This window comes from Puma concolor, chromosome B2, assembly GCF_028749965.1.
Source record: "Puma concolor isolate L17-30 chromosome B2, mPumCon1.1.hap2, whole genome shotgun sequence".
Lineage (NCBI taxonomy): Eukaryota > Metazoa > Chordata > Mammalia > Carnivora > Felidae > Puma > Puma concolor.
In genome coordinates, this window is record NC_141671.1 from 1,875,223 (window position 1) to 1,997,118 (window position 121,896).

A 121,896-nucleotide genomic window follows, 5' to 3' on the forward strand; every position below is an offset into this window, starting at 1 on the left:
GAACTGTAGGATCCACCATATGTCTCTGAAGTGAAAACCCAGCGCCTCCCTCGGGGCTTTAATTCCCCCTGGTATTTGTGCACACTGGGAAGCTTCCGATGTTGGGTTGTTGTTTGGGTGTTTTTACTGAGTGTTTAACTTCAAATTCAGTTTTCCAAGACCAGCTTCATCCTATTGGCTCTAGGGTCCAGGCTAAAGGATAGAACAAGATATGGCAGAGAAAGTACTTCAGAATCCGAGGCTTCACATGCAGCCTGTTAAGACCCAATTTTAGTTTGACTTTCATCATTATTGCCTTTTGAAACAGAAATCCAGTGAGAAAGGGTGTCTGCAGAGAGAAGAGATCCTTGAAAAGAAGCTTCTTGGGTCTCTCATTAGTTCATGTCCTTTCCCTTGAAAACTTGCCCCTGTGTCCTTGTTGTCTGCCCAGTTCTTTAGGTGGAAACTCAGCTATATTTGTGAGCAGTTTTGTTGTTTGGTGTGACCTATTCAGCTACTTTACTTCAAAGTGCTGCTTTCTTATGTTTTAGTCCTGAACATTACTGGAAAAATTATTTTTCCCGACTTTAGTTTTTCCATATCAAAATAGTATGTAATTTTGAAACATTTTCCCATATCAAAACAGTGTGCGTTTTATAACTGAAACCTAGCTATTGCTTCAAGTTAACTTTTGTCATATCCCACTATTCATTGATTCACTCAACCAATATTTGTAGAGCATTTATTTGTCTGTAGTAGTGGCCTAGGTACATTTCAGTTGGTATAAATGATCCTTTTAAGTACTCCTAACAAATTAAAATTTCTCTTGATTTCATTATATTCTATTTTTTATCTCTGGATTCAAACTGATCTCTTCTTAAGTTTTTTGATTATACCTTCCTGGTTCTTTGTCACATTTTGTGGGAAAATCCTCCTTGCTCTTCCAAACTTTCTTCCCAGCTGTCTCTTCTCACTCCAAGTGGAACCTCACATGCCTTTTTGGGCAATTTGCCAACCTGAGATGACAGTTTAGACACATAAAGGCGTGTACTTTAAGTCAAACTGGGTTTTACCTTTGTTACTGTTCTTCATTTTTAGTCTCATTATCTCAGCAGAAGAGACAACTGACATTTGAATTATCTGTGCGTTTTTTTAGATGGTTATCCTAAGAATAAAAATAAGGACTTGTTTCCAATTCTGCAGATGTGAAATGCTGTGGTGGGATCTCTCTAGAACTGCAACATCTATGCAGTAAGTGTAGTAGCAGCTTTAGTAACTGGTGAGTCCTTACTCAGCATCAGGGAATACAGATGCCGCAGAGAACCTCATTGAGGGCAACAGGTTTGGAAAGGCTTTTCTTTGTAGCGGGTCCCTCCTTTCCTGCCAGGGGATCCACCACAAGGAAAATGCTCCGTGTTAGGAGTGTGGGCATGCTTTCATGTATCGTGGCCTTATTTTACATCAGAGAATCCACACAAACGAGAGACTGCATAGATGTGGTGACTGTGAGGAGGCCTTCATTCAGCACAGAACCTCAACGAACTGTACGTGAAGGAAATGGGAACACCTTGGCCCAGAAGTCAGGACCGACTGCACCAGAGAGTCTACGCAGGAGGGAGATCTTGTCAGCGGGATGAATGTGGGCATGCTTTGCGTGGAATCACCAGCTTTATCATTCAGCAGTGGAGAATTCGCACTAAAGAGAAACCCAGACAGTGTGAGGAGTATGGAAGTCTTCAGGGTGGTTCCACCTTGGTAAACATCAGTGAATCCGTATGAGAGAGGTTCTTATAAATGGCAGGATCACAGGAAATTGTATGGGCAGAGACCAAATCTCAACAACAGAATCTCCACAGTATTGAAAAATTAATTTAATAGAAGTGCACAGGTTCCATTCCCCATGGAATGGGTATTCTTAATTGCCCAATTTGGCCAATAAAAACATTCAGTGGATGCCTCAGGTCAAGAAAAGGAAAGGTCAGCAGTTCTTTCTTGCTATCTAGAGGAGTCTGTAGATGTGAGCAACCAGGAATTTTGAAATGAGCTGCTCACCTGCATGTCAGGACTTGGTACACTGTCTCCTGGGTGACAGTGCACACTGGGGACATGTTTCTCCCAGGTCTGCTCTTCTCAGAGCTTCATTCAACAAGAGCAGATTACTGTCTACTGTGGTCATTTTATTTTACTTGTTTATGGGCTGAATAGGTTTGTGTCTGTACCCCAGGACACACGAATCACATTTATAAAGTTTCAGTACATGTAATGAAGAACCACGTCATTAATTTGTTGGATGCTCCCCTAAATTTGGGACTGCTTCTGTGTTCTCCAGCATAAGGCCATGCAAGTATCCTTCAGAGTATATATTTTCCGTCTTTGGTTTAATTGTTGTTGTTGTTTTTAAGATAGTAAAATTGAGAAATAATGATGAAGATATTTCCCCTTATAGATAATACATTATATAATGTGAAGGCTAATACTTGCTTCTTGTAACTTGCTTATTATCCTTTTTCAATTCTGAAACAAACTAAAAGGGGAAAAGATGTTTAGAAGCTTTTCAGCAAGTTGTTAATATAGCCCAATCTCTATGAGAGAGAATGAGGCTTATGTATTTTATACTAGGTTACTAAATACAGGAATACTTAGGAATATAGGAATTTAGGAATTCCTAAATATAGGAATAAATATAGATTTTAAAACTTTGCAATGATTATTTCAGAATTCTGAGTGTATTTGCTGTACATCCCTATTTTTTTTTTTTTTTTTGCATAGGTATTACAGTCCATTTAGAAGATGGACTGCATTCTATAAAAGGTCTTTTTAGCATCTATAGAAATCACATTTTTTTAAATTATTTTTTAACTTCATTATTATATTATGTGCAAGGATTTTCTTTTTTTTTTTTTTTTTAAATTTTTTTTTTCAACGTTTATTTATTTTTGGGACAGAGAGAGACAGAGCATGAACGGGGGAGGGGCAGAGAGAGAGGGAGACACAGAATCAGAAACAGGCTCCAGGCTCTGAGCCATCAGCCCAGAGCTGGACGCGGGGCTCGAACTCACGGACCGCGAGATCGTGACCTGGCTGAAGTCGGACGCTTAACCGACTGCGCCACCCAGGCGCCCCGGATTTTCTAATATTGAACCAACATTGCATTCCTGCAATAAGTCCTGCTTAGTCATGGTGTATTCTTTTCTTAATGTGTTAATGAGTTTGCTGATATTTTATTCACTCCATTTTCTTCAATGTTTATATGAAATTGGTCTGTAATTTTTTTTGTACTGTATTTTTCAGGTTTAGGTTTCAACATTTTATAATTTTTTAAAAACTGTTTCATTTATTTTTGAGAGAGAGAGAGACGGAGTGCAAGCAGGGGAGGGGCAGAGAGAAAGGGGAAGAATTCAAAGCAGGCTGTAGCCTCCCAACTGTCAGCACAGAGCCGGACGCGGGGCTTGAACCCACAAGCCATGAGATCATGACCTGAGCTGAAGCCAGATGCTTAACCAAGGGAGCCACCCAGGCACCCCTAGGTTTCAACACTTTAACTGCATTTTAAAAGTAATTACATTTTTGTTCATTGTTAATACTCTAGAACAATTTATAGAGCATTGGAATTAGCTAGTCTCTGGAGTTTGAATTCTGATGTAAAACCATCTGGGCTGAGTGCTTTTCTGTGGGACAGTTCCTTGGTAACCTTCTCTGTTTCTTCTATTAAAAAATAGTCTGTTTGGAGGGCACCTGGGCGGCTCAGTCAGCTGGGCATCTGACTTCAGCTCAGGTCATGATCTTGTGGTTCGTGGGTTTGAGCCCCACATCAGGCTCTGTGGCACAGAGCCTGGAGCCTGCTTTAGATCCTGTGTCTCCCTCTCTCTCTGCCCTCCCCCACTCGTTCTCTGTGTCTCTCTCTCAAAAATGAATAAATGTTAAAAATAAATAAATAAAAAGCCCTTTTGGGCTTTCTATTTATAATGGGGGTCAATTTTGGTGATCTAATATTTGCCTAGAAAATTAACCATTTCATCTATATTTTAAAATTTATTTGCCTCGAATCTGCAATATAATCAGTTATGACTTTTTAAATAGCTTTATTGAGGGAAACTGATGTACAGTAAACTGCAAAGGTATACAGTTGCACATATGTTTGAACATGTACACACCCGTGTTTTATTGATCACCACAATCAATATAACGAACAGATCACCCAAAAAAGTTGCCTTGTGTGTTTTGGTAATTCCTCCCTTCCACACTTCCCTGCACCCTGCCGTCATCTCCAGACAATCTCTGCTAGAAATTCCTATAAATTATTATAAATTTGCATTTTTTAGAATTATGTATGGATGGAATACAGTATGTTCCTTCCTTTTTTAGGCTTCTTTCATTCAGCATAATTATTTTGATATTCATCCATGTTGTTGCATATATCAATAATCCATTCTTTTTATTGTTGAGTATTTCATTGTATGGATACACCAGTTTGTTTATACAGTTACCCTTTGATGGACATTTGGGTTATTTCCATTTGGGGGCTCCTAAAATGAAGTTGGTATAAACATTTGTGTACAAGTCTTTGTATAGACATATGCTTTCATTTGTTTTCAGTAAATACCTAGGAGTGGGATGGTTGGATCTACGTGATGAGAATATTTTTAACTTTTAAAGAAACTCAAATTGTTTTCTAGTGTCTGTCCTCTTTCACACCCGTACCAGCAGCGCACGAGCTTTCCTTCACTACACATTCTTCTAATACTTGGTAAGGTCGGTCTTTCATTTCACACGTTCTAATAGGTGTGCAGTAGTACCTTCTTGTAATTGTGATTTGCATTTCCTAATGACTAAAGATATTGAGCATCTTTTCATGGGAGCATTTGTCGTTCCTATAAAGCCTTTTCCTGAAGTATCTGTTCAAGTTTTTGCCCATTTTTCCCCTTCTCTAAGAAGTACCATTTTGTCAGTCAGCTTTGATAGGTGTATTGTGCTGGGTCAGCCGTTTGTTAAATGCAAAAGCGAGGTAGAAAAATATGACCTTCTAACCTCTAGGGAACTTACTAATTGAGAACACAGAACTTTATACCCCAAGAATACCTATGGAGCTACCGCCATCACATGGAAATGACCAACTACCCCTCACTCCATACATCCCTTCATGATACAGTTTTCTTCGCTGGTCTGTAGGTATGAAAGAAATCCATGATCTGGAGCCCTGATAGTTTATTCATAGTTTCATTCTACTGGGGCACCTGGGTGGCTCAATCAGTTGAGCATCTGACTCTTGATTTCAGCTCAGGTCATGATCTCACGGTTTGTGGGATCGAGCCCCACGTTGGGCTCTGCACTGAGCACATAGCCTTCTTGGGAATCTCTCTTTCCTCTCTCTCTGCCCCCCCCCCCCCCGCTTATGCACTCTCTGTCTCTGTCTCTCTCTCAAAATAAATAAACTTTAAAAAATAGTTTCATTACACTGCTTTTACCCTACAAAGGCAATGCTGTCAGCCATAACAGAAGAGGTAGAGTGGTGACACATCATTAGACTTCATGCTAAAAATGAAGTAACTTAGGGGCGCCTAGGTGGCTCAGTCGAAGTGCCTTACTATTGGTTTCAGCTCAAGTCATGATCTTATGGTTCATGAGTTTGAGCCCTGCATTGGGCTCTGTGCTGACAGCAAGGAGCCTGCTTGGGATTCTCTCTCTCCCTCTCTCTCTCTCTCTCTCTCTCTCTGCCCCTCCCCCACTCTCTCAAATAAACTTAAAACAATTTTTTTTTTTTTAATGAGGTAACTTAGATTTAATATGGACTACTAGAATCTGAAAGGTCAGGAAAAAGGGGCTGCTTGGACTGCTTCAGTGGAGTTGCCACGAGATGTGGGTGGGAAAAGACCATATGAAGAAGGTCTTTTATGAGTGTTTTCAAATGTCTTCTCAACCAGAGTGATTTTGTCCCCTGGGAGTCATTTGACCATATCAAGAGACTTGTTTCACAGCTGGCAGGAAGGTGGGGGGTCAGTGTTGGGGGAGGTGAGTTAGTGGCTGGGAGGGGAGAGGAAGGAGATACTGGAATCTAGTGGGTGGAGGTCGGGGATACTGCTGATCGTACAATGCACAGAACAGCCCCTCACAACAAAATTATTCAGCCCAACATGTAAATAGTGCTGAAGTTGAGAAATTTGTTGAAAAGAAGAAAACTGGCAAGAAATGGAAGTAGGAAACACATGTTTTCTTGGTTTAAATTCTGGAACGTTTCTGCGCTTGCTTGCTTTTTTTTTTTTTTTTTAATGTTTATTTTATTTTTGCGAGAGAGAGCAGGGGAGAGGGGCAGAGAGACAGGAACACAGAGGATTCAAAGCTGACTCTGCGAAGATAGCAGAGAGCCCAATGTGGGGCTGGAACTCACTAACCTGAGATCATGACCTCAGCCAAAGTCAGATGCTTAACTGATTGAGCCACCCAGACACCCCAAGACCAGCTTTTTAAATGTACTACCTGATTCCTTAGGCTGTATTCTCTCAACCAGGAAATGAAACGCTGAAATCGTCATCCTTTGACTCATGTCCCCACCAGTATTGAATTTAATACCCTACAAAGTTTATCTGTGGGAAGTTTGTTTTCTCAGCAGGGTATATTAACAGAAAGAAGGGGGGAGAAAGGAGAAAGAACCAGGAGGAGGAAGAAGAATCAACAGGGCTGCCCACTCATATTTCCTACGAGCAAGGCACTTCTTTTGGATCTTGCATGTTCATTGGCTGGTCCCTGATCAAAGGACAGATAAGTAGCAGGCCGGTAGGGGTAAGGCGCTATTTTCATCTAGCAAGTACTCACAAAGCACTTACTTGCTAAAGGACCATATAGAACAAGCCTGGTCAAGTGGGCAAACAACCCTATAAGGAAAGCGTCTGAACCTTACAGACGGACTTGGGCCCCCACAGTCCGCGGGAGGAAGGGGTGCAGAGCGCCAGCTTCGGCAGGGAAAGGGAAGGCGAGCCGGGAGAACCGCACCCCGTGGCCCGCTAGGCCCAGCCAGCCGCTCCCTACAACGTTCTCAGGACAACCATCGAGTTAGGGACCTTCATGCCATCCTAGAGCGGCCCGGAAGCGCATCCGGCAGACGCAAAGCGCGGCGGCTCCCGCGGTGGCCGGTTGTGCGCCGCGGGAGCTCTTCTCGGTTGACGTCTTCTGCAGGTAGGGCTGGGAGCCCCGGGAGGACGCGGAGTTGGGGGTCGGGCCGGGGAGGCCTCCATCGTCCTTCCCTCCTGGCCCCTCCCCGACGGCCCCGCGCTGAAGTCGGCCCGGGGCGGGACCGCGCGTGGTGGCTGGGGAGCCGCGGCAGGGCCTTTGGGAGGCTTCGGCCACGGGTGGAGGGTCCGGGCCCCGCTCCGTGGCCTGCGGGACTCAGGGGTCACCTCAGGGAGGCCTGTCCTACGTGCATCCCGACTGCTCTTCATACAGCTCCTACTGCTTCATGTCCTCTATAACCCGCTCTTCGTTTTCGTCTGTTGCTTATTGCCTCACAGCCAACTCACTCCCACCCCGACATGGGTCTGAGCCCCCGACGGCAGAGATTCGTGTCTGTTTTTAACTCGTGAGTAAGAAATGTAAATTGCCCAGAACCGTGCCTGGCGGGAGTTAACAACTGTACGTGTCGACTGTTATTATTTTGTTCAGGCAGCATCTGGGGCGCCTAAAACAGGCCTGGGAGAATGAATGAATGAATGAATGAATGAATGAATGAATGAGGTTCTTGCCAGAACCTTATGACAAAGAAAGGAAACAGATTTTCTGTGATTAGTTAAGCTGTGTCAGTAAATGCTTCTGAGTAGGGCACTGAGCTGGACGCTGGAGGTAGAGATTCTTAGCAGAGAGAGGCTTTTAGGGCAACAGGGAAAAAAGGAGAGCTAATTGTATGTATGTATGTGTAACAAATAGCAAAGAACCACATGGCTAGCAGTGACAGAAAGTGCTAATGTAATCATTTTTGCCTCTCACCAGTAGGCACTCTGGGTTGTTTTATTATACTAATTTTTACCCAGCATCCAATTTCAGCATCACAAACATCAGTGGCCAAATGACTTGAGGTTACATTGGATTTTTCAGGGAATACAGAGCTAAAAAACACAGCACTCTGTTCCCTGGAAATAATGCAGGTAGAAATTAAAATGTGAAATGAAAAGGAAAATGGAGTGTTTGTGATCTCATTGAGAATGCTTTAGCTCTTAGGTTGTTTTTGTTTGCTGGGAATTTTTGCTGGTTGGTTGTTTCAGGTTTTGTAGGAGTCGTTGGGACTTACTTGGATATCAGATCTGGGATATTTGCTATTGGACTTGGAATGAGACAAATGGGATTAACAATTTTCTGTTTTCTGACATTTTAGCTACTCCATTTTCATGTTCTTCACATTTTTAGTGTTACTAGCAAAAGATGGAATTCAACATACTTAGAGTCCTTAATCACTTAACACATCTTTTGGGGAAGGTACAAAACATTAATTATACAGGATTATTGCTAGGATAAACCTTTTCTATTAACAGAAATCCAGTCACTCTGAGGCATCCACTGAATAACTTGAGGGTTTAAAAGATATATGTACCAACTAAATTGTACATATTCAAATAAGGAAGTATAATTTAGCCGAATAATCAGTCATTAATATCATTTAAAATTTACATCTCCAAAAATGTATATATTTGGGGGCCTGGATAGCAACGTGTTTTACTTTCTAACTCTGTATGGGTAAAACCTCCCCTAGAAGATGGCTTTTGGGGCAGAAGACATAATCCTTGTTGGTGCCCCTTGTAGTCTTGTTTATTTGGTGTGTCTAAGTCTGACTGTACATGCATATCTACCTCATATGGAGCACCCTTTGTGGATTTTCTTTTTAGATTCATTTGTTGCCTTTCAGTTTTATGGTGACAAAACTTTGCATGTGTAACTATTTTTTAAAAATTCTATTTCCGGGGCGCCTGGGTGGCTCAGTCGGTTAAGCAGCTGACTTCGGCTCAGGTCATGATCTTGAGGTCCGTGAGTTCAAACCCTGCATTGGGCTCTGTGCTGACAGCTCAGAGCCTGGAGCCTGCTTCTGTTTCTGTGTTTCCCTCTCTCTCTCTGCCCCTCCCCCATTCACGCTCTGTCTCTCTCTGCCTTTCACAAATGAATACATGTTAAAAAAAAATTTTTTTAATTCTATTTCCCTCAAAATGCATGCCTATGTAGGTATAGGAGGCCAGCACTCACAATGACACCTTTTAACTCTTGCCCTGCTTTTACTCCTTGAAGGGCAGCCATCTTGCTCATTTAGTAACTATCTGCCTTTTTCACCCCCCTTCCCCCCCTTTTTCCCCTTTATTCCCTCCTCCATCTAGTTTTCCTGAATGATAGTCCTCCCTGCAATCTACAGCTACTTTCTTCCTTTCAGTTAATTGGCCAAAGTAGTGAAAGGCATATGAATTTTGGAGTTAGAGACCTATGTTTAAGTAAAAAACTTTAGTTTCTTCCTTTTTTCTTGCATATATCACTGAACTATTCTGAACTTCAGTTTCCTCATTTGTAAACAGATTATAATACCTAAATTGGCCACTTGTAGGAATTAAAGCATCAATATAAGCATCATAAATGTAAGCCCAGCACAGTACCTGGCATACAGAGGATAGTCACTAAATACTAGTACTTGTCTCTTCACCTACTTTCCTCCCCATTAGATGTCTAGTAGCACCCAACCTTTACCAATGACCATTTCTTTACATGCTTATCTAAAGGCCATTTAAGTCAAATCCATCTTTGGCTCCCTACTGTCTAAAATAACCCAAGCTTTCCAGATTCCCCTTTTAAGTAGGTTGGATTACGCCCTCCCCCCTCTTTTTAAAGTTTATTTATTCATTTTTGAGAGAGAGAGAGAGAGCACACATGAGCCGGGGAGGGGCAGAGAGAGAGGGAGACAGAGAATCCCAAGCAGGCTCTGAGCTGTCAGTGCAGAATCCAACATGGGACTCAAACTCCCCAAAACGCAAGATCATGCCCTGAGCCGAATTCGGCCACTTAACCGACTGAGCCACTCAGGTGCCCCAGATTACAGCCCCTTTAAGTGCTCTTTTAGGAACTAGAAATTCCTCCCACATAATAGAGCGTATCCAGTGTTAGATAGAGATGTTTCTTAAAAACACTGGCATACCCCAGTGTAATCTCTGTCAAAACACTAACAGCATTTTCCACAGAGCTAGAATAAATAGTTCTAAAATTTGTATGGAATCACAAAGGATGCTGAAAAGCCATAACAAACTTGAAAAAAAAAAAAAAGCTGGAGGCGTCACAATTCTGGACTTCAAGTTATATAAACAAAGCTATAGTATTCAAAACAGTATGGCACTGGCACAAAAATAGACACATAGACCAATAGAACAGAATAGAAAATCTAGAAATGAAGCCACAACTATATGGTCAATTAATCTTTAACAAAGCAGGAAAGACTATCCAATGGGAAAAAGTCTATTCAACAAATAGTGCTGGGAACACTGGATGCAACATGCAAAAGAATGAAACCAGACCACTTTCTTACATCATACACAAAAATAAATTCAAAATGGATTAAAGACCTGGGGCTCCTGGATGGCTCGGTTGAGTGTCCAGCTTCGTCTCAGGTCATGATCTCATGGTTCGTGAGTTTGAGCCACATGTCAGGCTCTGTGCTGACAGTTCAGAGCCTGGAGCCTGCTTTGGGTTTGGTGTCTCCCTCTTTCTTCTGCTCCCTCACTTGTTCTCTCTCTCTCTCTCTCAAAGATAAATTAAAAAAAAATTTTTTTTAATTAAAAAAATGGATTAAAGACCTAAAATGTGAGACAGGAAACCATCAGAATCCTAGAAGAGAACACAGGCAGTAACCTCTTTAACATAAGCTGTAGCAACTTCTTTCTAGATATGTTTCGTGAGGCAAGGGAAACAAAAGCAAAAATAAACTATGGACACTTAAAAGAAAAAGCTTCTGCATGGCAAAGCAAACAGTCAATGAAACTAAAAGGGAACCTATGGAATGGGATAATATATTTGCAAATGACATATCTGATAAAGGGTTAGTATCCAAAATACATAGAGAACTTTTAAAACCCAACACCCAAAAAATAAATAAGCCAGTTTAAAAAATGGGCAGAAGACATGAGTAGGGAAAAAAAAAAAAAGGTGCCTGGGTGGCTCAGTTGGTTAAGCGTCTAACTCTTGATCTCAGCTCAGGTCTTGATTTCAGAGTCATGAGTTCAAGACCTGCCTTGGGCTTTACACTGGGCATGGAGCCTACTTTAAAGAAAAAATGGGGTGGGGAGACATGAATAGACATTTATCCAAAGAAGACATACAGATGACCAACAGACACATGAAAAGATGTTCATCGTCCCTTACCATCAGGGAAATGAAAATCAAAACTACAGTGAGCTATCACCTCACATCTGTCAGAATGGCTAAAATCAACAACACAAGGAACAACAGATGTTGGCAACAATGTGGAGAAAAGGGAACCCTCTTGCACTGCTGGTGGGAATGCAGACTGGTGCAGCCACTCTGAAAAACAGTATGGAGGTTCCTCAAAAAGTTAAAAATAGAACTACCTGTACCATGCAGCAATTTGCTGGAAGGTATTTATCCAAAGAATATAAAAATGCTAATTCAAAGGGGTACATGCACCCTGATGTTTATAGCAGCATTATATATAGTAGCCAAATTTTGGAAATAGCCCAAGTGTCCATCGACTGAAGAATGGATAAAGATGTAGTATGTATATGTATGTGTGTGTATGTATGTATGTGTGTGTGTGTATATGTGTATATATATATATATGTGTATATATATATATACATATATATGCATATATATATGTATATATATGCATATATATGTTACTCAACCATAAAAAAGAATGAAGTCTTGCCATTTGCAATGATGGATGGAGCTAGAGAGGATTATACTAAGTGAAATAAGTCAGAGAAAGACAAATACATGATTTCACTCATGTGGAATTTAAGAAACAAAACAAACGAGCAGAGAGAAAAGAGAGGCAAACCAAGAAATAGACTCAACTGTAGAAAACAAACTGATGGTCACCAGAGGGGAGCTGGGTGGGGGGGATGGGCTAAATGGGTGATGGGGATTAAGGAGGGCACTTTGTTGTGGTGAGCACTGGGTGTTGTATGGAAATGTTGAATCATAATATTGTACACCTAAAACTAATATTACACTGTTAACCGACTGGAATTTAAATAAAAACTTTCAAAAAAAAAAAAGGACATTGGCAGATCCCTATAGGTTAATCACAGAACAGACTCTTAGGGTTTTGGAGCAAAGCCATGCCATTCTTTTCAAATAGTTACTCTCTTTCTGAGAAACAGCTATTGGCTTGCTACTGGACCTTACTAGAGAATAAATGTTTGGCCACAGACCACTAAGTTGTCATGTAACCTGATCTGTTCACCATGAATTGGATGTTATTCGATATACCAAGCCTTAAAATTGGGCACGCACAGCAGCTTCATTATTAAATGGAAGTTGTATACATATGGTCAGGCCTGAGCAGTCTTGCGGACAAATGTAAGTTACATGAGGAAGTGACCCAAGTACTCAAGACCTTTACTCTTGTTGCATTACTTCTCTATTTGCCTGAACCTATAGCCTCATGAGGAGTTCTCTATGACCAGTTGAAGGAGTAAGAAAACAACTTGGGCCTGGTTTACGGATGAATCTGCATGACATCTACAAAAGTAGACCATTGCAGCACTATAGGCCTGCTCTGGGATGGACAGTCTAGAACAGTGATAAAAGGAAGTCCCCCAGGAGACCTAACTTCAAGCAGTGCCCCTGGTTGTTTATTTTGTTTAGGCGAGAGATGGCCAGAAGTAGGAGTCTAACAATTTTGGGTTGTAGTTCTTGGTTTGGCTGAAATGTTCAAGGAACCATTAGAAGGAGGTCTGGGGAAAACTGAATAGACCTCTCCAAATGAGCAAGAACATGAAGTTACACATGTACCATTAAGTGTTTCACCAAAGGGTGACCTCAGCAGAGGATTTTAATAATTGGGTGGGTAGGGTGACCTGTGTCATAGTTGTCAGCCTCTTTCCGTAGATACTCCTGTCGTTGCTTAATGGGATCCTGAACAAAGTGGCCATGGATGCAGGGATTGAGTTTACGCATGGGCTCACTTCCACTCACCAAGGCCAACCTTGTTAGAGCCGCTGCTAAGTAATCTATGTGTCAACAACAGAAACCAACACTAAACTCTCAGGATGCATCATTTCTCAGTGTGATCAGCCAGCTACTTAAGTACACTCAACTGCTTCCACCATGAACGGGAAGTGTTTTGTTCACACTGGAAAAGACACTTACTCTGGATATGGATTTGCCTTCCTGGCCTGCAGTGCTTCTGCCGAAGCTGCCTTCTGTGCACTTACAGAATGTCTTATCCACCATCATGGTATTCCACACAGTGTCACTTTTTTTTTTTCTTTTTTAATTTTTTTTAATGTTTGTTTATTTTTGAGAGAGAGACAGAGTGTGAGTGGGGGAGGAGCAGAGAGAGAGGGAGACACAGAATCTGAAGCAGAATCCAGGCTCTGAGCTATCAGCACAGAGCCCGATTCAGGGCTTGAACTCATGAACTGCGAGATCGTGACCTGAGCTGAAGCCAGATGCTTACCGACTGAGCCACCCAGGTGCCCCACACAGCGTCACTTCTGACCTGGGAACCCATTTCGTAGCAAGTGAAGTGGACACTGGGACTGTGTTCATGGATCTCCCTGGTCTTACCATAGTCCTCATCATCCTGAAGCACGTGGCTTGATAAAACAGTAAAATGGCATCTTAAAGCCTCAATTATGGCTCAGCTAAGTGGGCATGCTTTGCAGAATTGGTATTGTTTTCCAGGATGCGATATATGCTCTAAATCAACGTCTAATATATGATTCTATTTCTCCCATAGGGAGGGTCAAAAAGTCCAGAAATCAAGGGGTGGAAATAGAAGATACTTCACTCACTCTACCCCTACCAGAAATGCACTAGCAAAATTTTTATTTCTGAATCTGACCTTAGCTTCTGCTGGTCTAGGGAGGAATGCTCGCCTAGACGACACCACCTGGCACCACAAGGATTCCGTTGACTGGAAGTTGAGACTGATAGCTGGCCACTTTGGGCTCCACAATGCCCCTGAATCAACAAAGTTTCACTAGACTGGCTGGGGTGACTGATCACCCCAAGGGGAAAGTGGGTTGGTACTAGACAATGAGGAATAAGGAGGAATCCAGGAGTTTCTGGGCATATTTTAGTGCTATACGACCTGTGGTTAACGTCGGTGGATGACTATGACAACCCAGCACGGGCCTCAGTCTCTTTGGGAATGAAGGCTTGGGTCACTCCACGAGGCAGAGAACCACAAGCAGCTGAGGTGATTGCTGGGTCAATGGGAACATGGAATGGATAGTGAAAGAACGTTGTTACAAATAACAGTTAAGACCATGTGACTAGTTGCAAAAAAAAGCACAGTGGTAGTTATGACTTTCTTGTTTTGCTATGAATGTTTATGTGTATCAACCAGATTTTTTGTTGTCTCTCCTTATCATTTAACATAACATCTGTTGCTGGTAACATGTCGATATAAAGTTAACTTTATACCTCAGTATTTGGGTTATGGGTTTCAAAAGGAGTGAATCAGGTAGGAGATGAATGAACATCAGCAAAGACAAAAAAAAAAAAAAAAAGTAGGGGAGGGGTAAGGAGAGGGAGAGGGACTTTGTATTGTTTCTTGAGGACAGAGTGTGGTGATGGTTCTATGAGGATTCCGGTATCGTTTAGACGAAGTGCAGTTTTGTAACTGTCTTTATTAGGCGACTAAGTATGGTTAAGGAAATGGGTATTGGTACCACGTTGACAGGGGTGGATTTTGATGGCTTATGTTGTGTCAGCTTGGCCAAGCTAAACTACACTCCCCAGAATCCTCTTTTGAGTATGTTGCAATTAGGATGGGCTGCAAAGATGGTCCCTTGAGAGTTACCGGGCAGGCAGGAGGCCACAGCCACTAGGTGGCACACAGGTGCTGTTGCTAAGCCGCTGGCTCACCAGCGTCTCAGGTACCTGGATCTTCCTTCTGGTTGACTCCTGACCCAGCCCTGTGTGTTCAACTCCACACAGGCTCACTTTCCACAGGATACCTTTGTCACAAATGTCAAACGAACAGACACAGGTATTTGCTGGCTTGTGATCTTCCCTTCCTGACTACCTGCTTGTGGGCTTTGGAGCCTCATGAAGGCTATTTAGCCAGCCCCCCAAAAGCATAAGCCTGTTGATAGATACACAGATGGTAGTTAGGTAGACAGATATCCTCTGTTCTCTGGTTGAACCCTGACTGGTACGGGGAAAGTAAGACTCTCTGAACCCAGAGTCTTTGGCCCACGTTCCTTATAAGGTGTTCTTTTTCTTTTCTGGTCATTAAAATTTCTTTCTGTGAACATTCAAACCTGGGTTCTTTTTCAGTTTCTTTGTTTCACTTCTACAGCAGGCAAAGTTTTACCAGTGATTTTCAAAAATGAGTGTAAGCAAATCACCTGGGATCCTGTTACATGTAGATTCAGTATCTGTAGGTCTGGATCCGAATTTTTAGTAAGTTCCCAGGTGACACTTATATTATCTTTATTCATTTTCTACTGCCATCTTAACAGATTACCACAAACTCAGTGGTTTAAAACAACCTAAATTTATTATCTCAGAAGTCCCAGTTAACCCAGCTGGTTTCTCTACTCCAGGTTTCACAAGGGCCAGAATCAAGGTGTCAGCCAGTTGGGTTCTTCCTGGTAGGCACCTGGAAAGAATCTGATTCCAAGTTCATTGGTGGACTTCAATTCGGAACTGGGTTCCCCAAATCCTGATAGAAGAAAGCAAAGAAGATCTGAATGAATGGAGACACACTGTGTTCATGGATTAAAAGACACAACACAGTAGGGATCTGTTCTCCCTACACTGATAATAAATCAGGTTTGATACAGATCCTATCAAATCTTAGCAAGGAGTTTTCGTAGATACAGATAAGCTTCTTCTAAAATTTATATGGAAAGCCAAGGGATCTGGGAAAAACTAAAATATGAAAAAGAATAAAGTAGGAGGAGTCAATGAGCCTGATGTAAGCTTACCATCCACAGTGGTGCAAACAGAGTTCAGTGCTGTGGACCACAGGTCCACACGGAAATGCCCAACTGATTCTTTGCAAAGGTGCAGAAGCAATTCAGGGGAGAAAGGATAGCCTTTTCAGAAAATGGTGCTGGCACAAATGGATGTCCATAGGTCAAACAGAACAAAAACAGTCTAAATCTCACACCCTATACAAAAATCAGCTCAAAATGAATCATGGATGAAAATATAAGACCAAAACCTATAAACCTTTTAGAAGAAAGCATAGGAAATAATCAGGACCTAGATTTAGGCAAAGATTCTTAGAATTGGTATCAAAAGCATGGTGATTAAAGGAACAGTTAATAATTTTTTCTTCACCAAAATTTAAAAGTGTTGTTCTGTGACTCTTTCCACCATCTTGGAGCCTATGGATTCAGGACTCCTGAAACGACAAATATGTCTGGAAGGCTGTGGTCCAAAGCCATTTTTGCTGGCTATAAGTGGGGTCTCCGGAACCAGAGGGAGCACACAGCTCTTCTTAAAATTGAAGGTGTTTATGCTTCAGTACTGAATTCTGTCTAGGCAAGAGATGTGCTTATGTGTACAAAGCAAAGAACACCACAGTGATTCCTGGTGGCAAACAGAATAAAACCAGGGTAATCTGGGTAAAAGTAACTTGTGCTTAGAGAAACAGTGGCATGGGTTGTGACAAATTCCAAAGCAGCCTTCCTCCTAAGGCCACGGGCCACAAAACCTGTGTGATGCTGTACCTCTCACGGATTTAAAGTAACTAAAAGTAAGAGCACCTGGGTGGCTCAGTCGGTTGGGCATCCAACTGTGGCTTAGGTCATGATCTCACAGTTTGTGAGTTCGAGCTCCTTGTTGGGCTCTGTGCTGACAGCTCAGAGCCTGGAGCCTGCTTCGGAGTCTGTGTCTCCTCCTCTTTCTGCCCCTCCCCTGCTCAAACTCTCTCTCTCTCTCTCTCTCTCTCTCTCTCTCTCTCTCAAAACTAAATAAATAAAAATACTACAGTTGACTCTTGAACAATGTGGGGCTTGGGAAAGCAACCCCTGTCCAGTTGAAAATCTGCACATAACTTTTGACTCCCCCAAAACTTAATTACTAATAGCTTGTTGCCCAGAAGACAAAAATAAAGTCAATTAACATGTATTTTTTGCTATATATAATTATATACTATTTTCTCACATTAAATAGAGAAAAGAAAATGTTACTAATAGTAAGGAAAAGAAAATATACTGACAGTACTGTATTTATCGAAAAAAATCTGCAAATAAGTGGACCTGTGCAGTTCAAACCACTGTTGTTCAAGGGTCACTGTTCTTCTGTAATGCTGACTTGCAAAAATTTTTCTCACAAAATTTGACTATCATGAGGGGAAAAAAAGACAGTCTACAAAGTGTGCTTCAGAAAAGTGATAGGGTTGACTGGGTGGCTTAGTTGAGTGTCTGACTCTTGATTTCGGCTCAGGTCATGATCCCAGGGTCGTGGGATCAAGCCCCGTGTTGGACTACGTGCTGAGCATGGTGCCTGCTATGTCCCTCTCCTCTGCTCACACTCTCTCTTTCTAAAATTAAAAAAAAAAATTTTTTTTTTAAATATTAAGGAAAGTAGATAGCCTCATGAATTAACTTCATGGCTAAAATTCTCATCGTGAATAAGGAGATGGTACCACGTTGATGACATGGAAATTAATATTTAAGACCAAGATGGTCCCACATTAATAATGGAATTTTGAAGCCTAACTAATACTTGCTTTAAATATTTGGTATGAATCTACCGACCTAAAGGAAGTTTGAACTTAGGAGGCGTAGGTCGTGACTCGGTCTATCCTTTTCGGTGGAGTGGGCTATGGGCAGGATAGTGTCTGTAGCTTTAGAGAGCACTGGGCCCAAGAGAACGAAAAGGTGAGAATCAAGATGCTGAGCATTAGAGAATTTATCATTTTATTTTGATTTGATTAATTTTCATACAGTCCGCATAGAACTATTTTCTCTGCAAAGACTAGTGATATTAAAGAATGGAATCCCAAGAGTGGCACACATTCACAGTGATTTAATGATGAAGAGCCTGTTTGAGGTATTCACATGAAAATTCCTAGTCTGGGCAAGAAATCGGATTCCTTCTATCACAGTAATCCCACACGCACCCCACTGCCAATCCTCTGATTGGCAAAAAATGCACTAGATTAACTCAGAGTCTAGAGCCTCCGAATTAGACACAAGCACCACCAGGTTTCATGAGAAGTTCCTCACAAATCTAGTTGGTATTGTGATGCAGATCTACAAAGGTCATTTCAGTGTTAAATTTAATGTTTATTAGCACCTGTGTTTAAGGCACACTGGGAGGCGTAAGATGTCACAAATCTGACTGTGGAGGACCCATTATGTGGAAAATGAACAGTCACAGCAGCAGCCCCCACATCAGAGCCATCTCGCCAGGAGACGTCATCAAGTGCTGGCTGGAGGTGGTTAGCCAGTCTGGAGGCCCATTTCAGTCCAGTAGGTGAGAACAATCATTTCATGTCCTATCTCTTCCAGACAACTCTCCCAGAGCCTCCTATCAAACAAGCTGTTTCCCAGCCACCTTCTAGAATGTAGAAGACAATGCATCCCTCCAGACTCGGCCTTCTAACACAAGATGGCATGTAGCGGTCAGTAAAGCCTCAGCCCAGTTCTGTGAGGAATGAACAAATCTGGCATGTATGACGTGGCTCACTGTGATAGAACTTTCTTTCCAACATGGCTCCTCCGGTGTTGAACGAGGTATGAAGTTCGGGTGAAGCCTTTCCCACATGTGTCACACTGATAGGGTTTCTCACCAGTGTGGATTTTCTGATGTTCGATAAGGCTTCTACTCCGAGTGAAACTCCTGTCACACTCGTTACATGTGTAAGACGCGGGAGCCTCAACGTTTTCCCACTGGCTTTCCACCCTCCCCTGACTCTCCCAGGTCCCTGCACATTCACGATCCTGCACATTTTTATCGCCGTGGATCCTCTTGTGTCTGAGGAGATGTGAATTCCGCCTAAAAGCTTTGCCACACATGTTGCACTGGTACGGCTTCTCCCCTGTGTGGATTTTGTGATGTTCAAGGAGGCTGCAACTCTGGCTGAAGGTTTTCCCACACTCCTCACACTCGTAGGGCTTCTCCCCAGTGTGGGTTCTCTGGTGTTTGATGAGGTCTGAGCTGTGACTGAAGGCTTTCCCACATTCCTCACACTCATAGGGTTTCTCCCCAGTGTGGACTCTCTGATGGATGACCAGGGCAGAGCTCCCGATGAAGGTCTTGCCACAGTCTTCACATTCATAGGGTTTCTCCCCGGTGTGGATTCTCCTGTGTTTAGTCAGGCCTGAACTCTGAGCAAAACTCTTTCCACATTCATGACAGTAGTGCCGCCTACTTCCTGTGGCAGTTTTCTGCTTTCTCGGGAACCTGCCCTCCTGTTCGCCAGCTTCGGTGCCTTCAGGAATCTGGGCAGTGTCTTCACGCAGGGGGCGTGGTATTCCCCCAGCCTCTTGTACTGGCCGGACCTCGTCCACAGGCAGGGCCCGGATCTCGGCCTCTGTTTCACCACCTGAAATAACAAGTGGCCACACGTGGTCAGTGATGCCCTGCCACGCAGGAAAGCTGTGACTACAGTTCCACATACGCGGGGATGAGGGTTTCCGTACAAGAACGAGGATGGGGACGAAGGGGAGAACGGGTGCTGGGGAGGAAGGAGACTGAGAACGGGCCTGGGGTCATTGGAAGCAGGGTGATGGGGGGTGGAGGAGGGTGGGAAGGACCGTGCTGGGGACACTCGCAGAGGCTCGAAGTCCTGAGGACGAAGGCAGGGCCCTGCACTGGGGCTGGACTCCAGGAGGGCGGGGCAGATGGCAGCGGTAAGCAGGCACGCGTGAGGACTTGGAAGTGTTCCGTGCGACACAAGGAGAGCAGTCACGTAGAAAGCGATCGTCAGTCAGGGACGGTCCTCTTGGCTCTTATCCCAGACGAAGACAGGGGCCCCGACACGACGGGCTTCGGTGCTGACAGATCTGAGCCAGAGCTCCTGCTGCACCATGGTCGAGCTGCACGAGCTCAGACGGGTCAGGCTGTCCCGTGTGTCCTGCACCCCAATCTCTAGCTCACTTCTCGCTCTCGCCCTACAGTCCCACGGCCCATTTCCTGAGGACACCCCAGCTCTCGTCCTGTGTCGGAACTAGCAACAGAGAGGGGACCAACGGTGACAGCCCTACTATGAGCCAGGACTGTGCTTGGGGCTCTACCTGCCGTGTCCCACTTAACCCGGCCAGGACGCAGCAGGAAAGGGAAGGGAGCCGGGCCGGGAGGGTTAAAGATCGGGTCACGCACGTGGTTAGTAGCTGGGTTCAGAAACGGTGGCTCTGAACGCAGACAGAATTCAGACAGCGTCTTACAGCCCAGTAGGTTCTAACCGACAAAGGAAGCCACGAAAGCCTACGACGAACCAGCCCCCGTCAGTCTTACCCGGGGAGGTCAGGCCGCCGGGGTTCTCCCGCCCTTCATCTCCGTGGAAGCTCCCCCGAGAGGAATCGAGCCGCGCCCAGCCAGAGGAGAAAGCCAGGGCCACGTCTTCCGTTTTCAGCAAGCCCTGAAACGGCACACGGGCCTCCTAGTTCCTCTTACCCAGAGTCCCTCCCGGAGCCGGGGGCTGCGCAGAGGGGCTCAGGTGGTGAGGGGACAGTCCCTGAAGGCTCCGCAGACCAAGCCAGCACGGCACCTAACGCTGCTTCTCCCGGTCTTAAGTGACGGCTTCATCAACAAAACCACTGCGGAAGTAGAGTGACAGCACGTGAGGACAGGCGTCTCCACACAAGTGCTCCAGACACCGCTGTCTCCACACAAATACTCCGGATGCCCACGTCTCCACACAAATAAGCCGGACACCCTGGTCGCCACGCAAATAATCCGGACACCAGGGTAGAAAGTAAAGAGATTTGGAAAACGAAGGCCACGCCACTGCAAGGACCGGAACTGACCCCTGCTAGTGATGTGGCTGATTTGTATTAACAGTTATTCAGATACACTGAAACGTGGGTCTGAAGTGAGGAAAGTCAGGGAAGCCAGTGGACACCACAGAGCCTCCAGGGCGTGAAGGACCGGGTAAGAAGTTCAATCCAGTTTAAGTACAGACTGTTGCGGTCGTGTGACTAGTTGAGACACGTGGGCATGCCGTATCCGTCCCGGCAAGCTTAGGGACCACGTGGTTACCCCCCGGTAACAGGGCAGGAAAGCAAAAGAAAACCTTCGGAACAAAAGCACCGTGGCAACAAAAGCTTCAGTTTGCTTTTGCAGAATCACCCTTACTGATGAAGAAGATCCCACTGAAGAAGGGGCTGGCCAAGGACACGGAGTAGGGGTCTGGGAAACAGCACCCAAGCTAGTCATGAAATAGGACGAGGCTCCCAACTAGGCACCAGGAAGTCAGCGACAGACGACACTAGCATACACGAGAAAGTTGACATCCCATCTGGCGTTTGGCTGGAGGATGTAGAGGGGGAGGGAGCGACCCTCCCAGGATGCACCCCGGTAGCGAAGGGCAGGGAGGGGCTCCAGCTCACCTGGGGCTCTGGCGGCAGCCTGGCCGCCACCACTGCGTCTCCTCTGCAGCGCCCTCCCGGGGCAAGCCCAGGACCCTGGAGAACTAGGAAGGAAAGAAGCTCTGGATGAGACGTCCCTGGCACTCAGCCTCCCTGGCCTTCGGAATCCAAGCTCAAACACTGGGCCTGAAACTTCGTACAGCGTGTGTCTTCCCAAAGGCCCGATCCCTACCCGCTCCAGTCCCGGGGCCTAGAGACCTGTGCTGTGCTCTGCCGACACACAAAATCTATGCAAAAACGGCAGGATCCTTGGAAGGGATGGTGAGTTTAAACCACATAAAACAAGCTTTTCATCTGAAGATACTCTGGGTTTTGCTTGCGAAGGGGAGAAAAGTAAGATTTCGGTTAAAATGCCTTTAGGGGTCAGTAAGGGCTTTCTGCTTTGGTTTGGAAGAACTAGAGTCAAAGTAAAGCTGGAACCAGAAGGCAGAAATGGGCATCTGCTTGTACAGAACTTGCTCAGCGTCCAGAAGAACCCGAGGTCTCCCTGGAGGAGGCAAACTTTACATGGAACACAAAACAGCTGGTTTAGCTAGAGCCCGTGTTGGAAGTCAGGACTGCGTGTTGGCCGGCGTCTCAGTGCTGTGTGTCTTGGGACACGTTCAGGGCACGTGAGAAGACACCGCAGGACATACAGCCAGTCCTGTGGAGTAAATCCTGCTATTTTCATAAGAGACCCAGGGTTGAGACATTTATACTCTAATCCGCGGTAGTCCTGTAGTCTGTGGGATATTCCGACGGGCTTTACAGAGTCTGTTCGTTTTCTTCTTGGCACTTACCACTACTGGAATCTGTACTGTCGTGTGTATGTGCTCTCTTCCCCACTCGAATGTAAACCCCAGTGCCACCAGGAAGGACTCTGTCTCACCAGTGGCTGGTCCTCAGCACCAACCACACTGGCTACCACGTAGGAGGCATAATTACGTGTTAAATGAATGGGGAACCGATTCTTTCCAAACCACCGTTTGAAATTTACCTTTCAGTCTCAAAGTAGAGTCCGTCAGTGATGGCCAAATAACGTCGCGGTCAGCGCCCCTATCAGATGATCGTCAGTGAAGCTGGACGAAGTCTGCAGGTTCATGCGCCCAGAAGAGAACACTCACCTGTGCCTGGTAAGGCCCGTGATCCCAGAGATTCATGCTTGAGCAGAGCCCTCACCGGCTGGAACTGGGCACTCCGTGATCCGCGGGAAGGTGTCAGTGCTGCCATCTCGCAACAGACAAGCTCTTGGCCCTGGTCACCACCTGGGACCTAGAGGTTATTCATTCGTTTTCATTATTTGTCAGACATTTCTGGAGCACTTCCCATGTGCCTCAGAGTTTCCAGGGGCACGAAAAAGATTAACTCAGGTAACACAGACAACAACCTTGAGGTGGGTACCGTTACCGTGATCATTTCACCGATGAGGAAGCGAAGGCACACAGAGCATAAGCAGTTTTCCCAAGGTCACCCAGGTAATAAGTGGCGGTGCTAGGACGGGCGCTCAGGCAAGGGAGGGGACCCCAGAGCCCGTGCTCTTTGCCATTACCAGGTGCTCCCACACTGTATACGTTGTGCTTTTACAAAGACTTTTGGGAACTGGTGCTGGCTTTCAGAATACTCCTATCTTATCTGACAAGTGAGGGTAATAATTTCTCGTTTATAGGGTTTTGTTATTGGTTTTGAGAACCAAGAAAGATCACAGAATGTGAAATCACCTAACGCAGGACACACGGTCTATCCCCGCTAAAAGGTGGCTTCCATGTATTTATGGGCAAATTGCAGTTGTCAAGTTACTTTCTCACGTGCAGCTCAGAACTCCCCACATCTTCTGTAATGACTGAGGAGGCTGAAGCTAAGAGACTTGAAACGCCTTCACTGTGAAGGGCTCGCGGGCAGCGGGCCCCAGTGCAGACCCGGATCTCCTGGTCAGTGGTTAGGAGGCTCTGGCTGCAGTCCCCTGAAGGAACATTAACTGGTGCCCAGAGGACACCACCTTAGAGCAGACTGGCAAAGCAAGAAGAGGTGGGGAGATCAACCTGTTTTCCACCAGGGGTGTTCTCTAGCCTGGGGTCCTTGGACTCCTCCCATGTGGTCCATGAACTTGGAATAGGAAACGAGTACTTTTATTGTTACCAGCCTCTAAGGGAACGTGGCCTTTCCTTCTATCAGAAATCGAAGCAGCGATCGTGTGGCATAAGCCACCGCACTTCGCCACCAGTAGAAATTGCAGATGTTTTGGGGCGCCTGGGTGGCCCAGTTCGAGCCCCGCATCGGGCTCTGTTCTGACACCTTAGAGCCTGGATGGAGGCTGCTTTGGATTCTGTGTCTCCCTCTCTCTCTCTGCCCCTTCCCCGCTCATGCTCTGTCTCTCTCAAAAATAAACACTTAAAATTTTTTTTTTTTTAATTTTTTTTTTCAACGTTTTTTTATTTATTTTTGGGACAGAGAGAGACAGAGCATGAACGGGGGAGGGGCAGAGAGAGAGGGAGACACAGAATCGGAAACAGGCTCCAGGCTCTGAGCCATCAGCCCAGAGCCCGACGCGGGGCTCGAACTCACGGACCGCGAGATCGTGACCTGGCTGAAGTCCGACGCTTAACCGACTGCGCCACCCAGGCGCCCCTTAAAATTTTTTAAAAAGAAAAATTGCAGATGTTTTCACACCACATTACGGCACAACGAACAGTGTCAAAGTCACTCATGCTTCTAACGACTTTGAAACTGCACCCGGGCTATTGGGCCTGTGCCCAGGTCTTACTGATTAGTGCAACAATTTTAAAAAGCTCACGCATAACGTTGTCACTAATTTGTTTAATGCATTGCTGGCTGTATTTCAACATAATTGAGTTCTTCTGTGATCCTTCATGTATCTAAAACTTCTGTTACAAGGAGGGGCCCAGGGACTCCACCCGAGTGGCAGAGAGAGAGAGAGAGAGAGAGAGAGAGAGAGAAGTTCGGATGTTGACGGCACGCCCTGCCCTCGGCCCCAAGACTTGGGTTAGAAACCGGGCTCGGGGCCTCTACCTGCGGTGTCCGCGCCTCCAGCTGTCTCTGCAGGTGCTCCAGGAGCACCACCACCTCGTCCCCGCTCTCCGGGTGCTGTCCCCGCACCCAGGCCTGGAGCTCCGCGGGCAGGATGGTCAGGAACTGCTCCAGCACCAGCAGCTCCAGGATCTGCTCCTTGGTGTGTATATCCGGGCTCAGCCACTGGCGGCACAGCTCGCGGAGCCGGCGCAGCGCCTCGCGGGGCCCCTTGGCCTCAGGGTAGCGGAAGCCCCGGAAGCGCCGGCGCGAGTCTTCGGGACCCCGATGGGGGCTGGCGTCCCGCACGGGGGCAGAGGCCTCTCTGGCTTCCGTCGTCGCCACCAGAGGCCCCATGTGGTTCTCTGTGGGCTGGGCGTCCCAGGCTGTGCTCTCCGCCGATTCTGCAGCCATCCTGGATCTGGCCCTAGTGGGCCGCCGTGCTCCTGCAGGAGGATCCTGCTGGTGGAAAATCACGAGTAACCAGCGACAGTGCTGGCAGCCCCCTCGCTCAGGCCCGGGGGCCCAGACATTGCCAGGGGGCAGCTGCGGTTTCTTCTAGCTCCATCTCTGCAGCACCTGAAACCATAATCCCACAACAGGCTCCTAGGGATCCTAGGGGGTGGGCCTGAAACCCCCCACCCCCCATCTCAAGACTAGTCAGGAAAGAAACAGTGACTGCTCAGATCATCCCATTTGCAGCCTGCTCTGTGGGTGGCCTAGTTCTAAGACCCCAAGGAGTCCTGCCCAGGTCCCAGGATTTGAATATGATGATGTAGCTCGTAGCTCTCATGCCTGGACTGAGCACAAGGAACTGAATTCCACCAACTTCCACGAGCTTGTAAGCAGATCCCGCCCCAGAAACGCCCTACCAGCACCCTGAATTGGCCTTGGAAGACTGTAAGATGAGGAGTCTGCTGAGCCTGCCTGGCTTCTGACCTACGTACGGGATGGGGAATATCTGGTCATTTTAAGCAGATAGATTGTGTAGATTGTCACGCAGCAGCGGAAAGTGAATACCAGCTCCTTTTCTGCCATTAAGGCCGCACATTTGGGGGAAGAGTTTAGGAAAAGGCAGGCCCTGAATCAAAAGCAACAGGACTGGATTTAAGCCCTGGACACCTGCCAGTGGGGCTCCCAGTTCTCTCTGATGTTAGTCTTGCCCAAACAACAGGCATAAAACTGACCCAAATTCAGCTGAAAGTAGGGCTTCCCTAGGCCCCTCCCAGCTTTGGGCTGGAGATCTTTAGTGTCTGTGAGAAACATCAAAGCAGTGGAAACCACCACCGTGTGCTGCAGAGTGGCTGCACCTCGTCCTTAGCAATCCTCACCCTGCCATTCTTCCTCCCCTTCAAGCTGAACTTCTTGAAAGGAAACGTCCAGACTCCGACTGCAGTACCGGCCTCCCGCTGGCCTTCGGCACACTGTCAGCAGCAAGCCACCAGCGGTGACCACTGAGAGCTCCTGCGCCAGAGGTGCGCCCCCAGCTGGCCTTTTCCATGGCTGCTTCTCAAGAAGCTGATGCTGCTGTCCACTTCCGGAAACAGTCTCGTCCCCGATCCCGGGCCCCACTCCTGCTTTTCTCCTTCCCATTTCTTTCCAGCCCCCATTTACAGCCTGGTCAGGTGAACTCTCCCGCCAGACAGCCGGGCTCATGATCTTGGCTCCAATGCTTCCTTACTGAGTGGCCGTGGCAAAGTAGTCCACATCTCTGCCTCACCTCCCCCACCGTACCAGGGATATTGTGAGCATTAGGTATGTGCATACAGTTCTTATGACACTGCCTGGCTGGTGGTAAATAGCACGTAAATGTCAGCTAATAGCATATAGTTCCCTGGCCTTTCTCCATTCTGTTCTTCACCCTTTCCTTTCTCCACATTCTTCCCCAGGACTGTCTTTAACCACCTGCAAGATTTTAACTCTCACTTCTAGGCTAAAGACTCCTAATCCCTATTCTGAACTTCCTCCCAGGCAGTTCTGGCTGGAAATCCTACAAATAAACCCAATTCAGACCATGCTGGTTTTCTTCCCCCTACTCTGCTCCTGCCCCAGTCTGGCATTCTCTAGAAACAGCAGCACCACCTGCCAGGTTTTCCCTCATCTATTCTACCCTTGGGATGTCTCCAGAGCTGTCCCTTCCTGTCTGCTCTTGCCCTTGTCCTGGCCCAGGCCCTCAGCACTGTCTCTAGCCTTTTCTGCTTTCAATGCCTCTCTTCCTCCCCACCTTCCCCCCCAAGGGACCTCTTCTAAAATACATACTTAGGGGCGCCTGGGTGGCGCAGTCGGTTAAGCGTCCGACTTCAGCCAGGTCACGATCTCGCGGTCCGGGAGTTCGAGCCCCGCGTCAGGCTCTGGGCTGATGGCTCAGAGCCTGGAGACTGTTTCCGATTCTGTGTCTCCCTCTGTCTCTGCCCCTCCCCTGTTCATGCTCTGTCTCTGTCTGTCCCAAAAATAAATAAACGTTGAAAAAAAAAAAAATTTTTTAAAATACATACTTAATCAAGTCCCTCCTCTGCCATTCCTTTTTTTTTTTTTTTTTTTTATGTTTGTTTATTCTTGAGAGAGAGGGAGAGAGAGAATCCCAAGCAGGCTCCAGGCTCTGAGCTGTCAGCATAGAGCCTGATATGGGGCTCAAACTCACGAACAGTGAGATCATGACCTAAGCCAAAGTCGGACACTTAACCGACTGAGCCACCCAGGTGCCCCTTTCCGCTGCCATTCTTACCCAAGTAAAGCACTTGTTTCTTCTCACACCCACTACTCATCCTCTGTCCCCATGAATTGGTAAATAAACTCTGGTCCTGCAGGCTGAGAACTGCTAAATGCACCCAGCCAAGGAGCCAGTGGGGCTCAGGTAGGGCTCACCATCCAAGGCCCTCAGATGGTGTCCAGTCAACGGAGGTATCGGCTTTTCAGTGGGCACAAAGTTTGCCCAAATCTGTAGGAGGCCAGCTGCTGCCCTGACAGCTTAACGTAGTATTTGTTTCCAGGATGTCACATCTCTGCAGGCCAGCCACGCCAGCTCTGAAGCTGGAATGCCCCCTGCCTAGCACCTTTTCCAGCCTCTTAGGCAGAATGAGGTCTCCTCCCCTGACACTTCCTACCTTCCTCAGGAAAACCAAACGAGAGCTTATGGAAAGCACACCGGAGTACTCAAATTCGTATGAAAAACAACAGTTCTTGTGCATCTTTGTTCTCTATTTAAAATTCTGCCAAACCTGATGGACTGTGAGCCTCCTGCCAACAGCTCTGTCTTTAGCTTACCCATGTTTGTATTCCTAGGTCCTGACACGTAGTAAGTGAACCGATGAATGAATGCAAAAGCATTAGAGACGAAGGGTGCCTGCTTGGCTCAGTCAGTACACCATTTGACTTGTGACCTTTGGGTTGTGAGTTCAAGCCCCCCCAAGTTGGGTGAGGAGCCTACTTTTAAAAAAAAAAAAGCACTAGGTAATTAGTTATTTCTGTAAACCATGGATTCTCCACTGGGACACCACTGACATTTTGGTGGGATTAACTGTGTGTCTGGGAGGCTGGGGGTGCTTCCCAGTAGAGTAGGATGTTCGGCAACCCCCCCCCCCCCCCCACTAAATGCCTGTAGCTCCGTCCACCCCCAGTTATGACAATCGAAAAAATGTCTCCAGACATTGCTGAATTTTACCTTGGGAGCTAAAGGGCCATAGTTTAGAAACCCTGCATTCACAGAATGTGCTTAGTCTCAGTTTGGGAGTAACTTGGGACCAGAGGAGGACTCCCCTGGCAGGTGAGTCAGGGCAAAGCTGCCCCCAGGGAACAGAGGCAGGCACTGTAGGGAGCCAGGTGTCCCCTGGTTGGACACCAGCAGCAGAAGGGTGTGCAAACAGGCTGGGGGTCTGTGTCCCCTGCAGACAGTCCCAAGGAGGAGCCAAGGGAGGGGTGACCACTGCTCTGACACTGGGGAGTGTCCGATGTCAGGAGGGTCACAGGAGAGCCACCTCACAGGACAGCAGGCATTAACCGTAACTAGTGCCAGCACCAGGCTGCGTAAACTTCCACTCCTCATGGTTAGAACACGGGCATGAGGGTCACATCCCACCTCTGCCACTTGTTTGCTGAGTGACGCTGGACATGTTGCCTATTAACTTCTCGGTACCTCGGTCTCCCTGTCTCTAAAAGGGAGATAACAAAAGGGTCTACTTCGTGCAGTTACACACGTGATCTCTGTAAAGCACTGAAGAACGCTGTCTGATACACAGAAGCATTTATTGGAATAAATGGAAGAGGATGGGATTATAGATCCGTCCCCTCCAATTTGAGCACAGACAGGTAAGAAAACTCTTCCCCCACCTTTCCTGCCACTCCCCCCGCCCCATGAGTCCACTGATCCAGGAAAGGGAGAAGGGAAGAGTGGAAGGGAGAGCCCTATCAGGCTCTGCACTGACAGTGCGGGGCCTGCTTGGAATTCTCTCTCTTCTCTCTGCCCCTCCCCTGCTCGCTCTCTTAAAACAAATAAACATCAAAAAAAAAAAAGAGAGGAGGAGGGAAAGAAAAATGTCATAGATTAAAAAGGACTGAATAGACAAATCAGCCAAATGCAAACGGTAAATTGTATTTGGACCCTATAGGGGAAAAAAATAAAACCAGCTGTAAAAAGGTCGTTTCAGGAGTGCCTGGCCGGCTCAGTCAGTAGAGCATGCAACTCTTGACCCTGGGGTTGTGAGTTTGAGCCCCACGTTAGGTGTAGAGATTACTTAAAAATAAAATCTTAGGGACGCCTGGGTGGCTCAGTCGGTTGAGCATCCAACTTCGGCTCAGGTCATGATCTCACAGTTCATGAGTGCCAGCCCCGAGTTGGGCTCTGTGCTGACAGCTCAGAGCCTGGAGCCTACTTCAGATTCTGTGTCTCCCTCTCTCTCTGCCCCTCCCCTGCTCATGCTCTGTCTCAAAAATAAACAATAAAAAAATAAAAACAAGAAAATAAAATCTTAAAAGACATATTTCAAACAATCAGGAAAATTTGAATACAATATTAAGGAATTACCGGCAATTTTGTTGAGTGTGATAATGCTATGATTACATTAAAAATCCTATTTGTGGGGCGCCTGGGTGGCGCAGTCGGTTAAGCGTCCGGCTTCAGCCAGGTCACGATCTCGCGGTCCGTGAGTTCGAGCCCCGCGTTGGGCTCTGGGCTGATGGCTCGGAGCCTGGAGCCTGTTTCCGATTCTGTGTCTCCCTCTCTCTCTGCCCCTCCCCCGTTCATGCTCTGTCTCTCTCTGTCCCAAAAATAAATAAAAACGTTGGGGAAAAAAATTTAAAAAAAAATCCTATTTGTTAGAAATTAACATTGAAGTACTGTAGTTGTATTTATGGGTGAACAGAGATGATCGCTGGAATTTTCCTTAAAGTACTGAAAGAGGGAAACAAGGGAAGGAAGGATTGGGGGGGGAGGCAAGGGAAAGAAAGAGAGAGGAAGGAGGGGATAGAGGTATGAAAGAAAATGGCCAAAACAGGGGCTCCTGGGTGGTTCAATTGGTTAAGCTTCCGACTCTTGTTCTTGGCTCACGTCAAGATCTCACGGTTTGTTTAAGTTTGAGCTCCCTGTCGGGCTGTGCACTGATGGTGCAGAGCCTGGTTGGGATTCTCTCTCTCCCTTTCTGCCCCTCCCCTGCTCACACTCTGTCAAAATAAACTTAAAAAAGAAAAAAGAAAATGGAGATAGATAGTAGTTGTTAAAGCTCAGTGATGGGCATACTGGGGTTCATGGTAGTGTTCTCTCTACATTGATCTAGGTTAGATATTCCCCCACCCCCCATTTAAAAATTAACATCCTACCTTCCTTTTTCCCTTCCTGAGCAATACAGTCTAGAAGCATTTCGGTGGGGTCACACGAGGTGAGAGGGCCTTGGCCAGCCACCTGGGAGCCCAAGTGGTGTGAGGAGGGCGTCCCCAGAGCTAGGGGGAGGCACGTGTGGCAGGAAGATTAGCACTGATTCATCACTACCATCAATCTCACATTCCCCATCCAGGTTTCACCACCGGTGGTATTCGGGGTCTAAGCCCAAATGAACAGAGTGAGAAGGCAGTGGATTGGGGGACCTGCTATAAACAGGAAGTGTGATCAAATAAGTAAATATCTTGAAGATAAGGAGAGCAGAATTTCTCATTATCATAGAAGAGAGTTACAAATATGGAAAAAAAATCTAGTGTAAGTCCTGTTATTAGGACTGGAGTTAAAGGTGTTGGGGTATGAACTCAGTTTCCCAAACTAATTTTAAATAGTAACAAGGAAACCTACAAGTAGAAACAATAAGTTACAGACAAATACATCAGGCTAGCACGTAGGGCTCTCCTGGAGGCTTGCAAACTGGAAGATCTGCAGCTCGGGGACAGGACCCGTGACCTCTAACACTGGGGTCCGAAACCTTCACTGTTAAACCATTCCTGCTCCTAGTGAATCCAGGCGCCCCGAGGAAGGGGCACTCCCAAATTTTAAAGCCTTGGGGGAGTCTCAGCATCACAACACACAACACCAGCTTGGGTCTTTGCTTAGGGACAGGCTCTTCTTGAGAGTATTTTATTTTCCTTTCTAAAATCGAGAAATCGTTCATCACGAAGAAAACTGACAGATGGCCCTAAAACTTAAACGTAAGAAAAGCCAAGATCACTCATGAAAGAGAACAGGCCGTCATAATGAGAAGTAACAATAGCAATGATAACAGCAAATCTTTGAATCGTTCTTACTCTGTGCCTGGTGCGTGTTACGCATCTTAACTCGCTGAAGCCTCACAACAACCCCACGACTTAGGTGATATCATTTTCCCCGGTTTACAAAGCAGTCAGGTGAGGAGGCACAGAGAGATCAAGGGACCGGCCAAAAGCCACAAAGCCAATACGTGGGGGATGAATCGAACCAGACGGCCCGACCGCACAGAGACTTAGGACCCGGGCACTGACCTTGTCTTCGAATGGAGCGCGACCTGGCCCCCATCGTCGCGGCGGGTGTGTGTGCGTGCGTGCGTGCGTGTGTGTGTGTGTGTGTGTGACCCGGAGTCCCGATTGCACACACTGCGAGGCTGCGGCACCTACCCGGAGGCGGGCGCTGCCTCCCCGGGGTCCCCTCGCGGGAGGAGGCGGCTCCTCGGCAACCCCAACCAGACCGGGGAAGCCGGCTCGCCGCACCCCAACAGTTCCGAAAGTAGCGCCCCCGGGGCGGGGCGTGGCTGCGGCTGCGGCTGCGCGAAGGACTTTTGGGCCTCTCTAGCCGCCGCCGGCCGCCACTCGGTGGTCCCAGCCACCAGAGCTCCCCGCGCCTGACGTCCGCGTGCGCTGCGTGGTCCCCGCCACCTGCGAGCCTGGCGCGTGGCTGTCAGCGTGCACTCGGTGCACAGCCGCCTGTGCTCCTGGAAGTAGTCTCCTCACTGGTCCCCCTTCGTCTCAGATGCTTCCCATCCTGCGACCACAGCCACAGTAACACGTGCTCCCATCACCTAACTTCTGCTGAGGGACCAGTACAAGTCCCATCCTGCGCCATCCAGCAGTGGTCACACACAGTCCTGTCGTGCTTCTCCTGCTTCTCACCGTGCTCCTCCCCTGGTCCTCGTCCGATGCTCCCCGCGCTCCTCCGTGATCCTCCGATGCTCTCCACGCTCCTCTCTGATCCTCCTCCGATGCTCCTCCCCGGATCCTCCTCCGATGCTCCTCCCCGGATCCTCCTCCGATGCTCTCCGCGCTCCTCCCTGATTCTCCCCGGATGCTCCCCGCGCTACGCCAGCTCTCCTGTGCCTTCTGGGCCGCCTATTCGGCTTAGTACGGGTGTCTGTGTTCTAAGTACACAGAGCGGTCACTACAGCCTGGTCGATTTACAAACATTTATTTCATTTCGGCTACACATCAGCTTTATGTAGTCACTTGTTCACGTGTCCGCGTCTCCTCCTCGACTCCGAGAATCCAGACGACGGTCAAGAGTCAATCAATCACCCCCACAACCACCATCTCCTGTGGTGCGGCCAACACCGAGAGAGCCACGGGTGGCGAGCGCTGGAACTGGCGGAACTGCTGCGTACCCGAGGCCGCCCAAGCGGGAGGGCTGGCGGGGCTCGCGGGAGCCGGAGCTGGGCGGCGGGGTGGCCACCGAGACGCAGAGACCTGCGGGGTCCTAGAGAGGACAGGAAAGCTCCTGGAAGACAGCGGGGCTCAGGCGGCTGACGAACTTCCGGCCTTCACGGCCGCTTGGTTGCCAGGGCGCCGCTACCCGCCGCGGCCCTGGAGCTTCCCTGGACCCGAGGTGAGTTTCGGATCCCTCGCCCCACGCCCCTCGCCCCGGGCTCCCGGAAGACGGTCCCGCCCCGTCGGGCGGTGGGAGAGACTCCCGCAGGGGGCGGGGAAGAGGCGCTCGGCGGCGGGTCCTGCTCCCCGGGAAAGGCCGGACTCCCCGGTACCCGCCCCCTGTGCGTCTCCAGTGTTAGCATTATTGCATCTGTTTTTTTCTAAATATTTCGAAAGACCTCACAAGCGTCATGACTTGTCATTCCTAGTTTAAAAATTGAGGTTTTATGGAAGCAAATCACTAACGCACCTGACTAGATGTAGGAGCATTCCCTAAAATCACCTAACACCTAGTCCCTAGTCGTCCTACGGATGTCTTTTCCAACTGATGTGCACCAACTAGGATCCAGCTAAAGACTATTCATTGCAAGCAGTTGTCTTTTAACATTTAAAAACGAGTCCTGCCTTTCCCCTCGCTTCTCCCCGTCCGTTGAAGGGAGGAGTTGACAGACCTCCAGGAGGAGAGCACCGTCGTTTCTGGATTTACCCGCGGTTCCTCTACTCGTCGTTGCAGTTGGTCGTGCTTTGGGTTGTATTTTACAACACAAGTGGTTTACGGTTTTTTTGATCTCTCTGTTGCTAATGCGCTGAAGCTAATAAGAAAAATGCTCTTTTATGCTTTTTCCTCCCGTGTTTTTAGTTCAGCTAAGGAACAGGAGGACGCATGTGTTTGCTGCCTGGCACATCATTGACACTTAGTATCTGTGAGTTCTTTAGTGGGTTAGAGGTAATTCTAGGAGCTGACTATTAGGGGTGGCTGAGTAGGTTGAGCGTCCGACTCTTGATTGTTGCTCAGGTCATGATCTCATGGTTTGTGGAATCGAGCCCCAAGTCGGGCTCTGTGCTGACAGTGTGGAGTCTGCTTGGGATTCTACCCCCACTCACTCTCTCTCTCTCTCTCTCTCTCTCTCTCTCTCAAAATAAGTAAATAAACTTAAAAAAAGAAAGAAAGAAACTGAATACTGGATTTAGGATGAGCTCACTTACTTCCTCCAGGAGTCTGCCTGAACACACCTCCAAAATCATGCCTTGTATTTCACCAAATTGTAATTCTCTCCCCTTGAGCTCTAAACTCTGTAAACCCAGCTCTTAGCACAGCTCCGTAAACATCTGTCCAAAGACAAGCATTTTTGTACAGTAAAAATTAAGCTGTTTTGCCCTTCAGTTGTATTTTTCAGAGTTAAACAAACTTGAAGAATACATTATTCAGGCGGAAGTCTTTCTGGATCCCCTGCGACGGCCTCCCTCCCCACTCTTCTTTCACCTCTGGGCTTTTCGGCTTGCACTTTGGCTCCACCGTCATTCCTTAAGCTCATTCGCCATCCAGTAGCAGAGCTTCTTAAAACATGAATCCGGTCTCTTCACTTCCCTTCGTAAAAGCCTACTGTGACTTTTGCGCTTCAAATGAAACCCATGCTCCTGGCCCTGCACGATCTGGCTTGTCTTGCCGGCCTAATTCTTTGCCACTCTTCACTCTTCTGTCTGTATCCGCTCCAGCCTTTCATGTGTGTGACCACATGGGCCTTGAACGGTGTCACGCGCTCTTCCTGACCCCCATCTCTGCTTTTTGCGTGGCTCACTTCCTTTTTGCTGTTAAGGGCTCAGCTTACACGTTACCTCCCACCCACCTGTCTTAACAGGTGCTCCATTTATTTGGTAACTCAGTGGTTGGTTTTCCTCACAGTACTCCCCACAACTGTCACTGTATCATTTGCCTCCTCACTTTTACCATTGTTGCTCTTACTTTTGTCTTTCATAAGCCCCAGCAAAACAGGGGCGGGCTCTGTCTTCTTGACGATTATATCTCTGGTGCCTCGCTGAGTGGCCTGATGCATTGTAGGTGCTCAGGGAACGTTTACGGAGTAAAATGACTGAGGAAATGGCAACATCGATCTAGAACACAGGAATCGACATCAGAAGAAATCAAATAGGAAAACTTTGAAACTTTGAGTGTGTAACAAAAACGGCACCAGATCTGTCCACTATATTTTAGAAATGCAAGTTGTCAAAACTCAATTTCTTGCAGTTGTAGGACAGAAGTTCCTGGTAAAACTGAGGTCCCCCTTTCCTTGCTGGCTGCCAGCAGGACACTGGTCTCAGCTTCCTTTACACGTGGCCCCTTCCTCCAGCGACCAGCCAGCAAATGTGCATCAAATCTTCCTCATGCTTCAAATCTCTGACTTCCTCGTCTGCTACCAGCCAGAGAATAGTCTGCATTTAAAGAGATCATGTAAGGGAGCACCAGGGCAGCCCAGAGGGTTGAGTGTCTAACTCTTGATTTCGGCTCAGGTCATGATCCCCACCCCACCCTCCGTTGGGCTACACATGGAGCCTGCTTGAGATTCTCTCTCCCTATGTCCTCTCCCCGACTCATGCTCTCTCTCTCTCTCTCTCTCTCTTTCTGTCTCTAAAATAAAATTTAAAAATTTTTAAAAAGTCATAGAAGTAGTGTAGCCCCACCCAGAGATCTATCTTCCTATCATAAGGTCCACTAATTAGTAACCTTAATTATGTTGCTGCGTGAACTGGAGAGACTCCCTGGCCCTGAGGCTTTCACCTAGTAATCCCAAAGATGTCACCAAAGGGTCTTGGTCACATAAAGAATTCAATGACGGGGGCACCTGGGTGGCTCAGTTAAGCATCCGACTTCAGCTAATGTCATGATCTTGTGTTTTGTGGGTTAAGCCCCACGTTGAGCTCTGTGCTGACAGCTCAGAGCCTGGAGACTGCTTCAGATTCTGTGTCACCCTCTCTCTCTGCCCTTCCCCACTTGTGCTCGCTCTCTCTCTCTCTCTCTCTCTCTCTCTCAAAAATAAGTAAACTCAAAAAAATTTTTTTTTCTCAAAAAAAAATTTTTTTAACTCATTACATTTGGTTCATCAGATGTGTATCAGCTACCTGCTTCCTCCTAGGAAATCAGATGACACCAAATTGTACTTAATTGAATCAGGGCACTTAATTGAATAAATCAGGTAAGTAAAACATTGAAGAAAGTTCCATCCATAATTTTATGGCAAATGCAGACTTGTACATCTTCTAGGCATTTTGTCATAAGAGGTGTTTGGGATCTGTAGCAAGTTGGGATGTGATCGGGAGTGGAGAGAGACCTGGGAGCACCAGATAATGCTGACAGATCCTGGGGGGGTGGGGGGGGAGCTTGGGGAGAAGGGAAAGAGGGTGTTTCCCGTCCTTCTTCCCTTCCGTTCCTTGCCACGTCTTGATGAAATGAAAAGGGAAAATTCATTTCTTGGTCCACAGACGTCCATGAGTAAAGACAGGTTCAGGGCAGCACGAGAGCAGGAGGTAAGATCTCCCCCGGCCGCTGTGGGGAGAACAGACAGAGGCTGCCCGCCTGTGGCTTTGGGTGTGTGGAGGATCTGCCTGCGCTGCTCCGCGGTTCTTGCAGCATTAAGCATAATCCCAGAACGGTTGTTGCCGTAAATGTAACCCCGTGGTAAGCCACACCTTTAACAATCATGAAGCTAAATGCAAACCCGTAGTTAGGACTTCTCAGACTTACAGTCTTCTTGGACTGAAGACTCCAAAAACCTGATACTCGGTACTGCAGTGAAGAGTAAAACCAATGCAGTTGGCCGTGGACATTGGCAAAGCATAAGCTCCAGTCTCTGTGACTCTCCCGTTTTCCCAACACCATAACGTTGTTCATGTAGATACCACACGAGCGTCTGTCTCCCCCACCGTAAGCGCCATAAAGGCAAGGACCAAGTCTGTTTCCTCTCACCGCTCTGACCTGAGCACTATGCCAGGCATCTGGTCAGCACATGTATTTGACTGAATGGGATAAATGCATTTTCCCGCAATAAAGTACAACTGGAAAACTTGTAAATTCTCTCAGACATTGATAATTCTATTTTTTAATGTTTATTTTGGAGAGAGAGAGAGGCAGCAAGTAGGGGATGGGCAAAGAGAGAGGGAGACACAGAATCCGAAGCAGGCTCCAGGCTCCGAGCCGTCAGCACAGAGCCCGCCGCGGGGCTCGAACTCACAAACTGCAAGATCATGACCTGAGCCGAAGTCGGACGTTTAACTGAGCCCCCCAGGCACCCCAGTAATTCTGTTAACACTGGGCTGAGGCCGTGTATAAAACTCAAATGCTACCATTAAAGCAAACTGTCAGTGTAACCACCATTCGGCCTCCCAGCTTACAGTCCACAACCCTGCAACATATTCTCACGATTTCCTTCCTGAATCTTCCTCAGTATTTCTAAACACAGATCTAATGCTGTGACAGTGACATGAAAGCCTCGCTGCCCCTCAGTTTTCCTTAGGATAGAGTCTAAACATCTCAGCCTGGAGTTCAAGGCTGTTTTCTGTTCCCACCTTACCTCTTCCCACACGTTTTCTGCCCACACCCTGTAATCTGTAGTCCAGCCACCAGCACCCACACCGGTCCCGAGATCTTCTGTGCCCTGTAACCTTAGAGAGCTTTGGTCCTGTTGGGTCTCCTCCCATCGCCCTCTCTTTGCCTGACAAATTCCTGTTTGTTATTTGAGGCCTAATTCAAATGCATCTGCCCGTAAGCCACATGTTTTCACTGCTCCATACCCAGTCAGAATGATCTTTTCCTACTCTTTGCTTTCTGGATATTTGGTTAAATCCTCTGTTATAGCACTCATCACTTGATTTTTTTTCACATTTATTTATTTTTGAGAGACAGAGACAGAGCGTGAGCAGCGGAGGGGCAGAGAGGGAGGGAATCACAGAATCAGAAGCAGGTTCCAGGCTCTGAGCTGTCAGCACAGAGCCTGATGCGGGGCTCGAACCCACGAGTCGTGAGATTGTGACCTGAGCCGAAGTTGGACGCTTACCCGACTGAGCCACCCCGGCGCCCCCATCATTTGATTTTACAGCTAGTCTTGTGTGTCCTGTTCTTTACCTGATGCTACTGTGTATTGAGTGTCTAGCAGGTTTTTAAATCACTATTTATTTTTGTTTGTTTTCTCGCAATAAGAATTTCAAATGATACAAAAATCAGGAAAAGTAGAGAGTATTCTGTGTAGATTTCCCTTATTCTTGTTCTGCACCTGCCTGGTTCCCTCCCCAGTGGCCAAGGCCGTGTCTCAGTTTTTCGTGGCCATAATAACATGGTGTAACAACCGTAAAACTTGGCGGCCTGCAGCAATACACATTTATTTAGCACAAGAATCTGTGGGGTGCAGCTGATTGGGCAGGGCTTACCCGCGTATCTGCAGCGAGCTGGGGGGCCGCCGAGCAGCTCGGCTCGGCAGACGCGTCCAGGCTCACACGTCTGGGGGCCAGCTGCCTGTCAGCTGAGCCGGGAGTGTCCATGTGCCTCTGTCATGGGGGGGGGGGGGGGCAGTGGGTCCTCCTCCTCACGGTCGTGGAGAGCAAGCCCGGGGGCTGTGTCACACAAGTTCTTCCCAAACCTTTGTTTGTGTCGCATTTGCTGATGGCAGAGTGGCCAGGTCCAGTCACGTGGTTGAGCACAGACTCCCAGTGGGAAGGCGCTGGAGAGAGTGAGGAGGCCGGGCGGTTATGTGCCACATGCTTTTCTCCAGATTCTGGACACAGGTAAGTAAAAGCCTAGATGTACTTTCATGAACGTAAACGGTAGCACGATGCTCGTTGTTCCCGTGCTTTACTTCTCCGGCACTTTTTCACTTCCATGAATACATAATGTTTTATCGTCAGGTGTGTGCTCTTCAAGAAGAGCAGGCCAGGGAGCCTTGAATCCGCTTCCCTTGCCCGGGCTGCGGCGAGCCTTCTGAGCGGGATGGCTTCGGCGGAGGAGCAGCCCGGACTTCGAGCCGTGAAGGTGGAGGAGGACCGTGTCTGGGACCAGGAGACCTTCCTTCGAGAGAGCGGCATTTCTACTCAGGAGGCCTCCCGCCAACTTTTCAGGCACTTTTGTTACCAAGAGTCCCCCGGGCCCCGCGAGGCGCTCCGCCGGCTCCGCGAGCTGTGCCGCCAGTGGCTGCGGCCCGAGACCCACAGCAAGGAGCAGATCCTGGAGCTGCTGGTGCTGGAGCAGTTCCTGACCGTCCTGCCCGCGGAGCTCCAGGCCTGGGTGCGGGAGCACCATCCGGAGAGCGGGGACGAGGTGGTGACGGCGCTGGAGGGTCTGGAGAGGGAGTTCAGTGAGCCTGAGAATCAGGTGAGAGTAGGAAGATGGGCTCCCAGACGCCGCGTACCGAGTGACCCGGGCCAGCTGGCTGCAGCCAGTTCTCAGTTTCTGTGTAACAAACTACCCCCAAGCGTGATGGCTTAAACAACCCCAGCACTACCTCACGGACCCTGTGCGTCAGGACCTAGGGAGCTGCTTAGGAGGGTCTCTCACGGGGTTGCAGTGAAGATTTGTTTTCTTAACTTGGATTGTCTTTTTACCAGTCCTCTGAGGCTGGGGTGATCTAACCCACTCTCCTGAGGTGGAGAGGGAAACTGAGGCATAGAGCAACAGGGCCTTACAGTGAGTCAGGGCCACAGGCCCCCCGTTAATCCCGCCACCCAGAACCCAGACACGGTGAGGCGAGGCGTAGCGCCGGGGTCGCTGGAGTGGGTGGCCGCAGGGCTGGGGCCTATTCCAGCCCCGTGCACAGGGGAGCCCCCTTCCGGCTCGCCTGGGGCTGGTGGATCCACTTCTGAGACTGCTCCCCCCGTGGGTGCTGGTGGGCGCCCCAGTTCCTCACTGGTGTTGGCCGGAGGGCTTAGTTCTTTGCCGCGTGGGTTTCTGCCTCGGCTGAGTGTCCTCACGCATCAGCTGTCTTCCCTGAGAGAGACAGACAGACAGACAGACAGAAAAGGAGCATGAGGATAGAGCCACAGTGCTTTGTATGACTTGGTCTCAGCAGAAGTTGTAGACCATTGCTTCTGAGTCACTAAGTACAGCTCACACTCAAGGGGAGGGAATCAGGCAGGAGTAGGGATTGAACTCTGGGCCTGTCCCCATGCCATCCCTCTACACAATGTTTCGGACGGTTCCTTCCATAGTATATTAGCCTGGGCTCCCGTGTCCCTCTCTTATGAACCCAAATATACCTACCTGCCTCCAGGCCCCAGACGATGCCCCTGGCCATTCGGAAGTGCTGTCAGAGGATGGGGTGCATGTGAAGGCCAAGCAGGAATCAAGAGCCATCCAGCTTCAGGCCACGGTGACACAGCTCCAATGTGAATCTCTTGGTCCCCACAAATTTGGGGAACAAGGTAAGGACTTTGATGGGTCCACCTGGGATCTCTGGTGGCCCTGTGTAGGGTAGCAGTTAAGACCGTGGACTCTGGGGTCAGAGTGCCTGTGTTGTAACTTAAGCACGGCCACTTAGCAGCTCTGTGACATTGGGCAGGCCAGGTGGCCATCCGGCACCTTTGGTTGACGCATCCATGGGATGGAAATAAATCATCACAGTCCTAGAGTCGTTTGGGGATTTGCTGAGTTAATGTGTGTGAAAGAGGTGGAACCGCGCCTGCTTACACACCTCCTTTCGGGAGCCTCGCCCTCTCCGGGGCCCCTGCAGCCATCACAGCAGTGCTCCTGACCCCGCTCTGGTCTCAGGTTCCTCCGGAGCCCTTGTCTTCCTCACTCCGCCAGTTCTGTGCTCTTAGAACGCGTGTGCTTGGACAGGATCTTCCGATGCCCCGTCCCGTGGCTGTGCTGCCCCTAAAGGACAAAGACGTGACGTTGTCCGTGCACTTACCGTTCCAGGTGCCGACGTTGTACCAGAAAGCCAGGAGTCGGCCGTGCGGCAAGAAGTTTTGAAGGAAATGGAACGTTTTGGAAATAGCCGACTCCAAAGAGACGCTCCCCTGGACTCTCAGTGTCCGGAAGCTTGGAAGCGGGAGAGCAGGGCGGGAAAGCCGAGGGGACGCGCCGCCGGAGAGCGACCGCACAGGTGCAGCGAGTGCGGGAAAGGCTTCGCCCAGAGCTCGGTCCTCACCCAGCACCAGAGAACCCACACCGGGGAGAAGCCCTACGAGTGCGAGGAGTGCGGGAGAGCCTTCAGCCAGCGCTCCGGCCTGGTCGAGCATCAGCGGAGCCACACCGGGGAGAAGCCCTACGTGTGCGAGGAGTGCGGGAGAGCCTTCGGTGCCAGCAACGGCCTCATCAGACACAGGAGGATCCACACGGGGGAGAAGCCCTACGGCTGTGAGGAGTGCGGGAGAGCCTTCCGCCTGAGCTCCTACCTCGTTCAGCACCAGAGGATCCACACGGGGGAGAAGCGCTACCGCTGTGGCGAGTGCGGGAAGGCCTTCAGCCAGAACGCGGGGCTCTTCCAGCATCTCCGCGTCCACACGGGGGAGAAGCCCTTCCAGTGCGGCCAGTGCGGCAAGCGCTTTAGCCGGCGGACCCTGCTCGGCAAGCACCAGAGGAGCCACACGGGGGAGAGACCGTACACGTGTGACGAGTGCGGGAAGGCCTTCGGCCACCACTGCAACCTCATCAGGCATTTTAGAATCCATACCATTGCCAAACCGGACTAATTCCCCGGGCCCCCAGACTCCTGGACGGGGCCGTCTTGGAGAGTCGGCTTTTCGCGTGGCTCATTTGGTTTTGGCCAAGTTTACGGTGCTCCGGAACGAGTGGCTCGTCTGCAGACCCGGTGCCGGGGTCTCCTGGTGAACGGCCGTGGTTGTGGGCGGTTCCGGGCACCCCCCTTCTTCCCTATCCTTTGGTTCGTTTCTAATGATTTCCCTCAAAGGAGACCGAAACCACCTGGAAATAAATTGCTGCGGAGGGGCTGTTCATGGGTGATACTGAATACTGAACAACTCTGAAAAACTGGTTTCTGTGTATGTGTATACGTTTTAAAGATTGGGTAAATCCAGGAGCGCCGGGGGCCTCAGTATACTCTTTAAAGATTAGGTGAATCCAGGGGTGCCTGGGTGGTTCAGTCGGTTAAGCATCCGACTTCGGCTCAGGTCATGATCTCACGGTCTGTGAGATCAAGCCCCGCGTCGGGTTCTGCGCTGACAGCTCGGAGCCCGGAGCCTGCTTCGGATCCTGTGTCTCCCTCTCTCTCGGTTCCTCCCCCACTCATGTTCTGTCTCTCTCTGTCTCTCAAAAAATGAATAAGCATTAAAAAAAATTTAAAGATTGGGTAAATTCAAAGAATATTAAGACGAGGTGCCTCCCACCGCCCCCCCCTCCCCCGTAAAAGTTACATTTTATACACACCTAAGGGTTGGGAATGAGAATCAGTGCCGTGGTCTCCCCGAGGAATGTGGTGGACGACCATCAGAGGGGGTGGTGTACTCTCTAAGCAGCGTTGTCCGTGGCGTGAAACGTGTGGTCCTGACAGCTTAGAGCGCTGTGTGCCGGGAGATATCTAAGTGCAGGTCGTTACCATATTTCAGGTTTCCAGTTTTGTTGTAAATAATGAGGGGACACTTGAACGCTTGCTCGGTGGACTCTTTCACTTGCAGCCTCTCGGTCAGCGTTCTTCCCCCGCCTCTGCCTTTTGGAGGTCGGTCGGCGACGTTGAGTGCCCTTGCAAGAATCATGGAGGGGGCTCTGTGGAGGAGGGGGGCCGCTGACCTGGGGCGGCTGCTGACCTGGGGCGGCCTGCTGCTTAACTGGAGAGACCAGCACGCACAGACCGTCCGCTGTCAGAGTTCAGCACGGGCTCTGGCACCAGACAGCGTGGGTTCCAGTCCTGCCCTCTGTTTGTGAGCCGTGCGACCTTGGGTAACTCACTCTAGACCCTGCGCTACAGTCTCCCCACCTATAACGGGGTGCCAACGGCGCCCTTCGCACGGGGCACATGAGACTAAGTTAACACGGGCGCCTGAGTGGCTCTGTCGGTTAAGCGTCCGACTTTGGCTCAGGTCATGATCTCACGGTTCGTGAGTTCAAGCCCCGTGTCGGGCTCTGGGCTGACAGCTCAGAACCTGGAGCCTGCTTCGGATTCTGTGTCTCCCTCTGTCTGCCCCTCTGCTGCTTGCATTCTGTCTCTCTCATTGTCTCAAAAGTAAATAAACATTAAAAAAAAAAAAAAGACTAAGTTAACACAAACTTTGAAACACTTAAGCCAGCTCTCAAAAACTGTGCCCTGTGATTTAGAAAAGAAACGATGCCATCTAATGAATATAGGTGGCATTGTGAGCATGCTGGGACTCCCTAGGATATTAAATGCCCCTGCGGACATTCTCATTATACTTGTCTCCACAGTCAAAATCTGAGGCAGAATTTCTAAAATGAGAAAGTAAAAGTTCAGCTTTAAAGTATGCTGTGCTAGGGGCGCCTAGGTGGCGCAGTCGGTTAAGCATCCGACTTCAACCAGGTCACGATCTCGCGGTCTGTGGGTTCGAGCCCCGCGTCGGGCTCTGGGCTGGTGGCTCAGAGCCTGGAGCCTGTTTCCGATTCTGTGTCTCCCTCTCTCTCTGCCCCTCCCCCGTTCATGCTCTGTCTCTCTCTGTCCCACAAATAAATAAAACGTTGAAAAAAAAAATTAAAAAAAAAAAAATAATAAAGTATGCTGTGCTAAACCTTTGTTTTTGAAGTTTATTATTAAAAAATTAGAATGTGTGTGTGTGTGTGTGGTTTCCCTTATAGCTCTTACAGTTTAGGGAGGGGGGGTGGCTCTTTAAATTTCCTTGACTTTCATTTGTGAGTAGAACAATTGGCTAAATTCAGATTATCCTAGAATAATCTTATCAAATTTTAGAGTATCTACAAATCGCCTGGGATCTTAAAATACAGACTCTAATTCCAAAGGTCGGAGCGGAGCCCAGCAATCTGCATTTTCAGCACGCTCCTGGCGCTGCTGCTGGTTCCCGGAGCACCAAGGCCACGAGGCTCTTCGGAAATGCGAAGGGGCGCCAGGCCGGTGCGGTTTCCCTCCCGCCCCCTCCGTCCTGCAGCCTCCGTGGTCCGCAGCGTGTAGTCCCCAGAGCTGTGCTCCCGCGCAAGAGGGCGGAGGGGGAGGCGGTGTCTGGCACAGGCAAATCCAGCCCGACCTTCACGCGGGGAGTCTGAAAGACGCCCTCCATGTTCGCCTAGACAACGCTCCGGTCCTCGTCCTTCGTGCCTGAGCTGTGCCTGAGCTCCGGGGGTGAAGGCCCAGGGGCTGCCCCGCGCCCACGAGCACACCGCAGGCCTGCCGGCCCTCACCCCCGGCCCTCCCGGGGACCCTGGGCATCCAGGACCCAGGGGCCAGGTCCCCGCTGAGGTGTCTGTACCTGCCGCTCCCACATACCGCCCTGAACTGGAGCCTGCCCCTCTGGGTTCCCCACCCCAGGGCTCCGCACGTTCCCGTCTCCTTCCCTCCTTCCCTTCTCTATTCGGGAAGGCAAAGAAAAGCCCACAGAGGAGAAAGCAGCCACAGGAAGCGAGAGGGGCAAAGGAGAAAAGCAGGGGGTGGGGGAGAGGAGGCCTTCTGAGGGGTGCAGGGGGAGAGTCTGGAAGAAAGGCCTCATTAAGGGCGAGCCTGCAGCAGGGAGAAAATGGAAGGGAGAATCTGGGAATGTTTTCATTTTATTTTTCAGGTTCTGTTTCAATAATCTGGTCCAAGTGTTGCCCAGTAAACTGGGGAGACTCTGGGCCCTGGAGTCTCGACCCAGCCTGTCCCAAAGATGTTTATTTTAAACAGGAGGTTTTCCGTCTGATCAGAAGAATTCAAGGACACAGCAAATGAGCGACACAAGGGGGAAAGTTTATTTAAAAAGTACGCTCTTGAGGGGCGCCTGGGGGGCTCAGTTGGTTTAGCATACAACTTGAGCTCGGGTCATGACCTCGCAGTTCATGAGTTGGAAACCCACATCGGGCTCTGTGCTGACAGCTCGGAGCCTGCTTAAGATTCTCTCTCTCTCTCTCTCTCTCTCTCTCTCTCTCTCTCTCCCTCCACTCCCCCCCCCCCCCCCCCCCCCCCCGCATGCTCTGTGTCCCTAGGGCTTGTGTTTTTTATTGACAGTTGTTAAGGGGGTGGAATATCCATTATTTGGAGCAGGAATTTCTTGGAAGCAGGATTTTTTGGTTGTTTGTTTGTTTTGGGCCTTTTCTTCATTATTTGGTCAGGGGTTTCTGGCCTACCTTGTCAGTAATCTTGGGCCTGTGCTTTGTTCTGGAATGCTGCCAGGACAGGTCTCTGACCCTCTCCATAGCTGGCCCTGACTTCCCCTTTGCTAACCTCCAGGCATTCCTAAACAACTGCTACTCTAAGTTTCATTAATATTTGTGGAAAAAGCATGGGGTGCCTGGGTGGCTCAGTGAGTTGAGTGTCCGACTTCAGCTCAGGTCATGAGCTCACGGTTCATGAGTTTGAGCCCCGTGTCGGGCTCTGTGCTAACAGCTCAGAGCCTGGAACCTGCTTCAGATTCTGTGTCTCCTTCTCTCTCTGCTCCTCCTCTGTTTGCACTCTCTCAAAAATAAATAAACATTAAAAATTTTTTTTTAAATATATTTGTGGAAAAAACATTTAAAGACCCAATTTCCAAATATCTCCCTTTTATTAAAACAAATCTAATCATAAGATAGCATTATAATTTATGGATCTATTAATTACTTATTTTCCATTTTCCAGTTAGAACATGGCCCGTTTTATCCAAAGATACCAAATGCTACGGCAACAAACAAACCAAGCGAAGCCCAGAGTGTCTCTATGAGTGTTGGTTCCTCACAAAAGTTGAGGCTTTACTGACTGACCCAAATGGCTTCCTAGTTTCTGACCGCTTAGCCTTCTAGCTGGTTTTCTGTAATGCTGCGCACAAGACACTAATCCAGACATGTCGAAAAGAACTCCACTTGGGACATCTGAGACTCTGGTTTTCCTTACATTTTCCCGTTAGTAAGGACTTGCAGGTATAGGCTCATATGTATTGTCCGTAAAGCCTGCCAGAGTTCCCTGGGGGTGGGAGGTGGTTTTCCAGGAGTTTTGGAACACAGTTCTCTGTTCCTTTTAGTTTTATTTTTTTATTTTATTTTATTTTTTTTTTTTAAAGTTTTTTTTTTTAAATTTTTTTTTTTCAACGTTTATTTATTTTTGGGACAGAGAGAGACAGAGCATGAACGGGGGAGGGGCAGAGAGAGGGAGACACAGAATCGGAAACAGGCTCCAGGCTCTGAGCCATCAGCCCAGAGCCCCACGTGGGGCTCGAACTCACGGACCGCGAGATCGTGACCTGGCTGAAGTCGGACGCTTAACCGACTGTGCCACCCAGGCGCCCCTATTTTTTTATTTTATTAAAAATTTTTTTAACGTTTATTTTTGAGAGAGAGACAGAGTGCACGCAGAGGAGGAGCAGAGAGAGAGGGAGACACAGAATCGGAAGCAGGCTCCAGGCTCTGAGCTGTCAGCACAGAGCCCGAGGCGGGGCTCGAACCCACGAACTGTGACATCGTTACCTGAGCTGAAGTCCGATGCTCAACGCACTGAGCCACCCAGGTGCCCCTAATTTGTTTTATTTTTAGACTAAGGCTTGAATAAGATCTAAGGATATTAAACGGGGTAGATAGGGTGCTGCCTGTGAATGTTACTTCTAAACAGCCGTAATACACTCTCATGTGTCTCAGTTTCTCCCAGCAAGGCCTAAGGCCGTCTAGGGGGCTCAGAGCACTGGACAATCAGTCCTTATGGATGCGTCCCCGGATAAACCAATCATGAATTACCTTAGGAGACAGGAAATTCCTACGGGAGAGCTAAATCTCAAGGAATTCCTCAGATACTCCCGCTAGGCTTTCAGTCACCTGAAGGCACCATTTGGCCAGAAGAAGCAAGTGTCCCTTCATCTGAGCTGTGATTCAGTCTCTCACTTTTCTAACCAGAAAATTTTATTCGAGCCTTATATTAATAACATCAATTAGTATAATGCTAAATTAAGACAACCAACCATAAACTTCCCCCTCTAGGTCATCCCCACTTAGAGAACATTACCTGTAACCTTTGACCGCTCAAATAACAAGCCCATCAACTCAAATTGAGGAGCTCTGGAGAGCGGGAGAACACAGCAGATACACCTTGGAGGGGCCGCGAAGTCAGGGGTATAAAGGGCCCGTGCTGGTACCCGCTGTGCTTTCTCGAGCACTCCCGCGGTTTTCAGGTAAGTTGCTCTGAGCTCCTACGGCTACACCAAGAAATGTTGGGCGCAGAATGAACAAACCTTTTAGAATTTCTTTACAAAAGGAAGAGTTTTTAATTGGAGCCCAAGTTAGGACAGCTGCCAGGGATACACAATCTTCAAAAAGGGCTCTGGTAAGGGAGTGTTTGGTGTTGCGGTGTATACGTTTTTACATAAAAAGTTGCAAGTCATCGGGGAGCTTATGGAACTGTTTTAGTATCTGCAGGGCAGCATGGCTTTAAACTTACTGCAACCAGGGATGGTGATTCCTGTTTCTTTTGTGTTCAGAATGCTTTTTGGTAACTTTAACCAGGCAGAGGTACAATGTGTGTTCAGGGCAGAAAGAGAGCCCCTGCTTTGAGGTTTTGCCCAGGTGTTCTGCCTTTGGCAAATGTTAAAGTATAGCTTCCCTGGGAGTCCAGGAGCAGGGCCCACAAACATGAGAAGCTGAAAATTTCCTTTATCATGGGAGGTGAGGGAGTCCCTCGGTACAATGTGGGAAGAGGGTACGCCTCCCAGCAAAGGGATGAGGTGGAGCAAAGGCCCTGAGGGATGGAATGAAGATAGCTTTCCATTGGGTTTGTGTAATGATCCTCACCTTCCCGCAGAAGGGGCGGCCGTGGGCATTCACCACGGGCCTTTATAACTGCGTAAACGGAGCCCCGCATCGGCGTCATGTTGTACTTGATTGAGGTTCATATTTGATTGAGGCTGACTGACGCCCCCATCTAGTGTCTCCTATTAAGTGCCTGGAAACTTTGTGCACCTGGAAAGTCGGTTTTTCCCTCCTCATCTAGAAGGAGTAGGTGGTGCCTCACACACAGGTATCAGCGTCATTGCCGGGAGACTCGCAGCGTCCGGAGCCCACAGCCTTCGCGCGCACGGGAGAACACGGCGCTGAGCGTGGGGACAGGTCCGACGGCCGGCGAGCGGCAGGTAGGGGACGGGGAGAAGATGGGTGGGGGCGGGGAGGGGACGGGCGGGGCAGGTGGGGGACTGGGGGGCGCTGGGGTCCGGCGGCAGGCGCAGAGAAGTACGCTAGTTTGTCAGCACAGCGCAGGTGTTCGTTACTCTGCAGCTGTGTGCCCGCGGACGAGCTCCTCCCGTCTCTGCGCCGCTGTGGAAAGGCTGAAGGCTGGGGGGTGGGAGGGCGCATCTCAGGAGGCAAGGCAACAGGTGAGAAACCCATTCCTGCGGCAGGTGAGAAGTGGGACGGGGCCGGGAACTGGAAGGCTAGGGCCAGCCTGGCTTCCTACGGGAGGTCCGCTTTGGGGGAGTGGGGAGTGGGGCACTTCTTACTCCTCCGCTGGCCGCCCGCGAGGAGGCCAAAGAGCGGACACAGCCTCCGAGCAGCCTAGAGAGGCAGCGGAAGTGGCCGGGCGTGCGCCGGAAGGGGGTCCGCGCGGCCTCGCCGGCCCGGCTCCGGAGCCTCGGTGGTAGCCCCGCCGCGGCCGGGTGAGCGCGGGCCTCGGCCCCGGGGTGACGGCACGGAGCGCTACGGTGCGCGCCCGCGGGCCGCGTGGGCATGACGCGGTGCCTCCCTGGGCTCCGAGCCGTGTCTGGGAGGAGCGCTAATCCCCTCAGGCGGCCGGGCCGGACTTTCGTCCCTACGGCCCTCCTAGAGCGGAGGGCGCGCGTTGCGGGCTGCTCCCCGTGGGCTGGCGTGGAGGTCGTGTCCCGTGGTCGCTGCTGGGGACGACATCGCCGGCCGGACTCGCGCATGGCCGAGAGTGAGGAGCGGCTCCCCGCGCATGTGCCGGCGCGCTTGCCGTTCGCGTCTACCGCTTGAGGTTTTCCTCGAGGGTGTCCCAGCCCATGTCTGTGAGTGCTGCTACTTACATGTGGCGGCGTATGTTTACACGGTGTAATATTGTGTGTGTGTGTGTGTGTGTGTGTGTGTGTGTGTGTGTGTGTGTGCGCGCGCGGTGTACCTACCAGACGTACATGTGCGTGGTCACTGCGCTCGGGCGTCCTCACTGCTTTATAGAACACACCTCCTTTATCACGCACTTCGGTATGTGATCTCCTTCAATTAAACGATGATGGTAAAAGTGTACTTTATTATGCCTACGCACCCATGCTTCCAGCTTTGTGTTTTGGATACTGACCCTTTACGGGATATGTCGTTTGTAAATCTCTTCCATTCATTGTTTTGTCTCTTAGGTGATTTCCTTTGCTGCACAGGAGCCTTTTATCTCCACGTGCTCCCAGTAGTTTATTTTTGCTTTAGTTTCCCTTGTCTCGGTAGACACATCGAGAAATATTTTGCTGCCACCAAGGTTGAGAAATTACTGCCTATGCTCTTAACCTAGGATTCTTATGGTTTCAGATCATATATTTACGTCCTTAACTTATCTTGGGGGCATATTTTCATCTGTGGTGAACAAAGGTCGTCTGGTTTTATTCTTTTGCATGGAGCTGTCCAGTCCCAACACCATTTGTGAGGAGACTTTTTTCCATTGTATATTTTTGCCTCCTTTGTCGAAGCTTAATTGACCATATAATTTTGGATTTCTTTCCTGGATCTCTATTCTGTTCCAGTGCTTTATATGTCTGTTTTTGTACCGGCACCATACTGTTTCAATTAGTACAGTTAGGGAGAATAGCTTGAAATCTGGGATCGTGACACCTCCAGGTTTGTTTTTTCAACGTTTTGGCTATATGGGGTCTTCTGTGGTTCCTATACAAATTTTAGGATTATTTGTTCTGGTTCTGTGAAAAATGCTGTTGTTGTTTTCATAGTGGTTGCATTAAGTCGGTATATTGCACTGGGTAATATAGATCTTTTAAGAGTAATTGTTCTCCCGCTCCAGGAACGCTCATGTTTTATTTATTTTTGAGAGAACACGTGTGTGCAAGCAGGGGAGGGGCAGAGAGGGAGGGAGACACAGAATCAGAAGCAGGATCCAGGATCCCAGCTGTCAGTCCAGTGCCAGATGTGGGGCTCCAACCCACAAACCATGAGATCATGACCTGAGCTGGTGCTTAACTGAGCTGCCCAGGCTTCTGGGGAGCATGGACTGTTTGACTGTTTGTGTCATTGTCAGTTTATTTCACCAGTGTTCTTATAGTTTTCAAAGTACAGCTCTTTTACCTCCTTGGTTAAGTTTGTTCCCAGGTATTTGATTGGTTTTGGTGTAATTGTAAATAGGGTTGTTCTAATTTCCTTCTACTGCTACTTCATTATAAGTGTATTGATTCTTGTTTTCTGCAACCTTACTGAATTCATTTATCAGTTCTAGTTTTCTGGTGGTGTCTTTAGGATTTACTCCATGTAGTGTCATGTCATCTGCAAATAGTGAAAGTTTTCCTTTTTCCTTACCAATTTGGATGCCTTTTATTTCTTTTTCTGGTCTGATTGCTGCCGCTAGGACTTGGAATGCTATGGTGAAAAAAGTGGTTAGAGTGGGCATCTTTGTCTTGTTTCTGATCTGAGGAGAAAAGCTTCCCCCCCCCCCCCCCCCACCGTTGAGTTTGATGTTAGCTGTGGCTTTTTCATATATAGCCTCTATTATGTTGAGGTATGTTCCCTCTAAACCTTCTTTGTTGAGGGTTTACACTATGGATGTCGTACTTTGCCAAATGCTTCTTCATCTATTGAAATGGGTCATATGGTTTTTACCCTTTGTCTTGTTGATGTGAGGTAGCATGTTGATTTGCAAATGTCAAACCACATTTGCATCTGAGGGATAAATCCCACTTCATTGTGATGCATACATTCTAAAATATATTCTTGGAATCAAATTTGCTAATATTTTGAAGATTTTTGTGTCTGTGCTCATCTGAGATATTGGCCTGTAGTTTTTCTTTTTTGGTTAGTGGTGTCTTTGTCTGGTTTTGGTATCTGGGTAATGCTGGCCTCATAGAATGAATTTGGAAGCTTTCCTTCCTCTTTTTTTTTTTTTTTTTTTTTTTTTTTTTTTTTTTTTTTTTTGCAATTGTTTGGAAGAGTAGATGTTAATGCTTCTTTAAATGTTTGGTAGAATTCACCTGTGAAACCATGAGGCCCTTGACTTTTTTTTCTTGGGAGCTGATTACCAGCAATGAAATTTGAGTTTGTAATCATTCTGTTCAAATTTTCTATTTCTTCTTTAGGAGTTCATGCATTTCTTCTAGGTTGTCCAACTTGGCATGTAATTTTTCATCATATTCTCTTAATCCTTTGTATTACTGTGGTATTGGGTGTCAGCTATCTTTTTTCCGATTGTGTTTGAGTCATTTTAGGAGTCTGGTTTAAGGTTTATCGATTTTTGTTGATCATTTCAAAGAAACCATCTCCTGGTTTCATTGATCTGTTTTGTTTTTTTTTATAGTTTTTTTTTTTTTTTTTTTTTTTTAATTAAGTAGTCTTCATGTTCAGTGCAGAGCCCAACACAGGGCCTGAACTCACAACCCTGAGATCAGTCCCTGAGCTGAGATCGAGTCAGATGCCTAGCCCACTGACCCACCTAGGTGACCCTGCTGTAATCTTTCTTACCTTTCTTCTACTGATGTTGGAATTGGCTTTTTTTTTTTCCTCTTCTTCTTCTGGCTCCCTTAGGTGTAAGGTTAAATGGTTTTTGAGATTTTACTTTTTGTTGTAGGCTTGTATTGCTATAAACAAACCGCTTGTGCATTTCAAAGATTTTTGTCCTAAATGTTATTTTCATTTGTTTCCATGCTTTTAAAAAAAATTTCCTCCATGATTGCTTGTGTGACCCATTCATTGTTTAGTAGCATGTTATTTAACCTTCTTTTATAGGTGTTCTTTCCAGATTTTTTTCATGGTTGATTTCTAGTTCCTCAGCATTGTGATGGGGGTGCAGGAAATGCATAGTATGACTTTGGTCTATTTGAATTTGTTGAAATTTGTGATCTATTTCGAATAGTGTTCTGTGTGCACTTGAGAATAAGTGCATTCTGCTGTTTTAGGATGGAATGTTGTAAATGTATTTGTTAGATCCATCTGATCCAATGTGTCGTTCAAAGCCACTTTTTCCTTGATGTTCTGTTTGGATGATCCATTCGTGTATAGGGAGTAATAAAGTCCCCTATTAGTATATTACTATGGCTATTTCCTTTATGTTTGTTACTAGCTTCTCTGTTTTGGTGATTATGATTATATAGTGTCCTTTCTTCTTGCAACAATCTGTATTTTAACACCTATCCCTTTCAGTTAGTGTTCTTGTATTTGGGGGGTAAATACCCCATAGTGCAATCCTTGAATCATAGGGCAATTCTGTTTTTAATATTTTGAGGAACCACTGTGCTTGTTTTTCATAATGGCTGCACCAACTTGCATTCCCAGCAACAGCGCAAGAGGGTTCCTTTTTCTCCACTTCCGCAAGGACACTTATTTTTTGTGTTAATTTCTTATTAATTTTAACCATTTTGAAAGGTGTTAGGTGATACCCCATTGTACTTTTGATTTGCATTTCCCTGATGGTGAGTGATGTTGAGCCTCTTTTCATGTTACTGTTGACCATCTGGATGTCTTTTTTGGAGAAATGCCTGTTCATGCCTTCGGTTTCTGTTTCATGGTGTTTGTTTTGGTCTTCTGCTTATTAGAGTATTTGTTTTGTTGGTCTTGAGTTGTAGAAGTTCTTTATATATTTTGGATAGGTCATTTGCAAATATCTTCTCCAATTTAGTAGGTTGCCTTTAAGTTTTGTTTTCTTTGCTGTGCCGAAGCTTTTAATTTTGATGTAGTCCCAATAGTTTGTTTTTGCTTTTATTTCCCTTGCTCTGGAGAACAATGCTGCTATGGTCAGTGTCCGAGAAATTACTGCCTGTGTGCTCCTTTAAGATTTTTAGGGTTTTGGGTCTCACGTTTAGGTCTTTAATCCATTTTTGAGTTTATTTTTGTGTATGGTCCTCCAGGGGCACCTGGCTGGCTCAGTTGGTAGAGTATATGGCTCTTGATTGTGAGTTTGAGCTCCACATTGGGTGTAGAGGTTACTTTAAAATAAAATCATGGGGCACCTGGGTGGCTCAGCTGGTTGAGTACCCTAATCTTTTAAAAAAAATTTTTTTTAATTTTATTTTTTGAGAGGCAGAGACAGAGCACATGTGGGGGAGGGGCAGAGAGAGAGGGAGACACAGAATCCAAAGCAGGCTCCAGGCTCTGAGCTGTCAGCAGAGCCAGATGCGGGGCCTGAACTCACAAACCATAAGATCATGACCTGAGCTGAAGTCGGATGCTCAACTGACTGAGCCACCCAGGCACCCCAAGTACCCTACTCTTGATTTAGGCTCAGGTTAGGACTCCACAGTTGTGGGATCAAGCCCCACATTGGGTTCTGCACTAAGAAAACCTTTAAAAGTATTTTAAGTAACATCTACACCCCAAGATCAAGAGCAATACGCTCTATCAACCTAAGCCAGCCAGGCATCCCCAAAATAAAATTTAATTTTTTTAATTTTTAAAAAATTTATATCCAACTTAGCATATATCACAACAGTGATTTCAGGAGTAGATTCCTTAGATTGCTTTAGCTATTTGAGATCTTTTATTTAGAAAATCTTAGGTTTTTTTTCTAGTTCTGGAAAATGCTATTCACATTTTGGTAAGGATTGCATGAAATCTATAGATTGCTTTGGATATTTATAGATGTTTTAACAGTATTTGTTCTTCCAACCCATGAGCATGGAATATCTTCCATTTGTGTAGTCTTCAATTTCTTTCATCAATGTTCTATAATTTGCAGAGTACAGGTCGTTCACTTCCTTGGTTAAATTTGTTACCTACGTACGTATTATTTTTGGTGCAACTGTAAATAGGACTATTTCTTTCTGCTAGCTCATTGTAAGTGTATAGAAATGCAGATTTCTGTGAATTGATTTTTGTATATTGCTTCCTTACATATTATCAGTTCTAGTAGGTTTTGGTGGAGTCTTTAGGGTTTTTGATACATAGTGTCATGTCCTGTGCAAACAGTGAGTGTTTTACTAATTCCTTACCAATATGGATACCATGGATACCTCTTATTTATGTCATCTAGTTGTTCTGGCTAGGACTTCTCAGTGCTATTTTGAATAAAAGGGGTGATAGCAGACCTCCTTGTCTTGCTCCTGATCTGAGGAGAAAAGCTCTGTTTTTCACATTATGTTGGCTATGGATTTTTCATATAAGGCTTTAATTATGCTGATACATTCCCTCTAGACCTGCTTTGCAGAGGGTTATCATGAATCAGCCAATGTACTTTGTCAAATGCTTTTTCTACATCTGTTGAAACAGTCACCTGGTCTTTATCCTTTCTTTTATTGTGATGTATCACATTGTTTTGTGAATACTTAACCACACTTGCATCCTGGGAATTAATCCTGCTTGATAGTAGTGTATGGTTTTTTAAAATCTGTTGGATTCAGTTTGCTAATATTTTCTTGAGGATTTTTGTGTCTGTGTTCATCAGATATTGGCTCTTAGTTTTTTTTTTTTTTTTTTTTTTTTTTTTTTTTTTTGGTGGTGTCTTTATCTGGTTTTGGCATCAGGGTAATGCTGGCCTCATAAAATTAATTTGGAAGTTTTCTTCCTATTCTATTTTTGGAATATTTTGGGAAGAGTGGGTATTAATTCTTCTTTAAATGTATGGTAGAATTTTCCTGTGAAGAACTTTCCTGTGAAGTTGTGTGGCCCTGGACTTTTGTTTTCTGGGAGTTTTTTGATTACTTATTCAATTTCATTTCTGGTGACTGGTCTGTTCAAATTTTCTATTCTTTTGCTTCGGGAGGCTAGGTTTCTAGGAATTCGTCCATTTCTTCTAAGTTGTCCAGTTTATTGGCACATATGTTTTCCCCAACTGATTTTAACAGGGGCTTTATGTCAGCTTTACTCCTAACTTCTTTTCCTGATGGTGCTGTCATTACCTGATTTGCTTCATATTTCATCATTTTTCTCAGTTTTCAAAGGCACTGCTTCACTTCCAGTTTTTCCTCTGTAGCACTCTTCTTCAGCATGCTTGCCTGGCCCTTCTCTCCTATGCACCATCTGATCCAGTTTTATACTAAAGCTGAGGTCTTCAGCCTCTTATCACCTAAGGTTTTAAGATCATCTGTACATCATGAGTCCCGCCTTAATTTTTCAATTGTAGATTCAGCATCAGTCTTTGGATATTATGGCATTGCCTGAATTAAAAAAAAACAAAAAAAACAAAAATAAAACCTCCACAAAGAATTAAAGAGACACAATTTCCTTCTTTCAATGCACAAATTAATCCAAGTTATTTCCCACATGTTTCACACCAAAATTAGTCATAGAAAAAGGTGTAGCACTCAGTCAATACAATTTTTTAAATTACTTCTTTGAAACTTTACATAGGTCATAGATACGACTTTTTAAAATGTTAATTTCATTACATCAGGTTTGCTTTGGAAGGGTACAATCTGATATATACCTGTGATTTTATCTTGTTAATACTAGCATTATGCGCATTTTATCTGCCTTAATCTGATAGATTAGCATTGTTCTCCAAGTAGAAATGTGCAACATATCTCCGAAAATCCAAGAGGTCTAGAGAGGTATCTGGGTTACAGGCTCTGTGTAGCTGCCATGCATTGTTCATGGCTACATCAATTATGTAGCTCACTAAAATTGAGTACCATTTTTTGCTTCTTATTCTCACCCTGTATTTGGAAATGATTTCATCCATTTTAGCTACACCTTCCTTGCATTCATCATACAATTTCACTATAGACGGTTGAGCTATCTGATGGATCTCCTCATCATCGGCACAACAACTTAGCTCACTGGCCGGTTCTATGCCTACGGCATTGGAGCACAGACTGATGATGCCATCTCCATGCCAACGACACAAAATTATCTCCTCATTTTCTTCGACTTGGAAATCGAAATACCCCTTCTTCATTTTTTTCATATGTTCTACATTCATAAGGGGACATTTTTCAGTCCTGTTCTCACGAATTGTTCCTGTTGCCCTCACTCCTTTCTTCTTCAAGGCTGAAACCAATTTGACACTTGTAAAGAAGCTATCAAAACACAGGTGATAGGGATATTGGCCTCTCTCTAAAAGGACATCAGCAAAATGCATCACTAGATTTCCACCTAAACCAAGGTTAAGATCCTTATCCACCATCACAGATGATTCTTCTTGATGGGGCTCAAACCAAACCAGATAACCCTGTGTGGTTGTGCCACACCAAATTTTATAGCCAATTCTAATAGGTTTCCCATTCAGGAATTGGTCACTATCAAAGCATTCACACATTGTCTTATCAAAATAATAGTGTTCTTCAAGGGGAGCATAGAGGAGGAAATTTCTATTCATTTGCTTTATGAGAGGCCTCAACTTTGTAAACTTATCTTTTTGATCTAGGTGGTTGTTATCTGCAAAATGTAGGTATGAGAAAATCAATTCAAATCTGTCCCTTCTAATTGCATCCTTGACCAGGTTCTGATCGGTATCAGAGATTTCCCAATACATTCCCCTTCTGGGACGCCTCACAAATCCACTCAAAAGCAAGATCCCAAACAGACACCTTATTTCCTGAACTGTGACTTCCAAGTTGACATTTTTCTGAGATGCATAATTATTGGTTTCATTGACAATCAAGCTGAATGTTTCGTCATCAAAAAATAATTCAAAGAGTTCTACTGGGTTCAACTTTTCACTTTTGAGATTCAAAAGTCCAGAATCCAGTGCTGACCAGCTTGGAAAGTTGGGTTTAAGATCTCTTTTGGTCCAATTCTTCTCTGGGACGTTTGATATCTTTAGCCTTTTTGGAGCAGGGTGGGCCTCAGGCTTGTTCTCTTCTTCTACATCTGAGTCACCAGAAAATGCAAGGCCTTGGAGCAGTTCACTCACTCGAGCTTTGTCCTTTTTTCTCCCTTTTCGGGTAATGTCTCCTGCAGCATATTCCAAGGAGGAGATGTGCATTCGGGCCCACAAGTCACCTGGGTGACGGTCCTTCAGGGTGTTCATATGTACAACTGTCCTGTCAGTACAGATTGAGGCACCAGGTGGCTGGAGCATACAATCTCTGGAAATGAAAAAATTACCATATTATAAAAATCCTTAGTCTTCCTCACCATGACATCATGAATCTGGTGACACCTAAGTATTCTTCTGCAAAGACTACCCCCTTCTCACTCCTAGGACTTTGGCCAGACCTAACACTGGGGGCCTCCCTCCCAGTAGCTGTTGAGTCTGAAACAAGGAACTGGGCAGCTGAGGGCAGTGCCTCCCCCATCTTCAGGAGCGAGTGGCAAACATCCCATGTTCCTTTGGGCCCAAGTTGAACCACCCCAGCCTCTCCAGTGGGAGATGGGCCGAGTCCTCTGCTTCAGGGCTTCCCTGTCCAGTTGAGCTTCCGTCAGTAACGAAGCTGAGGTTTTCCAGAATCCTTTTACTCCTGTAGCTCTATCAATTGACTCTAAACCTGGACCAGGAAGGAGGTTATTTACTGGGCTTCTTCACACCTCTCACAGGATTTCTGAACACGGAAGGATCTACATTCATCTGGTGGACACTCTGCTCTGGGGAGAAACTCAAACTTCCTGCCTTTGAACTGATTTTTATGGGGTTACAAGGAAGCAAGCTAAAGTTACCAAGATGAAACCAACAGGACATTAAACAGTCTAGTTCTAAAAGACTGAAGGGCAAAAAGCAGTGAAGGGAATAGAATTCACACTACATGTATTGACTCATTTCCTTAAAGCCTTTATCATCCGAGGTGTCTCCAGTGTGCTTGTCTGGCCCATTCAATACACCACCCATCCTAGGGTTCCCAAATACTCTCAACTGCAGGGACCCTCCTCGGCCCTGTCGTCATGCTCAATCGCTACCCTCGCATCTCACCAACTCCTCCCTTCCCTCCCTACTTGTGGACCTCATGATCCATCACAGCAGCCCCTCTCAGGCCAGGCTCATCAACCCCCTGCTGCGGTGTCCCTCCTCTAGCCCCAGACCAGCAAAACTTCACCCAGTGGAGACCCTGGCTGGTTCTTCTCAATCCACACCCCAGAGCGAGCAGGGCCGCAGATATCCCACGAGGGACACTGACGCTCCTTCCCTCTTGCCCCTTTATCCCCGTTCCCCACACTCCACATCTTGGTATCCGCAAACAGAGCCTTATTTCCTACTCCAAAGAGGACCATTCCTCAGGCAGAAACCTGCTCATTGAGACGGTCTGCCTTCCATGGATCCTGTAACTCCTCCCAGTCTTCTCCAACCCTGTCTGGGCACAGGCACATTCACTTCTCTGTCTGCTTTCTCTCCATCTCCTCTGCATCTAGCAAATTCCTGCCTGGTGCCCGAGTCTTGTTTCAGAGGTCAGTGCTCTGGGACGCCTCCTCCAGCATCCCAGGTCTCGGCCGGGTGCCTCTCCATACCCACCGCACAGGCACGTGTCCCGCTGCACTGTGGTTCTGTCTGCTCCACTGTGCCCTCACATGACCCACTGCAGGTGGGGGTCTCTGTGACACAGGCCTCTGAATACAAGTGATAAAATGCTTCCTGAATGAGTGGAAGAAAAAAATATCTAAGTTGGAAACTTCTAAAGATGTGCCTGGAAAATGGTCTTGTCAACCAAACTCTCTTGACCTCTCCTATCAGTTCATCCTGGATTCTCCAAACCAAGTTCTTGATGCATACCTCTGTCTAGTTCACCTTGACCTGTGACACCCAGAGAAAGCTTCCCTAATTACCTGCTTCATGACAGTGGCAGAGTCGGGGACTTTCCTGCCAATGCCCCTTGCCCTCTTCCCTTTAGCCAGTCAGAGACCCCGTTCTGGGGGCAGCAGTGCGTCCAGGTAAAGGCATGAATTGGTCTAAGCCAGGCATAGTAAGTGATGCCATTCCCCTTTCCTTGGTACCCCCCGTCCCCAGCCTCTCTTATAGCCAGAGGTGGTCAGAGAAGTCCATTTCTGCCCGTGAGGAACGGGGGAGGGCGGGGGGAGGCCTCTCCTTTCGTGGTGCCAGGAACAAACAAGGGGAAAGATGCCCTCCTACCTCCTTTCTGTACTCGAGCTGCAGGGACCGTCATGGTCCTCGGTCAGAAACCAGCACACTAAGGATGGTAGAACAAGAGACCAAGAGCCTGGATCCTTCGGTTTGAGAACTGAGTAATGACAAATGCTGGAAGGGTGTGAACCCTCTACTGAGCCGAGTACAGGTGGGGTGTTCTTCTCAGAAGTCAAGTCGGCAATACTGAGCTAACTTTAGTAAAACACACGCTACGACTCGGAGTTCTCTTCCTAGGTGTTTGTCCCAAAGAAGTTCTCGCACAGGGGGCACGTAGAGGCTGTTCCGTGCAGCAGTGTCCCTGCTGACGGGGACCTGGAAGCAGCTGGGTGACCATCTCTGGGGAAGCTGACAGGCCATAGATGTACGTTACAGATAGTATGTGGCAGCTGTAGGTAAAGGAGTAGATGTGTGCAGATAGCTCCTAAAACGTTATGCTGAGTGACAGAATATTCACAATACTATTTAAGTAGTTTAAAACATTCACATCAAAGTGCATATTTTTGACAAATATTGACAATGGGTACACATTATGGCCCTAAATGGTACAAGGAAAGGAGAGTTAGTAGTGGGGGGGGGGGAGTGGGAAAGAAAGTGTGTAAGTGTGTGTGTGTGTGTGTGTGGCTGGGCAGGGGTAGTGGTGGGGAGATGCTGAGTCAGTTTCTGTTCACTGAAGTTAAACGTCTGACAGGCACAATATATTCCTGTTTTGCAGTTAGAATGGTCACAAAACGTGTCTGGTAGAGCTTGGTTCGGACCTCAAAAGCTTTATGAAAAATTTCACTTCTCTTAAGCTTTAACACCTTTCCATTTTCACTAAGATTTAGCCCCATTTCCCTGAGATGAGCAAGTGTCCCCCCACCCCAGGCTTCAAGCTAATTGTCCCATCATGTTTTCTTCCTCCTCTGTGCTCATCTCGGAGGAGCCAGTGGCCTCACCCAAATCCAACCCCCTGCCTTTGGTCAGGTCCTTCCCTCTCTGCTTTAGGAGTATCTGCATTACATCTCCCTCCCTTCCCTTTCCCCTTTCCTCCACATCCAAGGCTTATTAAGTACCTACTACTATCTTTAATTTCCGCTTCATCAGCCACTTTCCTGGTAGTTCTTGTTCAGGACTCTCCCAGTGCTCTTCGTTTCTCCACTGCCATGATAGCCCTCACTCTTGTCTGAATTCTCTTCCTTTTCTGGCTTTTCTTCTCTGTAGCTCCACCAAGACAGAAGGGAACCCAGGGAAAGGTGGCCAGGCAGGGTAAACAGAGTCAGGATAGGATTCCTGGGGGCAACTGTGTACCAACCGAAGGTTTTGTATAACGAGGATACTGACCGGTCCTGTTCCTGGCCCGGGGCCTCCTACCATTCCTGAAGGGAGAGTAGTTCTCTTCCTGTATTCTTCCAGGGAAGCAGCTTTGACCAACTAGGTTCTCTGGTCACTCCAATTTGTTCTTACAGCTGCAGGATCAGTTCCACTTAACATGGACACTCACCTGTTGGGTGCTCCTGAGGCCTCAGCACCTTGCTGTATTTCTTCAAAAGTTTCTTGCTTTGCATTAAACAATCCATCTTTACTTACAGCTTCTTCAGCTAAAATAAGAATATAAATGTCATCATCTGCATTTTCCCCCCTCAATTCAATATCCAGAGGGAATAGGATTTTCAAATTAAAATAATCATCAGGTGCCCCAGAAGTGCCGTCACAGCCAGTCCTACAAAGTGTGGCACAGCATGGGAAGATAATAAGAAACGTCAGTTAGCTGGAGAGCATGTCTAACAAGGCAAAGCAAATTTAGAGAAAATTCTACTTGGACAATAGTATTCGCAGAGAGTGAAGAGAACTTCCTCCAATATGAAGAAGGGATCAGGAAGAGGAGTTTGTGAGACTTCCAGACATGAAGAGCTGTCTGAAGACGACAATTACATGGCCCTTTATAGGGAAGAAAATGGGAAGCAAGGCAGGACTCGTGAGAAATGATCAGAGAAGATAACAAGAATCATTAAGCTGCCTGAGGGGGAGGGATGCAAAATGGTAAAGACGGAGAAGTGTGCAGGCAGAGGGCAGAAGCGGAAGGGAAAGCAAGGGTCTGGAGGGAATGTGGGCTCCCCGGGGCCAGGTCAGAGTTAATGATGGGACAGGGGAGCAACCCAAGGCTGTCACTACTTATCAGATGGAAGTCTGTAACCTTCTGAGCTGAGTTCCCATAGAGGAGCGCTCTCTCCTCTGAGCCAGACTCAGAAGTGGCCATTCTGGGAAATCGGCAACGGACAGCCTCTTGGGGGTCTTCGCTGTGGTGAGGACAGGGGTCCAGTTGTGAAGGGTGGTGGCTTCCACACTGTAGACCGGTGGTGCCAAGACAGGGACCATCCTTGCCTCTCTCCTGGGCTGTGGGGGTCGGCAGCAGTCCAGAGGGTTCTCTGGCTGGGAGGTCCCTTGTTCTGATCTCTGCCTTCACATTATAAGGACACCAGTCACCAGCCCTGGGGCCCTCCCAGATCCTGTACAACCTCATCTTCACTTGCTTATACCCACAGAGTGTCTTTCAAAATCAGACCACACTCATAGGTACCTACAGTTAGGGACGCAGATCTTTCAGGGGGACACAGTTCAACCCACACCGTCAGTTACATTGATTGAAAATCCTGTAAGTTTTACTTCCTATACAATTCTTTTCATAAGAGTAAATTAAGAACAGAAGACTCAACAGGATCAGGAACCAGTTAGAATCCGCAGTAAGGGACCAAGTGAGGAGAGGACTCCACAGGCACATGTTTTGAGAAAACTGAGGTAGCAACACAGGACTTAAATTTTAACTAAATGACTAGGAAAATGATTGAACCACCGTGAGATCAAGGAAAAAAAGGGTCATCTGTGGTATTGTGAAGTTTTGCTAAGGACAGAATTCCTATTACCATCGTAACTGTGAGGTCTGTGCAGGAACACCAAGAATCTAAAGGAGTGTGAGGAGGAACCTCCCAAAATAAAGCATCCGGCCCTGAGCCTCAAAGGAGTGGAGGCACGGTCTGCGACCAGGCATCTCCCTGCCCTTCCTCCCTCCCTCCAGACGTGGATGTGCCTCCTCCACACGGTACAGAATGAGGCAACAGCCAGTCATTGAAACGAGCCCCTGCGCGAGGCATGCGTGGTCTGCTCTCATCACAAGGGGAACGCAGGGGGCTGGTGCCACCCAGAAGCTCCCACAGGTGAGGACTGCTACCCACGTGCCCGTGAGCTGGGAGGAGACAGAAGTCCCGCGTGAGACCTGACAGCCTTGACGAGCGCCTTTTGTGGGGGCCCGGCCTGCACACCTTCTGTATAGTGAACATCCCCCATGGCCGTGTCCACTTTGCCAGGGAGCCTACCATTCTAAAACTTCAGGGCCTGCCATCCACACAACTGAGTGCTTATGAACTGGTCAAGTGCTTTACGGTGATGCACTGGTACATATCAGAGGAGGGAGAAGCTAGTGCTAAAGGAGAAATTAAGCTGAGAACAGATACGAGGCCAGGGGGAAACGGGAAAGTAGAAAAGAGGAAGAGTTGTGGTGGCAGGGAAATAAAGAACCCCCCCCCCCCCACCAGACACAAATACAAGTGACATTAGACATGAGGTAAAAATGTTAGGAATGTGCCACATAGGAGCTGATTCCAGAACCACCGAGAATAAGTGGGGCACCTGGGGGGGGGGGCTCAGCCAGTTAAGCGTCCGACTCTTGATCTTGGTGTGGGTCATAGGATCCAGCTTGAAATCGTCCCTCTCCCCGACACTTACACGCTCTCTCACAAAAAAGTAAGCTACACTACCCATGAAACTAATGTAACATTGCATGTTAACTACGCTGGAGGTAAAATTAAAATAAATAAAAAATTTCAAAGGCATGTAAAGTCAGGGGCACCTGGCTGGCTCAGTTGATAGAGTATGTGACTCTTAATCTCAAGGTCATGAGTTCAGAGGCTACTTAAAATAAAAATTCTAAAATAAAGGCACATACAGCCAAACAGACCTTTGTTGATTGACTGCTTAATCAATGACCCATTAATTAACTTGCCCAGGTCCCACCGTTGGCAGATAGCAGAGCTGGAATTCAGACCTCCACCTATCCTTCTTCTTGTCTTTCTGGAATGTTTTCCTCCTGTCCTGGAGCCTGGGGCCAGAATGCTTCTCTCATCTGAAGGATGCCAGGAATGAAAGTAGGTTGTGGGCTGCACGTGGCTCTCCCAGACCCTCCGTTCACATCACCTTTAGGCCATCGTGCGGTCTGGTCTTGACCCTGATGGACAATCCTAAGGCCTTGGCTTCCGGGGCAACCACACCACCGAGGCAGGCACAACTCTAGCCTGCTCAGTTGAGAGAGTGAAGGATTCCAGTTTGGAGGCTAAGGCCTAAACCACTGCCCTTTAATGAAGGCAGGGATCACACCATTCAAATGCCGATATATTGTACCACAATGTGAAACCCTTGACCACTATCTCCTCCTAACTGCTCTGCTGCCTCAGCATCTAAGTTCAAGATAACAGAAAATTGGATTCCTTGGATAATGCAAGAGGCAATTTTGCAAATCACCCTGAGCTAAGAAGAGGCACCAGAATACTACAAAATCAGTTACTGCCTAATGAGATTCTGTGGTCAAGTTCTGTTTTTAAGGCTCACACCTGAATACTGACAGTAAGAAGAGGTGTGTCTAAAAATTCTCAGAGGAGGCACAGTTCCCTCTTTCAACCATCTGACCATCGTTTGGGTACACGGGAGGGAGGGAAGGAAGGGTAGAATTTTCTGGTAAAGACAGCTAAGAACTATGCGAGTATGGGGGCTATGTCATCTGACAATGAGGCCATAGAATTGGCAGGCAGAGAACAGGACACAGGCAAGAAAGAACTGAAGGCCACGAACCAGTCCTATGTGGCCCCCAAAGGAATGAAAAGACAAACCCAGCAGAAGCCAGAACACTCATCAGCTATTAACTGAGCTTCGACTATATGCACAGCAGTGGGCCTGGAGCAAAGGAGGTACAAGCTAAGAAGTTTGCTCTCGGTGGGTTGGGTTTACAGACTGACCAGAGAAAGAGAATGTAGACAAACTGGGTTTGCTGGCAAAAGAACGGAGTTAGACTGCTGGGAAGATGGCACTCACCTTGTTTCTCGGACACAACTACCTAACACTCATCATAGTGTAAATGCCCCAGAAAGCAACCCGAAGGCTGGCAGAACAGAGCCACAACTCAATGTAAAGAAGAGGACACATCGAAGAAGGTAGAAAGGGCGAAGATACAGTGAGGAGCTAATACCCACAGGACTCTCCCCGGGGTGGGGGCATCTGCAGGCACAGGGAGGGTAGACAGACAATCACAGGGTTGCCCATGTGGGAAGATGAAGCCTCATAACATTTGGCTTTGAAAACCAGAGGGGCCGAATTTCAAGATTCTTACAACCAGCAGAACTTAAAATCTGGAATTTTAAAAATCACCGGGCTTGGGGCACTTAAGTGGCTCAGTCAGTTGGTTCATCATCCAACTTCAGCTTGGGTCATGATCTCATGGTTTGTGGGTTCAAGTCCTGCGTCAAGCTCTCTGCTGTCAGTGCTGAGCCGGTTTCTGATCCTCTGTCTCCATCTCTCTCTCTGCCCCTGCCCCACTTGTATCCCTGCCTTCTCTCTTTCAGAAATAAACATTTAAGAAAAAAATCACCGGACTCCGCTCTGGGAAAGAATGGAGGCCAAGAGAAAACTAAGTCCCTGCCCTTAAAGAGACGACACAACAGCCCATGGAGATTCAGCATAGAAGCAGCGGTTGGAAAAACACCTGGGGCCTATGGGAGGCAGAGTTCTTTGCTAAGCTCAGAGCATGTCTGCAGGGACAGAACCCTGGAAGACCACTCCCCAGGGACAAAGGAGCCAGCAGGTGCCATTTCTCTCCCCCAGCCCCCAGGATAGACACATGGAGACCTGCGGGAGCTAGTGCAGCAGTAACAGTCACTACCTAACTTACTTACACCTCACCCTGCACTTTGGGGGATCTGACCCCTCCAACCAGGCCTGCCCCAGCACTGTGGGTACCCTCCCCAGAGGACCGTCGAAAACCTTGCTAACACCACCTCTCCCCAACTCGCAAATGTGATGGATCCGCCTCTTCCAACCCAGCTGGCCTCAGTCCCCATTCACAGAGAGCTGTGCAGAAAACCTTAGTAAAGCTGCACCTTGGGGATCCACCCCTCCACTACACTTGTGGCCAGAGCCCATCCAAACCGGGGCCACAGGCATGGCAGCATGCAAGCAGCCCAAATGAGCCAACCGCCACTCCAGAGTGACTCCTGCTCCAGGGAGAGGAGAAGAGAGTCCTACGTACCACTCCAGGTATAGCCCCAGCAGTGGGCCGGGGGCAGAGAGCTGGTCTGGTCTGGTTGCAGGTCCCACCACCAACGAAAAGTTTCTCAGGTGACAACACAGGGAAAGTGCCCAACAGTTTCCTGCTACTGCATCTCTGGCAAACACCTGCTCTGACTCCATTCGTGCTCGATGCAGTCACAAGCTGCTTCACTAACACCACAGGGATCCCAGAAGGAGTAGGGAGGGAAAAGAGGGAAGAAAATTTACTTGAAGAAATAATAGCTGCAGACTTCCTAAATGCAGGGAAGGAAAAAGAAATCCAGATCCAGGAGGCAAGAGATCCGTCCCAAAAACTCAACCAAGGAGGTCCACATCAAGACACATGATAAATAAAACGGCAAAAGGTCACGTAAGGAGAGTTTTAAAAGCAAGAGGGTCAGCTGGGAAGATGGCACAGGAGACGGACCTTACGCTCGCCACGCCCCACATGAACAACTAGAGAATATCCATATCAGTGTATATAACCTGGAAGTTACCTGAAGACTGACAGAACAAACTCACAACTAAAGACCAAGAAGAGAGCACGCTGAAGAAGGCAGGAAGGGCAAGGATGCGGTCTGAGAGAGAAACAGACCAGACCATGGCCGTCCGTGGTGGGGAGGGAGCTGGTGGCAAGATGATGGGCAAAAACAGGCCTTCACACAGGGAGTCCACAAAAGAGAGGGCAAATTCCCATACCATCTGCCTCTGAGGGTGAGAGGGGCCAAATTTCTTGAGTTCTTATAACCAGTGGGACTCACATCCTGGAATTTTAAAAATTGGCGGGCTCAGTTCTGGGAGAGTCTGAAGGTATTAAGACGAGTCCCCACCCTTAGGGTGACAAACAGCCCGTGCAGGTACAGCGTGGAACGAACAGTCTGAAAAATGGCAGGGGCAGACAGGAGAGTGGTTTGCTCAACTCGGAACATGGCATGGAGAGACAGGGGTCGTAGGGAGACCCTCCAGGAACAAAGGAGCTGGCAGGTGTCACTTATCTCCCTCACCCCAGCATAAAAAGCAGCCACCTGAGGAACCAGTTCAGCTCCAACACTCTAAACATGACTTCCTTCCACCAAGCCCCCACCCCTACACGTGGTCAGAGCTGCCCTTTCTAGTCCTCCTCAGATTAGTCTCTGCACCCAGGGCCTCGCCTGCAGAAGAGCTGCACAAACCCTGCCAACACATCTCCTGACAGCGCACTTTGTAGGACCTCAGTTCCGGCAGCGACCATGGCAGGTCACCTTTCACAAGTGACCTTTCACAACCCCTTATGAAAACACACCCCACTCCCACTAGGGACTAAACACTGCACAGAAGAGGCAAAGAGAAGCTCTGCAGACAACTGGCTCACGGAAAAACAGGCCAAGATTCAAAAGCAGAACACACACAAGAGACCTAGAAAACACTCCCTGGAGCACCAGGCCTAGGAACAGGGGACACTGCAGGGCAGGGCACTACAGGACCTCTTCTTCACAAGGCTCTTATCCTTAGGAGCAAGAGAAGTAGCTAACTTTCCTATCACACAGAAACACAGAGAACTGGAAAAAATGAGAAAGAGAAATACGTCCCGAACAAAAGAACAAGACCAATCCACAGCAAGAGACCTAAGTGAAATGGATATAAGTAATATGCCTGATAGAGATTTTAATAATCCTAAAGATACTCACTGAACTTGAAAAAAAAAGTGGAGGACATCAGTGAGACCCTTAACAGAATGGCAAAAAAGAACCAATCAGAGATCAAGAACACAATTCATGAAATTAAAAATACGCTTGAAGGACAAATAATCCAGTGAAGAAATGGGCAAAAGACACGAATAGACACTTCTCCAAAGAAGATATCCAGATAGCTAATAGACACATGGAAAAAATGCTCAACGTCACTTATCATCAGGGAAATACAATCAAAACCACAATGAGATACCACCTCACACCTGTCGGAATGGCTAACATTAACAACTCAGGCAACGACAGATGTTGGCGAGGATGCGGAGAAAGAGGATCTCTTTTGCACTGCTGGTGGGAATGCAAGCTGGTGCAGCCACTCTGGAAAACAGTATAGAGGTTCCTCAAAAAATTAAAAATAGAACTACCCTACAACTCAGCAATTGCACTACTAGGTATTTATACAAGGGATACAAGTGTGCTGTTTCGAAGGGACACAGGCACCCCAATGTTTATAGCAGCGATGTCGACAATAGCCAAAGTATGGAAAGAGCCCAAATGTTCGACAGATGAACAGATAAAGATGATGTGGTGTATATATAATGCAGTATTACCCAGCAATCAAAAAGAATGAAATCTTGCCATTTGCAATAACATGGATAGAACTAGAGGGTATTATGCTAAGCGAAATTAGTCAGAGAAAGACAAATACCATATTGACTTCACTTGTGGAATTTAAGATACAAACAGATGAACATAAGGGAAGGGAAGCAACGTAATATAAAAACAGGGAGGGGGACAAAACATAAGAGACTCAAATATAGAGAACAAACAGGGTTGTTGGAGGGGTTGTGGGAGGGGAGATGGGCTAAATGGGTAAGGGGCACTAAGGAATCTACTCCTGAAATCATTGTTGCACTTTAAGCTAACTAACTTGGATGTAAATTTAAAATTAATTTTTAAAAAATAAGCACATTGTGAAGAAGAAAATACACTTGAAGGAATAAATAGCAGGCTAGTCGAAAAAGAGGAATGAATTAACAAACTGTAAGACAGAATAATGGGAAGTAACCAAACTGAGAAAAGGAGAAGCAAATTAAGAATCCTTAAGGAATTCAGTGGTTCTACCAAGCCTAACATTCATATTATAGGGATCTCAGAAGAAGAGATAGAAAGGAGGGAAGGCTGCCTGGGTGGTTCAGTCAGTTGAGAATCCAACTCTTCATTGCAGCTCAGGTCATGATCTCATGGTATGCAGGCCTGAGCCCCTTGTGGGGCTCCGTGCTGACAGTGGGGAACCTACTTGGGATTCTCTGTCTCTGCCCCTCCCTCTCCCCTGCTCATGCTCTCTTAAATAAGTAAACGTTTAAAAAAAAGGAGGGGGGGGGGAGAAAATTGACTTGAAAAATAACTGAGGGGTGTCTCAATGTCTCAGTCAGCTAACCACCCAACTCTTGATTTCGGCTTGGATCATGATCTCATGGTCGTGGGATCAAGCCCTGCATTGGGCTCCATGCTGGGCATGGAGCCTGCTTGGGATTCTTTCTCTCCCTATCCCTCTGCTCCTCCCCAACTCGTTCTCTCTCTCAAAAAAAAAAAAAAAAAAAAAAAAAATGCTGAAAACATCTCTAATTTGGAGAAGGAAACATATCCAGATAGATTCAGGAGGCACAGAGATCCTCCCAAGAATTTAACTCAAGGAGGTTGACACCAAGACACATAGTAATTAAAACAGCAAAAAGTAAAAAAAAATAAAAAAGGCAAAAAGTAGTGACAAAGAAAAAAATCTTAAAAGCATCAAGAGAAGAGAGTTGCATACAAGGGAAACCTGATAAGGCTATCAGATTTTTCAGCAGAAATTAGCAGGCCAGAAGGGAGTGGCCTGATATTCAAAGTGCTGAACGGGAAAAATCTGCAGCCAAGAAAACTCTATCCAGTGAGGCTATCATTCAGAATAGAAGGATAGATATAGAGTTTCTCACAAACAAAAACTAAAGGAGTCCATGACCACTAAAAAAGTCCTGTAAGAAGTATTAAAAGGGATTCTTCGAGTGGAAAGGAAAGACCGTAAGAGTATGAAAAGTAAAAAAAAAGAAAATAAGTAAAAACGAGTATATCTGTAAAAATCAGTCAAGAAAGAGATTAGTAAAATATGACACCATATACCTAAAACTTGAATGGTGGGAGGGGGAGAAGAATAAAGAATGAGTTCAAAACTAAGTGACCATCATCTTTAAGTGCAGACTGCTATATGCAGAAGAGGTTATACACAAACCTAATGGTAACCACAAATCAAAGCCAGTCACAGATATGCAAAGAATAAAAGAAAGAAATCCAAATATACAAGAAAGAAAGCCAACAAGCCATGAAAGAGGGCAAGAGGAGAAAGGACAAAGAAAATCTATAGAAACAATCACAAAAAAGTAAAAAATGGCAATAAATACTTGTCTATCAATAATTATGTTGAATGTAAACGGACTAAACAAATCCAATCAAAAGACATAAGGTGACATAGTAGTTAAAAAAACAAGACCCATCTGTATGCTGCCTATAAGCGCCTACTAAAGGCGGCTGCAGATTAAAATTGAGGGGATGGAGGAACACTTATGAATAAAGCCAGAGTAGCAATACTTATATCGGACAAACTAGACTTTAAAACAAAGACTGTAGGGGCGCCTGGGTGGCGCAGTCGGTTAAGCGTCCGACTTCAGCCAGGTCACGATCTCGCGGTCCGTGAGTTCGAGCCCCGCGTCGGGCTCTGGGCTGATGGCTCAGAGCCTGGAGCCTGGTTCCGATTCTGTGTCTCCCTCTCTCTCTGCCCCTCCCCCGTTCATGCTCTGTCTCTCTCTGTCCCAAAAAAAATAAATAAACGTTGAAAAAAAAAAAAACTTAAAAAAAAAAACAAAGACTGTAAAAAGAGACAAAGAAGAGCACTATATAGTCAGGGCAAAATCCAACAAGAAGATATAACAATTGTAAGTATTTATGCACGCAACATGGCAGCATCCAAATACATAAAACAGTTAATAACAAACAAAGGAAATAAATGACAGTAATAATAGTGGGAGGGGGTTAACACCCTTTGTGCATTAATGCACTGATCATCCAAACACAAAATCATCAAGGAAAAAATGGCTTTGATGGACCAGATGGATTTAACAGACATATTCAGAACATTCCATCCTAAAATGCCAGAATACACATTCTCTTCTTTTTCTTTTTTTTTAATGTTTATTTATTTTTGAGAGAGAGAGAAAGAGAGTTAGAGAGCAAGCAGGGGAGGGGCAGGGAGAGGGGGAGATAGAATCCCAAGCAGGCTTCAGGCTGCCAGCACAGAACCCGATGCAGGGCTTGAACTCACAAACCGTGAGATCATGACCTGAGCCGAAACCAAGAGCTGAATGCTTAACCGACTGAGCCACCCAGGCACAACACACATTCTTTTCAATTACACACAGAACATTATTCCAGAATAGATCACATATTAGGCCACAAAACAAATCTCAAAAGATTCAAAAAGATCAAAGTCATACCATGCATCTTTTCTAACAACAATACTATATTACTAGAAATCAGGGCAGCACCTGGGTGGCTCATTTGGCTAAGCACCTGATTCTTGATCTCCGTTCAGGTCTTAATCTGAGGGTTGTGAGTTTGAGCCCTGCACTGGGCTCCATGCTGGAAGTGAAGCCTAAAGAAAGAAAATAAAAGGGGCGCCTGGGTGGCTCAGTCGGTTGAGCATCCAACTCTGGCTCAGGTCATGATCTCGCAGTCTGTGAGTTCAAGCCCCGCGTCGGGCTCTGTGCTGACAGCTCAGAGCCTGGAGTCTGCTTCAGATTCTGTGCCTCCCTCTCTCTCTGCCCCTCCCCTGCTCATGCTCTATCTCTCTCTCTTTCTCTGTCAAAAATAAATATTAAAAAAACATTTTTTTTAAAAAGAAAGAAAATAAAATTAAATGAAGGAAGGAAGGAAAACGAAATCAACCACAAGAAAGAATCTGGAAAGACCACAAATAACATGGAGGTTAAATAACATGCTACTAAACAATGAATGGGTCAACCAGGAAACAAAAGAAATCAACAAGTACATGGAAACAAATGAAAATGACAATACAACAGTCCAAAACCTTGGGGATGCAATAAAAGTGATTCTAAGGGGAAGTTTATAGCAATACAGGTCTACCTGAAGAAGCGAGAAAAATCTCAAACTACCTAACCTTACACCTGAATGAGAGAAAAAGAACAAACAAAACCCAAAACCACCAGAAGAAAGTAAATAATAAAGATTAGAGCAGAAATAAATGATATACAAACTAAAAACACAATAGAACAGATCTGAGGGGCACCTGGGTGGCTCAGTCAGTTAAGCATCTGACTTCAGCTCAGGTCATGATCTCACAGTTCATGGGTTTGAGCCTTGTGTTAGGCAGGCTCTGTGCTGACAGCTCAGAGTCTGGAGCCGGCTTCAGATTCTGTGTCTCCCTCTCTCTGCCTCCCCCATCCATACTCTGGCTCTCACTCTCAAAAATAAACATTAAAAAACAAAACAAGGGGCGCCTGGGTGGCGCAGTCGGTTAAGCGGCCGACTTCAGCCAGGTCACGATCTCGCGGTCCGTGGGTTCGAGCCCCGCGTCAAGCTCTGGGCTGATGGCTCAGAGCCTGGAGCCTGTTTCCGATTCTGTGTCTCCCTCTCTCTCTGCCCCTCCCCTGTTCATGCTCTGTCTCTCTCTGTCCCAAAAAAAATAAAAAACGTTGAAAAAAAATAAATAAAAAAAAAAAATAAAGCTTTCTGTTTAAAAAAAAAAAAAAAAAAAAAAAAAAAAAAAAAAAAAAAAAAAAAAACAAAACAAAAACAGATCAATGAAACCAGGAGCTGGTTCTTTGAAAAGATCAACCAGATTCATAAACCTCTAGTCAGATTCATTAAAAACAAAAACAGACTCAAAATCACAAATGAAAAGAGTATAAATAACAATCAACACCACTGAAACACAAACCTAATAGAATATTATGAAAAACTGTATGCCAACAAATTAGACAACCTAGAAGAAATGGATAAATTCATAGAAACAAAGAAACTACCAAAGCAGAATCAGGAAGAAACAGAAAGTTTGAACAGACTAATTACCAACAAGAAGATCAAATTAGCAATCAAGAAACTCCCAACAAACAAAGTCCAGGACTAGATGGCTTCACAGGCAAATTCTACCAAATATTTAAAGAAGAGTTAGCACCTATTCTTCTCAAATGATTCCAAAAAGTAGAAGAGGAAGAAAGGCTCCCAAATTAGTTCTATGAGGCCAGCATTACCCTGATTAAAAAAAAAAAAAAAAAAAAAAGATAAAGACACTACCAAAAAAGAACTACAGGCCAATATCTCTGATGAACAGATGCAAAAATCCTCAACAAAATATTAGCAAACCTAAGCCAACAATACATTAAAAATATCATTCACCACAATAAAGTGGGATTTATTCCAAGGATGCAATAGTGATTTAATATTTGCAAATCCATCAATGTGATATATCAATAAAAGGATAAAAACCATATGATCATTTCTTTCTGTTTTTAAGTTTATGTATTTATTTGAGAGAGACAGAGCATGAGTGGGGAAGGGGCAGAGAGAGAGGGAGAGAGAATCTCAAGCAAGCTCCACACTGACTGCACACAGAGCTCTGTGCGGGGCTCAAACTCACAAAACCGTGAGATCGTGATCTGAGCCGAAACCCAGAGTTGGACACTTAACTGTGTCACCCAGGTGACCCCATACAATCATTTCAATAGAAACTAAAAAAAGAAAAAATATTTGGCAAAGTACAATATCTATTCATGATACACTCAACGAAGAAGGTTTAGAGGAAACAAACCTCAACATAATAAGGGCAATATATGAAAAACCCACAGCTAATATCAGTCTCAAAGGGGAAAAACTGAGAGCTTTTCTCCTAAGGTGAGGAACAAGACAAGGATGTCCACTCTCACAACTTTTATTCAACATAGTACTGGAAGTCCTAGCCACAGCAATCAGAGAAGGAGGAGGAATAAAGGACATCCAAACTGGTAAGGAAGCAGGAAAACTTTCACTATTTGCAGATGATATGATACTATGTAGAGAAAACCCAAAAGACTCAACCAAGAAACTACTAGAATTAATAATTCAGTAAGGTCACAGGTTACAAAATCAATGTACAAATCCACTGTATTTCTATATAATGACGAAACAGCAGAAAGAGAAATTAAGAAAATAATCCCATTTACAATTCCACCAAAGTAATGAAATATCTCGGAATAAACTTAACCAAGGAGGTTGTAAAACACTGAGGAAAGAAACTGAAGATGACACAAATGAAAGACTCACGGATTGGAAGTACAGATATAATTAAAATGTGCATATTATCCAAAGCAATTTACAGCAGCAGTTTTTACAGAACTAGAACAAACAATCCTAAAAAATTGTATGGAACCACAAAAGATCCCTAAATAGCCAAAGCAATCTTGAAAAAGGAAAAAACAAAGCTGAAGGTATTACAATTCCAGATTTCAAGTTATATTACAAAGCAGTAATAATCAGGGAGCCTGGGTGGTTCAGTCGGTCGAGTGTTTGACTCTTGATTTAGGCTTAGGCCATAATTTTCCAGTTGGTGGGACTGAGCCCTGCGTCAGGCTCCATGCTGACAGCATGCAGCCTGCTTGGGATTCTCTCTCCCTCTCTCTCTGTACCTTCCCCACTTGCACTCCCTCACTCTCAAAATAAATAAATAAACTTAAAAAAAAAAAAAAAAAAAAAACACCAAACCAGCAGTAATCAAAACAGTATGATATTGGCACAAAAACAGACATAGATCAATGGAATAGAGTAGAAAGCCCAGAAATAAACCCATGATTATATGGTCAATTCATCTTTGACAAAGGAAGCAGGAATATGCAATGGGAGAAACAGTCTTCTCAACAAATGGTGGTGGGAAAACCAGACAGCTCCATGTGAAAGAATTAAACTGCACCACTTTCTTACACCATACACAAAAATAAACCCCAAATAAATTAAGGACCTAAATTTGAGACACGAAACCGTAAAATTCTAGACAAGAGCATAGGCAGTAATTTCTCTGACAGGGCTGTAGCAAAATCTTTCTACATAGGTCTCTTGAGGCAAGGAAAATAAAAGCAAGATAAACTATTGGGACTATATGGAGATAAAGCTGCACAGCAAAGGAAATAACAAAACTAAAAGACAACCTACTGAATGGGAGAGGACATTTGTAAATAGCATGTCCAATAACGGATTAAAATCCAAAAAATACAAAGAACTTACACAACTCAACACCAACAAATAATCCAATAAATGGATAGAAAACACGAACAGACATTTCTCCAAAGAAGATATGCACATGGCCAACAGACACATGAAACGATGCTTAACATCACTTATCATCAGGAAATGCAAATCAAAACTACAGTGAGGTATCACCTTACACCTGTGAAAATAGCTAAACTCAAAAACATAAGAAACAACTAGTGTTGGTGAAAATATGGACAAAAAGGAATCCTCCCACATTGTTGGTGGCAAATGCACTGGTACAGGCACTGTGGAAAACAGTATGGCGGTTCCTTAAAAAATAAAAAATAGAACTACCCTATGATCCAGTAATTGCACTACTGAGTATTTACCCAAAGAATATGAAAACACTCATTCAAAAGGATATATGCACCCCTCTGTTTATAGCAGCATTGTCTACAATAGCCAAACTATGGAAACAGCCCAAGTGTCCACTGATAGATGAATGGATAAAGATGTGGCACGCATATAGAAGTATACACACACACACACACGAATGGAGTCACACCAACACACACAGACACACACAGGAATATTACTCAGTCATAAAAAGGATGAAATCTTGCCATTTGCAGTGACATGGATGGAGCTAGATAGTGTTATGCTAAGCAAAATAAGACAGAGAAAGACAAATACCATATGACTTCATTCATGTGGAATAGAAGAAACAAAACAAAGGGAAAAAAAGAGAAAAACCAAAAAAGACTCTTAATTACATAGACTCTTAACTACATAGAAAAACAAAAAAAAGACTTTTAACTACATAGAACAGGGTGGCTCAGTCAGTTAAGTGTCCGACTCTTGATTTCAGCTCAGGTTATGATCTCAGGGTTTGTGGGATTGAGCCCTGCATAGGGCTCCATGCTGACAGGATGGAACCTGTTTGGGATTCTCTGTCCTCTGCCCCTTTCCCCGCTTGAGCTCTCGCTTGCTTGCTCTCTCTCTGAAAATAAAACATTTAAAAAAAAAAAAAAATACATAGAACAACAGACGTTTATCAGAGGGCAGGTGGGTGGGGGAATGGGTGAAATCAGTGACCAGGATTAAGAGTAACATTTACCGTGGTGAGCACTAATACACAAAATTGTTGAATCACTGTATTATATACCTCAAACTGATATAAGACTGTATGTTAACTACACTGGAATTAAAAGAAAAGAAAAAAAAGAACTAGGTTACAGCTGCAGCTGTGTGACCTTGGGCCTGTCAGTCTTGCTAAGCCTCCCATTCCTTATCTGTGCCATGGGGAAAACATAGTCCACTTTTCAGGGCTGGTGAAGATCAAATGAATGAACACAAAAGCTCTTTGTAAAACTGCAAGACCCCCCTGAGGTCATGTATTATTAATTTTCAGATCAGCTTAATACCAGCTACACAAAACTAAATGAAGAAGACATGATCATTCTAACCCAGAATTTATCCAAGACTGTAGCATCACTTTTTTTTTGCTCCAGACACAATGGATCACCATAGCATCTTTTCGCTGGTGTTGTTTCGTATCTAGAGGAACTAATAAAGCTTGCTGGAAAAACAGGCTTGTCCCTGATGCACTGTTGCGACCTTACCCCCAACTTCCCCCAACAGCACATACATGCCAAACCCTTCAACTAAAAAAGCACAATGTGAAACAGGTCTGCTGACAGAGAAGGGGCTATATTGAGAAGGGGAGGATGGGAAAGAAAATGGAAAGGGGCAAACATAAAATGCAGTGAGGAAAGAAAACAAAGACAATGGAAAATCTGAGATAGCCAAGGTCAAATCAGACTTTGTGTTTGCTCCTTATCATCCTCCTCAGGTGGAAGAGCATTAGGGTTAAGCCCGAGAAAGAGGCAGAGAGATGTTTTCACATATGAGAAAGTTCAATACAGACACCACACTGATCTGCTGCTGTGCATCCCTGCTCAAGACAGAACAGGAGGATGCAGGCTTCAGGTGCAGTCTATTGGGTCATACCTCAAGGTCCCTTCTACTTCTCCACCAACATGCAAACACTCAACAATGTGTCTGACACTAAGACTATCACAACTGAGCATTGAGAGACTGGGAAAAATACAGTACTCGTGAGTTTTCATTTAATTCTAGTGTCCCATGACAGATGAGAATACCACACACACACACACACACACACACACTACAATTGCTGTAAATCATATTTTTGATTTAAAAAAAAAAAAAAGGCTGGGGCGCCTCGGTGCCTCAGTTGGTTGAATGTCCAACTTCAGCTCAGGTCATGAGATGTTTGTGGGTTCGTGCCCCGCATAGGGCTCTGTGCTGACAGCTCAGAGCCTGGAGCCTGCTTGGGATTCTGTCTCCCTCTCTCTGCCCCTCCCCCCCCCCCTCTGTCAAAACATAAAAAAAATTTTTTAAAAAGGCTTCTATGGCACGCAACTTTTTAATGACAGTCCAAACTTTAATGACACAAAACGTTCCCACGTGACTTCCCCATTTCTCCCACACACTCTTTTGCAAACAAACCCTACCCTCCAGCCACACTGGTTAACTTACTATCCCTTGAAAATCCCAGCACAGGAGGAAGAAACACCACTTGTCTGGGAAATTGGTCTAAGTCATGTACTGTCAGGTAACCTGGAGAAATGTGCTGGGTTTATAACTGATAGGTAGGCCTTTAGCTAGAGTCTTTAAATATTCGGAAGGAGCTAAAAGGATATATATTTAAAAAAAAAAAAAAAAAAAGTCTTTGAAAATGACAAAGCATGCTTCCGGAAGGCCCAGAGAGCATTCTCATCTGGATAACACCTACCACAGCAGTGGTGCCTCCCTCTGGGGACACAGAAAACCACAAGAGGCCACTGTCCTGCCCACAATGCGGCTGGGGTCCGGTTTGTGAGCCATGTCATGCTGTTTTTAAGCATTCACTTACAGGAAAGAATCTTACATCCTATGATCAGTTACCTATTTGTCAATTACCATCCTCACCATTCTGACAACTGCCCACCTCTGTTCATTACCCCTCTCTCCTCTCCAGTCAAAACAAAATTGCTTTCAGTAGGTGTATATTCATCATCTCATAGGTAAGTAGGAATGTCTGCTCACTGTGGGGCTCCCCACTACCTCTCAACTTCTTCAGATAAACAAACTATTCTGGGGCTTCACGCAATGCTGGTTTTTCACAGCTGCAGAAATATGACAGAACCATCAGCCAAATAAGCAGGGAAGTATCAAGTCCTATTCATGCTACATGATATGAGTAAACACCATAAGTAATATGAGCCGTATACATTTCATCTCCCTCTAGTGATTTATTATATGAACCGTTTATTCATTCTACACTTACTGTCAAAATATCAGTATTCACAGATCACCAACGTAGCGAATCTGGTAAACCATGGTAAACTGTGACTGGGGTAAACCACGAACCCTCTGAAATCATATGCATAATTTTGCATGTACCTACATTTTCCAGGGAAGAGAGTCAAGTTTTCAATAACTTCCGGGGAAAAACTAGTAGCACCCCTCATGAGAAGGTTAAAAAACACTGCACTGTGGAATTCTAAGGTCTCTTCTTTGAACTTTCTGTGTACTTCTGTCTGTTATCAATCCATCTGCAGACTTCAAACACTGTGCCAGATGCCTGCACAGAGCTCAACAATAAGCAACAGTTGGGATGGTTTCCTGGAGGTGAAGCCTGGGTATGGAAAGTGGGGGGACCCTGCACACAGAAGAATGCACTTCAATGGAGAACAGAGAGAACCTGTTTAAGCCCACAGCTGCATTTAAAATGACTCCAGGTTAGACGCAGGGAGGATACTGAAGACAATGTTATTGTGGGGAAAAAGGTAAATTTGTGGAAAGCTGCCAAGTAAATATTGAAAACACCCACAAGTGTAGAATTAGACATGTAGAGCAAAGGTAAGTAGCAGAGAGACCTCCCGTCAGAAGGTCAGGTGACTTGAATTCTAGATGTTGCTCTGCCTCTGATGACCTTGGGCAAGTCATTAAACAGCCTGACTTTTGGTTTTCCCAACTATTGGGAGGGGAATTGGACAAGATCTCAGGATCCTAACATTTTACAATTCCAAATGTTTTTAGAAGCTTGCTTAGATACAGGGTAGGGAAAAAATATAGACAGATAGATACACACACACACATATATAGACATAAATACAGACATAGATATATACCCACCTATATATAAAAACTGAAAGACACAGATAAACAAGCGCCTGTCAGTGTCTGCTCCCAATTTCCGTACTACACACGCACTGGCACTCACCACTCACTTCTCCGGGGTTCTCTTGGCAGAGCTCTGGAGGTTCACACTTCAAGGCAGTTACCCTGGGCAGGAGCTGGAGGCTCTGACATTCTGAAGAGGCTCCCTGATACTCTGTCACCAGTGAGTGCATGTCCTGTCCCCGAGTATAGACAGAAGCCTGGGGATAAAAGATTTACCTTGAAAATGCATCCTGGTGGGAACAGGACTGAACAGCAGTTAGGGACATCTTCAAGGAAATACCAGACAAGCCCCATTTAATCTTTCAAAGCAGCAGTAAATAAGAGAGTAGCAGACCGAGATGTCCACCCATTTGGTAAAGAGGGACTGCACACCTACGGAGACTCGGACTGTGTTCTACGTGCTGGGGATACGCGGCAAACGAGGACAGTGCGGACCAAGCATGCCCGCCCAGAAAGAAAACCAAACAAACCCAGGTGGATGCTCACACTGGCGGATGGAGACTATCACAGGACAGCTCCCACAGGCTACTTAGGGGACTACCAAGGGGAAAGTGGTAACTTTAGGAAACAGAAATCTGACAGACACCACCTTAAGCTCATCAGTAATGCAACAACCCATCCCCATGTGCCTCCCTGATGTGATGCACTAAGGCAAACATATCTTCTGTGGCATTCTAGGCAAAAGGAACAACACGGACCTTATCAAGAGAAAATGTAAGACAAATATCAATGTCGTGGCAGACAAGGAAAGACCAAGTGGGGGACCTGGGTGGCTCAGTTGGTTAAGCGACCCACTCTTCATTTCAGCTCAGGTCATGACCTCACAGTTCGTGAGTTCCAGCCCTGCATTGGGCTCTGGGCTGACAATGCAGAGCCTGCTTGGGATTCTCTCTCTCCTTCCCTCTCAGCCCCTCTCCTGCTTACACACACACTCTCTCTCTCAAAATAAATAAACTTTAAAAAAACAAAAAAAAGAGACGAAGTCACTGTTCCAGATTCAAGGAGACTAAAGAGGCAATTAAATGCAACATAGGTTGCTGGACTGTATCCTGGATCGGAGTAAAACTGCCACAGAGAACACTACGGAGGTGACCTGGCAGAACGCGAACAAGGACTACCGTGTGGATGATAGTCCATAATAATTTTAATTTCCCAAAACTTGATCTTTGTATTCCAGTTATACAAAAGAACGCCCTCATTCATCAGAAATACACACTGCTGGGGCGCCTGGGTGGCGCAGTCGGTTGAGCGTCCGACTTCAGCCAGGTCACGATCTCGCGGTCCGGGAGTTCGAGCCCCGCGTCGGGCTCTGGGCTGATGGCTCAGAGCCTGGAGCCTGTTTCCGATTCTGTGTCTCCCTCTCTCTCTCTGCCCCTCCCCCGTTCATGCTCTGTCTCTCTCTGTCCCAAAAATAAAATAAATAAACGTTGAAAAAAAAAAATTAAAAAAAAAAAAAAAAAAAAAAGAAATACACACTGAACTCTGAAGTGTTCAGAGATAAAGAAGTGTAGTATCTGCAAATAACTCTCAAATGGTCGAAAAAATACTGCATGAGTGTGTAAGTGTGTGTGACACGCAGAGAGAGAGGAAAGGGGGTGGCTTGCACAAGAGCAGGCACATCATGACACAGTGTCAACAACTAGGGAGTCTGGGTGAGCAGCAGACAGTTCTCTGTACTACTTTCCCAGATACTTCTGTAAGTTATAAATTATTTTTAAAAATTAAAAAAAAAGGTAAAAATTAATAGACAAACGTTCCCCACTTCTCCTCCCATGCCACCGTACACATCCTCTTCCAACCTGCTGTCCTGTGTCTTTCTCCAGATCCTCCAGCGCCGTCACCACCTCGTCCCCGCTCTCCGGGTGGTGCTCCCGCACCCAGGCCTGGAGCTCCACGGGCAGGACGGTCAGGAACTGCTCCAGCACCAGCAGCTCCAGGATCTGCTCCTTGCTGTGGGTCTCGGGCCGCAGCCACTGGCGGCAGAGTTCGTGGAGTTGGGCCAGAGCCTGGCGGGGCCCAGTCACATCCCGGTAGGAGAACTGCCGGAAGCGCAGACGGCACAGCTCCTGGGCGTGGCAGCTGCTTTCCCAAGAGCCGCACACCTGCTCCCAGGGGGAGTCCTCCTCTTTCACTGTCACACGGCTGTCTGCACCTTCAGGTGCGGGGCCTGGCACAGCTTCATCCATGGTGAGCCTAAAGACTTAAAGGAAAAGGTTCACTTAGCCCAGGTTCACACTTCAGAATGTTTTCCAAACGAACGTCTGAGGCATACGAATGGATCAGGAACAGCACAAAAACAGACATTCAGATCTGTGGAACAGAAGAGACAACCCAGAAACAGACCCACAAACCTCTGGCCAACTTATCTTTGACAAAGAATATCCAATGGAATAAAGACAGCCTCTTCAGCAAGTGGTACTGGGAAAACTGAAGGGTGACATGCAGAAGAATGAACCTGGACCACTTTCTTACACCATACACAAAAATAAATTCAAGATGGAGGAAAGACCTAAACGTAGGACAGGAAGCCATCAAAATCCTAGAGAAGAAAGCAGGCAAAAACCTCTTTGACCTTGGCCACAGCAACATCTTACTCAACACATCTCTGGAAGCAAGGGAAACAAAAGCAAAAATGAACTACTGGGACCTCATCAAAATAAAAAGCTTCTGCACAGAGAAGGAAACAATCAGCAAAACTAAAAGGCCACCGACAGAATGGGAGAAGATATTTGCAAATGACGTATCAGATAAAGGGTTAGTATCCAAAATCTATAAAGAACTTATCAAAGTTAACACCCTGAAAAACAAATAATCCAGTGAAGAAATGGGCAAAAGACATGAACACACACTTTTCCAAAGAAGACATCCAGATGGCCGACACATGAAAAAATGCTCCACATCACTCATCATCAAGGAAATACAGATCAAAACCACAATGAGATATCACCTCACACCTGTCAGAATGGCTAAAATTAACAACTCAGGCAACAGGTGTTGGCAAGGATGCAGAGAAAGGGCAACCCTTTTGCACTGCTGATGGGAATGCAAACTTGTGCAGCCACTCTGGAAAACAGTATGGAGGTTCCTCAAAAAATTAAAAATAGTACCACCCTACGACCCAGCAATTGCACCACTAGGTATTTATCCAAAGGATATTAAAATGCTGATTTGAAGGAGCACACCCACCCCGATGTTTATAGCAGTGTTAATGACAATAGCCAAATTATGGAAAGAGCCCAGATGTCCATCAACTGATGAATGGATAAAGAATACAATGGAGTATTATTACTTGGCGATCAAAAAGAATGAAATCTTGCCATTTGCAAGATTGGACTGAAGGGTATTATGCTAAGTGAAATTAGAGAAAGACAGATATCATATGATTTCACTCATGTCGAATTTAAGATACAAAACAGATGAACACAGGGGAAGGGAAGCAAAAGTTAATATAAAAACAGGGAGCGGGACAAAACATAAGAAACTCTGTTTTTTAAATTTTTTTTTTCCAACGTTTATTTATTTTTGGGACAGAGAGAGACAGAGCATGAACGGGGGAGGGGCAGAGAGAGAGAGGGAGACACAGAATCGGAAACAGGCGCCAGGCTCTGAGCCATCAGCCCAGAGTCTGACGCGGGGCTCGAACTGACGGACCGTGAGATCGTGACCTGGCTGAAGTTGGACGCTTAACCGACTGCGCCACCCAGGCGCCCCAAGAAACTCTGTTTTTTAAATGTTATTTTATTTTTTAAAATTTACATCCAAGTTAGTCAGCATAAACATAAGAAACTCTTAAATACAGAGAACAAACAGGGTTGCTGGAGGGGTTTGGGGTGGGGGGATGGGCTAAATGCACAAGGGGCATTAAGGAGGACACTTGTTGGGATGAGCACTGAGTGTTATATGTAGGAGATGAATTACTGGATTCTATCTCTGAAATTATTACTGCACTATATGCTAACTACCTTGGATGTAAACTTAAAAAAAATAAAAATAATTTTAAAAATGGATCAGTAAATTCGAAGAGCTTCAAAATTCTATAAACATACTTGTATTTTTGTCCCCACTGTAAGTCATGCTCAGAAACTGAGCCTGCTTGCCTATACTACCAGTGAAGTTAATGAGAAGTATATCTTGAACCCTGAGGGGGGGTTGATCCAGGAGGTAAGGGATGTGAGGGAAGCAGAGTAAACAAAAAGATGCTTGAGCAGCCTACACTCCAGCTGGAGAGAAGAGAATTTCATCCGTGGAGGAATCCTAACATACTCTCTCATCTGTGTACTTCCCACAGAATATTCCACCTTAAATGCAGGGGAGGTAGACTGTTTACAAAGTCTCCTGTCCTCTAAAACTTCGTATGATGAGATTCTGTCACTTCTGTCATCAAAAGGTGGAGTCTACTTGTCCTTCCCTTGAATCTATGCTGGCCTGTGACTTGCTTTGGCCAAGAGAATACGGGAATAATCGTTCTGCAAGAGGAAGTGCTTACAGCTCTTGGCACACTGCCACGAGACTGCCATGCATAGGTCATGTGGATTGGAACCCAGGTGCCCCCAACTAAAGCCCAGCGGGGGCCTTGTTCCCAGCTGATTCACCACCTGAGTGCAACCACAGGTAAGTCCAGCCCTAGAAGTGCCCAGTCAACCCACAAAATCAATGAAAAGTAATAAGCTGAGGTGGTTTTGAGCCACTAACTTTGGTGTTTTAATTTTTAATTTTTTTAATGTTAAGAATAGACCACTGAAACACATGCTTCAGGTTCTTCTCTCTCTCTCTCTCCTTACTTTCTCCTTGTATGATCTCATTAATCACAATTTCAGTTCTATTCCAGGAACACTCAAATCTCTGGCTGACTCCACCTGCCTTTTACATTCCAGACTCACGTCTTGAAATGACAGTAGGATGCCTCCAGCTTCCAGCCTCTCCTGGGTCGTAATTTCAGCACATCCCAAACTGAAATCAAAGTGCCCTCAAAGCTCAACTCACTGTTTCCCCCATATTTCCATTGGCATCACCACCATCCTCCATGCATTCAGGCTTAAAACCAGCCCCTGTACAATATTATTCTGAGTCCAGCCAATTCTTCCTCCAAAACGCCTCTAACAGCGATTACTTCCCTTTTATTCCCCTATTACCATTTGCATGGCAATAAAATTTGCAATACAGTAATTTTCTGTGTGGTATCCCTGCCCCACAGTCCACTCTATTATGGGTTAATATTTCCTAAAGTACAGTTGGGACCTTGTTCAACGCATCTCCCCCACCAAAGAGTTTCAACTGCTCCTTTTGAACTAAATTCACACTCCCCAGGACCTGCCCTTCCCTGGGCTTTTACTGGTTTGTCTGTCACTGGATAGACATCTGAGCACGTCTTTATCCTGCAGGAATGTTAACCCCGGAATGAAAGACAACCCGGGCCCCCTAGACAGCCCTCGCCTTCGCAAACTCCGCATCCCTGCCACGCTGACTGCTCAATTTCTATCCGCCCGCTTTCTCCTTCGCGGCCAGGACTGCCCTTCCAGGAGGGCCGATTTCCCAAGTCCCAGCGCAAACACCTCCCTGAACCTCAAGTCCACACAGGGAAAACCGCAGAGCGAGCCCGACCAGCCACGCCCACCCGGTCCCCCTTCGCCGGACGCCCGAGGACAGGGGCTCCCCTCCACACGGTCCAGCGCCCACCTGGTGCCCGGTCCGCGCGGCGGGTGCAGAATGCACCGAGGGCTCCCGCAGCCCAGCACACGCCCCCACCCACCCCCCGAGGTGGCCTCAGGCACCCCGGAGGCACTCGGCTGCCGCTCAATACGTACTCGTCCGACTACCGGTCAGTCCACCAAAAGCCCAAGCACCGCACTCAACGAAGACGTCACGGTCTCGCGAGCGCCAGCCTCCCAGCAACCCCGAGGCCGAGTCTCCACAGCTCTTTCTTCCGCCCCACGGGCAGTCGAGTCTCGGCTTTTCTAGGATCGCGGTCCCGGCCTCTCTAGGATGGCGGCCGCGCTTCTCTCTGGTGCGCCGGGAGGACCCCGTCGCTCCTTCCGCCCCGCGCAGGCGCGTCCCGATGCCCCGCGCCCACCCTCCTCTCTGTAAATCTTTTCAATTAAAAACAAGACGGCAAAGGCAAAACTGAGACTGTTTAGGATCTTCTCAGGCTGCTGGTTAGACAGATAAATGAACAATTACAAAATAAGAAGCACAAGTTCTTAAAATTTAAGTATGCAGATTATAGAAACTCAAGTTGCATAGAGACTGGAAAATGAAAAGTGCACCATCCCTAAGGTCAACCATTGTTAATATTTTGTGTGTGTGTTTTCCCAGGACGCCACCAGCCACATAGTAGCACTCAATAAATATTTATTGAGTGAATATGGACCTATAGGATCACCATAGGATTTTGCACCTCAGCTTTTTCTGTTAAGATAGCTGGGAGATCATGGGACGCCTGGGTGGCTCAGTCGGTTAAGCGGCCGACTTCGGCTCAGTTCATGATCTCGCGGTCCCTGAGTTCAAGCCTCACGTCGGGCTCTGTGCTGACAGCTCAGAGCCTGGAGCCTGTTTCGGATTCTGTGTCTCCCTCTCTCTGATCTTCCCCCATTCATGCTCTGTCTCTCTCTCAAAAATAAATAAACGTTAAAAAAATTAAAAAAAAAAAAAGATAGCTGGGAGATCTTTCCATACCAGCTTATTAACAGCTAAATAATATTCCATTGTATGGATGCACCATAATTTACCTAACTATCCCTGTTTTATGTGTACATGTATACACATATGTGTGTGTGTATATGTAGGTGTGTGTGTATACAGTAAGTAATGGTGCAGAGAACATTCAGTATCTTTACATGCTTATAATCCCAGGTTAAATGCTACACATTGGAATTGATCTGTTAAAGAGCATGTGCTTTTAAAATTTTATATACAGATCCCCTGGTTAATTTTTAAGGGCACTGCTGTTTAAAGTAAAAGAAAAATCTAACAGAAAAATCCAGAAAAATGTGAACACGGCTGTTTACAAAATCAGAATTATAACTGACCAATTAACATATAAAAAGATGTTCAACTTTGACAGCAAAAAGATTTGGTAAAACCACTTAAAAGGTACCAGCTTGGCAAATCAAAAGAGTAGTTCCCAGGGTTGATGTGGGTATGAAAAATGTGGGCATTTTCACAGACTGCTAACATGAGGTGTAGATTAGTATAACCTTTCTGGAGGACCACCTGGCAAATGAATCAAAAGCCTTAGAAAATGTGCCTATCAGGTGCTTGGATAGCTCAGTGGGTTAAGCATCTCTTGATCTCAGCTCAGGTCTTGATCTGAGGGTGTCATTTCAAGCCCTGCATTGGGCTCTGTGCTGGGCATGAAGTCTACTTAAGAAAGAGGGGTTGGGGGGCGCCTGGGGGGCGCAGTCGGTTAAGCGTCCGACTTCAGCCAGGTCACGATCTCGCGGTCCATGAGTTCGAGCCCCGCGTCAGGCTCTGGGCTGATGGCTCGGAGCCTGGAGCCTGTTTCCGATTCTGTGTCTCCCTCTCTCTCTGCTCCTCCCCCGTTCATGCTCTGTCTCTCTCTGTCCCAAAAATAAATAAATGTTGAAAAAAAAATTAAAAAAAAAAAAAAAAAGAAAGAGGGGTGGGGGCGGGTTGGGGGTGGGGTGGGAAGGGAAGAGAAAGACAGAAAAGAAAAAAAGAAAAGACGCTTACCCCTTTGCCTCATTAAGTCCAGTTACAGGAACTGAACGAAGAAAAATAATTGTACAAGTGAGCAAAGCTGTATGTACAAGGATGTTCACTGAAATACTGTTTACGGTGACAGAATTATTAACTAAATGACTCACAATGGGAACATATATCATAGAATATTGTGCCACCTATATTAAAAGTTATCTTCCATGAAGACTTTTGGTTATCTGTTTGTCTTAATCAGGGATGTTTTTGTTCATTTGTGGGCAAGGTTCAGAAACCCAGTCAAACTAACTTCAAAGAAACCTTTAACAGAAGGAAACAAGGGTATTCCCTGGACTCCAGGACCAGCTGGGAGCACAGTGGACCTCAGAAGCTGAGAGCCAGACCTGCTTCTCCTGGCTCCTGTCTCTATTTGTTTCTATTTAGTTTTTATGTGATCATAAAAATGGTTCGAGCTCTAGATTAGTTTCTTATCCAAATGCCTAACAGAGACCAACCAGAATCTGATCCAGTATCAAACTTCTGGGGGTATCCAAATGACCACACCTGGCTTACAGGTCCCCTCTTGGTCCAATCCTCAGTGGTCAGAGAAGGATCACGTGGCAAGCTGCCAACTCAGGATTACGGCAGATCTGGACTAGAATGGACTGGGAAGATAAGCAAATTGATTGTACTTTTCTTTTACAAATAAAAATTGTTCATGATATTAAGTCCAGTGAGAAAAGTTAAGTGTTTCTATGCTTCAGTATCTCAAAATACATTATTAAGAGATTATATCTGGACCATAAACAGGATGATTTTCTTTCTTTATATTTTTCACAGTTTTTACAATTTATGTGAATTTCTATCATAAGTAAACATGAGTTAATTTATTAAGAATTTATGAAGATACAACATGGACAATTATGATATATTAAAAATCGAGCAGAGGGGCGCCTGGGTGGCTCAGTGGGTTGAGCGTCCAACTCTTGATTTCGGCTCAGGTCGTAATCTCATGGTTGATGAGTTCAAGCTCCACATCAGTCACCATGCTGACAGCACAGAGCCTGCTTGGGATTCTTTCACTCTGTCTCAAAATAAATAAACTTTAAAAAATACAAAAATTAAATTGAGCAGAAACTATCAATACTAATCACAATTAGTTTGTACATATATATACACACACACACACACTGAATAGTGATTATTTTGATAGGTGAAAGGGTGATTTATTTTTCCCTTTCCTATTATTTCATGCTAGTTTTATAACAGCACATTTATTAATAACATTATGTTTTTTAAACCAGAAAGTGAGCAGGAAATGAAGACACACAAGGACTTTCATTCCACTACTGTTTGAATATTACAGGATACTATTCCAACAGAAATGCTGATCAGTAGAATTTGTTTTTCAGATTTGTTTTAGAGAGCTGTAATACAGCTCATACTTTCTGGGTTCCTGCAGTCTAAACAGACTTCCAACTTTGCTTTAAGAGTGTCTAAGATGTGTTACATTGTGGGGTGCCTGGGTGGTTCAGTGGGTAAGCGTCCAACTTCAGCTCATGCCATGATCTCATGGTTTGTGAGTTTGAGCCCCGCATGAGGCTCTGTGCTGACAGCTCAGAGCCTGGAGCCTGCTTCGGATTCTGTGTCTCCCTCTCTGTTTCTCCCCCACTTGCTCTCTCTCTCTCTCTCTCTCTCTCTCTCTCTCAAAAATAAATAAACATTAAAAAAAATTTTTAAAGATGTGTTGCATTGTAACCAAAACTTTCATCAATACCTGTTATAACATCTGCCCTTTGTTCAATGTTTCTGTATTTAATTTTTAAAAATTTTTAAATGTTTATTTCATTTTTGAGAGCATGCGTGTGAATCAGGGAAGGGCAGAGAGAGAGAGGGAGACAGAGGATACCAAACAGGCTCCATGTTGACAGCAGAGAGCCCAATATGGGGCTCGAACCCACGAATTGTTTGATCATCACCTGAGCTGAAGTCAGACACTTAACCGACTGAGCCACCCAGGCGCCCAGTGTTTCTGTAATTTTCAAGAATAGATGAGGAAAGCAGATTATTAAAAGATACCTGTATTGGGCACCTGGGTGGCTCAGTCAGTTGAGCGTCCAACTCTTGGTCTCAGCTCGGGTCATGATCCCAAGGACATGGGATGAAGCCCCGGTTCGGCTCCATGCTCAGTGTGGGATTCTCTCTCTCTTCCTCTGCCCCTCTTCCCAGCTTGCTCTCTAAAACAAATCTAAAAAACAAATAAAAAATAAAATCTACCTGTATTCTACATTCGTGTCTAGGCGGTTATGGGTGTGCCCCGGGGGTACCTATGAGAACACCATTTTTCCCCTGGGACCGTGAGAGGAATGAGCTCATTTCAGATGCCAGTGAATTTAGAACCTTTATAAATTTATACTGCGTGTACTATAGTATCACCAGAAAAAAACGCAGAAATAAAATTTCCAGATATTTAAGGGTAGATCATTCTTCATACTTCATACATTCTTGTCATTGTCACTGCTTTTTCATGGGAATAATGACGACATTCTCTGTTCTTTCCTTCTTAAACTGAAAAGAATCAAACAGACTTAAACCAGGACATGGAGCTGAGTGCTTACGTACTAACCTCAGCACAGCCCTCAAAACACACAGGGTAACATCCCTGATATCAACTCAATTTTACCCATAAAGGCAGAGAAAAAGACTTCCTGACGGATGGCATAGGATTGTGTTTCCATGAAATACCAAAGTGCCTGAAAAGTTGCATTGTTTTTGGGGCGCCTGGGTAGCTTGGTCAGTTGGGCATCCAACTTGGGCTCAGGTCATGATCTCACAGCTCATGGGTTTGAGCCCCGCATCAGGCTCTGTGCTACCAGCTCAGAGCCTGGAGCCTGCTTCAGATTCTGTGTCTCCCGGTCTCTCTGCTCCTCCCCTGCTCACACTGTGTCACTCTCTCTCTCTCAAAAATAAACATTAAGGGGTGCCTGGGTGGCTCAGTCGGTTAAGTGGCCAACTTCGGCTCAGGTCATGATCTTGCGGTCTGAGGGTTTGAGCCCCGTGTCGGGCTCTGTGCTGATAGCTCACTGCCTGGAGCCTGCTTCTGTTTCTGTGTCTCCCTCTCTCTCTGCCCGTCACCATTCGCACTTTGTCTATTTCTGCCTTTCAAAAATGAATAAATGTTAAAAAAATAAAAATAAACATTAAAAAAATTTCTTTAATAAAAAAAAGTTGCACTGCTTTGGGGTCCCTGTGTGGCTCAGTCAGTTAAGCGTCTGACTCTTGGTCAGTTCAGGTCACAGTCTCATGGTTCATGAGCTCAAGCCCCATGTCCGGCTCTGCACTGCTTGGGATTCTCTCTGCCCCTCCTCTGCACATGCTCTCTCTCTCTCAAAATATAAATAAATTAAAAAAAAATTTTTTTTTCAATGTTTATTTATTTTTGGGACAGAGAGAGATAGAGCATGAACGGGGGAGGGGCAGAGAGAGAGGGAGATACAGAATCGGAAACAGGCTCCAGGCTCTGAGCCATCCTCCCAGAGCCCGACGCGGGGCTCGAACTCACGGACCGCGAGATCGTGACCTGGCTGAAGTCGGACGCTTAACCGACTGCGCCACCCAGGCGCCCCATCAAAATATAAATAAATTTTTAAAACGTTGCACTGCTTCTCCTACAGATTCTGTCCTCCCCCAGGACATGGTACGTGTCCCCCAGGACATTGCTCTCAGTCGGCCTGCATACAGCCGGATGCAGGACGAAAGGAAGTGGGTCAAAGACTGCCAAGTGCCTGTTCCGGCCTTCATGCTACCCTTTCTTCTTAGTGACAGAAGGCTGATTTTCAGCTGGGCACCCTGCAACCCAGAACAAGACACTCTCCAGACTCCCTTTCCCAAGTTTTGGCGTGCGACATATGTACTTACAGGACGCTTTTTGCAGAAGGCTGGCTTAACTGCGAGGGATCTGTTGTCCCACCTGTCTGCATCTTGCATGTGATGACTGGAGCTTCGGCACCACCAAGGACCATGTGACCACCTCAAGGGCTGATGGTGTGCACTAGCATGTTGGAACAGAAAAGCAGAGGGAGGGTCCCTAGCGGTGTCATGGAACCACTTTATCAGTCCTGGACTGCTTATCTTCAGATTATTCTGAGAGAAAAACAAGCTTTCATGAAATCACTCCTACTTTTTTCCCGTAATCTATATGCAGCTGAACTAGATAGATCCTCAGCCACACACGAGGCCTCGCTCCTGTGGCAGACTAAGAAGTCTTTCCCAGACACTACACCCTAAGCAGCTACTGCCGATCAGCAAGCAGTGATGATGCTTCATGAGTGGACTCCCTGAAGCTTACTGTTCTTATCATTTCCGTGACATTTTGGTATTCACAGTACAAAGATCATGATCTCCTCCCAGCTGACTTTACTGTTTGCTTCCAAAGAATTCCAGAACAAGCAACATTTTAAAACTGCATTATCAGGGCGCCTGGGTGGCTCAGTCGGTTAAGCGCAAGACTTCAGCTCAGGTCACGATCTCATGGTTCGTGTGTTCGAGCCCCATGTCAGGCTCTGTGCTGACAGCTCAGAGCCTGGAGCCTGCTTTGCATTCTCTGTTTCCCTCTCTCTCTGCCCCTCCCCTGCTCACGCGCTGTCTCTCTCTCAAAAACAAACATTAAAAAAAATTTTTTTAACTGCATCATCAGTATTAAAGGAAAACAGTCTAATTTCTTTCCCCATTTCCTAAACAGTGTCTATGGAGGACCCACTTTCCTGACACTGAAGTTTGTATCAAGACAGTTACTACCTGGATTCACTCAGCACTGTTCATTCACATGACTTATAAAATCTCTCCCACAGTTTAACCTGGATTTCTAACCTGAATGAGTGAAGTATTGTAGCAAGACTAGGGGTGGGAAATGGTAAAATTAGATCATCTTTGCTTTCTAAAATGCTTCTGCAGATGGGGGGGGGGGGGATGCCAGTAGGGGGTGATTAGTAAAACCACTGGGGGAAAATGTCCACCATTAAACCTGCACTTTAAGACACCTTTAAGAGTGGTATATTTCCAAATGTCATTAGCTTTATTTTACAGGCATTGTTACTGCACCAGATGTAAAATTATCAAGCTGCTCTTGTTCCGTTTAAGCCTATAAATCTGTGGATATGTGACTTGCTGCTGACTTCAAAGCCCTAACTCAATCATGAGGCTCTCTACTACCTAGAGATGCACAATCAAGCATTTACCATGTTAAAGGCTCAGAGAAGTCCTGCAGTAAAGAATGCTCTTGTTCCCATGGTACCCTCTAGGGTCAGATCTCTATGGGCCAAGGCTGAGCACAAGTGGATGCGCACAGCCTCCCGTGTGGCCCCCCACCCCCCCGAGTTCTGTGAGGCTAGAATTGGCCGCAGTGACTCTTCCTGACGTGCTGTTTGCTTGTCGACATCCTGTCTGTGATGGTCTCCGCAGACAGGACGCCCCGTCAAGCCATACTGTCTTTGTGGTGATATCTCTGATGCTGAAAAAGCCCCGACCTCTGCCTGAAGGCTTCTCCGCATTTGTTACACTCATAGGGTTTTTCTTCCTTGTGGATCCTCACGTGCTGAGCCAGGTGGGAGTTTAGGCGGAAGGCTTTCTGGCAAATGTCACACTTGAACGGCTTCTCTCCGGTGTGAATCCTATGGTGTCGAATGAGGTCTGAAGTCAGACTGAAGGCTTTCCCACACTCATTACAGCGATGGCTTCCGGAGTGGCTGTGGGTCCTCTGGTGGTGGGTGAGGAGAAGGGCCTGGCTGAAGGTTTTCCCACACTCCTGGCACTCACAGGGCTCCTCCTGACTGTGGATTCTCTGGTGCCGGTTGAGGTGGGAACTGCGTCGGAAGGTCTTCCCACAGTGGATGCACAAGTAAGGCTTCTCTCCAGTGTGGATCCGGAGGTGTTCCAAGAGGCCTGTGTTCTGGCTGAAGACCTTCCCGCACTCTTTGCACTGGTAAGGCTTCTCGCCAAGATGGATTTTCTGGTGTCTGACAAGGTGTGAACTCCTCTGAAAGGCTTTCCCACACTCCTGACACTGATGACCTTTCTCTCGAGGGCGGGTTTTCTGACATCCAGTAAGACCAGTACTGTGACACGCCGCAGACTCACAGAGCTTCCCTCGCGTGTGCGCGCCTTCGTGTGTGACCAGGTCCGAGTGGCGGGCGAAGCCCTCCCCACATTCTGAGCATTTATACTCGGGCTTCTCCTTGGGCTCGACCCGCTGCCTTTCCAAGTGAGATTCCTCAGAACAAGGCTCTACGGGTTCAGATACTTTCCTGGCTGATTCCACTCCTCCACGAGAGTCTGTCTCTGCAAATACCTTCCCGTTCTCAACCCTGGTCTTCTCACCTGAAACATTAAACATATATCACCAATTACTTGGTTTTTGATGCTTTGGGAAAGGAACTTGCATTTAGGAGGAATAAATTTAAATTTTTTTTTTTAATGTTTATTCATTTTTGAGACAGAGAGAGACAGAGCATGAATGGGGGAAGGTCAGAGAGAGAGGGAGACCCAGAATCTGAAACAGGCTCCAGGCTCTGAGCTGTCAGCACAGAGCCCGACGCAGGGCTCGAACTCACGGACCACGAGATCATGACCTGAGCCGAAGTCGGACGCCCAATCGACGGAGCCACCCAGGCGCCCCTAGGAGGAATAAATTTAAAGCAAGCCGTGTATGCTGGTAGAAATGCTGTGGTTGTGTGTATCTGCACAGGACATACGTGCAAGGGGACACAAGAAACTGTTAACGGTGGCTGCTCGGGGGAGGATGGGGATTGTGGTAGGAGGCAGCTTATCCCCATTGGTTTGAACTTTATATGTGATATACACAGCACACAGTTAGCAAACAAGGAAACAGTCTTAAAAGGCCTGCCTATACGTTCTTCAAAATGGTTTGTCAGCTGGAGTATAAAAAAATGAGGTCAGGGCACCTGGGTGGCTCAGTTGGTTGGGCGTCCAACTTCGGCTCAGGTCATGATCTCACAGTTCATGAGTTCGAACCCCGCATCGAGCTTTGTGCTGTTAGCTCAGAGCCTGGAGCCTGCTTCAGATTCTGGTTCTCCCTCTCTCTGCCCCTCCCTGCTCACGGTCTCTCTCCCTCCCCCTCTCTCTCTCAAAAATAAATAAACATTTAAAAAAAATTTTTTTTAAAGTGAGGTCAACTGAGGACCTTGGGGCTCATAAGGGAAAGCACCGGAAATGAAGAAATGTGGACACAATGCCCACTGTATCACTGTTTAGCTGTGTAATCTTAGAAAGGTGATTTAAACCCTCTGGGCTCAGTGTCCTCCAGTGAATCAAAACCACTGGACCACAAGACCCTGAGGGTGACATGAAGTTGACAAAAGTGTCTTGGACTTTCCCGATACCCTTGGACAGCAGCAGCTGCCTTCCTGTGCAGTTCAACAAGACAGGGGACCTCGGTGCTGGGATAATTAGCTCACGTTTGTGGTACGTGAAAGATCGTAAGCAATGTCTGCCGATAACACCTAAGCTCAGGCCCGCAGGCACAGGCGGGTGAAGAGGACAGGAGTAAGAACAAAGATGCAGAGCGAGAACGACAGGCAGGAGCCGTTGTAAGCAGCAGGAATAACCAGCCAATGCGAGTTCGTCAGTGTGGGCCACAGAAAGCAGCAAGCAGTGTAAGGTGAGAGCATGCGAGGGTCAGTATGATGTGGACGACTGGTAAGGAGCCGCCAGAGACCGCGGGTCCCGTGTGGGGCAGGAAGATTCAGCGGGACAAGCCACTTTGCGTGTGTAGGCCCTCTGCAGGAGGGAGGCCGCCCACAGGGGAGGGAGGGGTTACAGAAAGACAGGAGCGATCCTTTACCAGCCATGATATAACGACATAAGCACTAAAAAGAGGGGAGTGTCTTGAAACCAGAAAATAACTTGAACTTTGAGTGTAAAATAGCATTTTCAACAGACCCAGAGGGCAAGGAACAGCGTCAAGGATCTACTGTGACTGCATTTACTTGTCGCATTTCAAATAGTGCCCATCATGGATGACAGGGCCTAAATTCATTTCCGCAAGGCTGTTCACAAAAGTCAGGCCCCTCTCTTTCAGCTACTTTGCTCGGCAAATTTCCATTAGGCGGACCTTTGAACAGACTCAGAAATTGAACAGGGGAGGTGGAAAGAAGGTAAAAGAAGGTTTAGAATCACAATCAGCCATTCAGCAAACATTTACTGAGGGTCTGTTCGACCCAGGAGCCATAGCAGACTCAGGAAACAAAACAATGTCCTGCCCTTTTCTGGCAGGAGAAAAAAAGACATGAACCAGCAACAATACGACGTGGTCAAATGGGAGAAATCTTGGAGCTCTAGGAACACAGGTCCTTTTCCACAGAAAAGTCGTCCAGGTTTGGGGGACCTTGGGAAGGTTGAGAAAGGGAGGTCTAAGGCCCTGAAGGATGAGTACGAATTAGGGAAAGCGAGGACAAATTACTCCAGACAGAAGAAACGTGGCAGGAGAAACTCAGAGGAGACAAACAGCAAGGAGCAAGTGGGAAACAGAATGTAGCTCAGCATGAAGGGGACCCACGGTGTGATAGGGTCACAGGGGGAAGGACAGTCCTGATTTGTCCAGGACTCAGGGGACATGCAGTGTGATGGGGCCATGGGGGGACAGACCATCCTCATTCGTCCGGGACTAAGGGGACCCATGGTGTGATGGGACCACAGGGGGATGGACCGTCCTGATTCATCTGGACTAAGGGGACCCGTGGTGTGAGGGGGCCACAGGGGAACGGACTCAGGGGTTTCCCAGGACATGGAACCGTCAGTGCTAAAAGTCTCAAGCAAACTGGTAAAGTCAAGCTCATAGATGTGAGGCTGAGAAGGCAACAGACACCACCGCCAGGGAGGCCTCTCTCACTGCCTGCTGGAAGTCACTGCAGGTGGTAGGTTTCTTCTTGGTTTTATTTCTTCCTCTTGATCATGGAATTTTTCAAATGATAAAAAAAACATATGTAGAAAGAATAGCATAACTCAGCTCACTGAAGGGTTTTAGGGACGGGAACAGCGTTAATGAATCTAACAGTGTAAATGATGGAGAAGGAGCAGGAGGTAAGAATCCCAGCGAAGCACTGAGATGACACAAGTACCAGGAAGCAGGACTGTAAGGCCGGACAGAGGGGGAGAAACGTAAGCAACAGAAACAAGAAAGGCGGATTTCAACGACGAAGACAAGACAGCAGAGTAAAAACTAACCTAGGTGACATTTAGAAATAAAAGTGATAATTATACAGTAATTTGAAAGAGACAAGAAAAAAATGAGCAATGGAGCACGGGCTGGGTGAGAAACCAGCCATCCTTTCTTTATTCACCCCTGCAGTGAAGGAGGGAAGGAGAAGGCCAGGGCAGGAGAGGTCCTGTTTCGGCTGAACACAAACACCATGGAAAGGATGGGGGGAAATGTGGGTGGACGAGAGTCCTCCAGTCCTGACTGTGGCAGCGACTGCATCACGGACTGTCTTCCTGTCTGAGGAGACAAACGGACCAAACTCTCAGAGTGAACTCCACCACGTGGACACCACACCTCGACAGAGCCACCTCAAGACAAACACGACAGCGGGGCCTCGGAAGGGACGCCGATGCCCACCTCTCGCCCGCCCCGAGACGCAGCTGCTGCTTACCCTTGTCTCCTTCAGGCTCCAGAACTTCATGCTCCGGCTGGGTGCGCTGCCCCCGCACTGCTTCCACCGGGGCTGCCGCCCCCGCCAGTATCATCTGCTCTTCAGCCTGGCCTGGGTCCTAGGGACATGCGGGGACATGCAGGGACAGTTAGGAACCTGTGGGCTGAGGAGGAAAGTGCTGTTCAGAGAGACACTCCCACGTGAGAAGAAGAAGGAGAAAGCCCAGGGGACAAAGAAGAGGCTGGGGAAGCAGCACGGCCGGTCCCTCCCAGGGGACAGCAGGTGACGCCGTGGGACGAGCCAATGGCTCTGAGCACCGGACAGGAAAGAACCCGAACAGGAGCTCCGCAGGCCCTCCCCGGGTGCCCAGCTCATGCCCTCGCCTCCGGCCCCAGGTCCCAACTCCTGCTTTCCTGCAAAAGGGCACATCTGGTCCTCACCGCCTGCTTTCCTGCGTCTCCAAGCTCTGGCTGCAAATCCTCCAGAACAACCACCACCTCGTCCCCGCTCTCCGGATGGTGCTCCCGCACCCGAGCCTGGAGCTCGGCAGGCAGGATGGTCAGGAACTGCTCCAGCACCAGCAGCTCCAGGATCTGCTCCTTGCTGTGCGTCTCGGGCCGCAGCCACTGGCGGCACAGCTCGCGGAGCCGGCGCAGCGCCTCCCGGGGCCCTGTGGTCTCCTCATAGCGCAACTGCCTGAACTGTTTGCACAACGGCTCCTGCCCCAGGCCTGTGCCATCTCCCGGCAGCCGGACTCCCTGTTCCCCAGTAGAGTGGGGATCCCCCTTCATGGTCCGAAGCACCTCCTTCTTCAGATTCAGAGGAGCTGGGGAACGGGCGCCGAGCGGTGCTGTCGCCATCCCCAGTGTCCGCGTGTTTGCTCTCTCTGCTTCAGAAAACTTCCTTTTGATGGTCTCCTCCTGAAAATGTAAAACCAAGAATCACGGAAACAATAACAGTAGTAGGAACAATAATAACAACAGCAACACGCCTTGGTTGGGCTTATACATTTGCAATAATCGCTATCAAATTTTCTTTCTCTGAAACGACCATTCCTAAAAATGGAACACACATACAGAATGAGAAAACTCTGTTCTACAGAAGATTGCCGGCTGACAGAGCAGGAATAACACATCTGAAAAATCACCATTTTGCAGCTTGACAAAATAACCAACTGAATCAAGGACCACATGGGCAAAGGCACTGGGCAAAAGAACTGGGTAAAAGGGCATTCTCACGATCTCAAAGAATCATCATGCTAACTGTGTATTAATTACAAAGGGAAATAAATGGAGATGTCTGGCAGCCACAAACCTAATCAAATGATCAAGCCTGGCAACAACAACAGACAACTACTGACCTTCTGCCTTATCACTTATGCAGCATTTTCACTAAATATTTAACATGAATCTAATAATGAGGAGACTTTCTGATAAATCCCAAAGGAATCTTATCTACAACAGACACGGACTCCTCAAAACAGTCGATTTCACATAAATAAAAAGTATTGTTCTGGATTACACAGACATCTAAATGAATTGTGAAAAATGGCTCCTGGGTTTAAAAAGAGCTATAAAACCCAGTTAGGTTCCAAATACAGCTTGCTGTTATATAGTCCAGGATGTGTGCGTGGTAAGTCCCAGCTAACACATACATATATGTTTTTTTCTTTTGGTCAAAAAATGGACCTAAGATACAAAAAGTCAAATCCAGAGCACCTGGGTGGCTCAGTCGGTTAAGTGTCCGACTTTAGCTTAGGTCATGATTCCCCAGTCCGTGGGTTCGAGCCCCACTTCTCGCTCTGTACTGACAGCTCAGAGCCTGGAGCCTACTTCGGATTCTGTGTCTCCTTCTCTCTCTGCCCCTCCCCGACTTGAATTCGGTCTCTTTCTCTCTCAAAAAAAAAAAAAAAAAAAAATTAAAATTTTCTTATGACTAGTGAACTTTCAGTTCCTCAGACTTTCAATGCTCTCCTGTTCCTGGGTCCTCCCACGTCTTACTCCTTCCTGGAACACTCCTCATCGTCCAATTTTCTCATTTGTGCCCACACACCCTTCATGTCTCAGCATAATGAAACAATAAGCCAGCACAACTGTTGCATGCACTTTTTTTAATTTTTTAATGTTTTATTTATTTTGGGGACAGACAGAGACAGAGCATGAGCAGAGGAGGGGCAGACAGAGAGGGAGACACAGAATCCGAGGCAGGCTCCAGCCTCTGAGCTGTCAGCATAGAGGCTGACGCGGGGCTTGAACTTACGAACCGAGAGATCATGACCTGAGCCGAAGTCAGACGATTAACCGGCTGAGCCACCCAGGCGCCCCATAACTGTTGTATGTACTTTATTAAAGTTATGCATTTAATCCTCACACAATTGCATCAAGACACGAGTACAAATTTCACTGTACAGAGCAAGGTACCGGGACACGGACAGCTAAATAACTGACACAAGGTCCCAAAGCTCAAGCTCAGATCTTTCCTTCAGTAGCTCTTGCAGCCGCAGGCCAAACCCTTGGGATGATCGTTGCCTTCTTTCTCACAATGCACATCTGCTCCAACAGCAGCGCCTGCTGGCTCCACCTTCCAGGTAGGTCAGCAATCTGGCCGCTACTGACCACTTTTCTGGTTCAAGAGCCCCTCGGGTCTCATCTCATCGTGAGTCCCCAACTACAGATGCCCCCCAAAACCTCCAAACCACCCCGCACACTGAGCCCCGCCCACGGTGGCCTGGGGGCCTGGCTACTCCTCCGGTGCGTCAAGCAGGCGGTTCCCTCTGCCTGAAAGCTCGTCCCCCAAAGGCCACATCGGTCTCACCATGTCCTTCAGGTTTCTGCTCCAGTACCAGCCTCCGAGGCTTACCTTCGATAGGGATTTAATACTGCGCTCACGGGACGACGCCTGTGCAGCCGACGCTGTGCCCAGTTCGGCGGACATCTCCCGCCCGGCTCCTTCGTCGCCGAGCGTTTCCCTGCACCTGGGGCCCCACTGGCCCCCAGTCTCGGCCGCGGGCCCTCCCAAGCCCCAGCACTGACGCTACGCACCCGACAGCTGACGAGCAGGCGCAGCCACGCTTGCTCCGGCACCGTCTGCGCTACGCGCCGAGCGCCAACACCCGCCCCCCAGCGCGACGTCGCTTCCGCTCTAGGCACGCGGAGGACCGCGGCTCGATGGTGTCCGGCTCAATCCGCCCTACCGCGGTGTGCAGGTGCGCGCGCGGGCTTTTCTCTTTTTTAAGCCGGACTTAATTTCCTTCAAATAAAAACAGGCTAGCCCAGTTCAGTGTTTCCCTGATGAGCCGTCGTTTCCACTTTGCTGCTTCATAAATTAAACACGGTCACATACTTTTCCATTTCTCCCCGATTTAAACAGTCGTTAAACACAATGGCAAAAAAAAAAAAAGTCAACGCATGGGGTTTTTCCCCTTTTTTCATAGTAGCAAAGATCTGAAGATTAAATTGAACAATGAAAATGTATTTGAACTGGAATATTTAAGGTAATGAAATTTAAGTCTATTACTGTAAAAGGATAATCTACAATACTTTGCAATGAATGTAGGTTTCAGGGGAAAAAGCATTAGATATCACTTTACCAAAAATTCTACAGAAGGATACAGAATATTCCCTCTTGTTCATTTTACCAAAAACTGTATTTAGAGTCTTTGAATGAGATAAGTCCTTTTAAAAATCTAAACAAACGTCTGATTAATTAATAGTTTTGAAAAAGCATTAAATATCATACTAATCATTGTTTTATGACAGGTAATTTATTCAGTGTCTTCAGCATTGAAATGATCAGAACAAAAGAAAAAAAAAAAAACACCTTTCATTGTGACAAGGAGAGTTACCCTTTCCTCCTTGGGTGCCAGAAGCTTGGAAGTATCTTTTAAAGTAGCAATGAAACATGTTCACTTTAAAACTTACTAAGGCAAACAAATCCAATGAATGCAAATATTTTACTAATTAGAACTTAACATTTTTTCTTGAACAGAAAACTCATGTCTGATTTTCTCTTTCTAAAGAAGGGCTTATATATTTTACACCAATTATATAAGGGATAACCATAAAATTTAATTTAAAAAGGAAGTAAATAGGAGTGCCTGGGTGGCTCAGTCACTTGAGAGCCCAGCTCTTGATTTCAGCTCAGATCATGATCTCACGGTTTGTGGGATCAAGTCCCATGTCACGCTCTGTGCTGGCAGCATGGAGCCTACTTGTGATTCTCTCTCTCCGTCTCTCTGCCCCTCCCCCTCTCATATTCTCTCAATAAACAAACAAACAAATAAATAAAAGTTTTAAAAAAGGAAGTAAAGATCTTAATTCATTTACTGCCCCTTTCAAACTCCCTACGATGACTGGCTTCTTAAATGTCACTCATAGTATCAAGGCTCAGATTATTGGTATTGTATTGAATATCCCATGAAAACCAAAACCAGTAATGCAGGTTAACAAAGTATTTTTACAAAATTCAAGGTGCGCATTTTTAATTTAAGTAGTCTGTATCTTTTGGAAGGGGTAGATGTAGATGAGAATAAATAAAAATGCTATTTTTACCAGGATAGTCTACATGTTGCTAATAACAAAAATCAATTTTCATACTTGAGATTTTCATTTTCCAGGATTATCCTTAGTTTGTTTTTTTTTTATATTTTTTTAATGTTACTATTTGTTTTTGAGACAGACAGAGACAGAACATGAGCAGGGGAGGGGCAGAGAGAGGGGGGGACAGAGAATCTGAAGCAGGCTCCAGGCTCTGAGCTGTCAGCACAGAGCCCGACGCGGGGCTTGAACTCACGGACCGCGAGATCGTGACCTGAGCTGAAGTCGGACGCCCAACCAACTGAGCCACCCAGGCACCCCCAGAATTATCCTTATTTTTGTAAACAAAATGGTGGTCTGTATGTTTTCATCAGGTCCATTCTTAAGATATTAAAAATAAAAGTTTCCTTTTCTATATGATCACTAGAGGCACAATTGCATTACAAGTCATGCTACCATGCTATAGCATAAGATTAGCAGTTATCTTTTTGTAATGATGCTTTCTGCATTTCTCTCTGCTTCCACCCGTACGGCAAGATATTACTATTCTGAAATTTTTAAAGTTTATTTATTTATTTTGGGAGAGGGAGAGTGCAAGCAGGGAGAGAGAGGGAGAGAAGGAGAATCCCAAGCAGGTTCTGTGCTGCCAACGAGGAGCCTGACACAGGGCTTGCTAAAATCAAGAGTCAGATGTTTAACCAACTGAGCCACCGAGGTGCCCCATCATTATTCTGAATTTTAAATAGAAAATTATGTGACCAGTGAGTGGTACAAACAACCAAAAACCTACAAATGAGTCCAATAAATTTAATTCATAGTTTAATATTAGGAAATCTATAATTCTTTTCAACGTGTATTTATTTTTGAGAGACAGAGAGAGAGCGCGCATGCTCAAGAGAGAGAGTCGGGGAGAGGCAGAGAGAGAGGGAGACAGAGGAATCAAAGCTGGCTCCGCACTGATAACTAAGAGCCTGACACAGGGTTTGAAGCCATGAACCTCGAGATTGTGACCTGTGCCAAAGTTGGACACTTAACAGACTGAGCCACCCAGGCGCCTGGAGATCTATAACTTTAAACCATCTTATTAATACGCAAATAAAGAAAAATCCTATGATCCCTAAATGCTAATAAGTCATTTAATAAAATTTGACATGCATTTCTGATTAAAAGGGGAAACTCCTAATAAAATAGGAATAGATGGATACTACCTTTATATGCCAAAACCATATACATCTCAAAAAAAAAAAAAAAAAAAACCCTCCCCCAAGACTGACTGTGAAATCTTACAAGGATTCTCATAAAAATGCCCCTGAATTTGTTAAGAGTAAAAAGACAGCTATTTGCCAAATTAATAATTTCTTACTCCCTAAGTTGCTTATAGCTATAGGTAGAAAATATCTCCTCTTGTGCTAAAGAAGAAGGAGAAGGTGAAGAAAAGGAGAAAATCTACCGCGAAATCCTCATTAGAACCCCTTATTCCAGTGGAGGAGTTTTTATATCTCGTGAAACACTATTTTACATAATCCCCCAAAGTCATAAAATAATGGCTCATGGTAAAATTAACGATGTCTCACAAAATTTATGGATTGTAATTAAACAGCAGTAGCCAATCTAATTTGCTTTCTTGGGCTGTTTCTCAGTACTGAATAAAACTACGTGTAGGGGTGCCTGGGTGGCTCAGTCAGGTGAGCATCTGACTCTTGATTTCAGCTCAGGTCATGATCCCAGGGTCATGGGATTGATCCCCAAGTCGGACTTCAGGTGGATCTGGAGCCCGCTTAAGATTCGCCCTCTCCGGGGTGCCTGGGTGGCTCAGTCGGTTAAGTGTCCGACTTTGGCTCAGGTCATGATCTCACGGTCCGTGGGTTCAAGCCCCGCGTCAGGCTCTGTGCTGACAGCTCAGAGCCTGGAGCCTGCTTCAGATTCTGTGTCTCCCTCTCTCTCTGCCCCTCCCCTGTTCATGCTCTGTCTCTCTCTGTCTCAAAAAAATAAATAAACATTAAAAAAATAATAAAAAAAAAAGATTCTCCCTCTCTCTCCCTCTGCCCCTCTCCCCTTACTCTCTCTTAAATAAATACGTAAATAATAATAATAATAAAAAAATAAAAACCCTCAGTGTAACTCTGGTGGTTAATTCAAGCTATTTGATCTGTTCAACTGGCTCCTTGAATAGAGTTTAGTAAACAATGATTCTGATGGTTTTTGAAGCCTAAATATGACACAAATTTTTTGTTGTTCTGTTTTTCTTCTATTCCACAACCCATAACCATGTACTCTGGGCAACACTACTTAAAAAGGAAAAAAAGTTCTACTGCCTTTTATTAGCTCCCCTGAGACAACATGATCTGTAATCAAATTATAAATCTCACAGTCTTGTTTTAAGGCAGATATATTGGCAGGACCCTAATAACAACATTAACCAGGAAGTCAATCCTACTGACGGCACAGAATACTGTCATGGGAACTCTGCTCTGAGCATGGCACTGTGTGTTGCATTGTGTGTATTTTATCATTTTGGCAAAACCCTCTAATTCTGCCTTGCCTTCTCAGCTGCATCTTTCTGCCAAGTGAAAAAGACAAAGATATTTAATTGGCTAGTATTAGGGAATCTTTGGGCCTTAAAGAACAATATGATCAAGTGTTTCCCAGAAAAGCTATTCAGAAGGCAGACAAGAGGGGAAATATTTCCAAGACATGTGAGAGAGAATTTATTATTTGAAGAATTCTTATGATTAATAAGAAAAGACCAACAAGCCAGTAGGAAAATGGGCGAAGCCAATGTGAGTACTTCACACACATACACCAAAAATTATAGGACTCATGTATATACGTATATACACATGTATATATACATGTGTGTATATATATATATATATATATGAAAAGATGCTCAACTTTGCTCTTAAATGAACATAAAAAAATAAAATGCCACCTTTCACCCATCAGATTGGCAAAGATCAAAAGGTTTAGAAGTACGATATTGTTGATGATATAGGTGTGAGAACTGGTAAATTTTATTTGGAAAGCAATGTTGCAATCCTATTAAAATGTAAAAACACATAGAACTTACACGTGACATTCTTAAACTCTTCCTGAACACCCTTTTTAAAATTTTTTTTACAAAATGTTTATTTATCTTTGAGAGAGAGAGTGAGACAGAGCGTGAGTGGGGGAGGGCCAGAGAGAGGGAGACAGAATCGGAAGCAGGCTCCAGACTCTGAGCTGTCAGCACAGAGCCCAACGCGGGGCTGGAACCATGAACCGTGAGAACATGACCTGAGCCGAAGTCCGACGCCCAGCCGACTGAGTCACCGAGGTGCCCCTCCTGACCACTCCTTCAAAAATGTCCCCCAATTACTGTCTCTAGTCCTTTATTTTCTTCACAGCATACTGCAATTAATACATATTGTCTGTTAGTTTTTTAAAGGCCTGTCTCCTCCAGTAGAATGTAAAATTCTGTGATGGCAAAGATCAAACTTAATTTGCTCTCTGGTTTACAGCCAGCACCTGGCATAGTCCCTAGTATATAAAAAGCACCTATTAGGGGCACCTGCGTGGCTCAGACGCTTAGGCATCTAACTCTTGGTTTCAGCTCAGGTCATGATCTCAAAAGTTCATGAGTTCAAGCCTTGCATCAGGCTCTGCACTGACAGCACAAAGCCTGCATGGGATTGTCTCTGTCCCGCCCCAGTGCTCTCTCTCAAAATAAATAAGTAACTTAAAAAGAGAAGACACTATACACATTTAAAAAAAGAAAAGCACTTAATAAATATTTTCCTTTTGATCCAAGAACTCTACTTCTAGGTGGCCATATCCACAAAGATTTTCACTATGATACTGTGTAATTGCAAAATATAGGAAACATCTTAAACATCCAATAAAATATGGTCCTTTCATTCAATATATTATAAAGTCATTAATTAAAAAGAATAAGGTAGATTTATATGCACTGATTACAACATCTCCAAGATATATTAAGTGAAAAATGCAAGGTGTAAGTCCATGCATGTAATGCTGTATGGTTTGTTTCTAAAAATAGAAATATACATATGTAACACTGGTTTTTAGTAGTGTTGCCCAACCCTCTTTGGGGAAATTCTCAAGGTAGTGTGGTTCGGCGTCAATGTCATTTACTAGGATGAAAGTGCCCTTCCACATCACACTGCCTGTGAGATTCTAGAACCCCTTCACCTTCAGTTCTGTGGGGTTTAGTAGGGTCTTGAGCCTTGAAAAGGGAGTTTACTCTATTTTTCTTCTCCTTCTCCTCGCTTCTACTTCCCCTTCTTCTTAAGAGATAGTGCATGAGCCAGGGAGAGGGGCAGACAGAGAGGGAGAGAGAATCCCAAGCCTGACATGGGGCTGACATGGGGCCCAAGTCCTGGGATCATGACCTGAGCTGAAATCAAGAGGTGGAGCGGATGCTAACTGAACTAACTGAACCACCCAGGTGCGCCACAGGGCCCCCTTTTCAAATGAGGTAGTTTGCCTAGTGATGAAATGAAATCTTAAAATTCAGGCAGATGTCACTGGATAAAAACAAAGGTTTATGATAGACCATGAGTGGAGCTCACTCTAAAGTCTTCTCCAGTACCGGTGCTAGCTAGTCAACTCTGTTGTCCATGAGATCCCTCCTGATCTGATCTCCTTTTCATGAGCTCCACCAACTGCATTCTTCTTTATACCTGCTCATTTCTTTCCTTGTCCTCTTAGTCTAAGGTGGCAGCTAATCCACTCTTTGGAAGACCCCAAGCACCATGGACCTTCATCTTTTCTTCTTTATATCTATTTTATGGATAAACCCTATCTCCCCTCCAATCAGGTATTCCCCAATATTCAAAACCAAGCTTCAGCAAAATTTTGGCTTGAAAGCACATGTATTGGTTTTTAGAAATCATTCACAACTATATTTGGCATTTTTTTGGTTGCCTATCTGCCTTCCAGTTCTTCCCCATGTATGTAGCCTATAAATGGACTATACCTACAGCTCCAGGAGTGGGCCTATTTCCATGGCAACAGTACATTTTTTTGAGAGTGGGCATGTAACTTAAGCTAATCCAATTAGGGTGAATCTCAGGATTCTTATTTGGAATGCCAAGACAGAAATGTTCTTTCTTCAGAGGTGGACCAGGAAGTATATAATCAAATCCAGAACCTTTGGCAGCCTTTTTGTTATTTAAGGGAAACTAGCCTAAGGAGGAAGATGACCCATGATGAAGAAGAAAGCCAAAGTCGCATAAAGCCACACAGGACACCCATTCTCCCGGAGGACTTTGCAATTTCATGAGCCAGTAAATCTTTACTTTTTAACACCAGCTGTTAATTGCAACCAGAAGTCTACATTCAATTGAATCCTCTCTTCTTTCTGGGGTTCTTCTGGTCTTCCTTGGGACAAATGAAGGGCTCCATAAGGCCCTTCAAGAGAGAGAGAAATCAGAGCAACAGGGAAAATAACCTTCAGGTTAATATCTCCAGCCTTTATCCTGAAATATGCTTGCATAGACACAGAACTTATGAACAGACATAAAAGACCTCAAAAAGATTTCTTTGGGGAGAAGAATTAGCGACTAGGGTGAAAGACCTTTTATTAACTTCTACTATAGCATTTGAATATTTTTTAAACTATGTGCACGTATTAAGTTAAAAATAAATACAGATCTCAGCAGCTTTTTCTTGAAGGACTTTTTTTTTAATTTTTTTTCAACGTTTTTTATTTATTTTTGGGACAGAGAGAGACAGAGCATGAACGGGGGAGGGGCAGAGAGAGAGGGAGACACAGAATCGGAAACAGGCTCCAGGCTCCGAGCCATCGGCCCAGAGCCCGACGCGGGGCTCGAACTCACGGACCGCGAGATCGTGACCTGGCTGAAGTCGGACGCTTAACCGACTGTGCCACCCAGGCGCCCCTTGAAGGACTTTCTAACATCATAGATACAGTAGCACCGTTAAGTCTTTTCATATTGTTTTGATTACATAAAATTGTTGTTAAAGTCCCACTGTACAACACAAGGTCCTTACTTGTCATCTTTCCCTCTTGTCTTTCTGTACACCATCTCTCGGAAACTGGCTAGCATCTTATTCTCTCTCTTTCGTCTTTCTTCTTGGTTAAAGGATGCAAGAACTCTCTTCTCATCAGCACTGTAGATCTGGTTCTCTTTACGCAGTCGTACAGCCTCCATTCTACGATGCCTGCTACCACTCATGACATAACCTGAGCATTCAAATGAAGCAATCTCTTCACTTGTCAGCCCAATTTCACCTCTTCGTGGGATTCGCTTTCCAGCTTTCACATACTCAGCCATTGCTGCACCTTCACCTGGGAGCAGAGCATGGCCATAGTTCAAAGGTTTCTCATCTTGAGAGATATGTATTACAGGTGCTTCTGGGCCTATTAGATCCATGGTATCTGTAATCTTTGGCTGCTCAATCCAGGTATCTTCTGGCAACTCCCCTTCTGCATCTTTAAAGCTTGAGTCACTGGATTCTTTCTTAGTCTTCTTATTCTTCTTTTTCTTGGTTCTTTTTGCCCTGTGTTTCTTCTTTTCCTTCTTCTTGGCTTTTTTGGCCCTCTTTTTATCATCAGAACTAGAATTAATGTCGGAGTCTGAATTACTATCACTATTATCAGAATGTTTCCTATGTTTCGTTTTAGACTTTTTCTTTCTTTTTTTCTTGCTTTTTGAACGACTGGTATTCCCGTTTTCTTCGGAGCTGGAATCTGAACTGCTGGTCTCCTGACTCTTTACCGCTTCATCCTCCACTGGGGTATGTTCATCAGAATCCGGCTCAGGAAACTTTGGAGAGAGCCCCCACACCTCAGGAGCTCCCAGCTCCCCAATCCTCTCTCTCTCTTTCAGCCACCTCTGACGATAGCTCTCCTCCTTCTCCTTCTCATACTCTTTGGCCCACTGCAGGTCGCCCGCATAGTGGTGGTGATGGAAGCGGCATCCGCCAGAGTGGACGGAAGAGCACGAGAACGCGTAGTTGCGGGGCCCCGAAGGCTGTGCCCGAGACTCAGATCGGCCCAGCGGACTCGGGTCGCCAGCGCCCGACACCCCCCACGAAGGCCTGAGGCCCTCGCGGCCGCGGGAGTGAGAGCGGGAGCGGCCTCCACAAGGGAAGCGTCTGGCCAGCGCGGACGGCGGGCTCCCCACAGAGCTGCGTCGCCGCCTCCGAGAGCCGGCGGCGTCCTCGGGATAGCGGGACTGGGACACCGGGGCCATGAGCCACGCCTCCACCGGCAACCAAACGGCCAACGCCCAGCAGTGGCCACGGAGACTGCGTACTGCCGGCACTTCCCGCCCACGCAGGCGCCACAGCAACGGTGCCCACGCAGGCGCGTCAGCAACGGTGCCCGCAAGGCTTCCGCTTCCGGTGGGTTGGTAGGCGAAGGCGTGGCGCGCGGGCGAGGGCGGAAGGCGTCAGGCCGTAAGGTTTCCCTGGGGCATTTGGTGGAGATGCGCCGCTCCTCTCGTGGTTCCGATTTGCCTGCGCTGCTCTTGGCCCTCGGGGACACAAATAGAGGAATTTGCGCCAGTGACCCTTATACTGTTCAAACGTCTGCTACTCCTCTTGGGTATTCGCCTTTAACCATCTTGATACCCTTCAAGTCTCCATGATCCCCTCGGTCCTCTTTATCGTCACCCCTTGGTGGGAGCCCCTTACTTCCCGTGCTCCTTTTGTTGATCCCTTAGAAAGGAGCCTGTCCACCAGTTTCATGGCGAAGCACGTTTATAGACTTCAAAACCCCACTTGTTCCTACTGGAAGCAAGCACCAGAACTTTTGGAATCAAAAAGTTTAAGCTCAGCCTCTGAGCCAAGTGAAGACCAGAGGCATGATTTTAATTCTTAAAATTCACAGACGTTTCTACCCCTGAAATGCAGGGAAGCATTCAACCCAGTCTTGTAAATGTTTTTTTTTTTTTCAACGTTTATTTATTTTTGGGACAGAGAGAGACAGAGCATGAACGGGGGAGGGGCAGAGAGAGAGGGCAACCCAGTCTTGTAGATGTCTCCTAATTTGGTTAATTTCTTCAGGAATTTTGTGGTTGGGAACCAGTTTATGCATACACTATGTTCACTGTCTGAAATGGCTAGCATTTCATGCAAGATCATTTCCCTCTTAGCTTAAAATGTACATAGGCATTACCATCACCTTGGTTGTCTGTAGTTAAGTTGACCTCAGTTATTTAACAGACTTGGAAAGTGACAGAAAAACTAAATCAGAATTTAGGTATAAGTGCTTTCCTGATGCTAAGACTCTAAATGAGGTGGGAAATTAAATCGAATAAGATAAAATTAGATTTTTATATATTTATCAGCAAGATGCATGGAAGTTGGCAAACTGCAAACTCTCAAACTTGATATCAGTATTCCCATCGCCTATCACTTCCTGTGCAGATACACTAGGTATCTCCATGCCAGCACGAAGGCATTGACCCCGTGCCGCTTCATCTGTGAGACGACTGCAGGAATAGGACTATATCCTGGAAAGCCCTTCCAAGCTAGCTGCTGACTCCTTCCTCTTGGCTGTCTACGTGAAAAAGTTCAGACACTGGGCTCCTACCCTGGAGTATTACAGTGGCTACAAGACCTCTGATCTTCACCCCTTGATCAACCAGTTGAACATCCTGCTGATTTTGTGTCCTTGCAATAAGCTGGAGACTCTGCATTCCAAGTATTTTCACCAGATCTTCTTTGAAGTCACCAAAATCTCTCCCTTGGACGTTTTGAAGCTGAAGGAGATTTTGAACTATGCTAATTCTGAGGCTGAGAATTCACTCCGGCAGCAGCCAACAGGGCCAGGCAGGCATTTAAATAGGCTATATTTATTCTATCATTGAATTTGTCTTTTGATCACTTTTCTCCATTTTTATTCTGTTTGTCTTCCCAAACTGATAAAATTGTAAATACTTACGTTTTTTAGTGAAAGACAATAAAGTATTATAGTATTTGATTAGAAACTGAATAAAAGTTAATTTTGTTAAAATATATAATTAAATACATTTTTGTAACACAAGTCTTCTAACAGGAAGAATAAATTTTTTAAAATATTTTTAATGTTTATTTTTGAGAGAGAGAGAGAGGGAGACAGAGTGTGAGCGGGGGCGGGGCAGAGAGAGGGAGACACAGAATCTGAAGCAGGCTTCAGGCCGCAAGCTATCAGCACAGAGTGTGATGCGGGACTCGAACCCACGAACTGTGTGATCATGACCCGAGCCGAAGTTGGATGTTTAACTGACTGAGCTACCCAGGCGCCCCCCGAAACTTTTAACACTTACTTATTTTTGAGAGACAGAGACAGAGCATGAGCAGAGGAGGGACTGAGAGAGAGAGAGACAGAATCCAAAGGAGGCGCCAGGCTGTCAGCACAGAGCCTGACACGGGGCTTAAACTCTCCAACTGTGAGATCATGACCTGATCTGAAGTTGGACACTTAACTGACTGAGCCACCCAGGCACCCTAAGAGTAAAAAAAAAATTTTTGAGGAATAATATTTTGCTAAATTACAGTTCTACCATTGTAGAGTGAAAGCAGCTATAGAAAATATGTAAATGAACATGAATGTGTTCTAATAAAACTCCTTATAGACACTTAAATTTGAATTTCTTTAATTTTCACATGTCACAAACTTTTATTCTTCTTCTGATTTTTCCCCTATAATTTAAAAATATAAAATTTCTTGCTAAGGCCATACAAAAACAGGCAGGGGAACAATTTGGTCTGTAGGCAGTAGTTTGTTGACCTCTGATTTAGTAGAGAAAGCAGTGGTGTAAAAAATATGACAATAGGAATAAAAATAAATGCCTACCATAACTTTTCGTGGTGAGAGTCTCTTATTTTCTTAATTTTACTTATAGATGAGCAAATATCCATTCAGATAGAGCACAGAAATGTATTGAAAGATCTTTCTCAAAATTGTTTTACATAAATTTCCCCCAAATATTAAAAAAACCTTTCAAACCTACAGAAAAGTTAAACACCGGCATATCCTTTACCTAGATTCACTAATTGTTAAGATTGTGTTTCTTACTCACTGAAAGTTAGACATTATGATGCTTCACCCGTAAATACTCCACTAATCAATGTCTAAGAAGGACATTCTCCTTCACAACCACAACGCCATCATTATTCTAAAGAACTTTAATATTACCATTAAATATTAGGTAGTGTTATCTAATATGCAGGATATGTTCAAAATTCCTCAATTGTTCCAATAATGTCTTTAAATTTTTTTGATGTTTATTTATTTTTGACAGAAAGAGAGCCAACAGAGCACAAATGGGGGAGGGCACAGAGTCTGAGACACAGAATCCAAAGCAGGCTCCAGCCCCACTGTGGGGCTTCAACCCACAAACCGGGAGATCATAACCTGAGCCGAAGTGAGATGCTTAACCGACCAAGCCACCCAGGCACCCCTCAATAACGTCTTTAAAATGGGATTAAAATTCAGTCAAGTTTCCTTAAATGCATTTGATTGTGATTACTTATTAGTCTGTTTAATCTAGAATAGTTTCTCTACCTACACTTCTACATCCACTTTTTAAATATTACTTGACACAGTTTTGCTGAGTCCAGGGTGATTGTGTTGTAAAATGTCCGACAGTTTGAATTTATCTGATAATGTCCTCATGATTAGATTTAGGGTAATTCTGTTTGGCAGATCACAGGGGTGGAATATAATTCTTATGGTATCTCAGCAGTAACCATATAACATTAGTTTGTCACAATCTATACTTATTACTAAGAAATTCCTAACACACAAGTTATATAGAACTCTGAGGACGAGCTGGAATTAAACATCCCTCCAAATTACATTTGCTTATGGCCTTTACAAACATGTGGGTCACCTTTACTCACCAAGCAACAAAAGCAGTCATTCACTAATGACACTTACATGACCTGACAGTCCCCTTCAGCTGCTCATATTTGCACTTCCACACAGTGCCCTGATTTACATTTTACAGTGTTTTTACAGGAGTTATCTCACGGATATGCTCCAGATTACTGAAATGTATGTTGGGAAGAGGAACAAACACTTGTATTATGACTACAACCTATGTTTCTTACCCTGATAAAGGCAGGAGCAATGGGACTAAATGAAGAACAGCTGACCCTTGAACAACATGGGTTTGAACTGCAGGGGTCCACTCGTACACGGCTTTTTTAAGAGCTGACAGCAAAAGGCATAAGGCATTTTATGCCTAGTTCAAATGCGCACCCCAGTCTACACAGGAACCAATGTAAGACTGGAGAAGCGGTTGCACCTGCTGCCCTTGAGTACCAGGGGCCCCGGGGTGAGCAGCTGCCAGACCCTAGGACTGGGCAGGGGTGGAGGTAGCTGAGTGTGCCCACCGGGTAATCATGCCCAGGCCAGGAGATTAATAGAAGAGATAGATTGAGGAATTAAAACTCAGGAAGGTACTACCATGATATTTTTTCAATTAAAAAACATCTACCAAACTTACATTCTGAGTAGAAAGCAGACTCACTGACATCTCAGTCCGGCAAAATAACTGCTGTCACTTCTGGCTTAAAATCTAGCCTCCTTTGGCTCAAAGGAATTCAGGGCTTCCTACCGTTTTAGGGTAGGCCTAGCTTATTACAGGTTAGCCATTATTCTAAGAGCTTTACATAAAAAACCTCACCCACTGCTCACATCCCTATCTACTATTACTGTCCTCAGTTATAGATTCAGAAAGTCAGGCACAGAGAGGTTATATAGTTAACTGCGGTCATTCAGCTAGTAAGCGGCAAATAAAGCCAGGATTAGGAGCCCAGGTAATGTGGCTTGAGAGTGTGTAGCTTTCGCTGTGCTAGAGTGTGAATGGGAACTGGAAGGAACAAGAAGAGAGCGACAGGAGTGAACAGGGTCCCCTGGCCAAAGACACGGGAGTGGCTGGAAGCAGGGAGCAGCACAAGCCTGGCTGCCCGAGGGGAGGCCACAGAAAATGGAAAGCGGTAACTGGTAGGGGCCGTTGGGGATCTCGGGTTGCTTTTGCAGGAAGGATCCCAGTGGCGCTGGTGGCGGTTCACGCGGACAAGGTGTTAAGGACGCATGGAAGTGAGGACGAAGTCAGAGGCGGGGAGGGCCTTCCCGCCGGCGGGCCTCGCAGGAGAGGCGGAGCTGGTCAGGCGCAGGTGCAGCCGCTGCTCTCCCAGCCTGGCCCAGTGACGTCCGCGGCCGCGGGGGAAGGCCTCAGGCCAGAACTCTGAGGGCCCAGCGGGCCCGCGTTCGCTGCAACGTGAGACGTCGGCTTCAGCCAAGCATAAGCCACAGCCCTCCGTCCTCTCTCGCGGTCTCGCCGGCGGCGGCCCGAGAGCCGAAGGGTTAACGGGCCGCCACCAAGAGACGCGTCCTAGAGGGCCCAGGAAGTGGCTCGGCCCGGCTTCCGGCCCCGCGCTCCGGCTCTCCCGTGCCGAGGGCGCCCGCGGATTCCGGCCGGCGGTGTGGAGACTGGCTGCGGGGCCCGGGGCGGGCGCGGAGGCCGGCTCCGGCCGCGGGAGGCCGAGGGAGCGACTTACGCACAGAGGAACCGCCCCGAGAGGCGCAGCCGTCCGCCAGCGCCAGGTCCGGGATGGCCGGGGAGTCGAAGGCGAGCGCGACCTTGGATGCCGGCACTGCAGAGGAGCGGCCGGGGTTGCTGACGGGCATCCTGACCGTGAAGGTGGAGGAGGAGGAGGAGGACGTCCCCACGGCCGCGCCCGGCAGCCCGGGCCCCGGCCCCGAGCGCTCGCGCCGGCGCTTCCGGGGCTTCCGCTACCCTGAGGCCGAGGGGCCCCGCGAGGCGCTGCGCCGGCTCCGCGAGCTGTGCCGCCAGTGGCTGAGCCCGGATATACACACCAAGGAGCAGATCCTGGAGCTGCTGGTGCTGGAGCAGTTCCTGACCATCCTGCCCGCGGAGCTCCAGGCCTGGGTGCGGGAACAGCACCCGGAGAGCGGGGACGAGGTGGTGGTGCTCCTGGAGCACCTGCAGAGACAGCTGGAGGCGCGGACACCGCAGGTAGAGGCCCCGAGCCCGGTTTCTAACCCAAGTCTTGGGGCCGAGGGCGGGGCGTTGCCGTCAACATCCGAACTTCTCTCTCTCTCTCTCTCTCTCTCTCTCTCTGCCACTCGGGTGGAGTCCCTGGGCCCCTCCTCGTAACAGAAGTTTTAGATACATGAAGGATCACAGAAGAACTCGATTATGTTGAAATACAGCCAGCAATGCATTAAACAAATGAGTGACAACGTTAGGCGTGAGCTTTTTAAAATTGTTGCACTAATCAGTAAGACCTGGGCACAGGCCCAATAGCCCGGGTGCAGTTTCAAAGTCGTTAGAAGCATGAGTGACTTTGACACTGTTCGTTGTGCCGTAATGTGGTGTGAAAACATCTGCAATTTTTCTTTTTAAAAATTTTAAGTGTTTATTTTTGAGAGAGACAGAGCATGAGCGGGGAAGGGGCAGAGAGAGAGAGGGAGACACAGAATCCAAAGCAGCCTCCATCCAGGCTCTAAGGTGTCAGAACAGAGCCCGATGCGGGGCTCGAACTGGGCCACCCAGGCGCCCCCAAACATCTGCAATTTCTACTGGTGGCGAAGTGCGGTGGCTTATGCCACATGATCGCTGCTTCGATTTCTGATAGAAGGAAAGGCCACGTTCCCTTAGAGGCTGGTAACAATAAAAGTACTCGTTTCCTATTCCAAGTTCATGGACCACATGGGAGGAGTCCAAGGACCCCAGGCTAGAGAACACCCCTGGTGGAAAACAGGTTGATCTCCCCACCTCTTCTTGCTTTGCCAGTCTGCTCTAAGGTGGTGTCCTCTGGGCACCAGTTAATGTTCCTTCAGGGGACTGCAGCCAGAGCCTCCTAACCACTGACCAGGAGATCCGGGTCTGCACTGGGGCCCGCTGCCCGCGAGCCCTTCACAGTGAAGGCGTTTCAAGTCTCTTAGCTTCAGCCTCCTCAGTCATTACAGAAGATGTGGGGAGTTCTGAGCTGCACGTGAGAAAGTAACTTGACAACTGCAATTTGCCCATAAATGCATGGAAGCCACCTTTTAGTGGGGATAGACCGTGTGTCCTGCGTTAGGTGATTTCACATTCTGTGATCTTTCTTGGTTCTCAAAACCAGTAACAAAACCCTATAAACGAGAAATTATTACCCTCACTTGTCAGATAAGATAGGAGTATTCTGAAAGCCAGCACCAGTTCCCAAAAGTCTTTGTAAAAGCACAACGTATACAGTGTGGGAGCACCTGGTAATGGCAAAGAGCACGGGCTCTGGGGTCCCCTTGCCTGAGCGCCCGTCCTAGCACCGCCACTTATTAGCTGGGTGACCTTGGGAAAACTGCTTATGCTCTGTGTGCCTTCGCTTCCTCATCGGTGAAATGATCACGGTAACGGTACCCACCTCAAGGTTGTTGTCTGTGTTACCTGAGTTAATCTTTTTCGTGCCCCTGGAAACTCTGAGGCACATGGGAAGTGCTCCAGAAATGTCTGACAAATAATGAAAACGAATGAATAACCTCTAGGTCCCAGGTGGTGACCAGGGCCAAGAGCTTGTCTGTTGCGAGATGGCAGCACTGACACCTTCCCGCGGATCACGGAGTGCCCAGTTCCAGCCGGTGAGGGCTCTGCTCAAGCATGAATCTCTGGGATCACGGGCCTTACCAGGCACAGGTGAGTGTTCTCTTCTGGGCGCGTGAACCTGCAGACTTCGTCCAGCTTCACTGACGATCATCTGATAGGGGCGCTGACCGCGACGTTATTTGGCCATCACTGACGGACTCCACTTTGAGACTGAAAGAGAAATTTGAAATGGTGGTTTGGAAAGAATCGGTTCCCCATTCATTTAACACGTAATATGCCTCCTACGTGGTAGCCAGTGTGGTTGGTGCTGAGGACCGGCCGCTGGTGAGACAGAGTCCTTCCTGGTGGCACTGGGGTTTACATTCGAGTGGGGAAGACAGCACATACACACGACAGTACAGCTTCCGGTAGTGGTAAGTGCCAAGAAGAAAACGAACAGACTCTGTAAAGCCCGTCGGAATATCTCACAGACTACAGGACTACCGCGGATTAGAGTATAAATGTCTCAACCCTGGGTCTCTTATGAAAATAGCAGGATTTACTCCACAGGACTGGCTGTATGTCCTGCGGTGTCTTCTCACGTGCCCTGAACGTGTCCCAAGACACACAGCACTGAGACGCCGGCCAACACGCAGTCCTGACTTCCAACACAGGCTCTAGCTAAACCAGCTGTTCTGTGTTCCATGTAAAGTTTGCCTCCTCCAGGGAGACCTCGGGTTCTTCTGGACGCTGAGCAAGTTCTGTACAAGCAGATGCCCATTTCTGCCTTCTGGTTCCAGCTTTATTTTGACTCTAGTTCTTCCAAACCAAAGCAGAAAGCCCTTACTGACCCCCAAAGGCATTTTAACCGAAATCTTACTTTTCTCCCCTTCGCAAGCAAAACCCAGAGTATCTTCAGATGAAAAGCTTGTTTTATGTGGTTTAAACTCACCATCCCTTCCAAGGATCCTGCCGTTTTTGCATAGATTTTGTGTGTCGGCAGAGCACAGCACTGGTCTCTAGGCCCCGGGACTGGAGCGGGTAGGGATCGGGCCTTTGGGAAGACACACGCTGTACGAAGTTTCAGGCCCAGTGTTTGAGCTTGGATTCCGAAGGCCAGGGAGGCTGAGTGCCAGGGACGTCTCATCCAGAGCTTCTTTCCTTCCTAGTTCTCCAGGGTCCTGGGCTTGCCCCGGGAGGGCGCTGCAGAGGAGACGCAGTGGTGGCGGCCAGGCTGCCGCCAGAGCCCCAGGTGAGCTGGAGCCCCTCCCTGCCCTTCGCTACCGGGGTGCATCCTGGGAGGGTCGCCCCCTCCCCGTCTACATCCTCCAGCCAAACGCCAGATGGGATGTCAACTTTCTCGTGTATGCTAGTGTCGTCTGTCGCTGTCTGACTTCCTGGTGTCTAGTTGGGAGCCTCGTCCTATTTCATGACTAGCTTGGGTGCTGTTTCCCAGACCCCTACTCCGTGTCCTTGGCCAGCCCCTTCTTCAGTGGGATCTTCTTCATCAGTAAGGGTGATTCTGCAAAAGCAAACTGAAGCTTTTGTTGCGACGGTGCTTTTGTCCCGAAGGTTTTCTTTTGCTTTCCTGCCCTGTTACCGGGGGGTAACCACGTGGTCCCGAAGCTTGCCGGGACGGATACGGCATGCCCACGTGTCTCAACTAGTCACACGACCGCAACAGTCTGTACTTAAACTGGATTGAACTTCTTACCCGGTCCTTCACGCCCTGGAGGCTCTGTGGTGTCCACTGGCTTCCCTGACTTTCCTCACTTCAGACCCACATTTCAGTGTATCTGAATAACTGTTAATACAAATCAGCCACATCACTAGCGGGGGTCAGTTCCGGTCCTTGCAGTGGCGTGGCCTTCGTTTTCCAAATCTCTTTACCTTCTACCCTGGTGTCCGGATTATTTGCGTGGCGACCAGGGTGTCCGGCTTATTTGTGTGGAGACGTGGGCATCCGGAGTATTTGTGTGGAGAGAGCGGTGTCTGGAGCACTTGTGTGGAGACACCTGTCCTCACGTGCTGTCACTCTACTTCCGCAGTGGTTTTGTTGATGAAGCCGTCACTTAAGACCGGGAGAAGCAGCGTTAGGTGCCGTGCTGGCTTGGTCTGCGGAGCCTTCAGGGACTGTCCCCTCACCACCTGAGCCCCTCTGCGCAGCCCCCGGCTCCGGGAGGGACTCTGGGTAAGAGGAACTAGGAGGCCCGTGTGCCGTTTCAGGGCTTGCTGAAAACGGAAGACGTGGCCCTGGCTTTCTCCTCTGGCTGGGCGCGGCTCGATTCCTCTCGGGGGAGCTTCCACGGAGATGAAGGGCGGGAGAACCCCGGCGGCCTGACCTCCCCGGGTAAGACTGACGGGGGCTGGTTCGTCGTAGGCTTTCGTGGCTTCCTTTGTGGGTTAGAACCTACTGGGCTGTAAGACGCTGTCTGAATTCTGTCTGCGTTCAGAGCCACCGTTTCTGAACCCAGCTACTAACCACGTGCGTGACCCGATCTTTAACCCTCCGGCCCGGCTCCTTTCCCTTTCCTGCTGCGTCCTGGCCGGGTTAAGTGGGACACGGCAGGTAGAGCCCCAAGCACAGTCCTGGCTCATAGTAGGGCTGTCACCGTTGGTCCCCTCTCTGTTGCTAGTTCCGACAGAGGACGAGAGCTGGGGTGTCCTCAGGAAATGGGCCGTGGGACTGTAGGGCGAGAGTGAGAAGTGAGCTAGAGATTGGGGTGCAGGACACACAGGACAGCCTGACCCGTCTGAGCTCGTGCAGCTCGACCATGGTGCAGCAGGAGCTCTGGCTCAGATCTGTCAGCACCGAAGTTTGTCGTGTCGGGGCCCCTGTCTTCGCCTGGGATAAGAGCCAAGAGGACCGTCCCTGACTGACGATCGCTTTCTACGTGCCTGCTCTCCTTGTGTCGCACAGAACACTTCCAAGTCCTCACGCGTGCCTGCTTACCGCTGCCATCTGCCCCGCCCTCCTCGAGTCCAGCCCCAGTGCAGGGCCCTGCCTTCGTCCTCAGGACTTCGAGCCTCTGCGAGTGTCCCCAGCACGGTCCTTCCCACCCTCCTCCACCCCCCATCACCCTGCTTCCAATGACCCCAGGCCCGTTCTCAGTCTCCTTCCTCCCCAGCACCCGTTCTCCCCTTCGTCCCCATCCTCGTTCTTGTACGGAAACCCTCATCCCCGCGTATGTGGAACTGTAGTCACAGCTTTCCTGCGTGGCAGGGCATCACTGACCACGTGTGGCCACTTGTTATTTCAGGTGGTGAAACAGAGGCCGAGATCCGGGCCCTGCCTGTGGACGAGGTCCGGCCAGTACAAGAGGCTGGGGGAATACCACGCCCCCTGCGTGAAGACACTGCCCAGATTCCTGAAGGCACCGAAGCTGGCGAACAGGAGGGCAGGTTCCCGAGAAAGCAGAAAACTGCCACAGGAAGTAGGCGGCACTACTGTCATGAATGTGGAAAGAGTTTTGCTCAGAGTTCAGGCCTGACTAAACACAGGAGAATCCACACCGGGGAGAAACCCTATGAATGTGAAGACTGTGGCAAGACCTTCATCGGGAGCTCTGCCCTGGTCATCCATCAGAGAGTCCACACTGGGGAGAAACCCTATGAGTGTGAGGAGTGTGGCAAGGTGTTCAGTCACAGCTCAAACCTCATCAAACACCAGAGAACCCACACTGGGGAGAAGCCCTACGAGTGTGAGGAGTGTGGGAAAACCTTCAGCCAGAGTTGCAGCCTCCTTGAACATCACAAAATCCACACAGGGGAGAAGCCGTACCAGTGCAACATGTGTGGCAAAGCTTTTAGGCGGAATTCACATCTCCTCAGACACAAGAGGATCCACGGCGATAAAAATGTGCAGGATCGTGAATGTGCAGGGACCTGGGAGAGTCAGGGGAGGGTGGAAAGCCGGTGGGAAAACGTTGAGGCTCCCGCGTCTTACACATGTAACGAGTGTGACAGGAGTTTCACTCGGAGTAGAAGCCTTATCGAACATCAGAAAATCCACACTGGTGAGAAACCCTATCAGTGTGACACATGTGGGAAAGGCTTCACCCGAACTTCATACCTCGTTCAACACCGGAGGAGCCATGTTGGAAAGAAAGTTCTATCACAGTGAGCCACGTCATACATGCCAGATTTGTTCATTCCTCACAGAACTGGGCTGAGGCTTTACTGACCGCTACATGCCATCTTGTGTTAGAAGGCCGAGTCTGGAGGGATGCATTGTCTTCTACATTCTAGAAGGTGGCTGGGAAACAGCTTGTTTGATAGGAGGCTCTGGGAGAGTTGTCTGGCAGAGATAGGACATGAAGTGATTGTTCTCACCTACTGGACTGAAATGGGCCTCCAGACTGGCTGACCACCTCCAGCCAGCACTTGATGACGTCTCCTGGCGAGATGGCTCTGACGTGGGGGCTGCTGCTCTGACCATTTTGCCTATAACGAATGTTTCGCCATTTGGTCAGATCTGTGCCATATTATACTCCCCACTGTGCCTTGTGTGTAGGTGCTATAAACGTTTATTTAGTACACCAGTGAGGTGACCTCCATAACTCTGAAAATGTGATGTGGTCTAGATTTCTGAGGACTTTCTAAGGCTATTTGTGTTTGTGTCTAATTCTCTGAGGTTGTAGATTCTGGGTCGGTCTAATGTATTTATTACCAAATACATAGGGTTGTCAGATTTGGGGTGGGAGAATCCATATTTCTTCACCAGCATAGTACTTGTAAGAATGCCTTAAGCAGCTTCTAATTAGATTTGTGAGATTGCTCCATCCATGTAACTCCATTCTTTGGTCCATATTATATTTGTTCACATTAATTTTGCTCCTTTTATGGGATAAACCTTTCACGTTCTGGTAAATAAATGAATTGATCAAGTCAGATCAAAATGATGATGAATTTTGATAGAAATCCTGTGTTGTTGAACAGCTTGTTTCTCACCTCTTAGTTATCTTGGGCCTAACAAAGTGCTAAGACAGCACCTGTATGCCTCTCTCCCGATTCAGAGCCAAGTTGCACCACAGCTTATACCAGCTAAGCTTCCTCCAAGTTAGAGGAGTCATGCCAGATATTTATAACAAATTTCACTCATGTTTTCAGAACTGGTGTGTTGGTTGGGGATAGGAAGATAGGGTCAGAGGCAGCCAATGAGGATGGGAACCCAAGTGTAGACAGAGAAAATGTATCTGTTCAGAATCACATTGGGAATCCTACTCCACAATATCCAAAGTATCAACATGTGAAGCCACAATAAGAATTTTGTGATATCTCTTGTTTTCACCCAAATCACCTTCTACAGAGTTCTTCAAAGACTTAACATCTTCCTGATGCCACCAGCATCCGGCTTTTCCAAGCTGTGCCAAAAATGGTTTCCATTTCTCATGGATCTCAGACCATGTTTTGTTGAGTCACCAACATGGTATTCTCTGGGTTCGTGCTCTGAAGCACCGCAAACTGACCAGAGATGCTGCAGACCGTGGGGCTCTCCCTGTATCACTTCTCTGAAGTCTTTCATTGTCTTCATTTCTGCTCATTGGAGTCTAATTTAGAACTTCTGTAGCTTTCCAAAATTCTATGGACTTTCTCCATTTAATCTGTTTTAGCCTTTTAAAATTTCCTTAAATTAACCTTTTGTTACTTTTGCAAAGCTAGCCATTTCCTTGTCTCTATTTTTTCTAAATTTTTCCTAATAGCCTTGATCTTAAACACTGTTCATTTTCCTTTGGTATTTATTTATGTCATGGAGATAAATGTATGTGAAAGCTTTTGATAAACTAGACAGCGTACATGTGTAAGTCATAGAGATTGACAAGGGACCACTGTGCCTCCTTTCGTTCTTTCCGCTCCTTCCCAGCCTAAAATATTTTTCTGTGGAGGAGGACATATTGTAGAAAAATACTTTCAAGTGCCTACTGTGTCCAATAATAAATAAAGCACATGCATACATACATGCATACCTAGGCTTAGGGTTTCAGTATACTAAAGTTGATAAGACATGTACATAAATCAGTGCCATGAGAAATGCCCTGTGAATGGTGAGCTGAAGGGTGTGGAATCTCAGAGAGGAAAAGGTTTCTTCTGGCTGTGAGCTGTTATTATCACATGGATAGGGTAATGTTTGACAGAGCTAGAAAGGCTGAGTTTGTCAGATTTAGTAAATAGGGCAAGTTTAAAGTAGGTACATTGTAGGGGTCTTCACTGCCAGAGCAAGGAGCTTAACTTTTATTCAGTTAAGTACCAGAGAGCCACTGACGTGATCAAGATATTATCTGTCTGGCAGTATTGTGTAATTTCAACTGAAAAAATTACCTTGTTGATAGTCTTTTGGACACCTTGCTTTTGTATAAAGCAAAGGTATGTTTATAAAGTGAATTATAAAGTGGCTTCAACACTAGCCTATTGAAAAAAGGTGGTCAAAAAATTATTTCTAGATGAAATTAGATCCAGTAAAATACGTTGCTTAGTTAAGCTATAACCAATATTTAAAGTAGAATAAAATGCTACTTTTTGTGCTTTTTAAAATTGTTTTTATGAATTTTAGTGTCGATTGGTCAGCCATTCTACTTAATTCCTCCATCTGCTGCAATGCAGTCTTCCATTTTCTTTTTTCTCCCTTTGCATGAGTTAAGGGGCTGGTTAAGACATATTTTTTTCCACTTGGGTAGAATGAATAGTTATTATGAAAAGAGCTTTTGATGAATAGCCCTCCTGGACATGTTCTTAATTTTGGTAAAGAAGCATATAACCCTATGAAATATTATTTCTCTGCTTTCTCCTTTAGAAGGAAAAAAGGTGCAGCTTACCCACGGGGTTGTGAGGATCACCTATACAAACAAGTGCTCGGAGGTTGTAGTTCCGGGTGGTTCCATAGGAGACTTTGAACTCACCTGTTCCCACACATTGAGTCCAGCTACAAGG

The 121,896-nt window shown here is 46.6% G+C and overlaps 6 protein-coding genes, 3 long non-coding RNA genes and 1 pseudogene across 17 annotated transcripts; 5 read left to right on the forward strand and 5 right to left on the reverse strand.

Annotated features, from left to right (window-relative positions):
* Positions 1 to 6,765: 6,765 nt before the first annotated feature.
* LOC147580574 (large ribosomal subunit protein eL33 pseudogene) lies at positions 6,766 to 17,088 on the forward strand (annotated as a pseudogene). The gene is made up of 2 exons (XR_015250712.1): positions 6,766 to 7,149; positions 14,041 to 17,088. The product of XR_015250712.1 is annotated as a large ribosomal subunit protein eL33 pseudogene (transcript).
* Positions 17,089 to 18,153: 1,065 nt separating this feature from the next.
* LOC147580575 (zinc finger protein with KRAB and SCAN domains 4-like) lies at positions 18,154 to 32,366 on the reverse strand. Of its 4 annotated transcripts, XM_086705727.1 has the most exons (7): positions 31,247 to 32,366; positions 30,070 to 30,123; positions 24,741 to 25,196; positions 22,838 to 22,985; positions 21,696 to 21,778; positions 20,602 to 20,725; positions 18,154 to 19,690 (listed from the first exon to the last, which is right to left on the reverse strand). In XM_086705727.1, exons 1-7 carry the CDS (start codon positions 31,322 to 31,324, stop codon positions 18,828 to 18,830), a joined length of 1,806 nt encoding a protein of 601 aa, XP_086561853.1. In that variant the 5' UTR covers positions 31,325 to 32,366; the 3' UTR covers positions 18,154 to 18,827. The 4 variants fall into 4 exon arrangements, with proteins under 4 accessions (XP_086561853.1, XP_086561856.1, XP_086561855.1 ...); XM_086705730.1 differs by lacking the exon at positions 30,070 to 30,123 and having other exon boundaries at positions 31,803 to 32,365; XM_086705729.1 differs by lacking the exon at positions 30,070 to 30,123 and having other exon boundaries at positions 31,671 to 32,365.
* Positions 21,770 to 24,113, forward strand: LOC147580576 (uncharacterized). The gene is made up of 2 exons (XR_015250714.1): positions 21,770 to 22,846; positions 23,380 to 24,113. It is a non-coding gene; the product is annotated as an uncharacterized LOC147580576 (long non-coding RNA).
* A 524-nt stretch (positions 32,367 to 32,890) lies between the features above and the next one.
* On the forward strand, positions 32,891 to 41,797 carry ZSCAN31 (zinc finger and SCAN domain containing 31). Of its 3 annotated transcripts, XM_086705737.1 has the most exons (5): positions 32,938 to 33,000; positions 38,482 to 38,594; positions 38,715 to 39,177; positions 40,073 to 40,223; positions 40,720 to 41,797. In XM_086705737.1, exons 3-5 carry the CDS (start codon positions 38,797 to 38,799, stop codon positions 41,493 to 41,495), a joined length of 1,308 nt encoding a protein of 435 aa, XP_086561863.1. In that variant the 5' UTR covers positions 32,938 to 33,000; positions 38,482 to 38,594; positions 38,715 to 38,796; the 3' UTR covers positions 41,496 to 41,797. The 3 variants fall into 3 exon arrangements, with proteins under 3 accessions (XP_086561864.1, XP_086561863.1, XP_086561862.1); XM_086705738.1 differs by lacking the exon at positions 38,482 to 38,594 and having other exon boundaries at positions 32,891 to 33,000; XM_086705736.1 differs by lacking the exon at positions 32,938 to 33,000 and having other exon boundaries at positions 37,749 to 38,594.
* Positions 41,798 to 55,258: 13,461 nt separating this feature from the next.
* PGBD1 (piggyBac transposable element derived 1) lies at positions 55,259 to 84,529 on the reverse strand. Of its 2 annotated transcripts, none has more exons than XM_025916966.2 (5): positions 84,372 to 84,529; positions 80,367 to 80,767; positions 78,608 to 78,764; positions 60,507 to 60,603; positions 55,259 to 57,041 (listed from the first exon to the last, which is right to left on the reverse strand). In XM_025916966.2, the coding sequence occupies exons 2-5, from the start codon at positions 80,751 to 80,753 to the stop codon at positions 55,487 to 55,489; spliced, it is 2,196 nt and encodes a 731-aa protein (XP_025772751.1). In that variant the 5' UTR covers positions 80,754 to 80,767; positions 84,372 to 84,529; the 3' UTR covers positions 55,259 to 55,486. The 2 variants fall into 2 exon arrangements, with proteins under 2 accessions (XP_025772751.1, XP_086561848.1); XM_086705722.1 differs by having other exon boundaries at positions 84,244 to 84,372.
* On the forward strand, positions 82,285 to 83,733 carry LOC147580578 (uncharacterized). Its single transcript, XR_015250713.1, has 2 exons — positions 82,285 to 83,178; positions 83,385 to 83,733. It is a non-coding gene; the product is annotated as an uncharacterized LOC147580578 (long non-coding RNA).
* A 6,742-nt stretch (positions 84,530 to 91,271) lies between the features above and the next one.
* ZSCAN26 (zinc finger and SCAN domain containing 26) lies at positions 91,272 to 98,994 on the reverse strand. 2 transcript variants are annotated; one of them, XM_086705740.1, is made up of 4 exons: positions 98,927 to 98,994; positions 96,326 to 96,805; positions 95,886 to 96,003; positions 91,272 to 92,595 (listed from the first exon to the last, which is right to left on the reverse strand). In XM_086705740.1, exons 2-4 carry the CDS (start codon positions 96,743 to 96,745, stop codon positions 91,694 to 91,696), a joined length of 1,440 nt encoding a protein of 479 aa, XP_086561866.1. In that variant the 5' UTR covers positions 96,746 to 96,805; positions 98,927 to 98,994; the 3' UTR covers positions 91,272 to 91,693. The 2 variants fall into 2 exon arrangements, with proteins under 2 accessions (XP_086561866.1, XP_086561865.1); XM_086705739.1 differs by lacking the exon at positions 98,927 to 98,994 and adding an exon at positions 98,745 to 98,920.
* A 7,329-nt stretch (positions 98,995 to 106,323) lies between these two features.
* On the reverse strand, positions 106,324 to 107,726 carry NKAPL (NFKB activating protein like). Its single transcript, XM_025916974.2, has one exon. It carries the CDS (start codon positions 107,638 to 107,640, stop codon positions 106,432 to 106,434), a length of 1,209 nt encoding a protein of 402 aa, XP_025772759.2. The 5' UTR covers positions 107,641 to 107,726; the 3' UTR covers positions 106,324 to 106,431.
* A 5,070-nt stretch (positions 107,727 to 112,796) lies between these two features.
* LOC112853434 (zinc finger protein with KRAB and SCAN domains 4) lies at positions 112,797 to 119,877 on the forward strand. The gene is made up of 5 exons (XM_086705735.1): positions 112,797 to 113,421; positions 114,933 to 115,080; positions 116,139 to 116,221; positions 117,196 to 117,319; positions 118,230 to 119,877. Exons 1-5 carry the CDS (start codon positions 112,996 to 112,998, stop codon positions 119,090 to 119,092), a joined length of 1,644 nt encoding a protein of 547 aa, XP_086561861.1. The 5' UTR covers positions 112,797 to 112,995; the 3' UTR covers positions 119,093 to 119,877.
* LOC147580579 (uncharacterized) lies at positions 113,498 to 116,147 on the reverse strand. Its single transcript, XR_015250715.1, has 2 exons — positions 115,072 to 116,147; positions 113,498 to 114,542 (listed from the first exon to the last, which is right to left on the reverse strand). It is a non-coding gene; the product is annotated as an uncharacterized LOC147580579 (long non-coding RNA).
* Positions 119,878 to 121,896: the final 2,019 nt, after the last annotated feature.

Bases quoted from the DNA above. Each gene is read 5' to 3' on its own strand.
- LOC147580575 (XM_086705727.1), bottom strand. From the start codon at position 31,324: ATGAACGATTTCTCGATTTTAGAAAGGAAAATAAAATACTCTCAAGAA. The intron at 22,986-24,740 runs GTAGAGGCCCCG...AATAACCTCTAG, and splicing joins TGGAGGCGCGGACACCGCAG to GTCCCAGGTGGTGACCAGGG. The intron at 19,691-20,601 runs GTAAGACTGACG...TTGTTATTTCAG, and splicing joins CGGCGGCCTGACCTCCCCGG to GTGGTGAAACAGAGGCCGAG.
- ZSCAN31 (XM_086705736.1), top strand. From the start codon at position 38,350: ATGTGCCTCTGTCATGGGGGGGGGGGGGGGCAGTGGGTCCTCCTCCTC. The intron at 39,178-40,072 runs GTGAGAGTAGGA...ACCTGCCTCCAG, and splicing joins TCAGTGAGCCTGAGAATCAG to GCCCCAGACGATGCCCCTGG. The intron at 40,224-40,719 runs GTAAGGACTTTG...TTACCGTTCCAG, and splicing joins CCACAAATTTGGGGAACAAG to GTGCCGACGTTGTACCAGAA.
- PGBD1 (XM_025916966.2), bottom strand. From the start codon at position 80,753: ATGGATGAAGCTGTGCCAGGCCCCGCACCTGAAGGTGCAGACAGCCGT. The intron at 78,765-80,366 runs GTTGGAAGAGGA...TTTTATCCCCAG, and splicing joins AGAAAGACACAGGACAGCAG to GCTTCTGTCTATACTCGGGG. The intron at 60,604-78,607 runs GTGAGTGCCAGT...TTCTTATTTTAG, and splicing joins GAACCCCGGAGAAGTGAGTG to CTGAAGAAGCTGTAAGTAAA.
- ZSCAN26 (XM_086705739.1), bottom strand. From the start codon at position 98,819: ATGTCCGCCGAACTGGGCACAGCGTCGGCTGCACAGGCGTCGTCCCGT. The intron at 96,806-98,744 runs GTAAGCCTCGGA...TTACATTTTCAG, and splicing joins GTATTAAATCCCTATCGAAG to GAGGAGACCATCAAAAGGAA. The intron at 92,596-95,885 runs GTAAGCAGCAGC...TTAATGTTTCAG, and splicing joins GGAGCCTGAAGGAGACAAGG to GTGAGAAGACCAGGGTTGAG.
- NKAPL (XM_025916974.2), bottom strand. From the start codon at position 107,640: ATGGCCCCGGTGTCCCAGTCCCGCTATCCCGAGGACGCCGCCGGCTCT.
- LOC112853434 (XM_086705735.1), top strand. From the start codon at position 112,996: ATGGCCGGGGAGTCGAAGGCGAGCGCGACCTTGGATGCCGGCACTGCA. The intron at 113,422-114,932 runs GTAGAGGCCCCG...AATAACCTCTAG, and splicing joins TGGAGGCGCGGACACCGCAG to GTCCCAGGTGGTGACCAGGG. The intron at 117,320-118,229 runs GTAAGACTGACG...TTGTTATTTCAG, and splicing joins CGGCGGCCTGACCTCCCCGG to GTGGTGAAACAGAGGCCGAG.